This window comes from Spodoptera frugiperda, chromosome 21 (assembly GCF_023101765.2).
Source record: "Spodoptera frugiperda isolate SF20-4 chromosome 21, AGI-APGP_CSIRO_Sfru_2.0, whole genome shotgun sequence".
NCBI lineage: Eukaryota > Metazoa > Arthropoda > Insecta > Lepidoptera > Noctuidae > Spodoptera > Spodoptera frugiperda.
In genome coordinates this window covers 3,466,774-3,610,952 of record NC_064232.1, presented here as the reverse complement: position 1 = coordinate 3,610,952, position 144,179 = coordinate 3,466,774, and the positions used below count along the sequence as shown (strand labels likewise).

The 144,179-nt window shown below is 38.8% G+C and overlaps 5 protein-coding genes and 1 long non-coding RNA gene across 8 annotated transcripts in view; 4 read left to right on the top strand and 2 right to left on the bottom strand.

The window, feature by feature from the left end:
• Positions 1 to 10,698, top strand: part of LOC126912027 (uncharacterized) — a 12,197-nt gene extending 1,499 nt beyond the window's left edge. Inside the window, exon 2 of the long non-coding RNA XR_007706640.1 lies at positions 10,600 to 10,698. This is a non-coding gene — a long non-coding RNA (uncharacterized LOC126912027). The remainder of the gene's footprint in view (positions 1 to 10,599) is intronic.
• LOC118280360 (scavenger receptor class B member 1) overlaps positions 1 to 37,368 on the bottom strand; it is a 67,158-nt gene extending 29,790 nt beyond the window's left edge. The window contains exons 1-2 of the mRNA XM_035600358.2: positions 37,105 to 37,368; positions 2,715 to 2,927 (exon numbers count right to left, since the gene is read on the bottom strand). Coding sequence (XP_035456251.1) covers positions 2,715 to 2,910 — 196 coding nt within the window. The 5' untranslated portion in view covers positions 2,911 to 2,927; positions 37,105 to 37,368. The remainder of the gene's footprint in view (positions 1 to 2,714; positions 2,928 to 37,104) is intronic.
• A 24,152-nt stretch (positions 37,369 to 61,520) lies between these two features.
• LOC118280427 (mitochondrial potassium channel) lies at positions 61,521 to 74,217 on the top strand. Of its 2 annotated transcripts, XR_007706622.1 has the most exons (7): positions 61,521 to 61,878; positions 63,584 to 63,733; positions 64,642 to 64,804; positions 66,006 to 66,184; positions 68,697 to 68,772; positions 69,053 to 71,156; positions 71,413 to 74,217. XR_007706622.1 is itself a non-coding variant. In XM_035600451.2 (6 exons), the coding sequence occupies exons 1-6, from the start codon at positions 61,636 to 61,638 to the stop codon at positions 69,319 to 69,321; spliced, it is 1,080 nt and encodes a 359-aa protein (XP_035456344.2). In that variant the 5' UTR covers positions 61,521 to 61,635; the 3' UTR covers positions 69,322 to 74,217. The 2 variants fall into 2 exon arrangements, 1 of the variants encoding a protein (XP_035456344.2); XM_035600451.2 differs by having other exon boundaries at positions 69,053 to 74,217.
• Positions 74,218 to 74,499: 282 nt separating this feature from the next.
• Positions 74,500 to 82,847, top strand: LOC118280433 (HMG domain-containing protein 4). 2 transcript variants are annotated; one of them, XM_035600463.2, is made up of 8 exons: positions 74,500 to 74,667; positions 74,778 to 75,033; positions 75,788 to 75,936; positions 77,498 to 77,619; positions 78,223 to 78,328; positions 78,818 to 78,912; positions 79,762 to 79,896; positions 81,131 to 82,847. In XM_035600463.2, exons 1-8 carry the CDS (start codon positions 74,658 to 74,660, stop codon positions 81,293 to 81,295), a joined length of 1,038 nt encoding a protein of 345 aa, XP_035456356.2. In that variant the 5' UTR covers positions 74,500 to 74,657; the 3' UTR covers positions 81,296 to 82,847. The 2 variants fall into 2 exon arrangements, with proteins under 2 accessions (XP_035456356.2, XP_035456355.2); XM_035600462.2 differs by having other exon boundaries at positions 75,767 to 75,936.
• Positions 82,848 to 84,209: 1,362 nt separating this feature from the next.
• On the bottom strand, positions 84,210 to 131,533 carry LOC118280206 (uncharacterized). Its single transcript, XM_050702229.1, has 35 exons — positions 129,177 to 131,533; positions 128,037 to 128,501; positions 127,009 to 127,208; positions 126,321 to 126,425; positions 125,637 to 125,763; positions 124,372 to 124,560; positions 123,219 to 123,439; positions 121,941 to 122,015; positions 121,458 to 121,539; positions 120,942 to 121,141; positions 119,567 to 119,721; positions 119,036 to 119,151; positions 118,090 to 118,229; positions 116,673 to 116,735; positions 115,550 to 115,657; positions 114,242 to 114,295; positions 113,291 to 113,467; positions 112,005 to 112,122; positions 111,384 to 111,480; positions 110,550 to 110,749; positions 109,483 to 109,667; positions 107,998 to 108,093; positions 106,235 to 106,342; positions 105,748 to 105,893; positions 104,196 to 104,391; positions 102,726 to 102,848; positions 100,076 to 100,212; positions 99,506 to 99,569; positions 98,086 to 98,199; positions 97,102 to 97,218; positions 95,737 to 95,876; positions 94,555 to 94,721; positions 92,716 to 92,782; positions 92,122 to 92,206; positions 84,210 to 90,425 (listed from the first exon to the last, which is right to left on the bottom strand). Exons 1-35 carry the CDS (start codon positions 131,272 to 131,274, stop codon positions 90,219 to 90,221), a joined length of 6,942 nt encoding a protein of 2,313 aa, XP_050558186.1. The 5' UTR covers positions 131,275 to 131,533; the 3' UTR covers positions 84,210 to 90,218.
• Positions 131,534 to 131,833: 300 nt separating this feature from the next.
• LOC118280205 (uncharacterized) lies at positions 131,834 to 141,211 on the top strand. Its single transcript, XM_035600089.2, has 6 exons — positions 131,834 to 132,404; positions 134,436 to 134,517; positions 137,835 to 137,974; positions 138,803 to 138,918; positions 139,742 to 139,815; positions 140,890 to 141,211. Exons 1-5 carry the CDS (start codon positions 132,284 to 132,286, stop codon positions 139,796 to 139,798), a joined length of 516 nt encoding a protein of 171 aa, XP_035455982.1. The 5' UTR covers positions 131,834 to 132,283; the 3' UTR covers positions 139,799 to 139,815; positions 140,890 to 141,211.
• Positions 141,212 to 144,179: the final 2,968 nt, after the last annotated feature.

The window sequence follows — 144,179 nt, the reverse complement described above, 5'->3', positions numbered from 1 at the left end:
TTTCATCATGAGCAGCTATTTGGTTTTCTTTTATTTTAATGACCACCATTGAAGGATTATCTCTACCAGATAATCGGCTTGGCTGATAATCTACCAGAGTTCCTTCTAGATTAAATCACACCATATCAACAGCATATAAGTGGCCACTGCTCAGATTCAAAATACAATTCTTGGTTACATTGTTTCGTTGGTTCAGTTTTATTTTTTTAAATACGTTGCCCCACACTAGGATTTTCTCCTGTGTCGTGGGTGCGTTTACAAACATACAAGTTCACATACACATGACACCCAGACCCGAAACAACTATTTATGGATCACACAAAGAGTTGCTCCGTGCGGGAATCGAACCCGCTACCCGTTGCGCGGCAGCCAGTTGCCCAGTCACCGCACCAACCGTGCAGTCAAAGTTATGTGAGAACAATCACATCAACAGCCTATTAGCACCTATTAGTTGCCACTGCTGACCAAAACCTCTTCTAGCATGGATAAGGACACAGATGGGGCCCAGTAGGGCTGATGCCTGATCCGGAGCTGCGGACTACCTAGCGGGTTTACCGGGGCTCCGGCTCGAAAAGCAGGAGAAGGAACGAGGTGGTTTTTCGTCAGTAAGAGTCTGACACTCCCTCTCGCCTCGCCCAAGGCGAGAAAAGTCATTGGATGATTTTTCCCCCTCAAAAAAAAAAAAGCATGGATAAGGTTTTCTCAGCATTAACCACCACGCTTGCTCAATGCGGGTTGTCGATTTCAAACTTATAATTACAAATTATAAATCCATGTTTCCTCACAATGTTTTCCCTCACCGTTTGTCGGTGGTGTTTAAATAATCTTAGAAAGTACATATAACTCGGAAAATGTCACATTGATACTTGCCGTTGGTAGGTTCTGAACCCGCACTCTCATGCATGAGAAGCGGGCTTTTCAAATCTCCGAGCCACCACGATCTTCATGCTATTTACATTTTGCAATTCCTTGTAAAGATAACGGTGCAAATAACTCTTTCTCGACAAACTAAAGAATATACTCTACTCTGCATGACGTGGTTCACAAATACGTATGATGCGTCAGTGAAAGAGATAGCTCTTTCATAAAAAACTGATACTTAACTAAGTAGATTTTTTGTATGAAAACAAAAATCAAACATTTATATTTACCTCCCATTAAATAAATAAATAAAATAAATAAATAAACATTTATTTCAGAATCAAGTTCCATATTTTGTTAGTAACAGTATAAAATGCCTTATATCTAGTGTTAATAATTAAACTAATCTAACGGGAATTAAAGAAATTTTAAATTTAATAAATCCGCTAGGGACTATCCCATCCCAATCTACTTCACTGCATGTAGTCGAATCCAGCGTTCTAGAATGGGAGAGTCCCAGCGATCTGCCAACGTCCTCAGGATAGTGTCAGGAGTCAGGATGTCTTAAAGCCGTGGCAGATACTTTTAGATCATTTTATATAATTGGGTATAATATATTCTGGTGTGTTTTGCTTAGTTTTTGCCTGTAGTAACAACACCCGCATTCCAGTAAAGTCATTATGGATTTTTTTTTATGTTAAATGGGCCGACGTTTGGCCGCTATCTCGCCTGATGGTAAGTGATGATGCGGCCTACGACGGAGCACGTCTGCCCATAAGCAACCTATTCACTCGGGCTTTAAAGACACCCAGGTTATACCCATCAGGAAACACAGACTCAAAAATTACCTCATCAATTTTAAATCTACTTTACGTTTTAAAACTGCTTAATGGCTGACCTTTTCTCTAAATAATTTATTGTAAATACTATGATTTATTACATAATTTGTACATCCTATTAATGATTAAATGCACCAATCCTGTTATGTTAACTATTTCAATCTTTAAATTACATCGATGACCTGCTGTTTACATATATGTGAACATAATAATATGAGGTTACTGGAGGCCCAATTACCCAATCTTTCCAATCCCCAATTCCCCAACCCTTAAATTCCAAACCCCAAAAGGCTGGCAACGCACTTTTTATGGGACAAGCCCGTCACTACCTCACACACTACTGCAACTCCTGTAAGCCAGGATCTGCAGTAGATACAACCATGAAAACACCGGAACATTGAAGTTCAGCGCGTCCCAGGGACATGAATGACTGTCTTGGATCCCGCAACGAATTAAATCAGAAGATATTATTAGAGGAGAAGAAAAAGAAAGCGATAGTTTCCACTTCCCTCGGTGAATTTAATGCAGGAGACATAATGACTTAAGCCTAAAGGCACAAAAGAGACTGCACAACTAGGAGAAGCCCAGTCGCCAAGCACCACGGGAATTTGACTTAAAACTGAGTGCGTGCGGCGCGTCGCGTTCTGCGCGCGCCTCAAAGAGCCATCAGACCACCACAAATGGGGTCCAGTAGGACTGATGCCTGATCCGGAACTGCGGACTACCTAGCGGGTTTACAGGGGATCTGGCTCGAGGGACAGAAGTAGGAACGGGTGGTTTTTAGTCAATAAGAGTTTGACACTTCCTCTCGCCCCGCCTAAGGTGGGAGAAGTTATTGGATGATTTTTTTAGATTTTTTTAAAAGAGACTTAATGTATTCTAAGGGGAGACACTCCGGGAGTCGGGGATCGCGCGACGACCTCCGGTCGCCGTAAGTGCGGTGTGCAGATGGCAAGCAAAAAACCAACTTTACAGAAATTAAAATAAAGACCAAAATCCAAAAAACGAACTTACTGCAACACGTTCCCCTTTTCTTGTTCACTTCGCATTTGGTTTCTTCGATGCAGGTTTCAGTACAGGTGTTGGCATTGGTTTTGAAGAGGCTGTTCAGGGAGTCTGTAGGACTGTCCGAATTGCTGTCACTGTCATCAGACCTCAGGGAACCTGAGGAAGACCCGTTGTCCTCGTGAAGAATCTTTTCTGAAGACATTTTGGCGGTGGCAATTTCTGAAAAGATGAGAAATTGGGGTTTAGAATTTGTGTTTGTCACGTTGAAAACAGAGTTTAAAGTATTTGTATTAAGGTTTATTTATTAATGTGCAACTGCTTTTGTCATTAACAACTTTGAGCGTCGTGGTTGTCACCGGTGACCGACGTTAGCGGAGGATTTGCCTTCAACAGCTTTCTATTGGCAGTCAAAGACTTAACTTGGGTCTTCTCTGTCGTTTAGCTTTTCGTAGAGCGGTCGTGGTCACGTTGAGGCGGCCGTATTTGTATTGGGGGTGGATGTTGCTTGCGTCATGATATCCCACCATCTCTGCCTGTTTGTGGACTGTCTGGGGCAGTCTAGCCTTAATTGTAATTGTAGGAGGCCTTGTAAGGGGCCTGTAGGAACCTTACTTGTAGGAGATTATAGATGATTGGCCGAATTTTACCCTATGAATACAATTTGGAAGTAGAGGATAAGCAAGTTGATTACCAGTAGATCACACTGGAGGTGTACTACGGTTGTCGAATGCGAAATTCCTAGTTCTCAAATAAGTCGAAACATATTCACCTGGTATCTAAATCTTTACTACTCGTACTTAGGTATTATTATAAAGCTTAATAAAATGTAAACGCGACAGACAACCACATTTGATAATTTAATACTGTAGCTATTTTTTTAAGGGGGAAAATCATCCAATAACTTCTCTTGCCTTAGGCGAGGCGAGAGTTATTTGTATATTGTCCCAGGAAAGTTATAATAAAATAACATGCCATGTAGTAACGACTGGACGAATTTGTATGAAAATTGGCACAAGCGAAGCGGCTGGCCGAAGTTACATTTAATATTATATACATATAATATACATATAGAATAGAAACTCTACGCTACGCTCCAAAACTCAAATCGCTGACGTTAGTCAGAAAGCCGCAAGTTTAAAGTGAAACTGGGCTGGTCACGTCTGCCGCATGTCGGACGAGCGGTGGGCAAAACTCACCACTGAGTGGAGTCCACTCAACGTCAATAGACGTCGCGGCAGGCCCAGAAGGAGATGGCGGGATGAACTTGACACAAGGATTGGCCGCAGAAAGCTCTGTATACTGTATAGAGACGAGTGGAAGGAGGGTAGGAAGGCTTTTGCCCTGTAGTGGGAAGACCATGGCTAGAAATAAATAAAATATAGAAAGAAATGTTTACCTAGCATTTCCCAAATATATCTAGATATCTAGCCCAGGATTTATAACAAGTCTATCCTGTAAGGGTACCGACAGTGCACTACAGTAGAGCATGTTATCGATTCACTCCATTCTGGCTATGTGGTGTCAGCTGGCTATGGTCCAAGTAGTTTACACTGCATGGTGTGCTATGATTTCGTTGGGTGTAAAAAAGGGGTAGCTGAATAAGAGGTTTAGAGTTTGATTCCCGGACTAATGTTGGAGATATTTTGGTTTTCCATAAATCTAAGTTACGTAGACTGCCTCGTTGGCCGAGTCGTTGCAAGTTCGACTGCCGGATAGGGGGTCTTTGGTTCGATTCCCGGGTCAAGCAAATTGTTACTGGGCTTTTTTCGGTTTTGCCCGGTCCATGGGCGGTGGCGATTGGTCACCATCAGGTGATCCGTCTGTTCGTTTACCGGTTTATAAAATAAAAAAGATAAAAAACGTTAAAACATACTTCAAGTACCAGTCAAGATAACTCTTGGTAATTATCAGTAAAATCCCAATAACTTTTTACCTAACACGGATTTAACTCAAAAAAACTTAAGTAGGTACCTAATTAGTTGTCTAACCTAAGCTTTAAAATAGTATATATAATTTTAAAGGTATCAGGAAATAGGAATGATAACGGGGAATGAAAATTAAAAATCTATTTAGTCCGTCAGTTAGGTAATGAAAAATTAGACACGTGTTTTTTTATTTTGTCGTATAAGATAACAATACTTAGATAAAACGAATCAAAGCATAGGAGTGGGAGGAAATACGCCTTTTCTACGAAGGTATAAAATAAAACGTCACGTGACATTTCAAATCAATTTATCTTCGAAGCTAGGTATTTGTTTCCGTAAGAAATTAAAAAATACGGGTCTAATGTTTTAAAGTAATCTACAAGACGGACATTCAAATAAAAATTAGTCCCTATTGTAATAAATAAGATCATTTAATTTATACATTTTCTTTTAATTATCTTGCCATAATGTGCTCCTCTGCTTACCTCTTCGGAGATAAAAGGCGTTAGGATATGATGATAACGTTGACGATCTTCTTTTTTTGTTTAAATATTTAAAGTTTATCTAGTTGTAAATATTATGTTGTAACATTGATTTATAATAATAAGTACAAAAAAAAAAACAAAGAATGAGATCTTTTTATAATCCATTTATTTTAAGAGTTCCGGATGATAAATCGTATGTTACATTAGCATTAAATTCGAATCTTTGCGGTTAACATATAATTTTGTTTGACAGCAAAAACATTGATCAGGAAATGCAATATTCTATACTTAGAATCATTACTTAATATATTATAATTAAGTATGTTTTGCAGATATTTGTAAAAGGATTTATAATTGGTAAAAAATATGTTGTGTATGCGGTTTTAATTATTTTAACAATTTTTCACATACTGATGCGCATCAAGTATTGAGTATTGAGTATTGAGTATCTTCCTTGCACAGCTACTCAACGGCGGCGCATCTTCATAGCATATCTTACTCGCACAGCTATACAGCTTAGTATCAGTGGAAACGGTCATTTAGTTTCACAGCTTAGTTATTACATCTTCGTACTATAGCTACATAGCACATATCTGGTGGAGAAGCTTCTTTTTTTATTTCTTACTTTTATGGAATAAGGGTAGGTTCAGATGACAAGCGCTCAACGCGCGTTCTGATAACGCGCGTTTACAACTACATACATTTTATTCAGGCCGTACACATGCTAACGCGCGTTTTAGTAACGCGCGCGTTCAACGCTGCGCTAGCGCTCGACTGTTGTCAGCGCGCGTCAACGCCGCTTTGAGGTCATTGGTTTTCTATGTTTCCGTTCAGTTGAGCGCGCGCTTTCGACGCGGATAGACGTATTTTAGGGTTCGTCAAGTTCATTCGAAATGGAAACCGAAGCTTTTAATACGGAATTATTAATTGATGAAATAGAGAAACGTCCTGCGATATGGGACATGACAAGTAGCGATTATTCAGATAAGAATTTGAGAAGATGGGCTTGGGTTGACAAAATCGGGTGAACCCAATATCTCCGTCTTCTGTTGTGTCGTTTCTGCCGTCTGTATAAAATCACCGATAAAACTGTTTCTACGTACATCTTCGACAAATGTAGAACTCAAACTGGCCGCAACAACGCGCGTTTAACGCCTGACAAGCGCGCACCATGTGGACACTATACAAAAATTCAACGCACGTTCAATGCGCGCTGAGCGCTTGTCATCTGAACCTACCCTAAGTCGGTAAACGAAGTACATTGCCGGTCTTTTGTGGTTAAGAACTTAAGGGTTGTTGGGGAATCGGGGATTGGGAAGATTGGGAAGTGGGATATCTGGGTCTCTAGTAATCTCACTAACACAACGCAAGCGTTGTTTCACGTCGGTGTTCTGTGAGGCCGTGGTATCACTCCGGTCGAGCCGGCCCGTTCGTGCCGAAGCATGGCACTCCACTCTTAAAGCCTATACGTACTTATAATAACTTTAATTTTATACACAACACCATGCTTTCCACGAGGACCGCCCGGAGGACACGGTAGAACATACGGTGGCGGTGTGCCCTGCGTGGGCTGAGCACCGCCAAGTCCTCAGGGATGTGGTCGGCGACGGCGACCTCTCGCGCCCGGCACTGGTTCAGGCCATGGTGCGGAGCGAGAGGGACTGGGATGCCGTCTCCTCCTTTTGCGAAGCAGTCATGCTAGCTAAGGAGGAGGCGGGGCGCGTGAGAGAACAAACCTCCTCACGCCCCAGCCGTCGCGAAAGACACTCCGGGCGTAGGGGATCCCGAGACGATCTCCGGCCACCGTAAGTGCGGGCCTGCGGACGGCGAGCAAGGGTAGCTCACCGCCCGAACAGAACCAGACCCGTGCGTGCGGCGCGTCGCGTTCCGCGCGCGCCTCAAAGAGCCATCAGACCACCACAGATGGGGCCCAATAGGGCTGATGCCTGATCCGGAGCTGCGGACTACCTAGCGGGTTTACCGGGGCTCCGGCTCGAAAAGCAGGAGAAGGAACGGGGTGGTTTTTAGTCAGTAAGAGTCTGACACTCCCTCTCGCCTCGCCCAAGGCGAGAAAAGTCATTGGATGATTTTCCCCCCTCAAAAAAAAAAAAAAAAAAAAAAAACATGCTTTCCACTCTTTCTCGTACAATAAACAACAAAAATGAAATTGAACAATAAAGTACTTATTCAATTCAATATCATTAGTTCATTAAAGTTGAAAGCTACTTTACTTGAATATGACAACTTAAGACTTACTTATTATGTTTTAACTCCGTGGCTTGTGAGAGGTAAAGTCAATACCGTTCATTGTCACTGTGTAGGTAAGCAGCAGAAGGTTTGGATTTCCGATATATGTAGATTTACTTTCAATATTCGATAGAATTTCAATTAAAGTACAAAGGAGGATGCAAATCCTGGTCCCACCTTCCAATAGCTATGTGTGTTACATCATTGGATAGGTAATTTTGAGCTGAATAAAAGTTACTATGGCGCCAAGTTCCAAATCTTAGTCCGTTCAGAGTTATTCTTTATTAAACATGGTAGTTTTATCAGTAGTCAAGTAATGCTATGTATGCATAGTTTAGAAAAAATATTTGTCTAATGCGGGAATCGAACACTAATCATCACTACATAGTATAAAACAAAGTCGCTTTTTCTGTCATGTTGTATGTCCCTATGAACGCTTAAATCTTTAAAACTACGCAACGGATTTTGATGCGGTTTTTTTAATAGATAGAGTAACTCATGAGGAAGGTTTTTATGTATAATACAGGTATAATATATCACCATTGCACCCACGCGAAGCTGGGGCGGTTCGCTAGTTAATTATAAATATTAATGAGACTTCTGCCAAGTCCCTGTTTATTCTCTCACAAGCAAGGCCAACTAAAAGTTACAAAACAGCATCTATCTACATATTTTACGTATGTGTTTATTGGTAAACGAATATCATTGAGTTTGCATATTCAAATTTTAATTAATTTCCGACTACCTATCACATATCAATCGGATATTAAAAGTCCTGTTTTAAACCTCGGCAAGTAGCTTCATAATAAGTTTATACCGACTTCAAATAAAGGAGGGTTCTCAGTTTGACTTGTATGTGTGTTTGTGCGCGGTTATCTCGTGTTTAGATGAACCGATTTTGATGCGGGTTTTCAATATAATATTTGTCAGACTATGGAGAAGGGTTTGGAATACAATCTGACTTAAAAAGTTGAGGCGGTAAAAATTTTTAAAGCGGTTCCCATTTAAAGAAAAAGTTTTATTAATTGTTACAATACCAAGACCCCAAGACCCTTTACTCAGCAGTTGTTCTTGTGACCTCAATCAATAAATACATTAATGCTTTGTTATGATTGATTGATAGTTACAAAAGATAAATAAAAAATTATCATAATTTTGAGAACGGTTCAAATTAAATAATGATGATTTTGTGTCTTGACAGTAAAGTCATTTAAAGAGTAAAGAGGTTTTTTTGGTATAAGCCGGTAAACGAGCAGACGAATCACCTGATGGTAAGCAATCGCCGCCGCCCATGGACACCTGAAACACTAGAGGCGTTACAAGTGCGTTGCCGGCCTTTTAGGAGTTAGGAATTTGAGGGTTGTTGGGGAATCCGGGGATTGGGAAGATTAGGAAGAGAATTACCCCCTTCCTCGTCTTGATTGTTCCTCAAAAATAAATGCAATTGTTTTCCTTATAATGTTAATTTGTAACTATTTCATTAACCGACATAACTATTTATCTGCATAATAATAATTAAATAAGTACCTAACTCAAATCGGGCATCGAACCCAAGACATCTAGGTCAACCAGTAAGATGAGTGACTCTAAACAAAAACACTCATACCTAACTCAATATCTTATCAACATTCTTATAATCTCAATTAGGGATATATTTTTTCTATTAAAAACAAAGCACTTTTTGTTGATTACAACCTTTGTCAGACACTGACAAACCTTTGTCAGACCTTTGTCAGACACAGAAAGACACAGTTTGACAGATTATTAATCTGTGCAATTTAATTATTGGAAGTACCTACATCACATACAGTCACATACTTTTTGTTCGAGTCAAGCAAAAAGCTTCGGTGTTAAACCTACTTATATCACAAAAAATAAAGAGTTTAAAAAAAAGATTGTCATATTTTTAGCGGTAAAAAATAACAAACGTAATTTTTTTGTTGTTTTCAAAAATTATCCAATATTTTTTAGTTAGAAAAAGGCCAATAAAACTGTAATTGTTTCTACTTCTTTATTTTCTTACCTGCATACCAAAATATTAGCCTGACTGTACAAATACGTGTTGGTACAATCAACTAATTAGAAAATTGACTCACTAGCCAAATCCTACTTAACGGGTTTATCGGGGTTCCGACTCGAAAAGCAGGAGTAGGAACGGGGTGGGTTTTTAGTCAGTAAGGAGTCTGTGACACTACCTTTCGCCTCGTCCAAGGCGGGAGAAGCCATTGGATGATTTTGGCCCATTAAAAAAACCCAAATCTTACAACAATTAACTGATACTCGCCATTAGTAAATACATTGTTTCCTTGTTTATTAATGGAAATAATTGTATTGTGTCTAGAAGATAAGGGACTTTCGTCTAACGAGGCGAGAGTGAGGTCACGCGATAACTCTATTCAGGGCTAGAGAGAGAGGAACGAACCAACTCTTGACCCCCAATATTGGGGTCTCGTGATACAATGTACCAGTTCAATAGGCTACTTTCCTACTAGTCAAATTCAATACTTTTTTCGAAACGTCAAAAACTATATTTTCTATGAACTTTGTATGAAATAGTGCGTTATGACGTCATAAGTTTTTGACGTCAAATAGCAGACTTATTTCTAGAAATTTAGCTAGAAAAAATCGAAAATTAAATAGTTCATCAAATTTATGAATGAGAGTGTGATTATTTTTTAATATTTGATTGTATTGAAAAGTTGTAATAATTTATTTTTGACCGAGGATAGTACCCAATTATTTAGCAATAGTTACACGCGCGACGATCTCCGGCTTCCGTAAGTGCGGGTCTGTGGACGGCGAGCAAAGGTAGCTCGCCGCCCGACAAAAACGTCTGGTTTTGGTCGGGCGCCGTGCGTAAGGCACCTCAAAGAGAGTGGAATAAGTTCCATGTAATAGGGGGTGAGCCTATTGCCCAGTATATGTACTGGACACAATTTCAGACTCAGTGCTACTACTGAGAAATTTTCGAAAAACCGAAAAAATACCCAGTAATACTAGTTTTTAATATATTTATTTTTAATTTTTTTAATATACTTTTTTGCCCGACCCGGGAATCGAACCCGAGTCCATTTGCCCAGCAGTCGCACTTGCAACCACTGGACCAACGAGGCAGTAATATGATTGCGTCGCTTCAAGCTTCCTTGTGCGAACTGCTAGGGAGTGGAACTCCTTGCCGGAGTCTGTGTTTCCTGATGGGTATAACCTGGGTATCTTCAAGGCCCGAGTGAATAGGTTGCTTATGGGCAGACGTGCTCCACCGTAGGCCGCATCATCACTTACCATCAGGCGAGATAGCGGCCAAACGTCGACCCATCAAATGTAAAAAGAAAATGATACATCTGCTTTTAATCAGTTATGTAACGATTCACATGTAACAGGCCATTATGTCAATGCATCCAATGATGTAGATGCCCATAAGTCCACAACACTGACAAATTGTAAACTGATTGCCTGAATTGGCCAATGCACTATAAAATTTGGGCCAATCTTCTGAACTGGGTCAGACCAATAAGTTTGAAACCTTCGATATGTCGAGTTATTGGCACAATTTAAATTTTAATGATATCCCATGGTTGTTTTGTTATTTAATTAATTCATTTTTCGTTGATACTGTGTTCTCTTACCCGCGTTTTCTTGCGATAAAATGTAGCCTATGTGTTATACCGTTATCTACCTCTGTTCCAAATTTCATCCCGATCCTTTTAGCCATTTTGACATGATTAAGTAATAAACGTCCATACAAACTGACTGCATGCTTTCGTATTTATAATATTAGATAGTAAGGTTTCGGAGGACTTTTTTATTTACTTTCTCCCTTTATAGAAGAGGAATCATAATTATGCCCATCAGCTTATAATTGTCCCAAAGGTAGACAAACTGTTCAAAATTTCATCCCGATCTCTTCAGCCGTTTTGATGTAATTGAGTAACAAACTTGACTGCACGGTTGGTGCGGTGGCTGAGCAACTGGCTGCCGCGCAACGGGTAGCGGGTTCGATTCCCGCACGAAGCAACTCTTTGTGTGATCCACAAATTGTTGTTTCGGGTCTGGGTGTCATGTACATGTGAACTTGTATGTTTGTAAACGCACCCACGACACAGGAGAAAATCCTAATGTGGGGCAACGTTTTATTAAAAAAAAAAATATACACACATATAAACTCACAAACTTACACGACAGAATTCAAAATACGATACGTATCTAATATTTTTTCATTACTCTTCTGAGTTTGCAGCTATGACTAAAATGTGGTTTTTTTTTAGGGGACAAAATCATCCAATGACTTCCACCGCCTTGGGTGAGATGAGAAGGAGTGTCAGACTCTTACTGACTAAAAACCACCCCGTTCCTTCTCCCGCTTTAAGCTCGAACCCCGGTAACCCGCTAGATAGTCTGGTAATATGCAATCAACGAACTTTCACCCGAAACTTCGCAGATTGCATACTACAATTCTATTTATTGCGAACTTTCGTGAACAAAAATGAACGAATCAAATAAAGACAAATAAATAGGTATTGATTTGAAATTAAAAATAAAACCTTAATTTTATTGTAGCTTTCGTGAGACATACTAAATTAATTATTATGTTATCGGCTTACTCACGTAGTGTTTTGACGAGGAACGCGCTTGCTACTGTGTGTCGCGTAATGCTGCTCATGAATATGAGCCTCTAGCATGGCTTGAAACTAGTCGAGTTCCTCGTCAAAACACTACGTGAGTAAGCCGATAAGGTTTCATAATAATTAATTTAATAAAACGTTATTTCAAGTAATTCTATTAGTAAATCAATAAAACCTACGGCCGCAGAATAAACGAAACTTGGCATTCGAGAACCGGAGTACCTCTTAGAGATATATGGCTATAGGCCTCTTAGTCCGTTAAGCATAGATAAATCTCCGTTTATCGTTAACTCAGTTATAATCCGATTAGTTACATAATTATTCAATTGTTTACGCGTTAAGTGTGACAGATTACTTGACCGACGTGTGATTACTACTTAGTTGTTATCTCATGTCAGCTTTGCTTTCTAGAAAAGTATCGCTATATCTTTGAAGAATTTGTTTGTTTGAACGCGCTGCAGAACTGCTAGTTTTTTTTATGGAATACACCGGTAGACAAGCATACTGATCACCTGATGGTACCTGATCCTCGATTCCCCAACAACCCTTAAATTTCTAACCACCAAAAGCCGGCAACTCACTTGTAACGCCTCTTGTGTTTCAAGTGTCCATGGGCGGCGGCGATTGCTTACCACCAAGTGATTCGTCGGCTCGTTTGCCAACTATTCTAAAAAAAAAGTGTCCATGGACGGCGGCGATTGCTTATCATCAGGTGAAACGTCTGCTCGTTTACCGGTGTGTTCCATAAAAAAAAAATCGTTGTGGAGAGTAAAGCGAAGATTTCGCAAAATCCTTTCGAGAACGGTAAAAATATATCTTTTTTTATAATCGCACAAGGTCACGGATAACTGGACTTAATAAAAAATAAACCGGATTTCTGAAACGAGACCACTTTTTATAAAAACTGCTCTATATCATAAATATAGGTACCTTTATTCATGTTCACGGGTTGTCACACAACTGTATTGTTGGTAGAATGCAGTTTTATTTTTGTTAAAAATTTGGTAAAAATAGTAAAAACTATTTACAAACAAATACTTTGACGTAATTAATTATGTATTTTCATTGTTTATTTTAAATCCGTATCGTAACGCCTTTATCACCATAAGGGTACGGAGTCGTACACATTACGGCACGTAATGCCACTGTACAATGTACACCCACCATTTGTGTTATAAGTCCCATGTAATAGGGGGTGAGCCTATTGCCATATACCGGACACAATTCTTAAGTGTGGGAGAGCCATGCTTCGGCACGAATGGGCCGGTTCGACCGGAGTGATACCACGGCCTCACAGAAAACCGACGTGAAACAACTCTTGCGTTGTGTTTCGTTGTAAGGTTACCGGAGGCCCAATTCCCCCCTTTCCAATCTTCCCAATCCCCGATTCCCGAACAACAACCCTTAAATACCTAACTCCCAAAAAGCCGGCAACGCACTTGTAACGCCTCTGGTGTTTCAAGTAATACGTCTGCTATTACCGGCTTGTTTCATAAAAAAAAATCCAGTCTCCGTGCAACTGAGAATTTTTCGGGAAATCGAAAAAGACCCAGCAATACCAGTCCCCAATCTTCCTAAGCCCCGATTCAACAACCCTTAAATTCTAATCCTCAAAAAGCCAGCTACGCACTTGTAACGCCTCAGATGTTTCTACCCCATTTTTTACCATTGCGCCGACCCTGCAATTACATGAATCCCATAAAAGTAAGACACAACCCTAAAATAACTGTATTTTTTTGGAGAAATAAAAAGTAAGAGTGACACTTGTCTTACAGTTAAATTTCAATATTATGTACAGGTATAATTAAATGACGCATTTTTACATCTGGCAATGACCTACACGGATACGTTAAATATCGATGATGCAAACACTGTACAGAGTCGTTAGTTGAATAAACAAGTGACTCGAGCGAGGTCTCGAGTTCGATTCCAGGATTTGACAAAGTGGTATTGGGATCTTATCTGGGGTATATTACTTTAGTACTAGAGAATTTTGGCGCTACCTACTGTATGAGCCGAGTCTTACTAGTTGATTTACCTGAAACTCCACACATTATTATTGGAAGCAAGTATAACAGCTCACGCATAGGACCCATTTAGTTTTAAGTCAAATTTCCTGGTGCTTGGCGATTGGGCTTCTCCCAGTTGTGCAGTCTCTTTTGTGCCTTAAGGCTTAAGTCATTCTGTCTCCTGCATTAAATTCACCAAGGGAAGTGGAAACTGTCGTTTTCTTTTTCTTCTCGTCTTAAACATCTTCTGATTTAATTTGTGGTGGGATCCAAGACAGTCATTCATGTCCCTGGGACGCGCCGGACTTCAGTGTTCCGGTGTTTTCATGGTTGTATCTACTGTAGATCCTGGCTTACAGGAGTTGCAGCGGTATGGCAGGTCGTAGCGGGCTTGTCCCATTAAAAATAAATCGCCACACTTGGCAAACGGTTTGCAGATTACAATTTATAATGTTAGGTTTTTTTGAAAACGCTGCTCTGTCAACTTTACCAAAAACAACAAATTGTCTTTTATTCTAGCGTTGTCCGTTTACTACACATTTACTACCGCACATTTACTAGCAATAATAACTACTAGCAATTTACTAGCAATTGACTGCACGGTTGGTGCGGTGGCTGGCTGCCGCGCAACGGGTAGCGGGTTCGATACCCGTACGGAGCAACTCTTTGTGTGATCCACAAATTGTTGTTTCGGGTCTGGGTGTCATGTGTATGTGAACTTGTATGTTTGTAAACGCACCCACGACACAGGAGAAAATCCTAATGTGGGACAACGTTTTAAAAAAAAATGATTACTCCAATTCACTATAAGTGCATTAAAAACATTCCCACACACTACGCGTGTAGATATAACCGCAAAGCCAAAAATTATGACATAACATAACAGTGACTTAGCTTAACCTTGGAACCGCAGGTCAAATGAGTTACCGAGTTGCGTTGAGAAGCAACTAAATGACGATTCCAGTTAGCTCCGAGGCCATACGTTCGCTTAGCAAAGAGCTGAGAATACAACACTGTTTATAAAATCGTACGTTATAAAGAACTCTGTATTAATCTGTTAAAGCGTGAGGTGAGAGGTGACGGCAGATTAGACATACATTTGGCACTAGCTCACCATTAAGTATGGGGCTCCGGAGCAGGTCTATTATGAGGACTCGGTGCCCCTTACAGGTGTTGAGGGTGGCCACCGGGGTGGTCTTAGTGAGGTAAAAATCCCACACTCCCTAGTCTTTTATACCCAAAGTTTCTTTTATGAAGGTTTCCCCCCGTTATCCAAAAAAAAGCTCATAATAAAGTGTGGGACAGCCATGCTTTGGCACGAATGGGCCGGCTCGACCGGAGTAAAAAACTACCCCTAACCTAAGGGTCTACATAAACCTTTTAAACTGCCATCTCAAATAGTCAAACTTGGCTGCTAAGCGTGGCGATTACGGCAGACACTTTCTTTTAAGTGTGGGAGAGCCATGCTTCGGCACGAATGGGCCGGCTCGACCGGAGTGATACCACGGCCTCACAGATAACCGACGTGAAACAACGTGTTTTGTTGTGTGAGTGAGGTTACCGGAGGCCCAATTTTCCCAATCCCCGATTCCCCAACAACCCTTAAATTCCTAACCGATAAAAACACTTAATTTTATGTTAAAATTTCGTAACTTAGAAAATAATCCGTAGTTGTACTTATAACGACTCCAACAAACGACGGCTACCTGGTTTTATCAATTAAAAAAAAATCATTTTACGGTAGCATTAGTAGACACAAAAAAATTGTGGGTTTTTAGGTCCACCAAAATGACCTAAATTCCTATAACAGCATGTTTATTGGAAATAAAAAAAAATCTTCTGCAATTATTTACAACTATCTAGTAAAAATAATATTCATTATATATTAGTTTAATACAACAGTCATATTTTATAAATATGTGACCAAATAATTCCCTACATCTATCTAAACACACATACAGCGAATCCGAACAGTCCACACGACGAAACTTTTGAAACGTTTTATTTTTATTTTTAGTATAAAAAATATCATTTCATAGCTAGAAACAATATGAGTAAATAGAAAAGTGACTATAATTTAGCTAAAAAATAAAAATCTTCAAATATGGACATACAGTTTCAAGTTATTATCCGAACACCCATATGTGTAATGACCCTTTTATAATAACCATCGGGAGATATACAAAATTAACTTAAAATCGCGCATATTAATGGAGACAGAGGGACTCTTCATCATGAGCAGCGTGCGCAGCCCACTCCAATAGCAGATTATTATTTTATTATACCTATAGCAATTAAACTGAACATTAAACAACAGTTTTCTCAAATCATAATATTATACATTGAATGAATCATTTTGCAGCTGAATCGCCATTCAGTCATAAAGTTACGTAAAATCTATGTTTTATTTCCAACAGATTGCTTAGCGACATGTGGCTTGCTTTTAAATACAAAATACAATATTAACTTGCATAGTTTAGTCACTAAACTGCTATAATGTTAGGTTTAGGTAGCGTTTTACTCGGGTTTACCGGGGCTTCGGTTCGAAAAGCAGGAGTAGGAACGGGGTGGTTTTTAGTCTCTTGGATCTCCTGATGGTAAGCAATCGCCAATCCATGGACACCTGAAACACCAGAGGCGTTACAAGTGCGTTGCCGGCCTTTTGGGGATTCGGAATTTAAGGGTTGTTGAGGAATGGGGGATTGGGAAGATTGGTTAAATGGGTCTCCGGTAACCTCACTCACACAACGCAAGCGTTGTTTCACGTCGGTTTTCTGTGAGGCCGTGGTATCATTCCGGTCGAGCCGGCCCATTTGTGCCGAAGCATGACTCTCCCACACTTAAGATCACGTCAACCCGGGTCTTTTCAAGGTCACAGTGAATAGGTATTTTCTAAGTCTGTGTGCTCCATTTTCGGCCACATCTTCGTTTCGCCGTCCTGGCAGTAAGCGGGTTGTTGGACAAACGCAGACTTATCAACGGTAAAAAAAATACGTGGCGACAAATATAATTCAACTCGGCCGGCCATGAACTTTTGTTTACGGTATCATAAAAATAGAAGAAAAAAAAGGAAACCTCTATATCTGAATGATTAAGAGGAAATTGCACTCCGTTATCAAACGACATCCCGTCCCAACAATAACTAATTATATGCCTTATCACACACACATCCTTGGGTAATAAATAAATGCTTCTGAAGACGGAAACATGACAAGATACACATAACCAGTTTACCTAGGTCTCGCTGTTAATGATCTCTCCCCACGTGCGAGGGTCAGCTTACATTGGTTTTTGTAGCTTGATCTAACTGTGGGCTATCTACGTATTGTTTTAACGTTCAAGGCAAGTCGTGTGACCGGTAATGAACTTAGGACTTTTGTTTTGACTGTAAATGCAACAATGATGTAGTAGTAGTAGAGTAGAGTATTGACACCTTACTCTTCACGTGGGCATTTATCGAGGAAGGCTATAGGCTATAAAACATCACGCTACGGGTGAAACCGCGCGGAAGTAGCTAGTTAATAATAATGACTGATAAGTAATCTGCTGCCCAGCAATGCTTTGCTCGACCCGGGAATCGAACCCAAGACCTCTTGCCCGGCAGTCGCACTTGTTACTCCTCGACCAACGAGGCGGTTTTATGGAATTGATGTCAAAAACCGGGATCGATCCAGATATTTTTGATTAGGATTGGTTTTATGATTTGTAGCTGCAGGGGTAAGCAAAATCTCTGATGGAAATTAACCTTTTAAACTATATAGATCTCCAATATGTGGGAAACGGAACGTGAGTGTAAGAGTGAGATAGAAGTATGTATACGAGTGATAGAATGATAGTGAAATGTTAAATTCAAATTTGACAGAGAAGAGTGGAAAAAAAAGACGACGAGAGCTAGCCGTAAGACGTTTAATTTTGTAAGACGTTTAATTTTTCAAGAAGAAATACAATTTAATTTATTTCAAGACGGAAGCTTTTCTTTTCCCTGCCCAATATCCCACAAATATGTATGTCAAACATGGAGATTTCGTTAAATCCTCTTATGTAGTCTAAGTGTGGGAGAGCCTTGCTTCGGCACGAATGGGCCGGGCTAGACCGGAGTGATACGGTACGACGGCCACACAAAACCAACGTGAAACATCGCTTCGCATCGTACCAAGAGAAAGCTCAAGTTATGTTTGGAAATCATTTCAACATGTGCAAGGCAGGCTCTTGCACTGGTATTCTACTGGACCCATTTTTTTAATTGGGGAAAATCATCCAATGACGGCTCTTGCCTTGAGTGAGGCGAGAGGGAGTGTCAGACTCTTACTATTTTTTTTTTAAAAACGTTGCCCCACTTTAAGATTTTTTCCTATATCGTGGGTGCGTTTACAAACATACAAGTTCACATACACACGACACCCAGACCCGAAACAACAATTTGTGGATCACACAAAGAGTTGCTCCGTGCGGGAATCGAACCCGCTACCCGTTGCGTGGCAGCCAGTTGCCCAGCCACCGCACCAACCGTGCAGTAAAGTAACTACCACACACACTAAACACACTAAAGTACTGATTAAAAACCACCCCGTTCCTACTCCTGCTTTTCAAGCCGGAGCCCTAGTAAACGCGCTCCGCTAGGTAGTCCGCAGCTCCATTCTACTGGCCCTAAATATTACATGGGGCTTGCAACATAACTGGCGAAAAATGCTGTGTAACATTATATAAATGTGCACTATTACATAACCATTCGAACTGAATGTCGCAACATTATACATACATATCGTCACGCCTTTAATCCCCGAAGGGGTAGGCAGAGGTGCACATTGTGACATGTAATGCCACTGTACAATGTACACCCACTTTTCACAATTTATGTTGTAAGTCCCATGTAATAGGTGGTGAGCCTATTGCCATATACCGGGCACATTTCCAGACTCCGTGCTACTACTGAGAAATTTTCGAAAATCCGAAAAAACCCCAGCAATACTTTGCCCGACCCGGGAATCGAACCCGAGACCCCTTGTCCGGCAGTCGCACTTGCGACCACTCGACCAACGAGGCAGTCGCAACATTGTCTTTATGTTATATGTAGCCTTTAGGAAATAAATCTAGAACTTGCGAGTGTTAATTGTCGGATTAACCTCTTAGGTTAGGATAAATAACAATTTATTACAACTATTCAATTATAACAATTATTGGAAAAAATGTAATAAATTGTTATGTGAATAGAAACAATTTTTTTATTAGGATTATTAGTTTGTTTTCATATTTTAGGTTTGAATAACGCATTTTTGATTTTAATAATGAATTAATAAAAAATATTTAAATGGCGTAAACAGTTTTGAATTACGTGAAAACACAACAAAATGTTGTTCCTATTCACCCCGTTTTACGGTATTACATCTTCGTAATATAGCTACACTGCATATCTCTGGTGAAAAACACCCATAACCCATTTTGCACATATTTTTCCAGTCTCATATTTACATAATATTAGGAGATACCTTATAGACATTTTCCAATAAAGTTAATGAATATAAATTACATAAGTACATATAATAAAACATAAATCAATCACATCAATATCAAAATATAATTAAGTCAAAGTCTAAAATGATCATTAAAATACATTAAAACATTATATAGAAACATAAATAAATCAACCTATTCATAGCTAACTGTGCTAATAGCGTACTTATTTTCATATAAAACTATTACATTCATAAATAAATGGGGCACAAATAAAGATATAGTTACAACTACAAAGTCGTTTACTTATGTTTAATGGGTCTAGCCTAGAGTTGTGGACTACGACCCTATAAGAAACCTAATAAAATATAATCATTAAAATGTCTGCCGCCATTCGTGTGGGAGAGCCATGCTTCGGCACTGCTGGGTCGGCTCGACCGGAATAATACCACGGCCTCGCGGGAAAACAACGCTTGCGTTGTGTTTCGTTGCGTGACTGAGGTTACCGGAGGCCCAATTTCCCCACTTCCCATTCCTAATCCCCGATTCCAATCCCCAAAATACACAACGCACTTGTAACGCCTCTGGTGTCCATGGGCGGCAGAATTCTTACCATCAGGTGATCCGTCTACTCGTTTACCGGCTTATACCGTAAAGTAGGATTATGTAGGTACATAGAGAAAGCTCAAAGTTCGGTCCAAAAAATTCTGGACCGACATCGTTAATCGTTTGATCTCTAAGTATTGTCATCTCATTTGACAAAATAAAAAAATAAGTGTTTAATATTTTTTCATTACCTAACTGTCGGACTAAATAGAGTTTTAATTTCATACCACGTCATCGTCACTATAAAATCGATGTTGTGTGCACAACATAAACTAACTTTGTAATAAATAAAAGCATTTCTTGTTTATATATTATTGCTGTTAGTTTAGTAAATAGATCATAGATAGATTGTTATTTATTTCACATTATCGTTGTTACGCAATTTCCTGGTGCATAGATAAATATGTAGGGATTTGTACATTCGATGTTTATGTGGTCTTTGGGTCATAAGAACATGTCATGTGACTGTGTGACATGATTATTGACTCCAGTTTTTTCTGGACGCATTTACGATTTCAAACTGGGGCCTTAGTCTGCTATTAAAATTGTGTCAGAATGGTCGATCATTGAGCAGTGCGAGAGGGACGGAGTTATACAACCTACATAGCTCCGTCCCTCTTGCACTGATCATATGTGATCGACCATTCTGTGACACAATTGTTGACTAGCAGACTAAGGCCCCTGGTTAAATTCAGTGAATATTTTGTCATATAAAAGGGCAAGAAATATAAATTATGTATCATCAAAAACAATAAACATGAATCTCTCTCAATAATAAAGATTACTGCTTACAATTTCTTTCTATTAATTTATAATTCTTAATTAATTTTGTTTGATATTTGGTGCAGATTTTTCCACCCGGTCGAGTGACCCGGTGCCCCTTATAGCTGCTGCGGGTGACCAACGGGGTGGTTTTAGTGGGGTAAAAATCCCACACGTTTCCCTGTCATCAAAGAAAAGTTTATTTTTTTTTCTTTATTGTTCTATAAATTTACAAATACATATGTATTACAAAACACTTGTCTGAAACCTTTAAAGGTTTATGTGACAGAGTGGAGAAAGCAAACTCGCATGCAGTATGTTACATTAAAAATTAAATACGTAAACACCATAGGTATTTTTATTACAAGTGACATCACACGTTAAGATGTGATGTCACTTGTGATAAAAAGTGATTTCAGGGTAGATTTACATTTTGTATTATGTTACTTTTATTTTTACTATCGTGAGACATACTAAATTACCTAAAAATTACGGTTTTCTCGCGTACATTAATGGAGAAAAGCTCTACTAGTTTCGAGTCACAGAGGGATTCTTCATTATGAGCAGCGTGCGCAAACGCGGCGACGTCAGTAGGCTGTGCGATGTCGAAATCTCTAACTAACCGTGATTTTTAATTAATTTATTATTTATTAAATTATTGACTGCCTCGTTGGCCGAGTGGTTGCAAGTACGACTGCCGGGCAAGGGGTCTCGGGTTCGATTCCCGGGTCGGGCGAAGTATTACTGGGCTTTTTTCGGTATTTCGAATATTTCTCAGTGGTATTGCTGCTATTCCATGGGACTTACAACATGAATTGTGAAATGTGGGTGTACATGTACATTGGCATTATGTGCCATAATGTGCACCTCTGCCTACCCCTTCGGGGATTAAAGGCGTGATGTTATGTTATATATTAATTTATTAACTTCTCCTTTGAGGAACAAAACAGCTTAAAATAACATTGTATTGTAATAATTTATTTCTGATAACTTATTATCTGAGTTCACATTGAAAATTCAAGGGTGCGTGGAAACTACATAAAAACACGTTATATCATATTGTTGTTTATTAACAGTTATTACATACTAACCTTAGCCCACAGCTTTGCCCGTACGAAAAATAAAAATAATAGAAAAGAGCTTATTATTTTTTAAAAGCAATGCAATGTAGCTGTGACATCTTCTGTGTTGTGTCCAAAGTTACCCATTAGGTGATCTGTCTGCTCGTTTGCAACCGATTCCATGAAAAAATTGCCTACTTATTACTAGGAATGCACGATCAGTTTCGAGCCCGACCGGGACCCTTAATCATGAGCAGCGCGTGCTAAGTAAAAGTTTGAGAGAATAGAATAAAAACTGTTATATTGAAATTGAGCTAATCGATCTGTATTTTTAAATGTTACTAGCTGACCAGGCAAACACCTAAAACATTCTTTTCGTTTCTTCTCAAATCGTTCCAGCCGTTCTCGAGTTTTAGCGAGACTAACGAACAGCAATACATTTTTAAATATAGAGATAATATTAATTACCTAAATGTAACTTATCCTGATAACATAACTTGTAACAAATTTACAATACATAATAATGTTAGGTATTTTGATAATAAGTATTTACACGTGTAAATAATAAACACATTGAACTCTAGAACTTTCGGCGTGTTTAAACATTTTATCATAACATCATATCGTTCGATATATATACCAGGGCGGGTCAATAAGTCCGTGACTTTTTTTATTTCTTGTTATTTAATTAAAGGGGTCAACAGGCATCTATCAGTTGACTTCTGGCAAAATTTGAAGAAGCTGCGGCTTTAGGTTTGTCTTTGAGAGCCATTGATTGAGCAGACTACCGCGTAATTTAAAGAAAATGGAAAGAAGTGATTTTCGTGTGCTCATTAAGCATTATTTTTTTAGAAAAAAAAAACATCACACAAACCAAGGCTAAGCTTGATAACTGTTATGGGGACTCTGGACCATCAATTTCAATGGTAAAAAAGTGGTTCACAGTATTTCGTTGTGGCCTAAGGAGCACGGAAGATGCTTAACGTTCTGGACGCCCAATTGACGTCTCTACACCCGAAATCATTGAAAAAATCCACGATATGGTGTTGGCTGATCGGAGATTGAAAGCCATAGGCATCTGCATATGGATCAGTGGTTACAATTTTAAGTGATCACTTGGCTGTGAGAAAGCATTCCGCAAGATGGGTGCCGCGATTGCTCACAATCGACCACAAACGCAAACGTGTGACAACTTCGCAAGCGTGTTTGGCGTTGTTCAACCGTAATATGGACGAGTTTTTGCATCATTTCATCACCGTGGATGAAACATGGATCCAATACAACGCACCACTTCCCAAAACAGTGGGTTTCTCGGGGTGAATCGGCCCCAATGAAGGCCAAGGTGGGTTTTTCAGCCAATAAAGTCATGGCGACCGTTTTTTGGGATGCACGCGGCATTATCCATGTGGACTACCTTCAAAAGGGTAAAACAATAAATGGTGAATATTTTGCCAACTTATTGGGTCAATTTAATGTGAGTTTAAAAAAACGACCGCATTTGACCAAGAAGAAAGTTCTTTTTCACAGGACGATGCACGATGCGAAAATTCAAGCATTGGGCTACGAATTGCTACCTCATCCACCCTATTCTCCGGATTTAGCCCCAAGTGACTATTTCCTGTTCCCAAACTTAAAGAAGTGGCTTGGTGGAAAGAGATTTGAGTCCAATGATGAAATCATTTCACAAAGTAATGCTCTTTTTGATGACTTCGAGAAATCATATTTTTGGAAGGGATAAAAAAATAGGAGAATCTTTAGACAAAGTGTGTGGATCTTAAAGGAGTGTATGTTGAAAAATTAAATTAAAAAATATCCGTAATCCTGTATTTTATTCAAAAAGTCACGGACTTATTGTCCCGCCCTCGTATTTTGCTTTATTTGCCCGAGGGGGCAGAAGTGCAGAAGTTCAAATCGTATTATAGTATTCATTGGCATATAGTTTTTTTTTAAGGGATAAATTTCATCCAGTGCCTTGGGCGAGGCGAGAGGAAGTGTTAGACTCTTACTGACTAAAAACCACCCCGTTCCTACTCCTACTTTTCGAGCCGGAGCCCTGGTAAACCGTTAGACAGTCCGCAGCTCCGGGTTGGCATCAGCCCTACTGGGCCTGCCTGTGGTGGTCTGATGGTTCATTGAGGCGCACGCGGAAAAGACGTGCCGCACGCACGGGTCTGGTTCTCATCGGGCGGAGAGCTACCCTTGCTCGCCGTCCGCAGACCCACACCTACGGTGTCCGGAGATTGGCACGTGATCCCCGACGGCCCTCGCGATTGTGGAGCGTGAGGAGGTTCTTTCCCTCAGCCACCGCGCCAACAGTGCAGTAAAAATTTTAGAACCTTTACTATTGGCAGAAAAAAATTAAATCGCAATTTAAAATCTTTAAGTTGATCAGAGAGCGCTGCTGCCCGGTCTCTGCCAAATGTATAATCAGTGAACATGGGGCCCTTGAGTGACATTGTCTATCTTTGTCGTGAAGTTCTTGAACGATGTCATGTTCACGATACTTTGAAGATTTCTAGTTTGTACATCGAGTCGGTACCTTAGTGGATTTGGGCACAAAGTCAAAGTCAAAATTATTTATTTCAAATAGACCAAGAAGGCACTTTTGATAGTCAAAGCAAATATTACGGTCGGTCAGTCCTCTAGTGAAGCTATTTGCTCGTTCCAAAGTGTAGATTCCTATGGAACGAGCAAGAAACTCCATAGGTTACTCTTTTTCAATCAGATTCACAATACAATTCTTGGTTACATTGTTTCGATGGCTTCAACTATGTGAGAACAATGTAACACTAATATTCAGTCGCGGGGCCCCTATATGACGCGGGGCCCGTAATATTTGCTGCCTGGCAAATCCGGCACTGTGTATAATTCCTAAATACTGCCTGGCAAATCCGGCACTGTGCACAATCCCCAAATGCAAATAAGGCAGTAATTACTGCAACTCGGAAACGGCTTCATCGATTTTGATAAAAATTGGCCTTTTAGATAATTGCAGTGTTATTATTAGCTGCCACCTTGGCCCTGGATGAGGACATGTTTGTTTTACCGGACGGACAAGCAGGCAGTGGCTTATTATTAGTGACCTTCATTGATTATGTCATAGGTGGATTATACAGCGTGTAACAAAATACCCTTATACATCAAGAAGCGCTGATGAATACAGGTTGAATAGAATCTCTAAACGAAGTTTCAGCTTAAAATACGTTTAAAAAAAATTGTACCAAAATACTTGATATCGCATGGTTCTTGATTTCTAATCATACAAACATGTCACAACACTACAGGGATCACTCGCGAATACTACGGAACATTTCTTCTGTCAATCTGATCGCCTAGTACCTGTCTACCCAATTTTGATTCCCGCGACGGCGCGATTTGTAAAATTAATAACTTGGTACCATGAAAACATGAGTTTAAAAAACCCTTCCCGTATCGTTTGTTATGTTATCTAGCAACCGTGCACTTGATATGTATACCCTCTTTTTGTTACACGTTGTATGTAGAGAGCATAAGCGTAGGCAAGCAACACTCCGGAGCTGCTGACTACCTAGCGGGTTTACCGGGGCTCCGCCTCGAAAAGCAGGAGTAGAAACGAGGTGGTTTTTAGTCAATAAGAGTCGTTGTCGTTCTTCTTGCCTCGCCCAAGGCGAGAGAAGTCATTGGATGACTTTAACCCCTTACAAAAAAAAAAAAAAAAGAAAAGTAACTCAGGCTAGCCACGTCGCGCTGTGTTGCGCCTCTCTGTAACCTTACGCCCTGGACTCTTGCCTAGTTTACACATTTAGGGATGACACAACTCTGGATTACATTCTTGTATATAGATGCCAACACAACAAAGTGTACTTTTTTACCCGTAGATTTGAGGTTACCGGAGGCCCAATTCCCCCCTTCCCAATCTTCCCCATCACTTGTAAAGCCTCTGGTGTTTCAAGTGTCCATGGGCGGCGGCGATTGCTTACCATCAGGTAATACGTCTGCTCGATTACCGGCATGTCTCATAAAAAATGATGAAGATACGCACGGTTCTGGTTTTGTATAAAACCAAAACCAGACCCACACTTACGGTGACTGGGGATCGTCACGCGATCCCTGAATTACTGACCTACAATACAAATAAAAATATAAGCATGTTTTCCCGTCTGTCGTAACAGTAAAACTCAAGTAAGTACGTAATCATTTTTAAAAACATTACGAAATGCCTTTACTCATCTTACATGATGATAGTACGACACGGTTTCACCACTGACAATAAATTGTATAAAAAAAATATAATGGTGTGTACACACCCATTGGATTGTCTGTAACCAAAATAGGGATAATGTAATCGGTCTCGGTCAAAAATAAATTAATTACAACTTTTCAATACAATAAAATATTCAAAAATAATCACACTTTCGATCATAAACTTGATGAACTACTTAATTTCCCATTTTTTTTCTAGCTATATTTCTAGAAATAAATCTGCTATTTGACGTAAAAAACTTATGACGTCATAATAGAGTATTTCATAGAAAATATCGTCTTTTGACGTTTCGAAAAAAGTATTGAATTTGGCTAGTATGAAACATGCCTATTGTAAAAAAAAATCTTATAATGGTATGCACACACCCATTGGATTGCCTGTAGGTAACCATAATTAGCAATGAGACGACATCAGACATACCACGTTCGATTTTCGAAAACAAGTTCCTTATACGAAAGTAAAAGGGCTGGGTGGCTATCTTTTTTTTGCGATCATCAAAAGACTACGCCCAGTACTGACGACCTTATTTTGGGTCGCCTAAAACAGTGGGTCACATTTTAATGAATGGATTTGGTGAAATTGATTAAGTGTTGGGTTATAACCGTTGTAATATCGAAAGACTTGCATTGGATGAGTATTATCGTACGACAATCGCCGCGTCGTGTGTCGCGGAATGCTGCTCATGAATATGAGCCTCTAGCATGGCTTGAAACTAGTCGAGTTCCTCGTCAAAGAGTTACGTGAGTAAGCCGATAACATATGTATAATAATTAATTTAGTATGTCTCACGAAAGTTACAATAAAATTAAGACTATCTACGTTTCTTTACAGCGATAAATCAGGCGTAACATCTTTTACGACTCAAAGTCAATTTTTCAGCTTTACCTTTTTCTGCCATTTCGAATCGTGATAATTAAATTGTAGATAACAGTAGCACGAGTAGATTTATCTCTGAAATACGTGTTGTTATGTAAAACTGCAAAAACTTCATTGCGTAATGTAAAATCACGGTTTCGATGTTTTTTGGGATAAGCCCATAGACGAGCAGACGGATCACCTGGGGCCTTAGTCTGCTATTACAATTGTGTCAGAATGGTCGATCACTGAGCAGTGCAAGAGGGACGGAGCTATGTAGGTTGTATAGCTCCATCCCTCTTGCACTGCTCAATGATCGACCATTGTGACACAATTGTAATAGCAGACTAAGGCCCCTGATGGTAAGCAATCAGCGCCGTGCGGGATACGTAGAGGAGTTGTAAGAGCATTGCCGGCCTTTAGGGGGTTAGGAATATTAATGAAGACGACGGGATATGAAAATTAAAAATCTACCTATTTTAGTCCGTCAGTTAAGATAACAATACTTAGATAACACGGATCAAAGTTTAGGAGTGGGAGCAAATACGTCATTTTCACGTATAAAACGTGCCTAGAAAAGACGTCACGCGATATTTCAAATCAATCATATTATCTTCGAAAGTATTTGTTCCAGTAAGAAAATAAAAAATATGTGTGTAATATTTTAAAATAATCATTAAATGTAAAACGTAGTCATCTACTCTATTCTAATGACACGATACATTTACATCATCCACAGTTTATTATAAATACATAGTAACGTTTCCTTATCTATTGCCATTAAGTACCTATTAATTAGGGTTGCCAACCGTACTATATTATATAGTATTGTACTATATTTCGGGGCTCCATACTGTATACTTTTGAAGAAATATATAGTACGCAAAATAATATTTTTTTCCTACGCCTCTTGCTTATTCAAAATAGTACAAATTGCTGTAATTGAAAAAAATGCAAACCTCTATTTTTTATTCTTCCCTACTCAAGTAATATATTTTTTGAAGTGTACTATATTTATTAGATAACGTTTAAAAAACTATTATTATCATCATCAGCCGAGAGATGTCCACTGTTGAACAAAGGTCTCGCCCTTAGTAAATTTTTCAGCTTTTATTTAAGTGTGGGAGAGCCATGCTTTGGCACGAATGGGCCGGCTCGACCGGAGTAATACCACGGCCTCACAGAAAACCGACGTGAAACAACGCTTGCGTTGTGTTTCGTTGTGTGAGTGAGGTTACCGGAGGCCCAATTCCCCCTTCCCAATCTTCCCCATCCCCATTCCCGAACAACAACCCTTAAATTCCTAACTCCCAAAAAGCCGGTAACGCACTTGTAAAGCCTCTGGTGTTTTAAGTGTCCATGGGCGGCGGCGATTGTTTACCATCAGGTAATACGTCTGATCGATTACCGGCATGTCTCATAAAAAAAGTCCTCCGCGTAGAACGACAAGCCGTCACCTGCATCCACTGCCCCCCCTTTCATTATGAGCAAAAAATTACTATATTTCTACATAAAAATGTTGCCAACCCTACTATTAATAAAAAGCTTCAAGTGTTTGTTTTTTTACTCTCAAAGTAGATAATTAACTTAACTAGCTATTTCATTTGATAGACGGTACTCTATTCTTCACATATAAAGGTTATCATATGTTGATTTATTGTTAATTTATTGTGTTTGATATGATTTAATTTTGTATGCCTTGATTTCATTTTGATTGATTTAATTGATTTGTTTTTAACCCCCGACGCAAAAAGAGGGGTGTTATAAGTTTGACGTGTCTGTCTGTCTGTCTGTCTGTCTGTGGCATCGTAACTCCCGAACGGATGCAGTGATTTCAATTTAGTTTTTTTCGTATTAAAGGGGACTTATGTGCGAGTGTTCTTAGACATGTTTGATGAAAATCGGTTGAGCCGTTTTAAAGTTATGGGCGGTGAAAGTAACGTAAGCGGGAGATTAACCGAAGGTCTGCAAATATACTGGGATGGGGTCTCAAATGAAACCGCACTGAAAGAAAATATTGAAAGATATAATTTTTTCGTATTAACAAAAATAAAAAATTAAATAAAAAAAATTAAAAAAATTAATAATTTAATAAAAAAAATTAAAAAATTAAAAATATTTTTTTTATAAAATACATAAATATAAAACCTGCACCAATGTAATCTTTAGCCTACTTATAGAAACAAAAACTAGTAATTAATAAGTAAAAAAAAACAAAGCGAACGAGCTTGACCTTGAATGTAATCTTTACCTTAACAAGAATTGAAATTATAGTAACCTAACCTACCTATAAAAAGTATGAAATAAAAAATTAAATTAAAAATTTAAAAAACCCCCGACACAAAAACTTAATTTCCCTTTAAAAAGTAAAAAATAATAAAAGAAACCTAATCTTAAAGTACCTAAGAATGTACTAATAATTCTAAAAAAAATACGTCGCGTTGGGGGACCGCATGAATACGGACTGCACACCGCCGCTATATTTCTATTTTCTGCGTTATAGTTAAGTACTTAAACATCAATTTACTTTAATGTTAACACCAAGCTTGTGATACTTATGAAAAAAATCGAAGAGAAGTAACAAAAAATTAGGAGCGGTCCCCCAACGCGACGTATTTTTTAAGAATTATTAGTACATTCTTAGGTACTTTAAGATTAAGTTTCTTTCATTATTTTTTACTTTTTAAAGGGAAATTAGGTTTTTGTGTCGGGGGTTTTTTAAAGGAGATGGACAAATTTTGCCCCAAGCTGTACATAATTAAAAGCATTACATTTAATCAAATTAAAATAAATAAAGAATTGATAATATCTAATAATATTTCATAGCAGTCTCTGAATAAAGTACAAAAATAAAAGAATTTTAAGCGATTTTATCCGTTCAATTTCACTTTAAAAAGTATATTCAATGTTGCCATTTAATAATATCAATGCTTAAAGGAAAATATAACTAAACGAATACAGCAATTAAAATATTTATTACAAAATATTTATTTAAATATATTTTTGACGATAAGTAATCCATCAAACAAACCTTATTATAATGATTTTATAGATTAAAACTGAAAGTACACAGACAATATCATATTTTAATAATTTATTTACATAAAGGTTTTACTTGAATTACTTATAGTATAAGCGCTGGCAACGTTTTTGAGAGAGCATTTCAAGAAGGCCAGTTTTTAGATATATTATGCCTCTCAGTCTCCCAGACATCATACGGGCTATCTGGCACCTGGTAGTCGTTGCGTTCATCAGTGCGCATCGCATTTGTACAGGTAAAATTTCAATTTTTCAAACCATTTCAAGAAGTTATTTTTTATTATTATTATTTTTATTGAACTTATAGTAACATGAATTTCTTATTACCAGGCATTTTTCATGTTGTTTAAGGTCTGCCAGGCGCCAATTTTGAATTCAAAAAAAAATATTTTTCAAATCATTTTAGTATGGCTGAAATTTTAGTATGATGTTATTTAAGTAAGAAAAGACCTAAAATTAATTTGCCAAGCAGTTATTCGGTTGTTAACCTTCAGCCAGACCGATCTAAAACTGAAAAATGATGTAGTATCATTTCGCCTGGTCTAGAAATATTTGTCGAACGAATTACAGAGAAAGGGATTAAACAACCGGCCAAGTGCGAGTCGGACTCGCCCATGAAGGGTTCCGTAGCAGCAAGTAGACGACTAAAGAAAAAAGTTATAAAATAACTTGGTTTTACATAGTGTTTTTATGAACGACAAAGTTATATTTGTGGTTTTGGAAAATGTTTTATTTCTTAAAAACTAATAATGGTATCTCGTTCAAACCAATTTTAGTTGAAACATTTTATTGAAATGTATAGCATATATTTTTTTTAATTTCCTCACTCTCTTATTTTAAAAATTTAGAGGGGGGTACACTCATTTTTCCACTTTGGAAGCGTCTAACTTTCAAACGATAGATTTTGACGAAAAATGGCTTTAGGAACCTTAATGTATTTTTTAAAGACCTATCCATAGACACCCATCACGGATATGTTAGCTGAAAATATTTTTTTTTAAATCGGTTCCATGTATGGAGTGGCCCCCTTAAATTTTTAAATTTATTAATTTTTATTCAAAATTCGAATAGCGGTTACCGAAACACATCAACCTACAAAGTTTCAACTTTGTAATACTCAGAGGATAATGTGAGAGAACCGTGCAAGTTGGTTCTGTAGTGGTCTTTAGAGGAAAGAACCACAACAGTATGAGCGGACCTGTTCAGATGGCAGTACGCATGTGTCAGTTTACAATCAACTCAGCTAACGGCTGTTGCTGAATGATCCGACGAACAATTTCAACCAAAAGAACATTTGGGTAGGTCTCGTAAATGCTCACACTGTCAGAATATAATTAACTAAAAGTGAAATGACTAAGCAAACTCTCGCACGGTCCTCAAACTAACAATTTTAAAAAGACGACAGGCAGAACGCCGGCAGAAGTCATGTTCGGATTGAAAATGAACTCGGAAATCAGACCTATGCTTAATGAACTAGTCCGAGAAAGTAACGAAGAATTAGACACAGAACTATTGAGAGAGTCCTGAGTCCTGGTAACCCGCTAGGCACTCCGCAACCCCGGGATACTTAGTAAAGTAAACGTATGAAGTAAGTAATAGGGTCTTTGACCATTTACCTCGTGGTTTTACCCGTGGTCTAACCCACGTGTCTGTCTACGCACGTATGATAGCGTAATGATAGATAGCATATTAACCTACTATATGATATGTATAGTGACGAATAACGAAACATATTAAGATAATCCAAATCTAACCGTTAGCTTACGATACGAGGTTAGCGTCGCTTTACAGTCAAAAATACTGCCAGTGGTAGTTTTCATCATTTTTTATTGGTATAGAGCAGCAAATAAGCAGACGGATCATCTAGTGGTGAGCCGAGGCCTCCTATGGACACCTATAAGGTTGAATTTAAAAAACTAACTGACAAACATAAGGCTGCTTTTCTACCAGAGATGTGTTTTGGATGTTGATCTGATCATATTCATTGGTACACATAGCTTAGTACTGGTGTGACTGGTGGAATCGGATTCAGCTAAGCTATGTTTTTTACATGAAAAGATGCGTACTATCGATAAGTGTTATGGATGGCTTCCCTACTATCGATACATCGCATACTCGAACTGCACATCTTCCTCGCACAGCTACTTTACGACGCCGCATCTTCATGGCACATCTTACTCGCACATGGCATTGCAATAGCTTAATATACAATAGCTTTACAGTTTAGCTATTACATTCTCGTAGCATAGCTACATAGCACATCTCTGGTGGAAAAACACCCTAAACGCGAAAAAACAATATACTGCATTTTTTTACAGTTGAGTAAATAAATAAATATTTGTATGCCCTAAAGGGAGTGTGGGGCAAGTAAATACCACTTACGGAACAGGTCAAGTTGTTTCTGAGAACTCAGGAGAAACTGTCCACAGGCCTTATAAACGTTTTTATTAAATACCGCGGCATTTTAAATATGGCTGATTATATCATTTAATACCATGATTTAAGTGTGGGAGAGCCATGCTTCGGCACGAACGAGCCGGCTCGACCGGAGTAATACCACGGCCTCACAGAAAAACGACGTGAAAATCCGCTTGCGTTGTGTTTCGTTGTGTCAGTGAGGTTACCGGAGGCCCAATTACCCTTACCAATCTTCCCAATCCTCGATTCCCCAACAACCCTTAAATTACTAACCCCCAAAAAGTCGACAAAGCACTTGTAACGCCTTTGGTGTTTCGGTTGTCCTTGGGCGGCGGCGTTTGCTTACCATCATATGTTACCGCTTCCAACGTGCATGGACGGACGTTGGAAGCGCGGGCCATGTGCATACTGCTCGCACAAGTGAAACATCATCGCATCGCGCTTGCAGCTGTCAGTCACCGCGCCGTAAGCACGCTGGCGGCGAGCGGCAGCCGCAATTCGAAACAACGCCGTACCGGAGCTGAGCCGGCCCGTACCTACTTGTTTTTGTGTTTTGATCTTTAGGGTCCGTTCACACAGAACAACTTGGAGCGCATTCGCTTTTAGTTCGCTTTGGCCTACATGTAATAGTTGGCGACTCTGCTACGACCGACTCCAAGCGTATACGATCCGGTCGGTGTGAAAAGAAAAATGCGCGCCGATGTCAAAAGCACATTCGCGCGCAGACGCGCGAACTCCGAAGAATGCGGGCCTTTTAAAAATCTCAGAAGTAATGTGTGCTTTACTCTGTGGAGTTAAGGTTGAATTTGTTATGTTCAGTTTTGGAAAGACGCTTCAATGCGCTTCGACTCTGTGCCAGTATAAATCGACCCTTAGTGGTCTTTTATAATACACATTTCCTTTTTTAAAGCCGTGAAATGATCTGCGACCACGTGATGCCTGATAGTCGATTGACTATTTCAGAAACGCATGTAATAAGAGAATTTCATTACAAATACTACCGTACCTACTAGTCTATACATATAATAAATCTGTAGAAGGGTCAATTCTGTACATTGAAAATATTGAAAGAATAAATAGCAGGGGTTACTGGGTGTTACTGGATCGTTACCAAACCCAAATATGTGATTTTTTTTGTCTGGCTGTCTGTATGTTCAGGCATCACGTGAAAACTAACGGTTCGATTTCGATGAAACTTGGTATAATTATACCTTAGTATCCTGGGCATAAAATAGGATACATTTTATCTTTGAAAAATACGTAGAAAAAATCTTTATTTTTCAGTTTTATTCTACAGAACGCGAGCTCAACAGCAGTAGCTCAATAGAGGGATCTCCTTAATTATTATGGGCCTCGCCGTATTTGGGTCTAATCAATAGATATTTATAATATGTCATTGTCAGAGTTACTCAAAATGGAGAAATAAAACTTCCACGCGAGACCGACATCCGCGCGGACGGAGTCGCGGGCGGAAGCTAGTAACAACATAAAATCAATTTTATTGGTTTTACAAAATTACCTGCTTTTACTACTGCCTATATATATATGTAATAAATTCCATAGTAATAGCGAATATGCTTAATTTTTCTTTTATGATAACTATCGTGAGACATACTAAATTAACTAAAAATCACGTTTTACTCACGTGAACTAATGGAGAAAAGCTCTACTAGTTTCGAGTTACAGAGGGACTTTTCATCATGAGCAGACGATTGCGCACGCTGCCTTTCTGAGAATATTTATTTTTAGCAACCGCAATAATAATGTTGTGTGTACGAATTTATTAATAGGTACCTTATTTTACCTACTTCGTTATGCGTATTTTATATCTATAGTCTATTATAGCTGCTGGAATAAAATACGTGACAACATATTGTCCCTATACACTGTAATAATACAACTTAAAATAAATTAAGGTAGATAATATCCCTATAACCTTACTACCTACTAGTTTCGAGACATTGAGGGCCTCTTCATCATGAGAAGAGTCCGCAGACCCGGTGATATCGCGCAGCCTACGCTGCTTAGTTGATTTAGTATGTCTCACGATAGTTATTACAAAAAATTATTATCTATTGTTTTATTTTGTCAGATTTTCGAAGTTTATGTATTTGTAACGACGATGGATATTGCTAAAAACTTTTTTTTTAAGAGTACCGCCCAAAATTATATTTACCGCTTCCATTTTTTAAGTAAAATGGTATTCTTACATCCTTCTCTTAAGTTTTTAAGTCAAGTAATAGCCCTATAAACTTATCTTACGTCTTAAAAATACTATGCTGAAAACCGCATCAAAATCGGCTCAGTCAAACGCGAGATAATCGCGCGCACAAACATACCTACATAGTACATACATACAGGTTAAACTTAGAACCTCCTTTTTCGAAGTCAGAAGGAAGTTAAAAAAATATGTTTAACAAAGCTATGCTAATTACCTATGTACTAAAAATAGTAATATAGGTAGGTTTTCTTTGCCAATTAATTTAGTATATCTAGTATATGTAAATAACATATACATATGTATTGTATTCATATTAAATTAGCTGTACGTCATACGTACAACATATGTATATAGCAAATCTAAATAGGGATGATGACGGCGTACAAAAATTAAAATCTATTTAGTGCGTCTGTTAGGTAATGAAAAAATATTTGAAACGTATTTTTTTTTGTCGTATAAGATAACAATACTTCGATGAAACGAATCAAAGTTTAGGAGTGGGAGCAAATGCAGTGACCTACAACAGTTGTAGAGAATTTTGTATTCTACAATATTGTTAAATTAGGAAATCTTTTTTGGGACCATATGTACAATTTGAATATTGATTTTATGAAAAAGTTATCAATACATAAATTGTAGGAAATTTTTTCTAGTACCTACCCAAATCTATAAATTCACCAATTTTCAAAACTCCCGAAGTGTAATTTCAAATCGATATAATTATCTTAAAAAATATTTGTTTCCGTAAGAAAATAAAAAATACGTGTCTAATGTTTTAAAATAATTTACAAGGCGGACCTTAAAATTAAAATTAGTCACTTACCCTATTATACATATTTTAATAAGAGCATTTTTTACCGTTATTTTTCTCTCGACAATAACAAAACGCAACAAAAAAAAATGATGCGTTTCGACCAAGCATCTATTTTTATATTATGTATTTGTAAAAATGTTAGAAAATAATTTAGAATTATTACGTAGTTTAAAAAAATGTTTTTTAAAGATTATTTTTTAGTCGCTTTAAATTATTTTTATTTCTTATTCATTTCTTTTACGGTATTTTTAAGTTGTAAATATTTTAGTTAAATATTTCTATGTCATGTAAATATTTTAATATAATAATTATTATGTTACTAAGGAATAGTAAAACAAAGTACCTAGTAATTGGTTGGACAGATTTTCCAAATATTTTTTGTCGATTAATTATAATTTATTAATTATAAGGGAAAATCTCTCTTCTAAAAAAATAGAAAACTAGGGAATTAATGCCCGAGAATAATTATCTAGACCAAAAATAAAAAATATTAAATCATTAGAACTTAAGACGGGATATTTACCATTTTATTTATGTCTATGAGTTTCCGATATTTCGGCACTGTTGCAAATAAACATGGTAAATATCCCGTCTCAAGTTCTAATAATAGTGTTAGTGACCATGTCAGTTTAAAAAACAAATAATTCATTCACAAATATGTATAACATTTTTTCAAATTAAAAACAACAACAGAAGTAATTCTATTATACATAGATTATAGCAGCAATATAAAAATATTAGGTAATATTCTAATTCAAGGATTTATGTTTGTACGTCGTCATCGTCCTAGCCTCGCAAGGTTTTAACAATTTTGTGTGTCAAAGTAACTAACTACAGGATACAAGTCATATTTATTTACGAAATAAAGTTATTTATATTTAACGCAAATAAAATATATAAAACTTTAAACACAGAAGAGTGGATGAAGGGTAGGGAGGCCACTGCTTTGTAGTGGGACGATCATTGCTGAAATCTAAATCTAAATCAGAAATTTTTTTTCTTTATTTTAGTTTTAAGTTGTACATATTTATTTAATTTATTTTTTTATGAAGATAGTTCTGAAACTTATCTATATCCTATGATTGAAGAAAATATGTTCTTTTTTTTTGTTAAATTTGTGATATTAAACTTTTTTAGCAACGTTTTCAAGAAAAAATCTAAATAATATTCAAAGTTACTATTTTTCTAGTATTTTTTTTTTAATATGTTACGCTTAGGTACCAAATTTTCGTTTAAATCAAAATATTATCGATGTTATTACGTACAAATGCATGACATTTTATAATAAATTGCGATTATTTTTAAATTTAAATTGAGTTCTCAATTTTTGATTTGTCTTTAATTTGAATAATTATTTTTTCGGATTTATTTATTTTGTTGCGGATATTCGTAAAGTATTAAAACTTTACGCTCTCTATAATATATTGGGCTATTATTAATTTATTACGCTCTCTATAATATTACTTATATTGTTTTTATGTTGGTATATTGGTTAATTTATTTATTTCGAACGCGTGTTCTTCAAGTTCATATAATTTTTCGTTACAATACAAAATAAAACTTGAAGCATAAAACATATTTAAACAAAAAGAAAATACGAAAAATAACACAAAAAAAATAAATAAAAAAAACACTAACCTGTATTCGTATTTCGAAAAACCAAAATCACCAACAAAAAAAAAACAACTTCAACACTCAACACAAAAACATAAAAAGTCCATGCACTAATTTTATTAATAAAAAAGAAATCGAACACTCATAGATACAAAAGAAAAAAAACAGAATAAAAAAATAATTTCGTAAAGAATTTATATTCTAAATTCGAATTCGCGCGCGCGCGGCGCGAGCGGCCGTCATGGGTTGCGAAATGTTTATAAGTTAACCTTAGCTCGCCTTACATGCTTGCCTTATGATTTTAATCCAACGAATCACTGTATGCATAGTATTAATATTATGCTCGTAGTTTTAAGAATAGTTAAAGGGTTACAGTGATAATACGGATGTTTTCTCGTACGGATGTTTACGGCGTATATTTATTTATACCTTTGTTCGTTGTTAGTTCGATGGTCTAAATAAAAAGTTTATTTTTTCTATTTCAGTGAGTCGTATTTTATTGAGAATACCTTTTAATCACTAACGGAAAACAAGTTACGATGTCAGTGATTAAAAGATGGTAGTTTTTAAATAATTATTGAAATTCTAATATTTTCGCGTCAAATATTTAGATATTTACCTACTCTTTCTTAAATTAACTAATTTAATAAAATATGTACTATTAAAAGTAACTGTTAAATAAGATATTAAGATTATTATTACTTATAAATTGGGTAATATTCCTCAGTCAAAAATAAATTATTTCGACTTTTCAATACAATGAAATATTCAAAAACAATAACACTTTCATTCATAGATTTGATGATCTACATAATTTCGGAATTCTTCTAGCTTTTTAGAAATAAGTATACTATTTGACGTAAAAATAAATTATTTCGACTTTTCAATACAATGAAATATTCAAAAACAATAACACTTTCATTCATAGATTTGATGATCTACATAATTTCGGAATTCTTCTAGCTTTTTAGAAATAAGTATACTATTTGACGTAAAAATCTGACGACGTCATAATGCACTATTTCATACGAAATTCATAGAAAATATCGTTTTAGACGATTCTATAAAAGTATTGAATATGACTAATAGGAAACTAGCCTATTAAATAATTAATTAACGAAAAATAAAAATTTGGCGACCATTATTTTTTAATTTTTCATCTTTTCTCAAAAAAGTATCGAACTTGACTAGTTTAGAAAATCGAAATTGTCTTTTTAATTATTTTAACTACGGAAAATGAAAAGTATGGAATAATATGATACGTAAAAAACCTTAATTGTGTCTTCTTGTAAGTAAATTAAATGTCACCGTTTTCGTAAGTTTCTTTTCATTTAAAGTACAACATATTGGTGTTTAAATTGTGAGTTTTATGTCCAATAAAACTGTTGTTGCCGTGAACTTAAATAATTGTGATTGGGAATCATAAAAGTTAAATTAAAAACTGAGGAATATGAGGTAAGGTGATTATATTGACATTTCATTATTTTTTTGTTATTATAACTTTACTTTTTTAACCCCTGACGCAAAAAGAGGGGCGTTATAAGTTTGACGTGTCCCCAACGCGACTGTTTTTTTTTAAATTATTAATAGATTCTTGGCACTTTAACATTGAGTTTCTTTTATTATTTTTTACTTTTTAAAGGGAAATTATTTAAGTTGTTGTGTCGGGTTTTTTTTTAATATTAAATTTATTTTTTTCTTACGTAAGTATGTAGCCTCGTCCCCACTAGGAACATTTGTCGAGCGACATTAAATGTCCCAAGTCTAGAAACACAGTGTGACAAGTCTACAAACTGGGGGCCTACTCCGGTTCTCGAATCCGAAGTTTCGTTTAATCTTCGGCCGTAGCTTTTATTGATTTAATTGAATTAGGTTTTATTGAATTACTTGAAATAACGTTATACTTATTTTAAATTTCATATCAAAATCTATTTATTTATCTTCATTTCATTCGTTCATTTTTGTTCACGAAAGTTCGCTATAAATAGAATTGTAGTATGCAATCGTCGAAGTTTTTTCGTTCGTTCGTTGAATTAGAGTAGGGATTGTTCCTTGTCGCACAGTCAACAATGTCGATGTCTGATGTCGTCCGACTTCGCCCGATATCTCCGTGGACACATTTCCCTCGACAAATGTTCCTAGTGGGGACGAGGCTATACACAATTTAATGTGTTACTACTTATTACTTATAGTATGAACTAGCTTCCGCCCGCGACTCCGTCCGCGCGGATGTCGGTCTTCGCGTGGAAGTTTTATTTCACCATTTTGAGTAACTCTGACAATGACATCTTATAAATATCTATTGGACCCAAATACGGTGAGGCCCATAATAATTAAGGAGATCCCTCTATTGAGCTACTGCTGTTGAGCAGAATAAAACTGAATATAAATAAAGTTTTTTTTTCTACGTATTTTTCCAGGATAAAAAGTAACCTATTTTATGCCCAGGATAATAAGATATAATTATACCAAGTTTCATCGAAATCGAACCGTTAGTTTTCACGTGATGCCTGAACATATATAGACAGACAGACAAAAAAAAATTAATCACATATTTGGGCTTGGTATCGATCCAGTAATAAATCCAGTCTTTCAATATTTTCAATGTACAGAATTGACCCTTCTACAGATTTATTATATGTATAGATGAATGAATGAATGAATGAGAGTGTTATAAACGTAAGAGTAGACAAATATAATCAGAAAGCTCCGAACTGCTAAGCTATCGGGAGTTATACGTGTTATTGTAAGTCAACCATAAGAGATAGACATTTGCTGTCGTGGAATATTTTTTAAACCATTTTAAGGAGAACATTTCTGTCATACATTATTTCTGGGTAGCTTTAACCATTAAGGCTGCACACGCGACGGAAGCTTAAAAAATGGAGTAAGTTCTCCTGTTTTCCCAACATTTCCCTTCACTGCTCTGCTCCTATTGATCGTAGCGTGATGAAAAGTATCCTATTTTATGCCCAGGATAATAAGGTATAATTATACCAAGTTTCATCGAAATCGAACGGTTAGTTTTCACGTGATGCCTGAACATACAGACAGACAGACAAAATTTTTTTAATCACATATTTGGGTTTGGTATCGATCCAGTAACACCCCCTGCTATTTATTTTTTCAATATTTTCAATGTACAGAATTGACCCTTCTACAGATTTATTATACAATGTGATTATTGAGTACTACACCTAATTTTATCGACAAAAAACATAATATGGGGAATTGTGAAAATATCCCCAATTGTATAGATAATAATATTTAATTACTTTTTTATGGTATAAGCCGGTAAACAAGCGGACTGATCACCTGATTGTAAGCAATCGCCGCCGCCCATGGACGCCCGAAACACCAGAGGCGTTACAAGTGCGTTGCCAGCCTTTTGGGGATTAGGCATTTAAAGGTCGTTGGCGAATCGGGGTATCACTCCGGTCGAGCCGGCCCTTTTGTGCCGAAGCCAGCTTCCCACACTTGAAACCTGTAAGATAAAACAATCGTAATTTTACCCAAATATTAAGAAAGATATTATTATAAAACTGCCATTAGATGCTTTGTTCAAATCAAAGTTGAACAAACAGCGATTGATAAGATCCTGAGTTCAAGCGGAAGGTCGACGCAGAAATAGTTATCATTTATTTATTTAGAAAAACATGCATAATTTTACAGCTTAAGCCAATACATTATACAGTTAAAATGTTTTTTTTTTTTTATAAGTTTATTCAAAGTTTTAACATAAATTGTGGCCTTAAATCTAGACTCGCCAAACTGTAACGTTTGATGGCGAGAAGCGCTCATTTAACAATTTTAACGAATCAAATAACTTACATCAAAGTCTGTATAACTACACAACTACAGGACATAGCGTATTAAGCTTACAATTTTAACTCAATCCAATAAAAACAATACTGACATATTTGACTCCACATTATAAAACAATAATAAAATTACGACATACATCCTTCCATCTCGCTGCGAACCAATCACACTCTGGCGACATACATCCTTCCATCTCGCTGCGAACAAATCACACTCTGGTGCGGACTTCAAGAGAGCATTGATCATCGTCAATGCACGAACGAGTGGAGAATTTTTAATCATAATATTTAATATTTATAGTTCGCATGCCAATAGGTATACGGTGGTTTTCCACCAGAGATGTGCTATGCTACGTTGCTGTGGATGCGTTTGGTTTCCACCAATCATATTTATTGGTACACATAGCTTGGGCCTGGTGGAAACGGACTCAGTTAGGCTAAGTAGATTTTTTATATGGAAAGATTTTTTTTCATACCATGATGCTGGCAAGAAGGCACACGGCCCAACTGATGGTAAGTAGTTACCGCGGTTACGCTTGCAACACACAAAAGATGCGTGCTATGGATGGCTTCCCTACTATCGATACATCGCATACTCGAGCTGTGCATCTTCCTCGCACCTTTGCGGCAGCGCATTTTTATACTTAGCAGGTCTTACTCGCACAGCTACGTAGCTTAGTATCAGTGGAAACGGTCACATAGTTTCACAGCTTAGTTATTATATCCTCAAGGCATAGGTACATAACACATATCTGGTGGAAAAGCGCCCTCAATGACCAGCAGCGGACCGAGAGAGTTGTAGTACTTAGTTTTATCTGACAGATATCGGTAACTTATCGAATACTAACCATTAAAACGACAGACTATTAATATATTAAAACAACGATATTATTAAATAACGTCACAATTACATAATGATTACTACGCCATTTGAAATGGTTTTATCAATAAACAAAGTCAGTGAAAAAAGAAACTAAAACATTTTTTTAAACGTAATATTACGAATCACGACGTAAACACTACGCATTTAATTTATTCTTAAAATAAAAAAGGTAATTTAAAAAACTAAAAAACCCGACTGCGTTTCTGAAAATGAAAAAACCCTAAAACAAGAAAGTTATCCATTACCCATTCTAAATATGAAGACTTAGTGAGGACACAATATTCGGCTTGCTTTCTAGAATGGGTCCCGACCCGGCGGTATCTAGTGTCACTCTCACAGTAAATACGAATCTAACGACCCCTATCAAGCTGAAATCCAACGAGTCGTTCAGGCTAGAGAGTAAGCAATATTCGAATTTGGTGCCAAAAATCCGCCATTTTGTTTTTTTATTATTTTGATATATCCAGTGTCACTCTCACAAAAAATACGAATCCAACGACACCTCTCAAGCCAAAATCCATCAAGCCGTTTAGGCTGCAGAGCGTGCCAAACAATTATACATACATACATACATACTCTCGAAAAACATAAACATAGTTTATTAACCCTCCTTCTGGCGCAGTCGGGTAAATAAACTGCTGCCTCGTTAGCCAAGGGATCGCAAGTGCGATTGGCGGATAAGGGGTCTCGAGTTCGATTGCCGGGTCGGGCAAAGTATTACTGGGCTTTTTTCGGCTTATCGAAAAAAATCTCAGAAGTAGCACGGAGTCTTTTTACCCGACTGCGCCAGAAGGAGCACACATTCTAGAAAGCCAGCCGTATGTGCCTCACTAAGTCTTCTTATTTAGAATGGGTCCCGATTGCTTCAATTTTACGATGACTTTCTTGTTTTAGGGTTTTTCATTTTCATATTATTAAAGAAACGCAGTCGGGTTTTTTAGTTTTTTAATTCACCTATGACTTCTCCCGCCGTGGGTTAAGTGAGGGAGAGTGTCAGTCCTTACCACAGGTTCTTACAGACTAAAAATCACCCCGATTCTACTCCTGCTGTGACCTGGAGATCTGGTAATCTGTTACACATTTATGGTGGTATGTCTCTTTAGTAGCATGGAGTCTGGAATTGTGGCCAGTATATGTATGTGGCGACACTCTGACAAGTGACAGATGACAGTAGTCGCACATAGACTATCGACGAGCAAATCAACGGATGACGTCATAAATATCCTGCATCGCACATACGAAGTTTACATGCGAATTAACACGGATAGAAAATCCCAACGAACAACAGTTGGGCAGAAAGCCCGCCAGGCTGATCACCTCGCCTGGTCGGAGAATCCTCCTTTTCTTAGGGAACTTTACTCGCTGTTCCCTAAATGTATAAAACAATAGGCTAAACACCTATTACATGGGACTTATAAAATGTATACCTATACAGTTTTCACCATTTGTGTTATACATAAATGCATCATTAGGCATTCAGATTTAAAGTTAATATAATATACATAAATTCGTAAATAAAAATTAAATAATTTATACAGAAAACATACATATTAAGTATATCTAAATAAAAAAACTGGTTTATTCAAGGTTTAGATAACTTGGGATAGTTAAAAATTTATGTTTCCATAATTTTATTATGTGGGGCATTAAACTGAATTATTAATTCAAGGATAATATAAAATTATTTATTTTTACTCTAGTTTAACACCTTGTAGGTCAAGTGGTCGCACGTGCAACTGTCTTTTTTTTGATGGTGGAAAATCATCCAATGACTTCTCCCGCCTTGGGCGAGGCGAGAGGGAGTGTCCGACTCTTACTGACTAAAAACCACCCCATTCCTTCTCCTGCTTTTCGAGCCGGAGCCCCGGTAAACCCGCTAGGTAGTCCGCAGCTCCGGATCAGGCATCAGCCCTACTGGGCCCCATCTGTGGTGGTCTGATGGCTCTTTGAGGCGCGCGCGGAACACGACCCGCCAACGCACGGGTCTGGTTCTGTTCGGGCGGTGAGCTACCCTTGCTCGCCGTCCGCAGGCCCGCACTTACGGTGGCCGGAGATCGTCTCGCGATCCCCGACGCCCGGAATGTCTCTCGCGACGGCTGGGACGTGCAACTGTCTAGCTGGAGATCTCGAGTTCGATTCTTTTTTTTTTGTTATGGCATAAGCCGGTAAACGAGCAGACGGATCACCTGATGGTGAGCAATCGCCGCCGCCCATGGACACCAGAAACACCAGAGGCGTTACAAGTGCATTGCCGGTCTTTTGGGGTCAGGAATTTAAAGGTTGTTAGGGAATCAGGGATTGGGCAAGGCGGTAATTGGGCGTCCGGTAACACGACTCACACAAGGAAACACAAAGCAATCGTTGTTTCCCGGTCGAGCCGGCCCAGCAGTGCCGAAGCATGGCTCCCCCACACTTGAATTTTTTTCACATTTAGATTCTGAGTTCAGTAAGGAATATGATAGTTGACTACTATAGTCAAGTTCAATATGAATTTTAAAAATGCCTGCCTCATTGGCCGAGTGGTTGCAAGTGCGACTGCTGGGCAAAAAGTCTCGGGTTCGATTCCCGGGTCGGGGGAAATATAACTGGGCTTTTTTCGGTTTTTCGAAAAATTTCTCAGTGGTAGCAAGGAGTCTGGAAATGTGCCCGGTATATGGCAATAGGCTCACCACCTATTACATGGGAGTTACAACACAAATTGTGAAATGTGGGTGTACATTGTACAGTGGCATTACTTACGTGCCGTAATGTGCAAAGACGTGACATTAAAAAAAACTTATAACGTCATTGTATTTTTGCCACAAATAACATAGCCTGGGTATACGACACCCGTGGGCAGAGAAGAGGTGGCGACAAATGTATTTTACTCTGCTATCCCTTTGATCAATAGCAGGTGTGATGTTATGATTCTATTCTTGTAACTTTAGGTCTAGCCTTGCATGGATCTAGGCAGGACCTAAATAGCTAAACAGCTAATATCAAGGACAAAACCTAGACTTTCTAAACTTAAGCTAGATCTTGCGAGTATTCTGTTTGTTGAATACTAGGTTTTGCTTACGGATTCGCTCGCTTTAATATTAGTAGAGTAAAATACGCCACCACTAACTACTATTCCCGCGGGTCTAAGAACCGACGCAGGGTTCTATTCCTCCAGAGATGTGTTATGTAGCTAGGCTACGAAGATGTAAGCTATTAAACTATGTCACAGTTTCCACTGATACTAAGCTATGTAGCTGTACGAGGAAGATACACAGCTCGAGTATGCGATGTATGACCTCTGAGTTTGTTTCGGCATTTCTTCTCAGAATAGTCGGATAGGAAATGCCGGCCTCATCTAGCTATTTGAAATATTGACGTGTAAAAGTGTTATTTTATAACCTATTTACAGAAATAAATATAATTTATCATTTATTTATCATTTATCGATAGTAGGGAAGCCATCCATAGCACGCATTTTTCCATATAAAAAACATAGCTTAGCTGAGTCCGTTTCCACCAGTGCTAAGCTATGCGTACCTCCTTTCCCAATCTTCCCAATCCCCGATTCCCCAACAACCTTTAAATACCTAACCCCCAAAAGGCCGGCAACGAACTTGTAAAGCCTCATGTGTTTCGGGTGTCCATGAGCGGCGGCGATTGTTTACCATCAGGTGATCCGTCTGCACGTTTACTGGCTTATATCATAAAAAAGAGAATTAACATTATTGAACGAAAACCATCGTGACTCTAACGCACGAAGACGAAGTGCTAGCTTCAATTCCCGGCTCAGACAAAAAAAACAATTTATTTTTTTCTTCCGCGTTAAAGAATCACTATTAGGCAACTCTTGCGCATCAGTAAAGTAATAAAGATTACATAAAAGTAACAAAAAGTACACATTAATGGCCGACCTTTGGTTAAACAACAAATATTGTTGGAACCTTCACTCAGTTTTATAAACTTCCTATAATCATATACTAGTCGTGTGCCTCGACTTTGTATGACTTTAGTTTTGGTGATACTGCTTTCTTACTCATCACTCAATAAATGTAGTGCTTCTAAATTTCTAAATAAAAAGGTGGACTAAGGGCTAGCACCCACTGCCAGTACAGCACAATGTGTTATGGAAATTAAGTTCTTATTCCAATGAATTAAAAAATATAAATATTCTACGTTATTTTGATGACCTCGATGTCGCGACGTGCCGCAGGATGCTGCGGCATGATACGACACGCTACAGGATGCAGCGACAAAACGTGTCATGCTGTTTCATTCCACGGGATGTCGCGGCGTCAATGGCGTACCATTGCGACACGCTTCAGGATGCAGCGACAAAACGTGTCATGATACGACACGCTACAGGATGCAGCGACAAAACGTGTCATGATACGACACGCTACAGGATGCAGCGACAAAACGTGTCATGCTGTTTCATTCCACGGGATGTCGCGGCGTCAATGGCGTATGCATTGACAAAACGTGATTTCGAAGATGAGGTGGCGGAGGCAGATTAGGCTTCCGGTAACGCAAAACGCAAGCGTTGTTTCACGTCAGTTTTGTATCAGGCCGTGGTATCTAGTTATAACAAAATAAGAATAATTAAAATACTAACGTGACACATATTAAATTAACTAAAAATGCCGGTTTACTCACGTACATTAATAGAGAAAAGCTCTACTAGTTTCGAGTCACAGAGGGACTTCATCATGAACAGCGTGCGCTGACGCGGCGACATCGCGCAGTCTATGTCAATTAATGTACGTGAGTAAACCGTGATTTTTAATTAATTGTACAATGTACACCCACTTTTCACATGTAATAAATAGGTGGTGAGCCTATTGCCATATACCGGGCACATTTCCGGGCTCCGTGCTACTACTGAGAAATTTTCGAAAAACCGAAAAAAGCTCAGCAATACTTCGCCCGACCCGGGAATCGGGCCCGAGAACCCTAGTTTTAGTTAATTTAATGATTAAAATGATCAAGTCTAATCTAGCGACGTAGAACGGTCAATGACAGTAGGTTAGATCTGTGTTAGATCTAACCTGCCCCAACAAACCGGTCGCGCTAGCGTTGACCCGCGGCCATACTTGTACTTAAATGTTAGATAATTCCTGCAATACACACTTTATATCACTTAAGTTTAAAGAAACTTTATTCTCAATAAAAACATACAAAGTCACTTACTTGAGAATAATACTAAGAAAATACATTTTACATGCAGTTCATCATCATCAATCGGGTACAGACTATATAAACAAACAAATTCACCCATCTAATGCAATCATTTCCCCATAAGTGATAGATTTACAATAATGTACTTGCTAAGTTGGGTTTTGAATTTTAATAAGTTTTTAACACGAATAGTCACTTTTGTAAAGTTATGAGTAGCAGCATGAGTAGAATACTATTGGCTTCAACGGTATTCTACTCGCTGACGAGTAGAACTAGAAACTAAGGAACTACATACTTATGCCATCAGACCACCACAGATGGAGCTCAGTAGGGCAGATGCCTGATCCGGAGCTGCAGACTACCTAGCAGGTTTACCGGGGCTCCGGCTCGAAAAGCAGGAGTAGGAACTGGGTGATTTTTAGACAGTAAGAGTCTGACACTCCCTCCCGCCTCGCCCAAGGCGGGAGAAGTCATTGGATGATTTTCCCCCCTCAAAAAAAGGAACTACATATGTAGGAGTTCTACAAAGTATCTGCTGCTTTAATGGGAGGTAGTGTTGTGTTTGAAGATTGCAATAGTGAAGAAATTTCGTACCACGGACCGGTTAATTCAATTTGAGAATATAACGAAGTTAAACAAACATGGGTTCTGCTCTGCATAACATGGTTCACAATACCGCACTTTACGTTGTTTCCCGATTCCCAACTACCCTTAAATTTCTAACCCCCAAAAGGCCGCCAACTCACTTGTAACACCTCTGGTATTTCAAGTGTTCATGGGCGGCGGCGATTGTTTACCATCAGGTGATCCGTCTACTCGTTTACCTTAAAAAATCTGTATATAAATACGAAAAACCAATGACGTTGTACATAACAGTAGGCTTTGTTACAATTGAATTTAATATTCTAATAGCATTTTAATGAAAATCTTCCTCATCATCAATCTCCTCATGGCATCGCTAGTTCACTACTAATGCTATAGATTTTGTGCGTTGAGTAATAATAGACGATGTTCAGAATATATTAATACATAATATATTACATGGTGATGGTAAGCGTCGTTAGCCAAGGTCAGTGTTCGGATGGGTGACCGTTTTGTATCTTTGTGCTATAGGTAGCTGCTTCGTTGGTTGAATGGTTAAAAGTGCGATTGTTGAGCGAGGGATCTTGGGTTCCCGAGTCATCAATGTTGTGTTACAGACACCCGAAACACTAAAGGTGTTACACGGGCGTTGCCGGCTTTTTGGGGGTTAGGAATTTTAGGAATCGGGGATTGGGAAGAAGGGGTAATTGGGCCTCCGGTAACCTCGCTCACACAACGCAGCTGTAAGTCTTTTGGTGTTGCGAATCTCCATGGCAGGCGCCGATTGCTTACCACCAGGTGATCCGTCTGCACTTTTGTCATTCTTCTGAACAAGACCCTCTATTAGAGTAGGCGTGAGAAGAGGCATTTTATTTTTATGGGAGTAAAGTCATCCAATGCCTTCTCCCGTCTTGAGCGAGACAAAAGGGAATGTCAGATTCTTACTGACTAAAAACCACCCCGTTTCTAGTCCTGCTTTTCGAGCCGGAGCCCCGGTAAACCCGCTAGGTAGTCCGCAGCTCCGGAGATAAAGAGGTACTAGGCTAACATAATAACACAGGAGCGAACGCATGCGTCAATAGCCTAGTTAGCTACTAGTCAAATTCAATCCTTTTTTCGAAACGTCAAAAACGATATTTTCTATGAACTTTGTATGAAATACTCTATTATGACGTCATACGTTTTTGACGTCAAATAGCAGACGTATTTCTAGAAATTTAGCTAGAAAAGATCGAAAATTATAAGTTGTTCATCAAATTTACGAATGAGAGTGTGATTATTTTTGAATATTTTATTGTATTGAAAAGTTGTAATAATTTATTTTTGACCGAGGATACTACCCAATTGTTTAGAAATTAAACCTACGTAGTTAGTCACATACGTTGAATGGTAATATGCGTCGAAGTACAATGGGCGGGTGGCACCGACGTGGTTAAACCGTGATCTTAGGTTTAGTTTAATAACGTTTAATGTCGTTTATGTTGTGTCAAATTGTTTTTCTGTCTTATATTGGTTTGGTTTCTGTATAGTACTTTTTTGGTTAGTTTAATTTAATGGTAAGCGATTGCTTTTTTTAAATGATACAATACGTTACATTAAATATTTTTATTAACTTTAATCTTAGAAAGGGCTATCATCGATCTTTCCTTAAATATACTTCAGTTTACAGTTTATTAGACTGCCTCGTTACCGAGTGGTCGCAAGTGCGACTGCCGGACAAGGGGTTTTGGGTGCGATTCCCACGTCGGGTAAAATATTTCTGAACGTTTTTCAGTTTTTCGATTTTTTTTTCAGTAAGTAGCACGGAGTCTGGAATTGTGCCTAGTTTATGGTGTACCCCCTATTACATTGGACTTATAACACAAATGGTGAAAAGTGGGTGAACATTGTGTAACATCATTACATGCCGCAATGTCACCTCTATCTACCCCGTCGGGGATAAAAGGCATGACGTGGTAATAGAAAAATACTTTATATCGTAATTGAAAGTCAAATTATAGCGATTTCTTTTAATAAAACCACATTCAGGGCACTTTTGGAACGTAAAAATAGAATTGTCCGTCAGATCTTTTCGATTCCCATTAGTGTACCGTAGGATGTATGTAATTGTCATGAACGTCTTTCATAAGACTTAAGTAGTACATAATTAAAAGAACATTAAATGTGACCACGAGTGGCTTTCAATGGTGTAACTCTTCACATGACGATTTCATACAAGTAAAAACCTTTACCTCCAACTAATGACCTTATTGGTCAAGCAAGATGTTTTAAACAAAGTTTTATTGGGTATTGGAACATGGATTTAAATATATAGAAAAAACGAAGAGCAAAATATTTACAACTGAAAAATCAAAATGATCATTACACAGTACATAGTATAAAACAAAGTCGCTTTCTCTGTCCCTATGTCCCTTTGTATGCTTAAATCTTTAAAACTACGCAACGGATTTTGATGCGGTTTTTTAATAGATAGAGTGATTCAAGAGGAAAGTTTATATGTATAATATATCACCATTGCACCCATACAAAGCTGGGGTGGCGGCGGTGATCCGTCTGCTCGTTTACCGGCTTATACCATAAAACAAGAATCTACTAAGAAAATATTTTGTAGGCCAAGATCGGCCGTCGGTTGTGACTATCAATTAACATGCAATCTTTAATTTATTTTAATTATAGTATTATACTGTTTCGTTCGTCGTCAGTGTGACTGGTGTGAGGTCTCGAGTTTGATTGGCGGCTGACGTATTATTGGATGTATTGATTTCGAAATTTATTGCCTTATGCCTTATGCTAGTGGACTGGTCGCTAGCTTGGCTGTCAAAAATTAAGTCCCTTGGCCGGCAACAGTACTATCGATCCTATAAATCGCTCAAACGCTATAAATATAGGGCGACTGATAATTTAGTGAACGATATTTAAATACGTGATTGTACTCACACACAAACAAGTGTAGAGGATTCGGCTTTTCGAAAATGTCTTGATAGTTCCGGTATTTGCATTGTGTATATGAAATTTATAACCGGATCACCTGATGGTAAGCAATGCCCGTCGCCCATGGACATCCGAAATATCAGAAGCGTTACAAGTGCGTTGCCGACCTTTTGGCGGTTAGGAATTTAAGGATTGTTGGGGAATCGGGGATTGGGAAGATTGGGATGAGGGATAATTGTACCTCCGGTAACCTCACTTACACAACGCAAGCTATGTTTGACGTCGGTTTTCTGTGAAGCCGTGGTATCACTCTGGTCGAGCCGGCCCATTCGTGCCGAAGCATAGATCTCCCACACTTATACTACGTTACAAAACTGGCTACATTTCTTGGCTTAACTAATTAAAATAAAAGATTTGACTTTGAAATTGATGGCTGGGTTCACGTGCTTAGCTAACCAACTTTGGCTCCATAAAGTCTAAGACGCTATGAATGATTCATCGATAGACAAACTGCGTCGTTACCTCAGGGTCCATTCACACAGACCGGCTCGGAGAGTATCGGCGCGCATTTGTCTTTTCCCACCGACCGGATCGTATACGCTTGGAGTCGGTCGCAGCGGAGTCGCCAACTGTTTCACATACACCGGCTAATGCGTTGCCGGCCTTTTGAGAGTAAGGAATTTAAGAGTTGTTGGGGAATCAGGGATGGGGAAGATTGGGAAGGGGACAATTGGGCCTCCGGTAACCTCACTCACACAACGCAAGCGTTTTTTTCACGTCGGTTTTCGGTGAGGCCGTGGTATCACTCCGCTCGAGCCGGCCCATTCGTACCGAAGCATGGCTCTCCCACATTTAAGTATATTTTTTTCTTTTTATAATAGTGTAAGGTAAGTAAATAAGTATGTAATGGAAGCGACTTTGACTTTGACTTCAACATGATAAAAATCTGCTCTCCTCTCCGAGCCGGTCTGTGTGAACGGACCCTTAGAGTTGGTCTGCGATCATGAAGTAACCTCGAGGTCTTCAAACAACAATAATACAGTATCTTTGTATTGCATTATAAAACGTGCATCCGATTTCTTAACAAAAGGAGAAACAAAATTATTTAGGTATCTAAAAATTCTCTGTTTTGGATCAAGAACAGTTTCGAAATCTATCGTTTTATTGGTTAATATAATAATATATTTAACGTAGGTTATGGTCGAGGATGAAATACAATACCACTTTAAAAAAAAAACCTTGACAGTTCGATTTCTTTTATTTCCTTCTCCAGTAAACTCGTGAAAATTTTTGAGCACATAACGCCTTGGGCGAGGGTAAAGCGAGTGTTAGACTAAAAACCACCCCGTTCCTTCTCCTGCTCTTTGAACCAGAGCTCCAGTAAGCCCACTAGGTAGTCCGCAGCTCCTGGGAGTGTTGTCTCTGCCAATCTAAGCGTAACATTATGTTGGATAATTGAATTGTTTCATCAGGTGTAGTCTATTATACGGACCTTGTGGAGTCTAGAACAAATTTCCGTGCGTTTAGGCGTTTTTGCCATACCTATTACTAGAAGCAAGTATAACAGCTCACACATAAGACCCACTTAGTTTTAAGTCAAATTTCCGTGGTGCTTGGCGACTGGGCTTCTCCCAGTTGTGCGGTCTCTTTTATGTTTAGGCTTAAGTCATTCTGTCTCCTGTATTAAATTCACCGCTTCATGATAGATATCCCACCCACTCGCACGAAGCGCTTCGCTTCAAGCTTCCTTGTGTGAACTGCTAGGGAGTGGAACTCCTTGCCGGAGTCTGTGTTTCCTGATGGGTATAACCTGGGTGTCTTCAAGGCCCGAGTGAATAGGTTGCTTATGGACAGACGTGCTCCACCGTAGGCCGCATCATCACTTACCATCAGGTGAGATAGCGGCCAAACGTTGACGAAATAAATGTAAAAAAAAAGTTAAGTGGAAACTATCTTTTTCTGTTTCTTCTCCTCTAATAATATCTTCTGATTTATTTCATTGCGGGATCCAAGGCAGTCATTCATGTCCCTGGGACGCGCCGGACTTCAATGTTCCGGTGTTAGCATGGTTGTATCTACTGTAGATCTTGGCTTACAAGAGTTGCAGAGGTATGGGAGGTTGTGGGTTGTCCCATAAAAGAAGTATCTTTCAACAAAAGATTAACAGTTTCACACATTCATATTCAAAATACAAAAATATTCTTTATAATAAAACTAATATTTCCGTTGACCCACTTTTCTAGTCTTATATATTAAGTTACTTAACGCACATTCACTTGTAGGGGTCAAGTTGAATGCACCGTATCATATTATTATGCTTTACAACTTAATATTGGCGGTACAGGATGAAGAAATATCTATTATACTAATGATTTCCATTTGATAATGATGAAATCGTGATTCTATCAATGGAAATCTATACATAAATGTATATTATGGAGATGTACATATTAACATATAATCTGGATGCCTATACCGGACCATTTCAAACAGAAAAATTGATGTTATGCTTTATAATGCCGCTATACAATGTACACCCACTTTTCACCATTTGTGTTATAAGTCCCATGTAATAAAGGTTGAGCCTATTGCCATAAACTGGACACAATTCCAGACACCGAGCTACTACTGAGAAATTTTCGAAAAACCGAAAAAACCCCAGTAATACTTTGCCCGACCCGGGAATCGAACCCGAGACCCCATGACCGGCAGTCACACTGACCGGCAGTCACACTTGCGACCACTATACCAACGAGGTAGCCAACCTGAAAATCGATTTAATCATCCGGAGCTGCGGACTACGGCTTGCGAGGCTCCAGCTCGAAAAGTTGTTGGTTTTTAGTCAGTAAGAGTCTGACACTCCCTCTCACCTCATCCAAGGCGGGAGAAGACATTGAATGATTCCCCCCCTCTTAAAAAAAAGGGTATCTATATCGGATTGCTTCAAACAGGAAAATTGAGACTCTACTCGTTTCACCTAAGGCGGGAAAAGACATTGAGTGATTTCCCCCTGTATAAAACACTATTTTTCTTTTTAAAAGCCTGTTATTCAGTAGCCACGCTTACTATCGCTCTACAACCGAGCCAATAAGCAAGCATTGCATAACTATCTCAGATGATCAAGGTTTGATGACCGTTTAAAACAGTAAACCACTCATTCACCATGACACCTATCAAGGACAATCCTTTCTCTGCACATTAGTGGCGTGATTTTGTCAATAATCACTATTATATTGATATTAATGTTATGTTTTTCTCACGTTAAAGTAGAAATAGTAAGTAATTTTAAGTGTAATTGGTTATATGTATAGTTTCATTATGGAATAGCGACCTGTAGAGACGTCCGTGAACTTTAAGTGGGTGGCTATTTTAGTAGGTACCTATGTATATTGCTCTCATTTTAAAGCTAAGTACAGTACTCTCAACGGATCTTGGCAGGTCTGAACTACGTGCAGAAGGCTGCGCAATAAGTGAAAGGGTCAATTGTATTTAGAAATGGTCAATCTCTAGCCATTTGGTTCTAAAAAGATTTATTGCTCTCATTTTCAAAGCTATTTAGAATGGATCATTGTCAAAATAAAGGAACCGTCTTCAAAATTTAAAGTGCGAACCTCAATTTATTTTTAAGTCGGGTGATATCCCTATAGCCTTCTCCTAAGTCTGAAAAATACTATGCTGTAATCAACATCAAAATCAGTTCAACTATACGCGAGATAATCGCGCACAAACATACTAACATCCCGTATGTTCAAATCAAACTGAGAACCTTCTTTTTTGAAATCGATTAATAAATATTTTCTATAGGAAGCTAAAAAATTTATAAATGTATGTTTATTTTTGAAAGTACGGTTGTTTATTACCTTTTTGCATATTTATCTAAGTACCCAATCCTACCAATCTAATTGAAATTACGAAAAAGAACATACATAGGTAAATTCACGTAGGCGAAGTCACAGTTAAAAGCTAGTACGTAACAAATAAATAAATGAAAGGAAATACAACAATGAACAAATGCACTCTTTAGATGGCTATTTAGCGATAAGATGTGCAATGTGCAATCACATTATTATATCGTCCTTGTATAATTTTGATGTGTTAATATAATATTGCAGTGGATAAAGATATTTACATTCCATATTTTTTTTTATTATGAAATCAAAAGAATAGAATTACGGAATACGTATTTATTAACACAGACAAAAAAAAACAACCAACAATAGGGTAGATGACAATTTTTGTTTTAATGTCCGTCTTGTAGATTATTTTAAACCATTAGACACGTATTTTTTTTACTTTCTTTTGAATACAATTTCACTTTCAATATTGATTTGAAATATCGCGTGATGACAATTCTAGATACATTTTATACGTAGAAATGACGTATTTGCTCTTAGCAAACTCATACTAAGGGTACAGAGATTAAGAGCTTGTATTAAAATCTGTGTGTCTGATTAGGTAGCTAAGTAATTAACTGAAAAAAAATCGAAATGAATTACCAGTCTTAATCCAAAATATCTGGCTGATGAATTAGTTTTAAGTAATTAAAATTATTGTACTTTTTTGTCAATATATCTCTTTAACTATAAAATTTTTTGGCTTATGCTGTAAAATTATGCACGTTTTTTTCTACTAAATACACAATAATTTTTCTAATAAATCTGCATCGATCTAAGATTTTTTTTGACAAAATTCTATAGAACAACGTCTAAAATCAATCACAACCTAAAAATTTCCCGGAGCTGCGGACTACCTAGCGGGTTTACCGGGGCTCCGGCTCGAAAAGCAGGAGAAGGAACGGGGTGGTTTTTAGTCAGTAAGAGTCTGACACTCCCTCTCGCCTCGCCCAAGGCGGGAGAAGTCATTGGATGATTTACGCCCTCAAAAAAAAAACTAAAACTTTCTAAAAGACATTAGTTTTCGTCATAAACTGTTAATCTCCGATTAACCAACCAAAACGGTGCCATCAACCGGTGACAGGCCGTATATGCAACAGACTAGAGCTGTCAATTGTAGCTAGCGCACGTGTCGAAGGCCGCTACGTGACACAGACCGACAAGACCAGTTGACTAATTATACTTACCATACTGTTAAATAATCCTTAAATAATGAGTTATACTAGGTTTCGCTGTGACTTTGTTTACGATGAAATCCTTTTTTTAAGGGGGAAAATCATTTAATGACTTCTCCCGAATGGGCAAGGCGTGAGGGATTGTCAGACTCGTACTAAAACTAAAAACCACCCTGTTCCTACTACTGCCCTTGGAGCCGGAGCCCCGGTGAACCCGCTTGGTAGTCCGCAGCTCCGGATCAGGCATCAGTCCTACCAGGCCCCATCTGTGGTGGTCTGATGGCTCTTTGAGCCCGCACGGGTCTGGTTTTGGTCAGGCGGTGAGCAAAATTTTGTTGTTTTGTTATTGTGATAAAAATAAAACTAATGAGTATACAAAAAAAGTTTCTTTGGGTAAGTTGTTTGTAATCATGAGTACAATCACGTGTTTAAATATCGTTCACTAATTACCAGTCACCCTATATAGGTGTGTGTCCACAACCACGCACACAAAGGAACAACACACAGGATTAACATTCTTACTCAGATTATAATCTTAACCGACAATCCGTGATGAGTTAAACCGACGTTAATAAGGTATAGTCGACAACCAAATTTGTCACACCACTTTAGGGGTGTTGAATGTCATTTTGCATATCAACAACGTCGAATTTTGCTTGAACGTGACGTGTTTCGCTTTTGTCTAGCTCAAGAATCGTATTGAGCCTCCATCCGTATCGTATGTATCACTAGTATGCTTTGAGTTTGTTATACGTTTAAAGTAATCGAAACGAGAGCGCGTTCGGGTTCTGATTGGCTGGTTTAGTCAAGCCGGTCAAGAACGCGCTCTCATTTCAAAGTCAAAGTCATTTATTTCAATTAATCCTAAATTAGGCACTCTTGAAACGTCAAATTGAATTGTCCGTCAGTCTGACTGTCAGTGAAGCTAGGTGCTCGTTCCAAAGTGTTGCTTCGAATGGAGAAGAACGAACAAAAGAAACTTTATCTTTACTCTTTTAAAAACATGTCTTTACAATTTATATCTGATACATTATTTAATTTTGATTATCGATGCAACAAAGAACAGAGGTTAGGTAGGTTACTATTACTTTAACACATTGATCGCCGTGGTGGTCACCGGTGACCGACGTTAGAGGAGGATTTGCCTTCAACAGTTTTCTATTGGCAGTCAAAGACTTAAATGTATAAAGCTGACTCGTACTAAGGCTACAGGACACTCAACCTCGCTATCAGCTGGCTAGATAATTTCAAATAATAGATACACTACCTATATGAGCTTATTGACTGCAGGGTTATCATAGTGACAGAGTTAACGACTGCTGTATAAAATGACGCGGGTTCGATCTACGATTCCCGGGCAACATCGATGCCTAAGTACCTACGTGTGTCGCCTGGACAGTCAACCTCTCTACATCCTTGTTGACTGGACATCTACACTACATGAGCTGCTGTTTACATGAGAACATTAGCTCATGACTATACCTAAGTACGTGTGTCGCCTGGACAGTCAACCTCGCTACATCCTTGTTGACTGGACATCTACACTACATGAGCTGCTGTTTACATGTGAACATTAGCTCATGACTATACCTAAGTACGTGTGTCGCCTGGACAGTCAACCTCGCTACATCCTTGTTGACTGGACATCTACACTACATGAGCTGCTGTTTACATGTGAACATTAGCTCATGACTGTACCTAAGTACGTGTGTCGCCTGGACAGTCAACCTCGCTACATCCTTGTTGACTGGACATCTACACTACATGAGCTGCTGTTTACATGTGAACATTAGCTCATGACTGTACCTAAGTACGTGTGTCGCCTGGACAGTCAACCTCGCTACATCCTTGTTGACTGGACATCTACACTACATGAGCTGCTGTTTACATGTGAATATTAGCTCATGACGATGCCTAAGTACGTGTGTCGCCTGGACAGTCAACCTCGCTACATCCTTGTTGACTGGACATCTACACTACATGAGCTGCTGTTTACATGAGAACATTAGCTCATGACTATACCTAAGTACGTGTGTCGCCTGGACAGTCAACCTCGCTACATCCTTGTTGACTGGACATCTACACTACATGAGCTGCTGTTTACATGTGAACATTAACTCATGACGATGCCTAAGTACGTGTGTCAGCCGGACAGTCAACCTCGCTACATCCTTGTTGACTGGACATCTACACTACATGAGCTGCTGTTTACATGTGAACATTAGCTCATGACGATACCTAAGTACGTGTGTCGCCTGCACAGTCAACCTCGCTACATCCTTGTTGACTGGACATCTACACTACATGAGCTGCTGTTTACATGTGAACATTAGCTCATGACGATACCTAAGTACGTGTGTCAGCTGGACAGTCAACCTCGCTACATCCTTGTTGACTGGACATCTACACTACATGAGCTGCTGTTTACATGTGAACATTAACTCATGACGATGCCTAAGTACGTGTGTCAGCCGGACAGTCAACCTCGCTACATCCTTGTTGACTGGACATCTACACTACATGAGCTGCTGTTTACACGTGAACATTAACTCATGACGATGCCTAAGTACGTGTGTCGCCTGGACAGTCAACCTCGCTACATCCTTGTTGACTGGACATCTACACTACATGAGCTGCTGTTTACATGTGAACATTAACTCATGACGATGCCTAAGTACGTGTGTCAGCCGGACAGTCAACCTCGCTACATCCTTGTTGACTGGACATCTACACTACATGAGCTGCTGTTTACATGTGAACATTAACTCATGACGATGCCTAAGTACGTGTGTCAGCCGGACAGTCAACCTCGCTACATCCTTGTTGACTGGACATCTACACTACATGAGCTGCTGTTTACATGTGAACATTAACTCATGACGATGCCTAAGTACGTGTGTCGCCTGGACAGTCAACCTCGCTACATCCTTGTTGACTGGACATCTACACTACATGAGCTGTTGTTTACATGTGAACATTAACTCATGACGATGCCTAAGTACGTGTGTCAGCCGGACAGTCAACCTCGCTACATCCTTGTTGACTGGACATCTACACTACATGAGCTGCTGTTTACATGTGAACATTAACTCATGACGATGCCTAAGTACGTGTGTCAGCCGGACAGTCAACCTCGCTACATCCTTGTTGACTAGACATCTACACTATATGAGTCACTGTTTACATGTGAACATTAATTAGCTCATGACAATGCCTAAGTACGTGTGTCGCCTGGACAGTCAACCTCGCTACATCCTTGTTGACTGGACATCTACACTACATGAGCTGCTGTTTACATGTGAACATTAGCTCATGACGATACCTAAGTACGTGTGTCAGCCGGACAGTCAACCTCGCTACATCGCCACATCATTCATCATCAGACTGGACAATCTCTAAACCTCGACTGACAATTCCAAAAACCGCTTGCTAAAACCTGAGGCCATACTCGTAGTTTCGTAAGTAATTTATCAGTATTGAAGTGTTCAGAATATCGATAGGGGTATTTAGAAGGATACTTTATACAGCACGTTCTCACGTTCATTTTAATAGTATCGTGGGTAGCGTCTTAAGGAGTTTAGTGACAATGATTTAGTAAGCTATGTCCTATAAGTCTGGTCTTGTCTTAAGTCCGACGTGACGGCCGTGATGAAACTGCTGCTAAACGCTGGGTATGACGAAAGTTTGTGAGCCTCTGTGTTTTGTTAATTTTATAATCTTTTTTTTTATTTAAATTTTTTTTATGAAACATAATCGAGCAGACGTATTACCTGATGGTAAGCAATCGCCGCCGCCCATGGAAACTTGAAACACCAGAGGCTTTACAAGTGCGTTACCGGCTTTTTGGGAGTTAGGAATTTAAGGGTTGTTGTTCGGGAATGGGGAAGGAGAAGATTGGGAAGGGGGGAATTGGGCCTCCGGTAACCTCACTCACACAACGAAACACAACGCAAGCGTTGTTTCACGTCGGTTTTCTGTGAGGCCGTGGTATCACTCCGATCGAGCCGGCCCATTCATGCCGAAGCATGGCTCTCCCACATTTAAAAATCTAAGGTACTTACCTATGTAGCTACTAGCTAGTGACATTTTTTTAAGGTGGAAAATCATTGAATGACTTCTCTCGCCAGGGCGAGGCGGGAGGGAGTGTCAGACTCTTACTGACTAAAAACCACCCCGTTCCTACTCCAGCTTTTCGAACCCCCAGTAATCGGCTGCGTAGTCCGCAGCATGTGGCTAGACGTAGGTTAGACGCACTCTTAACTATTGAACGTATGATGTGAATGAAAGTGCGGGAGAGCCATGCAGCACCACGAATAGGCCAGTTCGGCCGGAGTGATACCACGGCCTCACAGAAAACCGACGTGAAACAATGCTTGCATTGTGTTTCGTTTTGTGAGTGAAGTTACAGGAGACCCAATTACCCCCCTTCCCAATCTTCACAATACCCGTTACCCCGACAACCCTAAAATACTATGATATATTTATTATTATCGATTATGTTCGTAAAAGATTTAAGAAAAATCTCAATAAAATTATTACTACCGAACAAACCCATGCCCTCTTTACCTTGGCCCACATAAAACTAATCCTAAGTAAACTCTTAAGTACCTCTTACTTAGTGTTATTACATAATAAGCAAGCAACTTAATATCGTGTGACACGCAGTGTGCAACAGTGCGGGAACTAAGACACCTAAGTTACGTTCTAAGTTATTAAAAGTAGATAGGTACAGCCAGCAAGCTGTTTAAGTGTTGTGAGTGGGGTTACTGAAGCCTCAATTACCGCCCTCCCCAATCTCCCCAAGTCCAGTGTCGGATTAGTCATCTAGCAGGACGCAGCGATACTACGCCTCATTTTTTTTTTGTCTCACATTTTAAACTTTCCCTGGACTACCGCAAATAATTCAAGACAAGAAAATTAGCTAAATCGGTCCAGCCGTTCTGGAGTTTTAGCGAGACTAACGAATGGCAAAATATATATCTTAAACTTTGTTAAAAATCGTACCTAATATTAAATATAAGAATAACTTGACTGACTGTACCTGCTTAGGTAAATATCTAAACACACGCAATCTTAGTTTTGTAAGTCGCGTCGATGTTTTTGCTATTTTTATGGGATTAGAGGCAAACAAGCATTGGATCGTCAGATGATCTAATAGATGGGTACCAGTAGGGCTGATTAACCATACACCTGATTGGGCAACTGGTTGGAAGGAGCTACAACGGCCAGAAGATTAAAATACCCTTCAAAATATCTGATGCAGAAAATCAGGGGAAACTACTATACACTATGTTACCATAGAAAGTCGTTATGAAATATCTAAATAAAAAGAAAAGGTGGCCATGCGATCTGCTTAGCAACCGGTGCCGCTCTGCGTCGGGGCAGTCGGTGTAAAATGGACTACCGGCCTGAATGATGTAAGACCAATGCATGAGGAAGGCTGTTGTGCGCGTGGAATGGCGACGATTTGTAAAACTTGCCACTTGAACCTGATGAACACACATGATGACTACTCTGCTAAGAGTGTAACGACTAAGAAGAAGAAAGCATGATGCTCCGGTTTAAAGCAGGAATTGGAACGGGTGGTTTTTGGTCAGTATGAGGCTTTGCGTTGCCGACCGTTAAACATTATCATGCCGGTTTCTGTAAATCATTCCAGTCGAGTGATCAATCTTCATATAGATCTGCTATTCCTCCTTAATACATTTATTTATTACAAGACTTCCTAGGATTTCTTTTTAGTTTTTAAGTTTCAGGCTATATGTGTCAAGATTTCTAAAATTTTTAAAACTATATTATTTGCTAATATGTTTTGTTATTTGACAATGGATCTTTATTATCGATAAAAATACAATATTTTCCTATTCACTTAAAACCTAAATCACACAATTGTAACAAAAACTGTACATACAAAATTAAATATAACATTTATGCAGTGTGTATCCGAACACAAATAAAGTAGCAACTTCGATAAAAGTCAGCCAGACAGACAGATGATACAACTGTCACTAGTGTCACTGTCAAATCCCAACCATTCCGGGGATGAAATCATTACACCAAAAAATGTTATTTATACGATAAATTACTAAAAACCACAATAGAAATAACATGTAAATATGGCAGACAAACTAAGACAAATAGCGCAAAGGCTGAAAGACAAAGTGCATTTACCAAATGTAGCGAATGGCCGCGACACTGTTTTTGCGAAATATACACCGACGACCAGAGTTTCAGACATAGCGGATAAGTTTAAATACGATACGGTATCGAAGAATTTCCGAGACATTGTATCCAGATATGAAAAATTCACGGGAGTGTCAGAAATTATGGCTTTACAGAAAACTGTTGTGGATGCGCAGGTTAGTTTCTTTTTTTCTAATCCACCGATGCGGCGAAGGTCAATCATTGTTATGCCTCTATTTTTTTTTCTCATCGCTAATGGTATGCGAACTCCTTACTAGTTCTATGCTTACATCATAGCATTAAATTATCTGTATTTTATCTATGTTCTAAGTGTGATTGAGGTTTTGCAAAATAAATAAATTTCATGTTCATCTTAGATTGTTTAGATAAAGCGGGAAATAATGACGCAATATGCAATCTATTATGCTTTGTGTCTAGATTCTAGAATAGTTACTTATTTAATTTAATACATTACTATGTAGCACTACATGTGTTTGCAATTATTGGTCTCTTGCCAAAAGTAGTTAATATAAAAATATTATTTATTTATTATTTAATATTATTTGACATGTTGTGATCTGTATAAATATTGGATATAAAATGTATATAGTCAAAAGCAAAGCATTTATTTCAATTAATCCTAAATTAGGTACTTTTGAATCATCAAATTTAATTGTCCACCAGTCTGTCTGTCAGTGAAGCTTAGTGCTCGTTCTAAAGTGTAGCTACGAATGGAGAAGCGAGTAAGAAACACCATCTGTATATACACAACCTCAAGATATTGTTATACTCCTAGATGAACCAAGCTATGAGTATCTATTCTATTTTTAGTTTACTCCATAGTGTTACCATGTTGTTTATAGTATGTAAACACTGATATTTAAATAGAACATGTTTATAAATAGTCACTATGGAAGTAAACTATGGAATCCACTGTTTACTCCAAAGGTCAATAAATCCATAGACTTTAAGATAAAAATAGTTTCCTAATCCTACTAGTATTACAAGTAATACCTATATAAAAAATATTTGTTATGTTACAATTACAAACAAACCAATTTTTAACCTACTTAAAAAAAAGTGAGGTTTTCAGTTTGACCTGTATATGTTAGTCCTCGATTAGCTAGCATTTGGCTGAACCGATTTTAACACAATTTTCAGCATAATATTTTTCAAATTTAGGAGAAGGCTTTATGAATAGTACACAACTTAAAAAAGATTAAGATTTGATTTTAGGTTCACTTTAACACTTGTTTAAATACATAGTTTGAAGTCCATTTTTTTAAACGCAGGTAAATCTAAGATTACCATAATACAGTAGAAGCTCTTTATTCGCGGGGTATGCGTTCCGTAAATATGCCGCGAATACAGAAACCGTGAATATGGAATGGTAATTTGTATGGGGTTATAGGGGATATGTTCCTAGATGACGAAATCAAGAAGCAAATTGTAGATAAAAAAAATGTTTAATTGAACTTTCTGATCATACAGATTGCCTGATGATAATATTATTATCATCAGGTTTAGGTCACACTAGGTTTAGGCAGAAGTCACAATCTAGACGTAGTTGTAATAAGGTATATTTCATTTTTTTCTTCTACTGACGCGTTGATAAAGGATAGCGAATGTATTTTTTTAGGTTACGCACCGATATTTCGATTCGATCCACGAATAAAGAAATCTTAGACCGCGAATATGGGAATTGGGTCGCATTTTTTCAATCCGCGAATAGTGAAAACGCGAATGAAGGAAGCGCGAATAAGGAGCTTCTACTGTACTTACTTCTCGCAACACACTTGTAAGTCCCCTAACTTTGCGTGTGTTCATGGGCAGTCGCGACAGTGTTTGTCTCCTATTTCATAAAAAAATGTATATTTGCAGGAAAAATTCATGGCAGCTCAGGATAGAAGACGGGACCTTGGCCGGCAGGTCGCCAGTGTGGAGATGAGGCTGAAAGAACTGCATTCAGAGATGCAGAATACCATGAAAGGGGACGACAAGTACTTACATCTCTGTACTGAAGAGCATAAGGTTGGTTTTTGCTTGTATTTATCAATTATGTAAATTGTAACTTATATGTATACTTAAATTGCGAAAAAAACAAATTTTGCATTTGAGAATTAAATCAGCAACACATGTTTTTACAGCAGCAAATTACCCGGTCATTGGCTTACTGTGCAATGCAATTAAATTAATTAGATCTGAGCTGATTGTAAACTGACACATGCGTGCTACCATCAGAACAGGTCCGCTCAAACTGTTGTCGTACTTTCCTTTAAAGGCCACTACAGAATCAACTGGCATGGTTCTCTCACATTATTCTTTATTTGATGAAGATTCTATGACCTCTGAGTTTGATTCGGCATTTCTTCTCAGAGTAGTCCAATAGGAAATGTCGGCGTGATCTAATTATTTTAGAGATTGACGTGTAAAAGTGTTTCTTTCCCTAAAAAGTCCTTTTTAATCTTTCCTTGAAAAAATATTTAAATGTCCTAAAAAAGCTATAACTAGTGCCTAACCTAATAAACGAATCTAAACCAACCACCTTGAAAGAAACTCGAAATAGAACAATAAGTATTAGATCCCAATATAAAAATCTTTTAAGCACGGGCGCTTTTAGAACTTCACTTTTAAGAAAAAGTGTTATTTGTATGGCCCCACTTGTTTATAATAGGTTACCAAATAATGTCAAGGAACTACCACTAACAAAATTTAGAAAGCATGTAACAGATTTACTTTTACGAAATTGTTATTATTCAGTACAAGAATTCTTAGATGATAAGTATTATTAAATTCTTTTTAAAATGTAGATTTGCATGCCAATTCAGGTAAAATGTATAAGGGACTTAAAATTTTTATACCACCTAATAATCTGTACCTACATTATTTGCAAATAAAGTATTCTATTCTATTCTAAACCCAAACAACTCCAATTCTAGCTTATAGTACAAGAGCGAGCCCTCCGCGCGTTATTCGGCGACGCGGAACGTGAGGAGAGGGAACTGTTCGCCACCATGTCGGCCGCGGTGAAGCTGGGACACGAGCGGGAGAGGGCGCACGCCGAGCGGAACAAGTACTGGTACATTGTCGCTTCTATATTGGGTGAGTTTTATTTTATTTTATTTTTATTTTTCATTTTGAGGAACAGCAAACAGTTACATTATAAAATCTTACAACTAATATAACAATGACTTGTTGTGGTCATAATGTAACCCACAATGCTATCCACAGGTAAACATAAATATTTAGAAATGAAGAATTCTAATCGCTAAGAACATTAAAATAGTAACAGCAGTACGTGTAACAAATAATGAGAGTATTGTTGTGTAAACATGACCATGAGCATAATATATTTATAAAGAAAGAGGAGTTTAAAGATAAAGACAAAATGACAAAATTAAAACTGCTATTATAAAGTGGTTTGGGTATTAAGTAGGGAACTGTGAAGGAGACTTTTGAACTTATTTATGTTATTAGTTATTATTAGTTAGTTATTCGTGTTACTGCTTAAGGTAAGCGTCCACAGACCCGCATCGCAAGCAGCGCACGCATTCAGTATGAGTCATCAGTACGCATCGCATGTAGGCATTGCCGATGATGCGGTCCGTACGATGCGGATCAGAGGACGCAGTTGTATGAGTTTCTATACAAGACAAACTAAAATCCGTTGCGTGCGATGCGTACGATGCGGGCCTGTGGACGCTTACTTATAGTATAGGTAAAAATAAAAGTACCGAATATCTTAGTTAGTTAATGCCTAGTTAACAGAGATAGTTAGAGTTTGACCCATGAGAAAGCCATACTTCGACACGAACGTGTCGGCTCGATTGGAGTGATACCATGGCCTCACGGATAACCGACGAGAAACACACTAGTTTTATTTCGTCGTATCTCATTCCCAATTTCCGTAGGCCTAAACCTCCCTTTTGGGGGGGGGGGTCATTCTTAGTCTCCCTTAGTTACCCCCGACACCGCACTTGTATCACCTTTAGTTTTAGTGCTGCGTGTGACGCCGAATAGAATTTTATTAATTTTACGGTATACAACAATGTGTAACAATAACATTTGTGTTTAAACAAATTATAACAGTGGTTGTAGAGTATGTTACATGCTATTATAAATGTTACACAATGTTGTATAACGTTATATAACTGCTGTGTGGGAGCACCTTTACTGTAACACATATTATAATTATACAATTTTGCTTAGATTGAGCCATGATAGTACCACTGCAGGGCAAAGGCTACCCTTTCCCTTTTCTTTAAAAAGAAATAACAATAATCACTCTCATTCCTCCCACCAGGCACAGTCCTGGGTATAGCGGGTTCCTCGATCAACAACCACCTGAAGATGTCGGAGTTCCGCGAGATGATGGAACAGCAGATGGCCCGGTCTGCCAGCGTGCTGTATACCATCGCCGGCGGGGGCTCCGCCGCCCGGCCTGACATTACTGAGGCCATGAAGACTGAGTTCGCTTACCAGGTAACATTAAATTTATTTTATCATAACTTTCGTGAGACATAGTACATTTTTTGTTCTTTTTTTTTATTTGTTTAAAATTCTCTTTTTTTTTTTTTTTTTTTGAGGGGGGAAATCATCCAATGACTTTTCTCGCCTTGGGCGAGGCGAGAGGGAGTGTCAGACTCTTACTGACTAAAAACCACCCCGTTCCTTCTCTTGCTTTTCGAGCCGGAGCCCCGGTAAACCCGCTAGGTAGTCCGCAGCTCCGGAGGTAGTCCGCAGCTCCGGTTTAAAATAGATTTACATTTTTAAATACTACACATACAAAATAAAATAATATTTAAAAATATAAAAATAGGAGCCGACCAGTAGCGGGAGCATGGTCCAAGCCACCGGTGGTTAGGGCTCCAGAGACAGAAACCTCCTCACAATACGTGCCGTTTCGAGGAGTACTGCCTTCTGCATCAGGCCCTTGATCCATCCGCCCAACCCCAGCCTCCTAAGGTGGTTGTCGAGGCTGTTGGGTATTAAACCGTTGGCCGACACGACTATCGGCACAACGATAGCCGAATCCACATTCCACATGTCGACAACCTCGTCTATTAGTAAATTAATTATTATGTTATCGGCTTACTCACGTAACTGTTTGACGAGGAACTCGACTAGTTTCAAGCCGTGCTAGAGACTCATATTCATGAGCAGCATTCCGCGGCACACGACGCGGCGATTGTCGCGTAGCAGTGCGACAAGCGCCGCGTCGACTGAATACAGTTAAATCACGGGCTCTCAAACAAACTCTTGCCGGGTAGTTTATTAACTAACTAAAAAGTCTTGCTAGTCTCACTAACACCTATTAGCCTAATGCTATTTTTTTTAATACGCTTTTTTTATAATTAGCTTAGGTTAGGTTAGCGTGGAGTGCTTAATATATTAAATGTTATAATTATTCTATCTAGACACACGGCAGTGTGTCCGCCAAGTTCGAGCAAAAAAACCGACACACCGGCCGTGGGTTATATTACACGAACCATTTCGGGCCAAGTTCGACCCACCTATAACTCAAAATCTATTTTATCTACGCATATGAAATTTCTAGTATCTGTCGAGATCTACTTACTTATCTAAAATACAAAATTTCATTAATGTACCTATTGTAGATCTTGAGATATTGACGTCAGAAAATCGCTATTTTTACTATACACTCACTGACTGACTGACTGACTGACTGACTCACTCACTCATCAAAAACCTAGACCACTTCCAATGGTCGTATTGACTTGAAATTTGGCATGGAGGTAGGTCTTTAGGTCAAGGTAAAGGAAAAAATCTGAAAATGGCCAAGTGTGAGTCGGTTTTAAAAATAATGAACATGAATAAGGAACTAAAACAAAAAAATTATCTATATCTTCCAATGGTCGTACCGACCTAAAATTCGTTACGAAGGTTTGTATTTAGTCAAAGTAAAGTAAAATAAGAAAAAAAAGAAAATAAACCTTACAAAAATAAATGAAATCCCACCCAAAACATAAATGTGAAAGGCTGCCAAGTTCGATAATATTGGAATGCTTCGCCTATAAAAGAAGTGAGATCTAAATAAGTACCAAGTTCCATACACAGACCTCAGTTAAAAATGATATAACTTGGCAAGTTTTAATAGAAAATTATATACTTGACTCATTGCGTTTAGTAGGTTTATAACAAAGTGTTTGAAAACTTGCCAACTTGTTATATCATTTTTAACTAGGTCTGTGTTATAGGCGAAGCATTCCAATATTATCGAACTTGGCAGCCTTTCACATTTATGTTTTGGGTGGGATTTGCAAATATCTACGAGGGAAAAGTTATGAAAAAATTGTAAAATGCACCCCACACTTTTATGAAGTGACAAACTCTTTGTAATGAATTATTTTCTAATTTTTAGTTCGGTTGTATATAAAAGCGTGTTTTTTTAAACTATTATTTATTTATATGTTAGGTGCTTTTGATCTTACAATGACGAAACAGAGTAGCTAGTATACTATATTTTGAAGTTGTTTAATAGCGGCCTAACCTTACAATATAACTGTATAGTTAAATCTGACAATACAGTTAAACCATAATCGTATAAAAAATTAAAGTTGACTAATTGGTTAATGCGAGACTTGCAAAACTCTTGCTGGACAACACTAGTTACGTTAAGTTACATTAGGTATATGTTGTAGTCTCTCACGAAGCGCTTCGCTTCAAGCTTCCTTGTGCGAACTGCTAGGGAGTGGAACTCCTTGCCGGAGTCTGTGTTTCCTGATGGGTATAACCTGGGTGTCTTCAAAGACCGAGTGAATAGGTTGCTTATGGACAGACGTGCTCCATCGTAGGCCGCATCATCACTTACCATCAGGCGAGATAGCGGCCAAACGTCGGCCCATTTAACATAAAAAAAAACCTTTATGCATGAGAAGCGGTCGTCTTAAACCACCACTTTTCACAATCACCAGCAATTTTAAGTTAAATGTGGTAAAATCGAGTGGTACATAATGTTTTGCGTGTATTTCAGGACAATCTGGCGAACAACTTGAAGACAATGCAGGAACATATAAACAGTCTAGTCTCTACACAGGAGTCTTTGATACGTAAGTCATTTATCTTTATACAATGTGATAGGGGTGGGACTTCTAACCCGTTAAGGCTGAGTACTACATCTAATTTTATCGACATAAGTCGGGGGTCGAAGGGGTCGAATCCCGCACGGAGCAACTCTTTGTGTGATCCACAAATTGTTGTTTCGGGTCTGGGTGTGATGTGTATGTGAACTTGTATGTTTTTAAATGCACCCACGACACAGGAGAAAATCCTAGAGTGGGGCAACGTTTTTTTTTTTTTAAAAAAACTAGCAATGTACATTCATTACAGAACATATACACCGTCGGGAGAAGACAGTGGACACTCAACTCCTGGACCTTACTCGCGCCATCGTAGCCGCCTCCCAGTCCAGCCAAAAGTCTGATGCTGAGATCACAAAAGCCTTATCAGCTGTTCACCATGACCTTGAAGATGCTGACCAGATCAAGGAGTTGGACAAAAATAAGGTCCTTCTAGAACCCAATCAGATTCTAACTGGCGTTGGTATACTAATGGCAATGGCGATTATATTAGGCAATATCATTGGGCGCGTCAGTTGAATTTGTGTTTTTTGAATTTATTTGTATACATACAGGCCCCTAAAGTCTACGTCAAAGTCAAAGTTAAAATTATTTATTTCAATTAGACCAGGAAGGCACTTTTGAACGTCAAAGCAAATATAATAATATTAATAACGTCTGTCTGTCGGTCAGTCCTCTAGTGAAGCTATTTGCTCGTTCCAAAGTGTAGATTCCTATGGAGAAGAACGAGCAAGAAACTCCATAGGTTACTTTTTCAATCAGGTTCACAATACAATTGGGTACTATCCTCGGTCAAAAATAAATTATTACAACTTTTCAATACAATAAAATATTAAAAAATAATCACACTCTCATTCATAAATTTGATGAACTATTTAATTTTCGATTTTTTCTAGCTAAATTTCTAGAAATAAGTCTGCTATTTGACGTCAAAAACTTATGACGTCATAACGTACTATTTCATACAAAGTTCATAGAAAATATCGTTTTTGACGTTTCGAAAAAAGTATTGAATTTGACTAGTAGGAAAGTAGCCTATTCTTGGTTACATTGTTTTGATTGGCAAATTGGCGTTGAAATGTCACCAGGTGATCTGCGCGTTCGGCGTTCTGATTGGCCGGCTCGAATGAACCAACCAATCACAGCGAACGAGCTCGCGTTTCGATTACTTTAAAAGTAAAGCAAACTCATCACCTGATTCCACTTGGATGCAGATTTCAGGGACCACTTGTATGTAGTGAGGTTCCTGCATTTTATTTATGTGGTGAAATATTATACCCTATGCGCTGTAACAAGGTGCGGCTGACAAATTCAGTAACGTTTCGTATCTCTCTTGAAAGTTGCTGCGATTTAAAAATTACGCCTTAATATTTTAGCTGTATCACATTCGTATTATGTTAAATCATTCGGAAGCGTAGTTAATTAAATTAAAACCAACCGGAATGTTCTAGTATTTAATTAAAATCTAATGAAATGAAAAATAATGTAGTGTTATGCGTATAACGTAAAGCCATAGTCGTGTTTAGTGATGGGATGTACTGCTACGATGGATAGGTAGTCGATGTTTTTTTAGAATAAAAAACGAAAATCGTGCGTCGTTTAATTATAGTTCTTCAAAAACCTTTAATTATGTGGGTAAATCTACTGTAGACGCGACTCTCTCTGCCCAAACCACAGTGACATTATCTGAGCAGAAATATGTAGTAGGCATTTTTTCTAGACATTTCCGACGCCATTGATAATGCGTGGTGGTACTTAATCTTACATATACAAACTAATATACCCTTGTTTTCTTCACGGTTCTGTAAAACTGAAACTCTGAAACACCTCAGGGCTCGGTCATAAAATATTTATTTTGACAAGTATATACACGTAGTTAGACTGCACAACTAAATAACACACACATTTAATAAAAAAATTAAAGAGAATTAAATGTATGCTGCGAGTATCGATAGCGATAAAAAAAAGGCATCTGTCAGCCGCACCTTGTTACAGCGCACAAGGTATAGTAATCTCTTAGGAAATTTTGGCCGTCACGCCTTTTATCCATTATCACATTACGTCGCGTAATACCGCTATGCAATGTACACCCGCTTTTCACCATTTGTGTTAAGCCGGGTCCAGACGAGTGTAACGTGTAATGTAAGATTACGTGTAATTTAGCATCAACAGTGTGGACGGCACACGAACTCAAAGCGAATTGTGAACGCGAAAATATTTCAAAAGCTGTTTCCACTCAGTTGCTACGAACATGCCGAATAGGAAGGTCGTGATAGCTGGTGCGGCTTTTATTTTCATGTATTTACTAACTGAAGACCGCAAAAGTCGGAAGCGTCGATGGTGGAAAACTAAAGGTACGGTCAGACGTGCTCATTACTAGCACGAAAGCATGCTTTTATTGAGCAAGTGCTCATTAGTAGCACGTGTGTAATGTAATGAGCATGCTTATTTAGAGCTACCTGAGGCGCGGGTAGGAGGGGGCGTGCTCCGAGCACGTCTGAACAGGTTTGCTTATTAGCATGCTATCTTTATTAAGTTCTGTACGGATAGCACTGTCGCTATATACTTCACGTGCACAGCACGTCTGACAGTACCTTAATTTGTATAAAGGTATTGTCAGACGTGCTCAATAAAAGCATACTTATAAGATTGCTTAAAATTAGCGTGCTCTGCAAACTGTTCACATTTGCCAGCAATACGCATGCTTGTTTTTAGCATACTCCTAAATAGGCATGCTCAAAGCAAACGTACGGACAGACGTGCTATTTGGCACCAGGATCTCGGCCAAAATGGATGTACAAGTATATAGCGACAGTGCTATCCGTACAGAACTTAATAAAGTAATCATATTGCTTGCAACGGAACTGTGTAAGAACATTTTGGTGAAAAATAAAAAACCAAAAAGAAGGAGAATTTGGGTTCGTTTCGTTTCGTTTGGCCGCAGATCGAAACAGAATCGATGATAGCATGCTAATAAGCAAACCTGTTCAGACGTGCTCGGAGCACGCCCCCCCCCCCTACCCGCGCCTCAGGTAGCATGCTCGAAAATCAAACGTTGTTTGATTTTTGAGCACGCTCTAAATAAGCATGCTCATTACATTACACACGTGCTACTAATGAGCACTTGCTCAATAAAAGCATGCTTTCGTGCTAGTAATGAGCACGTCTGACCGTACCTTAAAGAAGATCTTCTTTACTTGTGGAAGTAAAATCTCAACATTTTAGTGGTCAATATAAAAACTTTACCCGTACATACGACACAACCGTCACGAACGCCGTCCAAACGAGCACTGCGAGCGTCTTTGTGTTCGCGCGAAAAACCGACAGCCGATGGATCAACCCCGAGCGCCGCGCGAGCGTTACATGTAATGCTCGTACTGCCGTCCACACGCAGAATTCGTGTTACATTACACGGTGGATTACATTACACGTTACACTCGTCTGGACCCGGCTTTATAAGTTCCATGTAATAAGGGGTGAGCCTACTGCCATATATTGGGCACATTTTAAGACTCCGTGCTGCTGCTGAGAAATTTTCAATAATTTTACGCCCTTAAATATAAAGTACCCCGTATCACGTATAAGGCATTGGGTGACCCCCCCAACCCAAAAAGGCTTTGGCAAGTTTTTTTTCTTGGGTATTAATTTGTTTAGTCACAAAATGTATATTATTATAAAAACCCCTACGCGGGAATTAGAAATGAAAAAAATTACAACACAATATCGTCTTTATTCACCACGTAATAAGGTTGATATTATTTCCTACCACGTAAATAAATGTGGGAACCTCCAATTCTTTTTAAAAAAAATCGCCATTGCGACTAACGCAAAGGGTTTTAAGCCAGTCATTTATTTATAAAAGTTAATTTTGAATGCATAATTTTATTATGTTGTTACTTGGGCGTAGATAGAATATAAATTAATCATTGAATACTGATATGATACTTTGTTTTTTTTTATTATTATTGGGGGATGAAAAGGGGTTATAAGGTAAGCGTCCACAGGCCCGCATCGCACGCAACGGATTTTTGTGTGTCTTGTATAGAAACTCATACAACTGCGTCCACTGATCCGCATCATCGGCAATGACTACATGCGATGCGTACTGATGACGTCATACGGGATGCGTGCGATGCGTACGATGCGGGCCTATCGACCCTTACCTATAAAGAGCAATGCCCGCCTTTACCCTCGTCACTACAACGAAAGCTAATGTTTATTTGCTCGCCAGATGGCCCTAATGTGGCCCTAAATAATCGTCGCGCCTTTTATCCCTGAAGATGTAGGCAGAGGTGCACTTTATGGCATGCAATGCAACTGTATAATGTACACCCACTTTTTACAATTTGTGTTATAAGTCCCATGTAATTGGGAGTGAGTATATTGCCATATACTGGGCATAGTTCCAGACTACGTGATACTACTGAGAAATTTTCGAAAAACCGAAAAAAGCCCAGTAGTACTTTGCCCGACTCGAACCCGAGACCCCCTTGCAAGTCAGCCGCAGTTGCAACCAACCTAATGAGGTGTGTTTGGATTACCTAGCGGGTTTACCGGGGTTCTGGCTCGAAAAGCAGAAGCAGGAACGGGGTGGTTTTTAGTTAGTAAGAGTCTGACACTCTCTCTCACCTCGCCCAAGGCGGGAGAAGCCATTGGATGATTTTTACCACTAAAAGAGGCTACACATTTAACAGAGACCGAACTTTTTGATAAACCTAAACTGAGATGTCCCAGAGACTTCTCCCAGTCATTGGATAAAACATGTCAAACCTTTGGACAAATCAGTTACACTGATTGGATATACCGATTTGCTACATTAGCGCCGTCTGGTGTGCAAAAACAGTAGTTCATTGTGTACAAATAACATTTTTTAATTATATTCCTTGCCGACCAAAAGTACTCCACTACATATTTTTTGTAATGTATGTTTTTTTTGTTAATTTTCGTCTTTTTTTCGTGTAAGCTTTAGTCGTATTGTAAATTTGCGGTCTTAAATTTTATGTTTTTTGGATGTTAAATTATTTTTGGTTCGTTACTCTGGTATTTGGTTAAAAATTTTATTTTTTTACTTCCCTGTGCATAATTTTTTTGCGCACAAACGTCACTTCTGTATCACATTGTAACTGGGTGTTGCCACAAATATATTTTCTACAGTGTAATGAATGAGACTAAAATTTAAATATTTTCATCATTTTGTAAACCGACTGAAGGTGTCACACGATTGATAATGAACTTCGATTATGTTCGAGATCGCCTTATACCTTTTATTACTGTATTTTCTAATAATCCGGCATAATAGTTTGGCATTCAGTCATACTGTGGTGTAACCAACTAACAAAATATTCCAATATAAATGTATATTGTTACGTATGTTTCATATGACAGTGTTACTAAAATATAAATATAATTGTTGTATCATTTTGTTTTATTTCTTTACTAGCAACTTTGTACGCGCAATCCAGTATTATTTGCTTCCTGTAAGATTTTCTGGAAATCGTTTAATATAATGTCCGTCTCCTGGTCCTAAGTTACCTCCCCACCAATCTTTAGCCAAGTTGATTGGATCAAAGGACATTGAATTAAACCATATGGACCATGAACCCTAAATTTTTTAATCAGAAATAATTATTTTTGTAAAGTTCCTTGGCTCAAAAGCCCTGGTTTCATACAAATAAAAGATCGATTGACGTATGCGTCAAAAAAATGTCTGTCTGTCAAATTAGCTGTCAATGTGTCAAGCTTCCGAAACGAAAACGTTTCGTCGTATTGTTGAAAAATATTTTTATTCTTTGTTCATCGTAAACAAATAGTTTAAACTACTCAATTATATCTCAAATTGTGTACTAAACATCAAAATGCAAGAAGGTAAGCATGGAACCAACAAATATGACGCTACAAGCTGATTATTAACCATGCCGCGATAACATAACACATCAAAAATAATTCCCTCCTAAAATTGTTTGCTAATTTTTTAGATTTGGAAGTGACTGGCATATCCCGTAGCGGGCGTGTAAGGAAGAAGAGTTCCAAATTAATGGACTTTGAGTCTCCTGACGACATTGAGACGAGATTTAGGCGGCAAACGCCCGTCAAATCTTACGTAGGGTTTCGTCAGGAAGAACCACAAGAATATCACCAGCAGGACAGTGCTGCAGTCAGACAGGATGACGCGGGAACTGTGTCTGGCAGTGAATCTGATTATTATGATAACCCCGGGGAAAATGCTGACAGGTAAGGTTATATGTTTGTTTTGTTGATGCTTGTATGAACAGAGGTGGACTAAATCTAGACAGCGTCCTAGGCAAGAACCTTTAAGCTTCCCATAATTTGGATTGGCGCGGCTACCACTCTATGGGCTGTACGTGCGTCGTATCTTGTTTTTTGTTTTTTTTTTATTCTTAGGAAAGCTTACAGACTAACAACAATTTTAATAACTTAATTTATATCTAATTTGCTAACAACAAGCTTCCACCGTTAAATGACTATATAAAAATAATGTTACTGTCACAGACTGACCCATAAAAAACACTGTTCTTTCTTCTTAACTGAGTATACATGTTAAACATTAATTTTATGTTTGTTTCAACATAAATTAGTATAAGTAAAGTAAAGGAACCAAATATTATTTGTATCCCCGGAAATGATACAGACCATACACAACAACATATATGTATATAAAAATAAAAATAATATATATAATTTTTGATAATGCATTATACTATAAAGTTCGACATCATATACGGGAGTTATCTTTAAAGTATTTATTTGCTAATAGACGTTTTACTGTGATAGCTTTCATACAAAAAAGATGTACATCTAAGTCTTCTGGCATGTTATTGAATGCATGTGCTACACGCAAGAGAAAGGTGTTTTTTCTGTAATTGGTCGAAACAGAAGCAATCTGCCCACACTTTATTTTAAGCTTATCCGTTATATTACATCAGAATAACTCTTTGGTTAAAAGTGGTGAACCACAACATTGCAGTATGGAGTCAGACAGCTCCGCATCAGACGAGGGTTCCACCAGGACGCCTGCCAACTCCTTGTACATGATGGAGAAGTCCAGCAAGAAGAAGCTGATTGTCAAGGATGGAAGGGTGGTCGGACGAGCTAAGGCACAGAGGAAGGATAAAGGTAGGACAGTAGACAGATGATATAGCATATATATATATATATATATATATATATATATATATATATATATATATATATATATAGCATGTAAGTAGTGATGTAATCGTATATATATATACATATATACTTAGGTATATACAATGTGATGGGGGCGAGACTTCTAACCCGTTAAGGCTGAGTTCTACACCTAATTTTATCGACAAAAGTCGGGGGTCGAAGTGGTCGAATCCCCTCCCCTAAAAGTTATGGCTATTTTAATATTTTTTTTACTTTTTTTAATATCAAAGGTTGTATGTATGCGTCGTAGAAACAAAAAAAAAACGACTAACGGTAACTAATAACCTTGGCTAATTAATTCATTACTTTTTCATATGTTTGATAATGTTTTGGTGAGAAAAAAAATCATTTGTGAATTATTTTTACCGAAAAAATCACTATTTTTCAATATTTTCAATTAGGGGTTCAACCCCCCATATTATTATTTTTGTCGATAAAATTAGATGTAGTACTCAGCCTTAACGGGTTAGAAGTCCCACGCCTATCACATTGTATATATATATATATATATATATATATATAGATATGTATATATATATACGATTACATCACTACTTACCATCAGGTGGAATTGTAGTCAAGCATTACTTTTTGTCGAATAAAAAAAAATATAGGGTAGATTATTCATTTTTCGTCCTTCCATTCCGTTTCCATTTTCCATTTCCATTTTCGGCCCAGAAGGAGATGGCGGGATGAACTCGACGCCTATGAAAAGGATTGGCCGCAGAAAGCTCTGTATAGAGACGAGTGGAAGGAGGGTAGGGAGGCTTTTGCCCTGCAGTGGGACGACCATGGCTGAAAAATAAAAATAAATATTAATTTTTATTTTAATGTCCGTCTTGTAGATTATTTTAAAATATTAGAATAGAATATTTTTTATTTTCTCACTGAAACAAATATTTTTGAAGATATATTGATTTTGAAACATCGCGGCACGTCACTTCTTCTAGGTACATTTTAGAGAGAGAAATGACGTATTTGCTCGTACTCTTAAACTTTGATTCGTTTTATCTAAGTACTAAAACGTGTCATATTTTTTTTATTACCTGAATGACGGACAAATTATTTTTTTTTGCAATCCAAGAGTTTCTTGCTCGTTCTTCTCCATAGGAATCTACACTTTGGAACGAGCAAATAGAGCAACTAGAGGACAGACCTTAAACTTTGACAGACGTTTTTCTAAGTATATAAAGTTCATTATTTTATTTATATAAATAACTTCTTATTCTTATTTTATTATATTTGCTTTGACTGTTCAAAAGAGTTTCCTGGGGCCTTTTAGTCTGCTATCTACAATTGTGTCAGAATGGTTGAAATAGACTGAACAGTGCGAGAGGACTGACGGAACTATACAACCTACATTTTTAGCTCTGTCCCTCTCGTTAAACTGCTCGGTGATCGACCATTCTTATTTTATTATATTTGCAATTTGACGTTCATAAAGTGCAGACTAAGGTCCCTGGTCTATTTGAAATAAATAATTTTGACTTTGACTACATTTCAGGTAAGACGCGCATCACAGCGTACATGATGTGGGCCAAGGAAGCGCGCAATGAGCTGCTCCGCAAGCATCCTGACATGGACTTCTCCGCTATCTCCAAGCGGCTTGGAGAGATGTGGTCCAATGTAAGCTTCCTAAGAACTTATTTTTTTATCGTCACGCCCTTTATCCCCGATGGGGTAGGCAGAGGTGCTCCGGCTCGAAAAGCAGGAGAAGGAACGGGGTGGTTTTTAGTCAGTAAGAGTCTGACACTCCCTCTCGCCTCGCCCAAGGCGGGAGAAGTCATTGGATGATATTTCCCCATCAAAAAAAAAAGAGGTGCTCATTACGACACGTAATGCCGCTATACAATGTACACCTACTTTGTCGTTATTACTCGACTTAAATACGGACGGACAGACAGACAGACACACATGACGAATCTATAAGGGTTCCGTTTTTTGCCATTTGGCTACGGAACATATTTTCGCACTTTGTCTTGAAGTCGGTTTTTTAATCGTAGTTTTGTATAAGATTATTGCTGTAAGATTTTCCTTGGTATATACATCAAAGTCAAAGCATTTATTTCAATTAATCCTAAATTAGGCAGTTTTGAAACGCCAAATTGATTTGCCCGTCAGTCTGTCTGTCAGTGAAGCTAGGCGCTCGTTCCAAAGTGTTGCTTCAAATGGCGAAGAACGAGCAAGAAACTCTATCCTTATCTAAACATAATATTGCATATTTTCCAGGTAAATTACAACGAGCGGTATTTATGGAAGCGCAAGGCGAAACGGTTCGCGATGCAGAAGGAACAGAGCAACCAATCCACTAACAAGATTATTGTGTCTAACCCAAGTAAGATTGCTTACTTTAATTTAATTTGATACATTGTGTATTTCAAGTGTGGGAGAGCCATGCTTCGGCACGAATGGGCCGGCTCGACCGGAGTGATACCACGGCCTCACAGAAAACCAAAGTGAAACAACGATTGCGTTTTGTGAGTCAGGTTACTGGAGGCTTAATTATCTCCCTACCCAATCATCCTAATCCCTGATTACCAACAACCCTTAAATTCCTAACCCCCAAAAGGCCAACGCACTTGTAACACCTCTTGTTTCGAGTGATCCGTCTGCTCGTTTACCGGCTTATACCATAATAAAGCAGTAACCACTCGTCCAGCAAAGGAAAACCGTTTTATTGTTTTGTCCAACAATTCATAAAAACCAATGTAAGATTCGTAGCAATTGGCGTTCCATTGTCTCTGCCTACCCTCTTGGGAGACAGGCGTGAAGTTATGTATGAATCAGAACTAGTTAATTGAAAGATTTATCTGTCTATGAACAGGTCGGCCTCTATCCTCAGCGGGCCCGGGCCGTCCGCCGAGGGCGCAGCCCCGGCCGCAGCCTGCGCCCGCTGCACCGCCGTCACACGCACTTGTGGTAAGTTGTGTGGGCCTTTAGGCTTAAGTCATTCTGTCTCCTGCATTCAATTCACCGAGGGAAGCGGAAACTATCGTTTTCTTTTTCTTCTCCTCTAATAATATCTTCTGATTTATTCCGTTGCGGGATCCAAGACAGTTTGGGACATTGGACTTCAGTGTTCCGGTATTTTTATGGTTGTATCTACTGTAGATCCTGGTGCACAGTTGAAGTAGTAGCGGTACGGGAGGTTGTGGCGGGCTTGTCCCAAAAAAAAGGGTTGTTTGTGTAGCAAATTCCCTATTGGATGCATAGCCTACCGTATATGTAGATGACGCCAAAAAAAACCCCACACTAGGATTTTCTCCTGTGTCGTGGGTGCGTTTACAAACATACAAGTTCACACACACATGACACCCAGACCCGAAACAACAATTTGTGGATCACACAAAGAATTGCTCCGTGCGGGAATTGCACCCGCTACACGTTGCACGGCAGCCTATTGCCCAGCCACCGCCCCAACCTTACAGTCTAAAAGTAACCAAATTCATTCTGGACTGACTGAGACTGCCTCGTTGGCCGAGTGGTTGCAAGACTTGCAAGTACGACTGCTGGGCTGCGAAGTATTACAGGGCTTTTTTCGGTTTTTCGAAAATTTCTCAGTGGTAGCACGGAGTCTGGAAATGTGCCCGGTATATGGCAATAGGCTCACAACCTATTACATGGGACTTACAACAAAAATTGTGAAATGTGGGTGTACATTGGCATTATGTGCCATAATGTGCACCTCTGCCTGCCCCTTCGTGTCCTTCCTAATAATAATTCTGTAGTTGAATCAAATTTGACCGTATTTTACTGCTCGTATTGCAGCCGGCGTCTAGTACGTCGGCCCCCAACGCCGGCATGTACCGCGTGACGGGCTGCGGGGCCGTGGAGGTGGCCGCGCATCTCCGACTGCTGGGCGAGAGCCTCGCCATCATTGGGGAACGACTGAAGGAACATGAGGTATGTACACGTACTAGGTATCTTTTTAAAACATTGCCTTTTACTAGGATTTTCTCCTGTGTCGTGGGTGCGTTTACAAACATACAAGTTCACATACACATGACACCCAGACCCGAAACAATTTGTGGATCACACAAAGATTTGCTCCGTACGGGAATCAAACCCGCTACACGTTGCACGGCAGCCTATTGCCCAGTTACGGCGCCAACCGTGCAGTCAAATTCCCACAAACATATCGCACTAATATTATAAATGTGAAAGTTTGTTTGTTTGGATGTTTGTCCGGCAATTATATTGAAACTACTGAATGGATTTTGATAAAATTTCGTATACAGACAGGATATATAGGCAGACTTCTGATAGGATACTTTTTATCCCACGAGATCGCGGGCAAAGCCACTGGCAGAAGTTAGAAGATAATTACATAAACTGAGAAAGTATTTTTTTGATTAGTCTGTCTTTCATTATTCCAAATTTCATGCCGATCCCCTCAGTAGTTTTTGTGTGAAAGAGTAACAAACATCCATACTCACAAACTTTCGCATTTATAATATTAGTAGAATGGAATTAAGTTGATTTTTCTTTTAGAAAAGCGATGCCCCACTTCTTCGTTCCCCTTTTCTCCTGTGTTGTGGGCGTGTCGTGTTTACAAACATACACATGACACCCAGACCCGGAACAATTTGTGGATCACACAAAGAGTTGCTCTTAGTGGTTTGCACCGGAGCGAAATCTGGCGTACCGGTGAAATTCCCCGGTGATTTGCCGATCTCCGGAGATTCACCGGTGGTAACCGGTGATGAAAACCATTAATTTCAAATCAAGTTTTTATTAATTGAAAAACAAAACAGAATAGATAATTGGACTTCAACGAACCCTGAACTCTTTGGAAAGCTAGTAGCAAGTGAATTGAACCACATAAACGGCCAAGAGCGCTTTGATTTGATGACCGAAATAATTAATATCATTCGAAAGAAGCAAATCAGAAAATAAATTATCTTAATTATGTATTTATGTATTTTTTTGTAGGAGTTGAATCGGTTAACAACCGATCGATTTCAATCGAGTATTTTTACCGGTATATTACCGGTTATTCTCAGGTACTCACCTGCTTGCTTTTGCTCCGGTGCAAACCCCTAGTTGCTCTATGCGGGAATTGAACCCGCTACATAGTTACACACTATGCGGCGACAGTCAGAGTTAAAAAGTACAATATGGAAATTTCTTCCCACAGGGTCAAATAGCAGTATCAGGCTCAGTATCAGTGCTGCTAGACACGCTCCTGTGTTCCCTGGCGCCGCTACTGAGCGTGTGTCGCGCCCTGCCGGCCATCGCGCCCCCCGCCAACCTTCTACAGGACACGCTACACAACATCGCTTACATCATGCCTGGACTGTGAATTAACTGGGAATTTAACTAAAACTGTAACACTGAAATGCTATTCGATTTTAAGTTGTACCTAAATATCAGTCTATCGCCCGAATACTCAATTTTAAGTTGTACTTAACACATTGACTGTCCGTGCATTACATGTAATGCATGATATGATCTGGCTGTGACGTCCGTGCATTAAATGTAATGCATTAATCAGTGGCAACTGAACTGCCTTTACTGCAACGGGACGTGTGAGCTAGAACTTTGAATTTTCTAGGGACGTATGAACACAGACTTGAAAAAATAAGACTTCCATGAAAATTTTCCATCGAAATTTTATACTTTTTTTTATCAGTGGAATATTTTAAGTTCCATTGGACGTACCAACGAGATTATCCAAAATAGATGGGACAGTCAACGTGTTAAATATCGTGCTATCTCTGTCATTTTATAAAGAATTGATAGTGACAGAACTACATTTGAGAGCGTCTTAAAATTGAGTAGCGTTTGAGTATTCGGGCATATCTTTGTTGTTGTTGTGTCAACAATAGTTCTATCATCTACGAGTTCTATGACTACGGTAGAATTATTCTTGAGAGTGTCCTAAAATTGAGTGGCATTTGAGTATTTAACTCATAAGGACTACAATATAGTGCTCGTTTTTCTATATAGGGTGACTGGTGTGAAGGTTGTTTAAACACGTGATTATAAACAACTTTTCCTTTATTTTATTCATCATCATCAGCCGCGAGAGGTCTACTGTCCAAAGGCCTCCACCTGCATCCACTGGCTCCCCGCGACTCTGACGATGTCGTCGGTCCACCTAGTGGGAGGTCTGCCCTCGTTACGTCTTCCGGTCCTCGATCGCCACTCGGTCACCTTCCTGGCCCAGCCTTATTATATTATAAATAAAAATAAAACTAACGAGTATACAAACAAGTTTTTTCGGGAAAGTTGTTTGTAATCATGACTACAATCACGTGTTTAAATATCGTTCACTAATTACCAGTCACCCTATTTCTCGTTTATCTATGTCTTTAATATATGTGTTTATGACATATTACACCCCACTAAAAGGTTCGATGATCAATAGTCAGCAGTAACCACTTATAGGCTATTGATGTGATATCGATAGGTGTAGCAAGGTTACCATGCAATCAATTTTAAATATAAAAAGTAATATTCTGGGACTTTGATCCTTAAAGTAGTCTATTATAATGCTTCTACCAGCGACAGTCAGCTCATACCCTGTCTTTATACCAAATTTTTGTCAAAAGTGTGGTGTATATTTTTTCTTTCTTTCATACCTTTTTTATGTATATAAATGCCCCTAAAACCCCTTTTTTTCTTCTTATTGTGCTTAAGGGGTAGGAGCAACGGGTAGAGCTTTCGGATCGACTACCCCTTACGGGGGTAAGGGGTAGGGATCGATCCTCCCTTTATGAAATCCTTTACATGTCAATGTATTTCTATTTTATTATTATATAGTGTTAAATAAGACGTAAATACAAACAAACAAAGTGACAAAATAATGTACGTATCGATAAATAAATAAATGATTTACTATCATTAAAATATATTCGTCTTTTATTTCCTACTAGCTTCTTCCGCGCGGTCTAAACGCTCTGCTCGGCCCCTGTTGGTCGTAGCGTGATGTTTTATAGCCTATAACCTTACTCCTTATTCCTACTTAGTACCGAAGTGGTATCATATAAGGATAAATCCACATAATGGCTAATGCGTCTGCTCGATTACCGGTTTAGGGAACAGAGAGTAAAGTTCCCTAAGAAAAGGAGGATCCTCCGACCAGGCGAGGTGATCAGCCTGGCGGGCTTTCTGCCCAACTGTTGTTCGTTGGGATTATTCTATCCGTCTAAATTCGCATGTAAACTTCATATGTGCGATGCAGGATATTTATGACGTCATCCGTTGATTTGCTCGTTGATAGTCTATGTGCGACTTCTGTCATCTGTCACTTGTTACTTGTCAATGTGTCGCCAAACCGACATGTCTCATAAAAAAAATGTGTCCCGAATTTGCAGCTCGTGAGCCGTTAGTTAGCTACCCATGAGCATCTTTGTTCATGAGCCGCTTAGGGTCAATTTATACTAGCGCAGAGTCGAAGCGCATCGAAGCGTCTATCCAAAACTGCACATAACAAATTCAACCTTAACTCCACAGCGCAAGGGTCAATTTATACTACTACGATGAAACCATTGCCATGACTACACATTCGGGGCACGTCGCCAGATGTAGACGCACCATAAGAAGCATTCTATTTCAAGTGTAGTGTATACATGACGAGTGACAGAGTCGCACATACACGATCGACGAATAAATACAAAAATCATACATCACACATTTTTTTTATTGGGACAAGCCCACCGCAATCTCCCGTACCGCTGCAACTCCTGTAAGCCAGGGTCTACAGTAGATACAACCATGAAAACACCGAAACACTGAAGTCCGGCGCGTCCCAGGGACATGAATAACTGTTTTGGATTACTTGGTTTACATGCGAATAAACATGGATAGAAAGTCCCAACGAACAACAGTTGGGCAGAAAGCCCGCCAGGCACGATCACCTCGCCTGGTCGGAGGATCCTCCTTTTCTTAGGGAACTTTACTCTTTGTTCCCTAAACAATAAAAAAGTTAATACTAATATGACGACGGCTCATTGGTCGAAAGTTTGACTGCTGATTTTTTGATTTTGATATAACGACTCAACTAACTATAATATTGTAAATCTATATTGCAATATAATGATTTGTATAGTATGCGATATTTCATTTAACCCAACGGCGTACATATACTATCAACGCTCAGTAGACGGAGATCGCAGTTTAAAAGGTTCAGGTTTATCAGAGAGCGCTGTAGCGCGGTCTCTCAAACAGAACGAATTAAAGAACTATTTTTTTTTAATAAATAAAGGAACAAGTAAAACTATTGACTATTTTATTGTATAGATAGACAAACAGACACAAAACGCATGCTTGAATATGTACTAAAATTCCATCAAGTAGATCAGCGAGATTCGACGACATTTTTCACTATGTACTTAGATTTTTTATGTATCATATTCACTATTGTAAGACATTAACATTAGAACTTAAGACGGAATATTTACCATGTTTATTTATGTCTATGAGTTTCCGATATTTCGGCACTGTTGCAAGCGCCATGATCACGGATGAACTCAATCGGAAACTCATAGACATAAATAAACATGGTAAATATCCCGTCTCAAGTTCTAATGTTAGTGTTAGTGACCATGTCAATTTAAAAACAAACTTATATTGTAAGACATTATTAATACTGAATTTAAATAATATTCACGGCATAACAATGCTATTTTAAATTGGGACCGCCACAACCTCCCATACCGCTACAACTCCTGTAAGCCAGGATCTACAGTAGATACAACCATGAAAACACCGGAACACTGAAGTCCGGCTTTCCAAGAAACACAATCTACATATAGCTTATAATATTATGAGTCCCGGTGTAGGTCGAAACCAGTCGAGCGTCCTCGAACAGTTTCCATAAGTCGCAAATATTATTTAAAATTCCTACTTTTGTACAACTGACATTGACATTGATAAGCATGAATATATTATTTACTTAATATGCTTGAAGACACTGACTGACTGACTGACTGACTAACATTTAATAATAGAATTGTATTGAAAACAGACATTGATACTATCATTAGAAACAAAAACGGGTGCAATAATGTAAAAAGTTACATTTGACGCCTTTTTATTCCTTTACGATACAGATGCCACCAATGATTTTCCCGGCTTCCCTGCTTTTCTCTTAATTTAATCCTGAATTTTCTTTGCTATAAACCTCACGGAGCCCGAGACCTTTCCAACGAATGCTAAACCGTGGAAATTAGTTCGCGCGTGCTGGAGTTATAGCGTCAAGAAGGAAAACCCGACTTATTTTTATATTAGAGGTCCCGTTTTAAATTCTAATACGTAACAGTATTATATGTGTGTCAAAGCGTTAGTAGTACATACAGACAATAACTTTATTTACAAATACAACTATATTCAAATATATAATATACAAAAATATCATCTTCCTGCATTCCCTCTTTATACAAACTTTAATTCGTTCCATATTTTTATACATTTCCATGACATTATAAACAAAAACGTGCCGGCACCGCGTCCATTTCGCGCGACAATATCGAGCCAATACGGTAGTTTACTAGGTCAAAAATAAATTATTTTGACATTTCAATATATTAAAATATCCCAAAATAATCGTACTTTCGTTCGTTATTTCACGATATACTTATTTTTTTAGTTTTTCTAGCTAATTTTAGAGAAGTAAGTATGCTATTTGACGCAAAAAAATTATGACGTTATAAGTTGCGATCTCCTACAAAACTCATAGAAAAGTAACGTTTTTGACATTTCGATAAAAGTATTGAATTTGACTAGTAGTGAACTACCGTATTGATGACACCGCATCCCACGTGCCGTTGGTGACGTAGGCCACGTCAATACATTTTGGCAGTTTGTTGTATTCGCGCCGCACCGCATCGCGTTCGCGTCTAAATCGCTCACGCAGGACGCACCACGTCAAATCTTAGGGGGCCGTACACGGACGGCTTCAAGCAGTTATAACCGACTGCTTGAAGCCGCGACGGCACGATGAACTATAGCCATTCATTCGCTGCCGTACAAACTGCTCGAGCAGTCGCGACCGCTTCAGGCCGTCAACTGCACGATGAAATTCCATCGTGCCGTCGACCGCTCGCGAGCAGTTGCGAGGCATACACGGACTGCTCGAGCCGTTGACTGCTCTAGAGCAGTCGACAGCTCTCCGACTTCCCCCCCCGCCCTTTGCGGCCTCGCGGCGTCTGCTGAAAGAATCAAAAGAACATCAACTGCTCGAGCAGTTGAGTACACGCTACCTAACTGCTCGAGCCGTCAACAACCGACGGCTCGAGCAGTCGACGCCGACCGCTCGAGCCGTCCGTGTATGTCTCTCAGCCGCTAACTGCTCGAGCAGTCCGTGTACGGCCGCTCTTACTATAATTAGGGCGCATTTTCATTGGTCGATAAGTCGGTAGCTAGCCCGAATCCGCGCTCCCCGCATACGAGCTAACTAGCAATGACATTCATGGTCGATATCTCAGTCGATTCAATGCGTGCGGTGACTTATCATGCGCAAGTACGCATGTACGCATACGCATGGTAAGTCACCGCACGCATTACGCAGCGTACGTTAACGACCAATGAAAACGGTTCCCCGCATGCAGACGCTAAGGACTAATGAAAATGTGCCCTTATGTGGTATCCCCCTTACTGAGGTGTCGGGGGTAAGGTGTCAGTCGCTCCATATACATACATAATTAAATACAATACTGATACAATTTCATAAGTATACACAAGAAATATATTCAACAATTTTATTATTTTTAATCTAAACTATGTTACTGCCGTACTCAGAGACATTTAAAGTAAGCGTCCACAGGCCCGCATCGTACGCATCGCACGCAACGTATTTTAGTTTGTCTTGTATAGAAACTCATAGAGCTGCGTCCTCTGATCCGCATCGTACGGACCGCATCATCGTCAATGCCACGTGTGATGCGTACTGATGACGTCATACGTAATGCCGATGACAAAAATCGGGGTGAAAGTGGTATCGGCAATCCGATTGCTGATATTTGCGTCGGCAATCCGATCGCTGCTGATACAGTGGACGCAGTTTAAAAAATTAATCCGTTTGATGTGATACGTCCGATGCGTACGATGCGGGTCTGTAGACTCTTAGCTTTAATGATTACTTAAACTATTCCTTAGTAACGATTTTGTTTCGAAAACAAACGCTAAGGACTGGGTTAAGTAACCATTAATTGATTCGTACGGCGGTAAAACACATTTTTGACACAAAAATTAAAATATAATTACATATATTACTACCTTAATGGCGTTCACCAACCACCCCTAAATCGCCTCTTAACTAAGAGTTTCTTAGCGTGATGGAGCACCTAAAACAACTCCTTCCTTGTGCTGTTAAGGATAATTTTCAGGTTGATGGAAACCAAAATATTGGTAATTAGTGAACGATATTTAAACACGTGATTGTACTAATGATTACAAACAACTTTCCCAAAGTTGTTTTTTGTATATTTATGCACGCGCACGTAAAATTGCAATATACATACCTACCTAGTTACTAGTCTTCCTATAACGGAACCTATCTACAGCGGGTGCGGGCGCTTCGCAGCGAACAGCTTATTATGCGATAGCTTGCTTACGCGAAATTTTGTGGTTTTATTATTGTGATAAAAATAAAACCAAGGACTTTTTTTATGAGGCATGCCGGTAATCGAGCAGACGTATTACCTGATGGTAAGCAATCGCCGCCGCCCATGGACACTTGAAACACCAGCGGCTTTACAAGTGCGTTACCGGCTTTTTGGGAGTTAGGAATTTAAGGGTTGTTGTTCGGGAATGGGGATGGGGAAGATTGGGAAGGGGGAATTGGGCCTCCGGTAACCTCACTCACACAAGGAAACACAACGCAAGCGTTGTTTCACGTCGGTTTTCTGTGAGGCCGTGGTATCACTCCGGTCGAGCCGGCCCAGCCGTGCCGAAGCATGGCTCTCCCACACAAAAGAGTACACAAAAAGTTTCTTCGGGAAAGTTGTTTGTAATCATGAGTACAATCACGTGTTTAAATATCGTTCACTAATTACCAGTCACCGTATATAAAGTACCACATATCCCAGCGTAGGCGTTCCTTAAAATTTAAGAGAGGTTGGCGAAAACTAGCCTTTCTTTATTCACATTTACCTTGCTTCTAAACACCTGTTCCATTCCGTTTAGGCACAGTGCACATGTCCCATGTAACACCCACTTTTCACCAAGAACCCTTAGTACGAGTTTGCTTTACGTTTAAAGTAATCGAAACGAGAGCGCGTTCGGCGCTCTGATTGGTTGGTTTATACGAGCCGGCCAATCAGAGCGCTGAACGCGTAAACGTAAAGGAAACTCGTACTAAGGTTTACTGTTATGTTATCAATCACATAGTTTCAGACTCTATATTGTTATAATCTTAATTATAGCCGATTTACTGCCGCACTCAGAGTAATTTAATGATTACTTAAATTATTCCTTAGTAACGGTTTCGAAAACAATTGTTAAGGACTGGGTTAAGTAACCATTAAATGACTCTGAGTATAGCGGTAAGACAAACAGTTTAATCTTTAATCGAAACAAAGAATCGAGTATAAGATAATATTCTTGAAGGGGGGGCTACCTTCTTGGGGATGGGCGGGGGGATTTCAACTTTTGAACGCACGCTTTACGCGGAAAAATGAAAATGATTAGTTATTCTTGAATTTAAATTAAAAAAAATGGGAAGATTTTATTTTGATACGTTGGCTCGTGGCTCGATACCCTTCTAGATTCGTTACTTAGAAATAAAGTCTCACTTGTGATATAATCTATTCACTTGAATTCGATTAGATTTAAACCATTCGTCTAAAAAGGGCTGGTATTCGAACACAAGATCTTTTACATTTGACTGGCGTATTCACAACAAGTCGACTATCAGGGGGCTTAGTACGAGTTTGCTTTACGTTTAACAAAATCGAAACATTACCGCGTTCAGCGCTCTGCAGCCTAGTATGAGTTTACTCTACGTTTAAAAAAATCGCTCTGATTGGTAGGTTTATTCGAGCCAACCAGAGCGTCGAACGCGCTCTCGTTTCGATTACTTTAAAAGTAAAGCAAATTCATACTAATGCTACTGATTGGCTGACTCCAATGAACCAACCATCATAACCTTTGGAAAACGTAAAACAAATTATATTTATATAATTATATAGTAGTCAAATTAATTCAAAAATATAGACAAGACGGCCAATTATAGACTGCTATAGGTACAAGCAACAAAATACAATTTTATTATAACTTTCGTGAGACATTCTAAATTAATTATTATATTATCGGCTTACTCACGTAACTGTTAGACGAGGAACTCGACTAGTTTCAAGTCATGCTGCTACGCGACAATAGTGGCGTAGACGCCAGTAGCAGCGCGACAGTCGCCGCGTCGTGTCGTGGAATGCTGCTCATAAATATGAGCCTCTAGCATGGCTTGAAACTAGTCGAGTTCCTCGTCAAACAGTTACGTGAGTAAGCCGATAACATAATAATCAACAAAATACATTAAAAAGTAGTAGTAGTAGGCAAGAACTTAGCTAAAAAGCAATTTAATACTTAGCCTGACATGGAAATCAAACCAGGGACTTCTTGCTTGATAGTTCAACTTCTATTATTACACACAATTATAACATAACACCTTTAGTTTCTTATGACGGTAGGCAGAGGTGTACATACCGTATAAAGAAAACACATAAGACTTAATTTAAACCACATATTTGTCATCATCTTGGCTGACAATATACAAAAATGAAATAGGCCCAGTAGTTAAGCCAAAATGTGTATTATTCTCTATGAGCTAATTTGAACACTCTTTACAAATACGGCATTGCAACAGCCGCGCCGCATGTCCGTAACATTCCTAGACAACCTACAACATTACAGCTCTTCTGTGATCAAGGAACATGGAGCTGTTCACACAGAATTTAATACTTGATTTATATAATTTTGGATTTCGTTGAAATATGTAGTTGTATTATGCTTCTGTGGACGAGTACTACTTGTAGTTTCATTTAAGTCATATGAGTGATCTCCATACTGTATATAATGTAAGAACCACTTTTCACCACTTATGTTATAAGTCGCATGTAATAAGAAGCAAGCCTATTACCATACAATTCTAAAATACTACGAAAAATATGAGTTTATAATTTTTTTTAAATTGATTAAACAACATTTCCTACTTTTAAATACAACAATTTTAGTCAAAATTTTAACATTAAAAAAACTAAATTTATTTGGCATTGGCATAAAAATTACAACAGTCGACCCCTACAATTGGGTGCCCCGCAGTAACAGTAGAGTACCTTCCCGGGAACCGAACCTACATCATAGTTATAGTTCCATGTAAGTTCCGTGCCAGCTTTTATATGTGAGAGCGCGAAGAACGCGACCCATGGGAAGCGAGGATCGTGTGTGTCTACGAATACGTTTTGTACAAACACGTTCGGGCAACAGGAGTGCTGAAAAGAAAAAATATATATTAGTGTTGCTACATATTATTAAGTGTTGGAGAGCCATGCTTCGGCACGAATGGGCCGGCTCGACCGGAGTGATACCACGGCCTCACAGAAAACCGATGTGAAACAACTTGCGTTGTGTTAGTAAGGTTACCGGAGGCCCAATTACTCCCCTTCCCAATCTTCCTGATTCCCGAACAATCCCGAAATTCCTAACCCCCTATAGGCCGGCAACGCACTTGTAACGCCTCTGGTGTTTCGGGTGGGCGGTGACGATTGCTTACCATCAGGTGATACGTCTGCTCGTTTACCGACTTTTATCATAAAAAAGACACATATGTATATATTACACATCCTATTTGTTCCAACACACAGAGTTGTTCAGGCGGGAATCGATCCCGTGTCACGTTGTACATCAGCCGATTATCCAGCCACTGCGACGACCAGGCAAACTTACACACGCACAACACACTTTTATCCTCGAAGGGGTAGGCAGAGGCGCACATTACGGCACGTAATGCCGCTATACAATGTACATCCACTTTTCACCATTTTGTGTTAAAGTCCCATGTAATAGGTGGTGAGCCTATTGCCATGTACCGGGCACATTTCCAGACTCCGTGCTACCACTGAGAAATTTTCGAAACTCCGAAAAAAAGCCCAGTAATACTTCGCCCGACCCGGGAATCGAACCCGAGACCCCTTGCCCGGCAAACTTATTAGTATTATATTAACATACCTACACACTGCACATTAACACATTGAACGCCGTGGTGGCCACCGGTGACCGACGTTAGCGGATTTGCCTTCAACAGTTTTCTATTGGCAGTCAAAGAGTTAAAAATGAAATATTTATACTTGTACTAGCGGACCCGACAGACGTTGTCCTGTCTACACGTCTTTAATTTGAAAATTTGTCGGATCCAATGTAAAACATTCCAAAATCAACAACTACTAATAAATTAAAAATTAATTAAAAAACATTGTCCAGCGGACAAAATTGTGAATCTAAACCATTCTCAGATCCCCTTGAACACACACAAAAAATTTCATCAAAATCGGTCCAGTCGTTTAAGAGAAGTTCAGTGACATATACTACTACAAACCCGGAATTTCTCATAATTTTCCCTGAATTTTCTTTGCTATAAACCTTACGGAGCTCGAGATCTTTCCAACAAATGCAAAACCCTATAAATCGGTTCGTGCGTTCTGGAGTTATAGCGTCAGGAAGGAAAACACGACTTATTTTTATATTATAGATATACAATGTGATAGGGGTGGGACTTCTAACCCGTTAAGGCTGAGTACTACATCTAATTTTATCGACAAAAAATATAATATGGGGGGTTGAACCCCTAATTGAAAATATTGAAAAATAGTGATTTTTTCGGTAAAAATAATTCACAAATCATTTTTTTTCTCACCAAAACATTATCAAACATATGAAAAAAGTAATGAATTAGTTAGCCAAGGTTATTAGCTACCGTTTGTCGTTTTTTTTTTGTTTATACGACGCATACAACCTTTGATATAAAAAAAAGTAAAAAAAATATTAAAATATCCATAATTTTTAGGGGGAGGGGATTCGACCCCTTCGACCCCCGACTTTTGTCGATAAAATTAGATGTAGAACTCAGCCTTAACGGGTTAGAAGTCTCACCCCTATCACATTGTATATATATTATATAAAGATACTTACATTGAGGTACCTGCCTATGTTCCCTTGCACCTTAGCGTCCATGATGTAGCACGCCTCGTCCTTGCCGAATAGAGTGCGGACCGATCTGAAAATACAGGAACATGTAAATGAGAGAGAGAGAAAGAAAGGGAGAGTGAGAATGAGAGAGGGACAGAGAAAGAGAGAGGGAGAAAGGGAAAAAGTGAGAGAGAAAGAGAAAGGTTTGGTTTGGTTTTTGGTTCATTTGTATAATTTGTATTATTTAGTCTTAGTTATCTTAACCATGTATAATTTTGCGGGTATGTTAATACTGTCTTCTTTGAATGTGTTTTATTTTATTTTCACATTGTATTTTATTTTTATTTTATTTTTTTTCCTATTAACTGAGAACAGTGTCACCATTATGTTGTCCTACAGTGCATGTTGTGACACCTTAAAATGTTGTGCATTTAAATTTATTATTATGTAAGTGTTTAGATATAAGTCCTAATGTAACAACTACTGATTGTCCTAATAAATAAATAAATAAATAAATAAAGGGAGAAAGAGAGAGACAGGTAGAAAGAGAAAGAGAGAGACAGGTAGAAAGAGAAAGAGGGAGAGAGAGAGACTTACTTGTATTTCGAGATAAACTCGCTAGCTCCCATGCCAGCTTGCGCCATGAATCTTGCCGGTTCTCTTACTGTGAACAAACACAAATTATTATTATCTATTTACTAATACTATACTTTTGACTGTCTCGTTCGTCGAGTGGGGTCGATTCCCATGTTGGGCAAAGTTACTGGGGTACTTTCGGTTTTTATAAAATTTCTCAATGGTAGCACGGAGCCTGGAAATGTGTCCGGTATAGGGCAATAGGTTCATCCCCTATTACATGGGATCTTTATAACACAAATGGTAAAAAGTGAGTGTATATTATACAGTAGCAATACGTGCTGTAATGTGCACTTCTGCCTTTTTTTATGGTATAAGCCGATGCTAAGCCGTCGCCGTCGCCCATGGACACTTGAAACACCAAAAGCCTTAAAATTGCGTTGCCGGGGTTTTTCGGGGTTAGGAATTTAAGGATTGTTAGGGTATCGGGGATTTGGAAGGGGGTAATTGGGCCTACCTAATAAAAAGCAGCAGGGAGTAAAGTTCCCTAAGAAAAGGAGGATCCTCCGACCAGGCGAGGTGATCATGCCTGGCGGGCTTTCTGCCCAACTGTTGTTCATTAGGATTTTCTATCCGTGTTTATTCACATGTGTGATGTAGGATTTATGACGTCATCCGTTGATATGCTCGTCGATACTCTAATTCAACGAAAAACGAAATTTCATCCGAAACTTCGCAAATTGCAAACTATGTACAATTCTATTTATTGCGAACTTTCGTGAACAAAAATGAACAAATGAAATGAAGTTAAATAGATAGGTTTTGATATGAAATTAAAAATAAATCGTTATTTTAAGTAATTTCGTTAGTAAATCAATAAAACCTACGACCGAAAATTAAACGAAACTTCGCATTCGAGAACCGGAGGTGTCACCACAAGCTCACGCCGTCGCTTTTTTCACGTTAGATAAATGGCTACTTGACAGTTTTCGAAAAAGTTTTGTATTATATTCAGATGTTTCTTTTTTACGTCTTACAATAATTTATTTTCTCGAAATATAATTATTTAATAGAAAAATAACATATTTTGTTCATTCATTTGAATTGTCTTGCGCGAAATTCAGCGTGTCAGTCGTGACATTCAGTGACATACACGTGACGTCACATTTGAAGTCACAACAACCAGTGGTGGAAGTTGTGCTGTCACTGTTTACGTACGGCAGTATATTTAAGTAAAATGTGACGTCACTTGACGTACAAACATGGCCGCGCTGCGTTTTGGTCTCGTAATGCACAGATTCAAATATCACAAATTTAAATTTCAAAAATAAAATATTATAATTAATATTAATGCAAACCAATAATTATACAGTGATTGTCTACCTTAAAGCTATCATATCAAACTTGTTTCATATTTTATTGTTACAGCTGTCAAATAGCCAAATATACAATGTGATAGGCGTGGGACTTCTAACCCTTTAAGGCTGAGTACTACATCTAATTTTATCGACAAAAAATTAATATGGGGGGTTGAACCCCTAATTGAAAATATTGGAAAATAGTGATTTTTTCGGTAAAAATAATTCACAAACACCAAAACATTATCAAACATATGAAAAAAGTAATGAATTAGTTAGCCAAGGCTATTAGCGCCGTTTGATCGTTTTTTTTGTTTCTACGACGCATACAACCTTTGATATCAAAAAAAGTAAAAAAAATATTAAAATAGCCATAATTTTTAGGGGGAGGGGATTCGACCCCTTCGACCCCCGACTTTTGTCGATAAAATTAAATGTAGAACTTAGACTTAACGGGTTAGAAGTCTCACCCCTATCACATTGTATAAATATGTATAAATACCTTCTTCATCATCGCTGATGGTGATACAATCATCGTCATCTTTCGCGGTCTCCTTTTTAATATTATCTTTTGAATCTTTCTCCTCTTTTATTTCCTTGTCCTTAGTATCTTCCGAGGCGGGTTCATCTGTATCTTTTTTAATCTTATCGCGTTTACGGAGACGTTTGCTGTTGAAAAAAGAAAGGATTTTATAAGTATACTAGCGGATCCGACAGACGTTGTCCTGTCTACACGTCTTTAATTTGAAAATTTGTCGGATCCAATGTAAAACTTTCCAAAATCTAACAACTACCAATAAATTAAAAAATTAATTAAAAACACATTGTCCTGCGGACCAAATTTTATTGTGTATCTAAACCATTCTCAGATTCCCTTGAACACACACAAAAAAATTCATCAAAATCGGTCCAGTCGCTTAAGAGAAGTTCAGTGACATACACACTTACAGAAGAATTATATATATAAGTATATAATATTGTTTTGAGGTGGTTTTTTTATGAGGACGGAAAATCATCCAATGCCTTCTCTCGCCTTGGGCGAGGCGAGAGGGAGTGTCAGACTCTTACTGACTAAAAACCACCCCGTTCCTACTCCTGCCTGTCGAGCCGGAGCCCCGGTAACCCGCTAGGTAGTCCGCAGCTCCGGAGTTTTTAGATGGTAAAGTGTACATTATAAACGGTTCCACATTACATACGAATTTTAGAAAAATTAAAACTAATATTTCTATGATCTAGCCGGAAATCGAACCTGAGAAAGTCTGTACCCTTAGTGCGAGTTTGTTTTACGTTGCACGAAATCGAAAGGACAGCGCGATCGTAGCTCTGATTTGCCGATGGCAATGAATCAACCAATAAGAGCGCCGAACGCGCTACCCTATCGTTTAACAACATTTCGCCGCGTCTACGCCCGCGTTATCGGAAGACTAAGCTAAGACTAAGGTATGTATTTTGGAACTTTACCTGCTAACAGCTGATCACGCGAAAGTAGGCGCGCGCAAAATTTTATTGTTCTGTTATTGTGATAAAAACAAAACTAATGAGTATAGAAAAAAAGGTTTCTTCGGGAAAGTTGTTTGTAATCATGTGTACAATCACGAGTTTAAATATCGTTCACTAATTACCAGTCACCCTATACATCCCTTATTACCCTGATAAACCATAAAACCTATCACAATATACTCACTTAAACTCCATGACTCCGAGTCCGATATACCCTGGTCGGAAGTCATCGTCCTCTTTGTCACTCTTGGAGGCATTGTCCTCTTCAGAGGATGATGAGAGAGCTTCCTCTTCAGACCCCGCCTCTTCCTTGGCTAACTCCTTCTGTAATAATAAAGTCAAAGTCAGATTACACACACACACACACAACTTCACGCCTTTTATCCCCGAAGGGGTAGGCAGAGGTGCACATTACGACACGTAATGCCGCTATACAATGTACACTCACTTTTCACCATTTGTGTTATAAGTCCCATGTAATAGGGGGTGAGCCAATTGCCATATCCTGGACGCAATTCCAGACTCCGTGCTACTACTGAGAAATTTTCGAAAATCCGAAAAAAGCCCAGTAATACTTTGCCCGACCCGGGAATCGAACCCGAGACCCCTTGTTCGGCAGTCGCACGACCTGACTGCTGGGCCGGCTCGACCGGAGTGATACCACGGCCGAGCAGTACACCGACATGAAACAACGTTTGTGTTGTGTGAGTGAGGTTACCGGAGGCCCAATCACTCCCCTTCCCAATCCCTTATATCCCAACAACCCTTAAATTCCTAACCCCCAAAAGGCCGGCAACGCACCTGTAACGGCATTGGTGTTTCAAATGCCCATGGGCGGTGACGATTGCTTACCATCAGGTAATACGTCTGCTCGTTTACTGGAGCGTTCCATAAAAAAAAGATTTAGATTTCCGCCATGATGGTCCCAATGCAGGGCAAAGGCCTCCCTCCTTCCACTCCTCTCTGGTTACACATCTATACTTAATATTATAAAGCTGAAGAGTTTGTTTGTTTGAACGCGCTAATCTCCAGATCTACTGGTCCGATTTGAATAATTATTTTTGTGTTGAATAGTGCATTTATCGAGGAAGGCTATAGGCTATAAAACGTCACACTACGATCAATGGGAACCGTGCAGAGCGGATGATAAAACATCACGCTATGACCAATAGGAGTCAAGCAGAGCGGGTGAACCGCGCGGAAGTAGCTACAGTAGAACTCCAATTATCCGAATTAATGGGGACCGGGACCCATTCGGATAATCAAATATTCGGATAATCGGATTTTTTAAAAAAAAATTGCCATTGAAGAGAATAAAAGCTACGTTTTGATATTGCACTATTTTTTTATTGAATTAAATTGCGGGGGGAAGTCAGTGTAGGCACAACGGCAAGTTAAGACAAGTCAAGTCAAGACTTGACGCGCAAACACTGGCTTCGCGGGGGGGGGGGGATAATGACGCACTTAGACTTTTTTTGGACAATTTTTTGTGATTCGGATAATCGGAGTTCGGATAATTGGAGTTCTACTGTAGTTAGATATAAAATACCTTGTCCAGCTTCTTGTCAATCTCAGGGATGTCCTCTTCGTATCCTTCCTTCATCTGTTCGACTACCTCGATGTAGTCTAGTTCGGCTAGATACTCGTCGCCCTCGTTCAAACCGTCCTGAAAATACGGTAGTTCACTACTAGTCAAATTCAATACTTTTATCGAAATGTCAAAAACGTTACTTTTCTATGAATTCGTCATAATTTTTTTGCGTCAAATAGCATACTTATTTCTCTAAAATTAGCTAGAAAAATTAAATAAATAAGTATATCGTCAAATTAATGAATGAAAGTACGATTATTTTGGGATATTTTATTATAATGAAATATCAAAATAATTTATTTTTGACCTAGGAAACTACCCAATTATAACAATTATATTATAATACTGTTCACGCCTAAACGCAGCATCCCCCCTTTTAAATGCACCATCGCGGGGGTGTTAGCGGGACGAAGGGAGTTAGGCCCAATTACCCCCCCCCCTTTCTTAATCCCCGATTCCCTAACAGCCACGATTCCGCGCGCACACGTCTCGTTTTTTACGTGGGCACTAGGTTCTATCTCTATTATAAAAATCAAATGCTATTCGTTAGTCTCGCTAAAACTCGAGAAAAGCTAGACCGAATTGGCTGATTTTGGTCTTGAATGATTTGTAGAAGTCCAGGGAAGGTTTATAAGGTGAAAACAAAATGTTTTGAGGCGATACGAAGTTTGCCTGGTCAGCTATTCGTAAGATAACTAACTTGTGTCATATAAAATTTTAACATTAAACCTACATTTTCATTTTTTTTTTATTAATGTACACTAAGAGTAATGGTGCTCCCACACAGCAGTTATATAACGTTATACAACATTGTGTAACATTTATAACAGCATGTAACATACTCTACAACCACTGTTATAATTTGTTTAAACACAAATGTTATTGTTACACATTGTTGTATAACGTTATATAACCGCTGTGTGGGAGCACCATTAGACTTACCAAGTTAGCGGTGGCATCAGTGAGCAAGTTCCCCGCGTACACACAGAGGAAGGCCCCCTTGGGGACGTCGTTGAGGGCGCGGATACCCCACCCACGCGTCAGCGTTTTGAATACCTGGTACATAATTTTTTTTTTAAAAAAAAATCGTTGCCCTACATTAGGATTTTCTCCTGTGTCGTGGGTGCGTTTACAAACATACAAGTTCACATGCACATGACACCCAGACCCGAAACAACAATTTGTGGATCACACAAAGAGTTGCTCCGTGCGGAAATCGAACCCGCTACACGTTGCGCGGCAGCCAGTTGCTCAGCCACCGCACCAACCGTGCAGTAAACATATAGGTACAACGTGTAACAAAAAGGGGGTATACATATCAAGTGCACGGTTTCTGGATAACATTACAAACGATACGGGATGGGCTTTTTAAAGTCATGTTTTCATGGTACCAAGTTATGAATTTTTCAAATTGTGCCACCGCGCGAATCGAAATTAGGTAGACAGGTACTGGGCGATCACATTTGCAAAAGAAATGTTTCATAATATTAGCGAGTGATCCTTGTATTTTTGTGACACGTATGTGTGATTTGAAATCAAGAACCATGCGATACCAAGTATTTGGTACTAATTTTTTTTTACACGTTATTTAAGCTGAAACTTCCTGTAGAGATTCTATTCAACCTGTATTCATCAGCGCTTCTTGATGTATATGGGTATATTGTTACACGTTGTATATTTATTTACTATCAACTTTACACCAGTTATGTTATAAAATAGGAGGTGAAACTTATTTTTTTTTCTTTATTACATAACGTCACGCCTTTAATCCCTGAAGGGGTAGGCAGAGGTGCACATTATGGCACATAATGCCAATGTACAACCACATTTCACAATTTATGTTGTAAGTCCCATGTAATAGGTGGTGAGCCTATTGCCATATACCGGACACATTTCCAGACTCCGTGCTACCACTGAGAAATTTTCGAAAACCCGAAAAAAGACCAGTAATACTTCGCCCGACCCGGGAATCGAACCCGAGACCCCTTGCCCGGCAGTCGCACTTGCAACCACTCGGCCAATGAGGCAGTCATTTATTATTTATTCTTTATTTATTTGTATTAACATTTTTAAATATTTAATTTAAAGAAAAACATTTAAAAAATAAAATAAGCAGTAACGGAGGAAATCCTAGCTTGGATTTCCTCCGTTACTGCTTATTTTTATTTTCTAGCCAAAAGAGGAATTTCCGGACAATACGCCCCGCATCCAGAAGTACTGCCTTCTGCATCACGCCCTTGATCCAACCGTCTAACGTTAGCCTAGCCTACTCAGGTGTTGGTCGAGGCTTTTGGCTATTCTCCTAAAAAAAAAACTTAAACTTATAAGTTTAAGTTATATACGCGTTATAACGCGGACTTACTTGTAATTTCAGTTGCAAGGGATGCTGCGCCACCCTGTTTAGGCAAGTATGTTTGCATTTACATCTGTAAAGAAAAATATCATGTTAAATAATGGTTTTTGACCGACTTCAAAAGAAGGAGGTTCTCAGTTTGATCTGTATGTTTGTGCACGATTATCTCGCGTTTTCTGAACTGATTTTAATGCGGTTATCAGTTTTTAAGTGTGGGAGAGCCATGCTTCGGCACGAATGGGCCGGCTCGACCGGAGTGATACCACGGCCTCACAGAAAACCGACGTGAAACAACCACAGCGTTGTGTTTCGTTGTGTGAGTGAGGTTACCGGAGGCCCAATTCCCCCTTCCCAATCTTCCCCATCCCCGATTCCCGAACAACAACCCTTAAATTCCTAACTCCCAAAAAGCCGGCAACGCACTTGTAACGCCTCTGGTGTTTCAAGTGTCCATGGGCGGCGGCGATTGCTTACCATCAGGTAATACGTATGCTCGATTACCGGCTTGTTCCATAAAAAAACAATTGTGAAATAAATGTGTCCAATGCCTTCCACTCCCGTTAATAAACTACATGTTACCTGGAGTTACACTCATATATGCCCGATGGTAACGGCTCGGGCAGTCGTTTGTATACGTAGCCTACATTAGGCCCGTCCAGGCCTATCGTCCGAGCGCCCTCTAGCGTCATCTTCCAACACGCACATTTTGTTTTATCCTGGAAATTACAAATAATAATTAATTTTAAATTAATAAGACTAAAGACTGGTTAATAAAAAGAAACCATTATTCGCAAATCCATTTGTTAAATGAATTGAATGAATAGGGATGATGACAGGGTATGAAAATTAAAAATCTAATTAGTCCGTCAGTTAGGTAATAAAAAAATATTAGACACGTATTTTTTTATTTTGTCATATAAGATAACAATACTTAGATAAAACGAATCAAAGTTTAGGAGTGGGAGCTAACTACGTCACTATAGAGTATAAAACGTACTCTAAAGTGACGTCACGCGATATTTAAAATGGATATATCTTCGAAATATTACTAGTATTTGTTTCCGTAAGAAAATAAAAAATACGTGTCTAATATTTTTAAATAATCTACAAGACGGACATTAAAATAAAAATTAGTCATCTACCCTATTGTTAAAAGAAGTCTCGTTCGTTTTGACGCCAAAACGACGTGCGTGCGTACGGTGGCTAGAACAGACTGAAACTTGCGCGAGAACACACGTTCATGTAAACTTGCACAAACGCAAAGGGGATTGACCAACTTGTATGGGACTTTGGCTATTTTTAAACAAGCACTTCAGCTAATAATATCTGTTTGATTTATTAGTTCATATCAGTAAGAATGAAGATACAAAGTTAGTTTTGTATCAAGATTTATATTTAGATATTTTTTTACATTTTATTGAAACTGGTTATGCATGAAATAAAACATTTTTTTCTATTAAAATGCATTATTAATCCGATTTATATGTAATTAAAATATGGTCAAGGAACTCGGCAGGTGGATTAATAATTTTCTGGTACCTTGCCCAGCTCAAAAACCAAATAATAGTCATTATATGTCGCTAGTGATAGAGCAAAGTGGCGAACAATTGGGGAGGCCTATGTCCAGCAGTGGACTGCTATAGGCTGATGATGATGATGATGATATGTGCACAGCAACCTACTGTTCTACGGCCCACCATGCACTTGCAGCAATATTGTTTTATGGCTGTCCTGCCTTCAGTGTTATTTTCATATAATATGTATACAAAATATGTTTTTCTACTAATGTGTCTACTTTGTATTTTCCCACGCAATAAACTGCAGTTGCAACACTCACAATGCAAAAGAACAAAGCGAATAATACCTGTCATTTTGACGAAAAACACAACAGATCGACAGCAAATTGGCAGCACTAAAGTCAAATTCAAAGCCAACTACTACAAAGACTTGGTCTTATCATAACAAATACCAATAAAAATCGATTTTTTATAGTGCTAATTTGTACAAAGTTATTAGCATCAGACATTTACTAAAATATAAATAAAATTATTGGTAAATTACATTTTTGTTGAGCAGCCTGTTCAAAAATAGCCAGCTTTGGACAATCTCCTTTGCACAAGTTGGGAATTGAAATTTGGAACTTTTTAATGAACTTGTGCAAGTGAATAACTTGCACAATTATCTTCCAATACACGATAAAGTATACTTGCGCAAGTCTGGACTGCCATAAGCTGCGCGAGGTCGCCGCGTCTACGTTCGCCGATTTCTAGTAAACTTAGTTAGGGGTACCTGGCAGTCATCAGTACAGTCGCATCCACACAGGGAGTCCGAGGTCCGAGGAAGGTTGAGCGGGACCCCGGCCGTGGGGGTCCGCTCCGTGTTGTACGAGCAGAACTCCGGTAATATGTCTCCAATATCCTATCTCACCTGGCAATCATCAGTACAGTCGCATCCACACAGGAAGTCGTGTCTCCAATATCCTATCTCACCTGGCAATCATCAGTACAGTCGCATCCACACAGAAAGTCGGGGTCCAGGTTGAGCGGGACCCCGGCGGTGGGGGTCCGCTCCGTGTTGTACGAGCAGAACTCCGGTAATATGTCTCCAATATCCTATCTCACCTGGCAATCATCAGTACAGTCGCATCCACACAGGGAGTCCGAGGTCCGAGGAAGGTTGAGCGGGACCCCGGCGGTGGGGGTCCGCTCCGTGTTGTACGAGCAGAACTCCGGTAATATGTCTCCAATATCCTATCTCACCTGGCAATCATCAGTACAGTCGCATCCACACAGGAAGTCGTGTCTCCAATATCCTATCTCACCTGGCAATCATCAGTACAGTCGCATCCACACAGAAAGTCGGGGTCCAGGTTGAGCGGGACCCCGGCGGTGGGGGTCCGCTCCGTGTTGTACGAGCAGAACTCCGGTAATATGTCTCCAATATCCTATCTCACCTGGCAATCATCAGTACAGTCGCATCCACACAGGGAGTCCGAGGTCCGAGGAAGGTTGAGCGGGACCCCGGCGGTGGGGGTCCGCTCCGTGTTGTACGAGCAGAACTCCGGTAATATGTCTCCAATATCCTATCTCACCTGGCAATCATCAGTACAGTCGCATCCACACAGGGAGTCCGAGGTCCGAGGAAGGTTGAGCGGGACCCCGGCGGTGGGGGTCCGCTCCGTGTTGTACGAGCAGAACTCCGGTAATATGTCTCCAATATCCTATCTCACCTGGCAATCATCAGTACAGTCGCATCCACACAGAAAGTCGGGGTCCAGGTTGAGGGGGACCCCGGCGGTGGGGGTCCGCTCCGTGTTGTACGAGCAGAACTCCGGTAATATGTCTCCAATATCCTATCTCACCTGGCAATCATCAGTACAGTCGCATCCACACAGGGAGTCCGAGGTCCGAGGAAGGTTGAGCGGGACCCCGGCGGTGGGGGTCCGCTCCGTGTTGTACGAGCAGAACTCCGGTAATATGTCTCCAATATCCTATACCTGCGTTATTTCACATTTTTGGGGGTCCGCTTTTATTTTAGTAGTTCACCATTTCCCCGAATGATATCGTATTTTTTTTTTTCATCAGTTGTCACCAGCGGGCCTACTCATCCGGAGCTGCGGACAACCTAGCGGGTTTACCGGGGCTCCGGCTCGAAAGGCAAGAGAAGGAACGGGGTGGTTTTTAGTCAGTAAGAGTCTGACACTCCCTCTCGCCTCGCCCAAGGCGAGAAAAGTCATTGGATGATTTTCCCCACTCAAAAAAAAAAAAAAAAAAAGCGGGCCTACTCTAATTCAACGAACGAACGAAAAAACTTCGCAGATTGCATCTGGGGGCACAGGGAGTGCCCCCGCCAAGACGTCCACGGTTTGCACGCCTACAAACTTGGCTCCACATTAGATCTGATTACTTTTTGACAATGCGAGCTATATGGTCTCGACTTGGCAACATTTAACATGAAATGTTTTTGTGGGATACTACATTCTATTTATTGCGAACTTTCGTGAACAAAAATGAACTAATTAAATGAAGATAAATTAATAGGTTTTGATATGAAATTAAAAATAAATCGTTATTTTAAGTAATTTCATTAGTAAATCAATAAAACCTACGGCCTAAGATTAAACGAAACTTCGCATTCGAGAACCGGAGTAGCCCTACTGATCATCAAGCCACAACGCTAACATTTTTATCCGACGTCCCGAAAAGGAGGAGGTTTTTTTTATTGTTAAATGGGACGACGTTTGGCCGCTATCTCACCTAATGGTAGGTCTTCCTTATTTTTATATTGACAACTATAATCGCCAGTGCTTCTCTTATATTATTTTCCTACGAAAATATCGAGCAGAATGCTACCAAAATCTTGAGCTACTAGGGGGTTTAATCACTTACGACCTAGCCGACTTGAGCAAACGTGGTAATTACTGCTCAAACCATCTCCGTGTGAAAAGAGGCCTTTGGTCAGCAAGGGCTACTTATAGGCTGATGATGAATAACTTAATTATCAATTTAAAACCGTTAACTTTTTTTTTGATGGGGTAAAATCATCCAATGACTTCTCCCGCCTTGGGTAAGGCGAGAGGGAGTGTCAGACTCTTACTGACTAAAAACCACCCCGTTCCTTCTCCTGCTTTTCGAGCCGGAGCCCCGGTAAACCCGCTAGGTAGTCCGCAGCTCCGGATCAGAAAACCGTTGACTCTTACCTTTTTCCCTACTAAACACTTGTTAAGCACGAACTCAGCGAGGCAGTGTGTCGCGGGCTGGAAGTCGAACAGGTCTACCGGCAGGTCGGAGGCCGTGTCCTGCAGGTAGCGGTGCAGCTCCGCCATGCTGCGCAGGCGCCGCCCGCAGGGGGCGCGGTACATCACCTCCTTGTGCCCTTTGAAACGGACTATTTGTCTGCAACGGGGAGGAAAGTCAATGTTAAAATCAAACAAGTGCCAATATCTATACTAATATTATAAAGCTGAAGAGTTTGTTTGTTTGAACGCGCTAATCTCCGGAACTACTGGTCCGATTAGAATAATTATTTTTGTGTTGGATAGTCCATTTATCGAGGAAGGCTATAAGCTATAAAACATCACGCTATGACCAATAGGAGCCGAGCAGAGCGGGTGAAACCGCGCGAAAGTAGCTAGTTATGTAATAAATGTTAGAAAACATTGTCAATAATGTAACTTTTAATACATTAATAATGTAAGCCCAAAGCTAAAAGATTTGAAATTCAAAGATGAATATCAAAATCAAAACGGAAATAAATACTTTTAGGATATTATATTGATTTGAAATATCGCGTGACGTCAGTTCTACGTACGTTTTATACGTAGAAATGACGTATTTGCTCCCACTTCTAGAGTTTGATTCGTTTTATCAAAGTATTGTAATCTCATATGACAAAAAATAATCATTACCTAACTGACGGACTATATAGAATTTTAATTTTGTGAGCAAAAATACCATTTAATTAACGGATAAAACTTAGTAAAGGTAAGCGTCCACAGACACGCATCGTACGCATCGGACGGCATCGGATCGCATCAAATGGATTAATTTTTCAGACTGCGTCTACTATATCGACAGCGATCGGATTCATCGCGAGTATCAGCAATCAGATTGCCGATACCACTTTCACTCGGACGTCTGTATGACGTCATCAGTACGCATCACATGTAGGCATTGCTGATGATGCGGTCCGTACGATGCGGATCAGTGGACGCAGTTGTACGAGTTTCTATACAAGACAAACTAATATCCGTTGCGTGCGATGCGGGCCTGTGGACGCTTACCTTTAGTAGCTATAGCTTATAGGACATATCTGGCGGAAAAGCAGGTTTATACCTTACTAGCTACTTCCGCGCGGTTTCACCCGCTCTGCTTGGCTCCTATTGGCCATAGCGTGATGTTTTATAGCCTATAGCCTTCCTCGATAAATGCACGCAACCGTATTAGTATTTTGTATCTGTGGCGCTGTCTACATGTAATGTTTTTTTTGTCTATGTCATGTTAACTTTCTTTTGTTTTGCCGTGTTTTTTTCTCAAGTGAAAATAAACTTCCATTTAAATGTTAAATACGTTTTAATTATTTACCACAACCACGATTCATATTCCTTTAACTATTCAACACAAAAAGAATTATTCAATTCGGACCAGTACTTTCAAAGATTAGCGCGTTCAAACAAACAAACACACTCTTCAGCTTTATAATATTAGTATAGATTACGGTTATCTTAAAACTATAGTACTATTTCCTCTCACCTCTCCCACCCACTAAGTAAGGGTTTGGCCAGTGGGTTGTATGTCCGCAGCTCCCTTAGTGTCAGGATGTCGGTCCGCTGGCACTTGGGGCTGCAGCGGTGCGGGACCATCTTGTACGGCTTCACCGCGTTCTTCGGAGTGTAGTACTAGCAATAATATATTCCTTGTTAAAATTTTTAGCTTCTCTCCAAGTATTAGATTTACCAAATTACTTCATGTTGTCTAATATGTATATAAAATTCTCGTGTCACAGTTTTAAAATCATTTGTGAATTATTTTTACCGAAAAATCATCACTATTTTTCAATATTTTCAATTGGGGGTTCAACACCCCATATTATTTTTTTTGTCGATAAAATTAGATCAGTCTTAACTGGTTAGAAGTCCCACTCCCTATCACATTGTATAAAGTGTTCAATAAAATAAATGATAAATAAATACAATACGCACAATAAATATGTATTAAAATAGAGTTTGTTTCAACTCACCACAACTCTGCTGGTGACAGCGTCAGTACTGGGTTGGCTCGGCGGCGGTGGGGGCGCGGGGATCGACGTCGACTTCTTGGCCACGGCGCGCTGACGACGGAACATCTCCTGGGAACCATATACGTCATCATCATCATATCGTTGTAGCAACTCTTTGTGTGATCCACAAATTGTTGTTTCGGGTCTGGGTGTCATGTGTATGTGAACTTGTATGTTTGTAAACGCACCCACGACACGGGAGAAAATCCTAGTGTGGGGCAACGTTTTTTTAACGTTTTTTTTAAAAAAAAAAAAACGTCACGCCTTTAATCCCCGAAGGGGTAGGCAGAGGTGCACATTACGTCATGTAATGCCACTGTACAATGTACACCCACTTTTCACAATTTATGTTGTAAGTCCCATGTAATAGGTGGTCAGCCTATTGCCATATACCGGACACATTTCCAGACTCCGTGCTACCACTGAGAAATTTTCGAAAATCCGAAAAAAGCCCAGTAATACTTTGCCCGACCCGGGAATCGAACCCGAGACCCCTTGCCCGGCAGTCGCACTTGCAACCACTAGGCCACCGAGGCAGTCATTAATCACAGTCTCATTCATAAATTTGATGAACTGCTTCATTTTCGATTTTCTCTAGCTAAATTTCTAGAAATAAATAAGTCTGCTATTTCCCGTCATAATAGAGTATTTCATATAAAGTTCATAAAAAATATAGTTTTTGACGTGTCGATAAAAAAACATTGAATTTGACTAGTAGGAAACTAGCCTATCCATATCCCTACATAGTATAAAACAAAGTCGCTTTCTCTGTCCCTATGTCCCTTTGTATGCTTAAATCTTTAAAACTACGCAACGGATTTTGATGCGGTTTTTTTTAATAGATAGAGTGATTCAAGAGGAAGTTTTATATGTATAATACATGCATAATATACCACCACCACCATTGCACCCATGCGAAGCCGGGGCGGGTCGCTTGTAATAATATAAATGCGAAAGAGAAACAGACGCCTGCATTGTGAGAGTAAGGTTACCGGAGGACCAATTCCCCCCTCTCAATCTTCGCAATCCCCGATTCAACAACAACCCTTAAATTAGTAACCGGCCTAAAACAACGCACTTGCAACGCTTTTGGTGTTTCGAGCGTCCATGGGTGGCGGCGATTGCTTACCATCAGGTGATCCGTGCGCTCGTTTACCGGCTTATACTATAAAATAGACGCACACATGTGTCTGTTTATTTCTCCGTCTTTTAAGTGGAGTTAGTTGAAAAGGTAGGAAGTAACATGGGCTGCTTTATGTTTCTGTTTAACTACTTCACTCCCCCACTTCCTTGAAATGGGGGTTTTTTGTGGGGGGAAAATGATCCAATGTGAAATGGGGGGTGCAAGTTTGCATGGAACATTCCGCAATTTTCAAGATAGAAACCTAAGAATTGGTATGTGGATTATTTGTGACTATAAAAATAAAAAAAAACGTTCATTATTTTTATTCCTTTTTTAGGATATCTCTTATAGCGCGTGCGAAGTCACGGGCGGTAAGTTAGTCGCCAATAAATGCGGTGGTGGGCTATATCCATAAACAGTGTACTAGATTAGGGGTAACTAACTAGTAAACTAACTAAAAACCACGGTTTACTCACGTACATTAATAGAGAGAATCTCTACTAGTTTCGAGTCACAGAGGGACTTCATCATGAGCAGCGTGCGCAGCCTACTGACGTCACGTATGGCATAGTTATTACATAAGAAACAAGTAGTTGCTCACCTCGTTGTGTTGTTCCTGTTGTTGCGCCTGCGCCTCCTGCCGGTTCCTGGACTCCTGCTCGTCAGACCGCGTGTACTCCACGTATGGCATGTTCGACTGCAAATATACATATTGGCATGAGTTAGAAATATACAGACTTTTACGTCCGAATACTGAAACGCTACTCAATTCGAGGGGAATGGTGCTAATAGCCGAAATACAGGCTATGCCTAGTTCGGCTACAGACGCTAATCTCAATGACTTAATTGAAATTGTTGCCACATTGCGATTGTAAAGTAGTTCTAAGTTTTTGGAAATGAACATATTATATTATATTATAATTTTAAGTTGTACTTAAATATCGTGCTATCTCTGTCATTTTATAAAGAACTAGCTACTTCCGCGCGGTTTCACCAGCTCTGTTTGGCTCCTACTGGTCATAGCGTGATGTTTATATAGCCTATAGCCTTCCTCGATAAATGCGCTATCCAACTCCAAAAAGAATTATTCAAATCAGACCAGTAGGCCAGGAGATTAGCGTGTTCAAACATACAAACAATCAAACAAACAAACTCTTTAGCTTTATAATATTATAGTATAGATTGATAGGGACAAAACTAGTTTTGAGAGCGTCTTAAAATTGAGTAGCGTTGGAGTATTCGGACATTAATCAGATATAATTTTATCAGATGGGGGGGCCTTATGACTGTTCGAGGTAAAATTAAAAAAGTTTGTCAACTTTCTTTCGTTGAAGAATTCCATATTTTATCAGATTAATAGTTTATATCGGCTTACATTCGGTTTTCATTAAAATATTTAGTTGTATTATGCTTCTGTGGACGAGTACTACTTGTAGTTTCATTTAAGTCATATGAGTGATCTCCATACTGTATAAGTGTATTTACTGTATTATTCATACTGTATTTATAAAACATTACTTCTTCATCGGTGTTAAAAAGATCATCATCATCATCAGCCGAGAGACGTCCACTGCTGAACAAAGGCCTCCCCCTTGGTCCTCCACGTAGAACGACTTTAAAAAGGTCACTTTTCGCTTATTCTATTTCGCGATTCCCCTCAAAATAATAACCTAAAAGTGGCTTAAGGAGGATATAATAAGCGAAATATGTTGCCCTCGAAGTTATTTTCTTTTTATATCTATCACTTTGACTGAATATTAGTGTTACATTGTTCTCACATAATTGAAGCAATCGAAATAATGTAACCAAGAATTGTATTGTGAATCTGATTGAAAAAGAGTAACCTATGGAGTTTTTTGCTCGTTCTTCTCCATAGGAATCTACACTTTGGAACGAGCAAATAACTTCACTAGAGGACTGACCGACAGACAGGCGTTATTCATATTATTATATTTGCTTTGACGTGCAAAAGTGCTTTTCTGGTCTATTTGAAATAAATTATTTTGACGTTGACTTTGAAAAAAATGAATCTAATTCCATACCTCATCATTATTTAAACAGTAAAATAGTCCAAATAACAACTCACCCTAGGCTGAGCCTTGCTCCTAGGCATGGGTCTAGGCCGGTGCCTCTCAGCGGCCCTGAGCTCAAGATACAGTGGTGCCAAGCGGGTGGACCCCCTATAAATCCACTCCCTCCTTCCATCGCCGACAAATACTACTTGAGCCAGCGAGGCATCCACTCGGGTGACGCGAGACGACCACCATTTGCCTAAAAACAGTTGTAGTATTTTTTCTAGGGGCGGGCAAAGTGATATTGTGTGTTTGTGTTAAAGGGGAGGTTGGGGTTGGTAGTTTGGTGTATGGGAATTGGTTTGCCCTCCATTGGTAATGGGTTAAAACATATAGTGGAAAACAGCGATAAATAAGTATTATTTTTAAGTCACACTAGGATTTTCTTCTGTGTCATGAGTGCGTTTACAAACATACAAGTTCACATGCATATGACACCCAGATCCAAAACAACAATTTGTGGATCACACAAAGAGTTGCTCAATGCGAGAATCGAACCAGCTACACGTTGTACGGCAGCTATTTGCCCAGCCACCGCGCCCACGGTACAGTCAAAAATGCAATCCGCTTTTGTCCATTACAAACAAGCATTTCGAATTGATTATATTAAGTAAACAGAAGCTAAGCGATCGATTTGGATTGCACCATGTGAATTTGTATTAGCCCTCAATACAGAAAAAAGTTATAGGGCATTTCTACATGTTCATATTTTATGTTGTCTCCGTCCGTGGGTCATTGCGAAGGGTGCCAACTGAAAATCAGTGCTGGGTACTTCGGTGCCCAGCTCATACTGAGGTGGCAACCCTTTTGGATTGGGCACGTTGCCACCTTGTTTTTTTTTTTGTTTTATTTGTTTTTATTAATTTATTTTTATTTTCTCATATTGTGTAGTAAGTATTTTTTTCTTGTTTTTTATAAAATAATAATTATGAATGTTTTTATTAAGTACTTTTATATTGTTTCTAATTTTCGTTTTGTTTTGTATCTATTTTCTTTTTTGGTGCATCGTGCCCGGTGCAAAATAAACATTTTTTTCTTTCTTTCTTTCTTTCTATGAAAAATCTAATAAAAAGTCACTCACCATTCCACTCAGTCTTCAGATTCTGTCCCTCATGCAGCCTCACCATGGGTCTCTCAGGGTAAGCGACGAGGTACTCCCTCACAAACTCCCTGGAGAAGGGGTGCACCTCCTCCCACACGAGGGGGGAGCTCTCACACACCAGGCGCGTGTGTTGGTGCTGCACGTACTGGGCGTACCCGTCGTCGAAGAATACTAGGTACCTAGGGGGAGGGGGGTTCAGATATAACTCTCTTTTATAGCTGCAGACGAACAGACGGGTCACCTGATGGTAAGCAATCGGCGCCGCACATGGACACTTGAAACAACACAGGCGTTACAAGTGCGTTGCCGGCCTTTTGGGGGTTATGAATGTAAGGGTTGATGGGGAATCGGGGATTGGAAAAATTGGGAAGGAAGGTAATTAGGCCTCCGGTAACTTCATTTAAACAACGAAACACAACGCAAGTGTTGTTTTACGTCGGTTATCTGTGAGGCCGTGGTATCACTCCGGTCGAGCCGGCCCAGCCGTGCCGAAGCATGGCTCTCCCACACTTAAACTAGTCCCAAGCTACTTGTGACTCCACAGATGGGGTCCAGTAGGGCTGATGCCTGATCCGGAGCTGCGGACTACCTAGCGGGTTTACCGGGGCTCCGGATCGAAAAGCAGGAAAAGGAACGGGGTGGTTTTTAGTCAGTAAGAGTCTGACACTCCCTCACGCCTCGCCCAAGGCGGGAGAAGTCATTGGATGACTTTCCCCCCTCAAAAAAAAAAAGCTACTTGTGACTAACAAAAAGAGAATATTACACAAGTGCATCTAGTGCACTTCGGTGTATATTTATTCTAGAGTTACTCACCTATAATTATTGACTGGGTTGGGTATTTCAGCGACTACGCCGGAGTAGTACGACTCGCGCTTGTTCGAGTCTTTGAACAAAGCTATCAGACGAGTACCTGTAGACAAATAGATAGATTACATGACCATACCATATTATGGCATAATTTTTTTACCTACTCTTGAGTTGCAACAGTAGCGCCCATTACATCCGTATTGCGTGGATATTGAATGAACCAAGTGGTATTGAGTTTAGCTTTATATTCCGTACTCTGAATGCTATTGTAACAGCTACGATTGGGGTTGTATAGTTTTGACATTGAATAAATTATTGAGAAGACATTGGATGATTTTCCCCCTTATTTTTTTTTTATTTTGTCAACGATGGAAATAAATGATGAATGGAACTTATTTTCGCAAATAGGTTACAAAGTAACTCTTTTACACGGCAATCTCTAAAATAACTAGATGAGAGGGACGATTATTTTGCGATTTACTAAATCGATTACGATGCGGTTTTTAGGAAAGTGTTTGTTACTTTTAGGAGCAGATTTGAGTGTATATTGGCCGACTACATTATTAACAGACTTAAAACAAATTAAGAGGTTGAAGTAGGGGTTTTTAAGTGTACTTTTTGTCTTACCTATAGTCATCCGTACATCAGCCGGTTCTGAATACGCGATGCAGCGAGCCGGCAGTATCTTGCCGCCTGCCTTGGCTTTGTGGTCGAATTTCACGCGGCACAGAGAAAACATGTTGCCCTGTAAGGAAAGGTACATTTTTATTATTAAAGCGTGCACTGTTGGACTATGGATCTCCAGTAACTTCACTCACACAACGACGCTTGGGTTGTATTGCAAGCGTTGGTTCACGTCAGTTTTCTGTGAAGCCGTGGTATCACTCCGGTCGAGCCGGACCATTCGTGCCGAAGCATGGCTCGCCCACACTTCCTATTATCCTATAATGTCTATGCTTGGCAGCTAGATTGGACATCGTAGCATGGTTTAGCTTTATCGGAGAGTAATTTTATCGGTACCAAATGTTTAGTGTCAATAACCAATCTTAATGGTCCCCATTAAGATTTTTTGAGGCGTGGCGTAAATGTAGGAAGAAGTTTTCTTGTCCGATCACAGCAGCTGTCAAATATTGAACGTCCAATGGTATGACACTAACTAATTCCCTATTGGACGTAGAACGACAGGTTCACACTTGTGCCACGTGCTGAGAAAAAATACTGTAAAAAACTCAACAAGATTTAACTCAGAGCCAAGGAGAATAAATCGGTTTCTGGATTAATCGATAGCTTTCTTGAGGGGGGGAAAGTCATCGAATGTCTCCTCCCGTCCTGGCTGAGACGAGAGGGACTTGTTACACTCTTACTGACTGAACCCCACCCTATTTCTACTCCTGCATAGAGCCCCGGTAACCCGCTAGGTAGTCCGCAGCTCTGTAATCAATAGAAGCTTGAAATCTAAAATAGTATAACTTACTACTTCCGCGCGGTTTCACCCACTCTGCTCGGCTCCTATTGGTCATATCGTGATGTTTTATAGCCTATAGCCTTCCTCGATAAATGCATTATTCAACACAAAAATAATTATTCAAATCGGACCAGTAGTTCTGGAGATTAGCGCGTTCAAACAAACAAACAAACTCTTCAGCTTTATAATATTAGTATAGATTATTTTATTTTCAGCCATGGTCGTCCCACTGCAGGGCAAAAGCCTCCCTACCCTCCTTCCACTCGTCTCTATACAGAGCTTTCTGTGGCCAATCCTTGTGTCGAGTTCATCCCGCCATCTCCTTCTGGGCCTGCCGACGTCTATTGACGTTGAGTGGGCTCCACTCAGTGGTGAGTTTTGCCCACCGCTCGTCCGACATGCGGCAGACATGTCCAGCCCAGTTCCACTTCAAGATTGTATAACTTACCCCAGCAGAGTTCTTAGGCAGTATCTCCAATATCCTCCCCCTCAGCCAGGGTCCGAAGGCGTTCTTCATGGCGTAGACGGCCATACTGACACGCAGAGGGGGACGCGATATCTCGCCAGGAGGGGGGAGGTCGGCCGGGGCTGACTCCGCTGATAGCTTCACTACTGATACGTCTTTCTGTGGGGGGGAATGAAGGATCAAAACATTATTTAGATATCGGGGGGTAACTCACTCAATCTCACGTTCATTTGCTCACGGTTTCTCATTCACACACTCGTTTTTTGAATGACTGACATTCTCCGACTACCTGACTGACTGACTAACACATGCATTTGCGGCCTGATTGACACACTCACACACTCACTCATTGACTGACTGACTCACTCACACGCGCACTCGCTGACTGACTGACTGACTCACTCACTCACTCACTCGCTGACTGACTGACTCACTCACACGCTCACTCGCTGACTGACTGACTGACTCACTCACTCACTCACTCACACGCTCACTCACTGACTGACTCACTCACTCGCTGACTGACTGACTCACTCACTCACAAGCTCACTCGCTGACTGACTGACTGACTCACTCACTCATTCTTTTCTTTCTCACTCAGTCTGTCAGTATGTCATTCTTTCTCGCTCACTCAAGCATTCCCTGCTTTATGTAGTGTGTAAAATATATTGAGTTGAATTTCCGAATCAGGCAATATGAATTCTCAATTTTATTTCGGAGTTTGATGTAACCCAAGTAAAATGTACATACATACATACATAACCTCACGCCTGTCTCCCATGGGGGTAGGCAGAGACAATGGAACGCCAATTGCCACGGTTCTTACACACTTCTTTCGCTTCATAAACAATCATCAGTAAAATGTACAATTTTGAGAATGTGCATTATAATGATTTGATTTGATCTGAGAAGAAAAAAACAATGTTTACTTACATCGTCATCAATTTTATTGTCTGGCACGGTAATAGATGTTGTGGGAGTCGGTTCCTGTAAACAAAAATATCGACAAGAAATTATTGTTATTACTAGCTGGCCTGGCAAACTTCGTATTGCCTCAAACATTTTTTTTTTTTTTTCACCTTTTACACCTTTCCTGAGCTTCCATAAATAATTCAAGACCAAAATCAGCCAAATCGGTTCAGTAGTTCCCGAGTTTTAGCGAGACTAACGAACAGCAATTGATTTTTATATATAGAGATTTAATAATATTTCTCCAATAATATCAAAAGTGGTTATTACAATATCTAATGACATTTAATAGAAGAATGTTCATTAAATTATCTATTAGTTACAATAACCGTAAACTGAAACAGTTATGCATTGTCACATTTCGTTATATCACCTTACGTTGGCTATATCATATCGCGTTATGCTGTGTCACGCCTCGTTATATCACGCCATGTTACGCTAAGTCACGTCACGATGACGTCACGCCTCGTTATGTAAAGCACGTTGCGCTGTCACTGCACGGTTGGTGCGGTGACTGGGCAACTGGCTGCCGCGCAACGTGTAGCGGGTTCGATTCCCGCACGGAGCAACTCTTTATGTGAACCACAAATTGTTGTTTCGGGTCTGGGTGTCATGTGTATGTGAATTTGTATGTTTGTAAACGCACCCACGACATTGAAGAAAATCCTAGTGTGGGGCAACGTTTTTTTAAAAAAACAAAAAACAACAAAACAAAAACTGCTCACTATGTTACGTCACGTTGCATTATGTTATGTCATATCACGATATGTTGTCGTGTCTTTATGTCATGTCACGTTGCGACGTCATGTCATGTCACAATACGCCGTCGCATCTAGTCTTGTCTCGCTTTTTTTTGAGGGGGGAAATCATCCAATGACTTCTCCCGCCTTGGGTGAGAGGGAGTGTCAGACTCTTACTGACTAAAAACCACCCCGTTCCTACTCCTGCCTGTCGAGCCGGAGCCCCGGTAAACCCGTTACGTTATCTTTATATATATAATTCTTCTGTAATTGTGTATGTCACTGAACTTCTCTTAAACGACTGGACCGATTTTGATGAATTTGTTTTTGTGTGTTCAAGGGGATCTGAGAATGGTTTAGATTCACAATTTTGTCCGCTGGACAATGTTTTTTTTTAATTTTTGATTTATTGGTAGTTGTTGATTTTGGAATGTTTTACATTGGATCCGACAAATTTTCAAATTAAAGACGTGTAGACAGGACAACGTCTGTCGGGTCCGCTAGTATGAATATATTTTAAAAACTTATATACCTTGGGTTGTTCCTGTTCTAAGGGCGTGTATCCCAGTGCGATGGCCATTTTCTTAGCTGGCAACTCGTTGCTTAATGAGTTACGGCGCTTAGCTAGACGAGTTTGTGTCTGTGGGTGAATAAGAAGAAAATGTATTATTTATTTAATGCTATTAGTTTAACTGCCTCGTTGGTCGTATGTGCGAAGTTGATGATGTTGGGCGAAGTATTACTGGGCTTTTTTCGGTTTTTCGAAAATTTCTCAGTGGTAGCACGGAGTCTGGAAATGTGCCCAGTATATGGCAATAGGCTCACCACATATTACATGGGACTTACTACATAAATTGTAAAAGTGGGTGTTGATTGGCATTACGTGCCATAATGTGCACCTCTGCCTAACCCTTCGGGGATTAAAGGCGTGACGTTGTGTATGTGTGTATGTATATATTAAAATATTTGGTTGTAACTGTCCCTAGCCATGCCGTGGCAACTTGTAGATGAAGCGACACTCAGCACGATATTCATTGTAAAAATCTTTGTCAAATTTTGTAAGTTTATCTTTTATTAATTGTCTCAAAGAAATAAATAAAAATACACTTCTGCCTGCGACTTCGTACGCGCAATCCCGTTTAATCCCTTAGGATTTTCAGAAAATCGTTGGATGAAAAGTATTCTACGTCCGTCTTCTGATTCTTGACAGATAACTGATGTACTAAGGATTAACTTTTTATTATTAATTCTACGCAGACGAAGTCGCGGGCAACAGTTAGTATATAATAATATGAAATATTTAGAATTATTTATTTATTTATTATTAAAAAAGGTACATGTTATGAACTTATAAACTAGTATACTGTCCGACAAAACTATATATGTAGTTATATGTCTATATGCCGCGTCATTGTATAAAAGCGTTACAATAATAACTGTTTTAAATATTTCCTAAAACTTTATGTGAACTAGTAAAGCATTAGCTTTAAATGTTGTTTCTTTTTTCAGGTAAGTTTGTTATTGTTTAGTTATACTGATAGTTGTTTGTAATATTGTAAAATGTAAACAATGTTTTATATATAATAACTAGGGATTAGACTAACTAGGGATTAGACTATTTACTAGACTATTTAACTATATAATAATTATCTTACCTCAGCTTGCTCGGCTTGTTCCTTCGGCGTTAGGCTAGGTTCTTCCGCTTCTAATGCTACAAACTGTAACAAACAACGACATTAATTAATGTGTCGTGAACAAATTGTATGACAAGGGCACGGACCAAGAGTCCGTGGAGAACAAATGTAAATAAACTTATAAAAATAAAAAAATAAAAATTAATGTGTCGTGGGTGCATTTACAACGTGTAACAAAATACCCATATACATCAAGAAGTCCTGATGTATACACGTTGAATAGAATCTCTACACAAAGTTTCAGCTTAAAATACGTTTAAAAAAAATTAGTACCAAATACTTGGTATCGCATGGTTCTTGATTTCAAATCATACAAACGTGTCACAACACTACAGGGATCACTCGCTAATATTACGAAACATTTCTTCTGTCAATCTGATCGCCTAGTACCTGTCTACCTAATTTTGATTCGCGTGGCGGCGCGATTGGAAAAATTCATAACTTGGTACCATGAAAACATAAGTTTAAAAAACCCTTCCCGTATCGTTTGTTATGTTATCTAGAAACCGTGCACTTGTATATATGTATACCCCCTTTTTGTTACACGTTGTATAAACAACAACTTAACATACATATCACACCCAGATCTTTTTGTGCAAAGGTTCGAGAATTTAATTCGCGATACGTTGCACGTTGCAAACACAACGCTGTGGTGTTTCACGTCGGTTATCTGTGAGGCCGTGGTATCACTCCGGTCGAGCCGGCCCAGCAGTGCCGAAGCATGGCTCTCCCACACTTAAAGTGAAGGTTCCAAATAACATAATATACGTATACAGACTGACTGGTGAGATACCTTCAATATTTGAGGACGTTTTAGTATGCGAACATATATCATGAAATAAAATAACATAAAAATGAAATATTAAATATCTTCTTAGTAAACTTCGTACACAGTACACCGAGAGACATCGAAACCTATCCAAATGCCACTTATTTTTAGAGACATTTCGATAAAAAATTAAGCACCTATTTTTATGTCAAGTTAACGAGAATCGAGTACCAAGTACTCTCCATAAGTATTTTTTTTTTATGAAACAAGCCGGTAATCGAGCAGACGTATTACCTGATGGTAAGCAATCGCCGCCGCCCATGGACACTTGAAACACCAGAGGCGTTACAAGTGCGTTGCCGGCTTTTTGGGAGTTAAGAATTTAAGGGTTGTTGTTCGGGAACCGGGGATGGGGAAGATTGGGAAGGGGGAATTGGGCCTTCGGTAACCTCACTCACACAACGAAACACAACGCAAGCGTTGTTTCACGTCGGTTTTCTGTGAGGCCGTGGTATCACTCCGGTCGAGCCGGCCCATTCGTGCCGAAGCATGGCTCTCCCACACTTAAGTATTGAACGTACCTCACCAGTCGTGCGGTATAGGACGTACCTTGAGGTCGGGCATGTCGAACAACACTAGGGGGGTGAGTTCCTTCCTCCGGCACTCGAAGGTAGCGTACAGCTCGTTCCGCAACTTGTCCGTGGCCACCTGGCACTCGTTCAGCATCGCGTCTATTTCCTTGCTGTCCTCTGCGAAAATATATTATAAATCTATAAATAAATCTATATATACAAAAATCAATTGCTGTTCCTTTGTCTCTTTAAATCTCGAGAACGACTGGACCGATTTGGCAAATTTTGGTCTTGAATTATTTTTAGAAGTCCAGGGAAGGTTTAAAAGGTGAGAAAACAATATTGAGGCGGTACGAAGTTTGCCGGGTCAGCTAGTAAATAAATAATAATAAAATGTGTTTATTGACAAAAGTTAGTACAATAAGTTGCCGGGGCTTCCCAAAAAGTAATCCGAAGATACTCGTGTTGGGATAAACCTCACATTATAGTTTGTTACATGCCACCTTTTCTTTAGTTGATACCCCTTGCAATACCGCACCCCTCCCCTTTTTTTCCTAAGTTGCTACCATTGTGCTCGGTAAGCGGGGGAGAACCTCCCCTGGCGGACTGCCGGATAAGAGATCTCGGATTCGATTCCCGTGTCGGACAAAGTACTTTAGTTGATACCCCTTGTAATCCCGCCCCCCTTTATTCCTAAGTTGGTGTCATTGTGCTCGGTAAGCGGAGAAGAAACGAGAGTTTTATTCTAGCTGACTACCAGGGTTCAAGCTCGAAAAGTAGGAGTAGAAACGGGAAGGTTTTTAGACAGTAATTGTCTGACACTACCTCTCGCCTCGCGGGAGAAGTTATTGGATTCTAAAAAAGCTATGCTATTTTTTAAACGTATTTTAAGCTGAAACTTCGTGTAGAGATTCTATTCAACCTGTATTCTTCAGTGCTTCTTGATGTATATGGGTATTTTATTAAACGGTGTATATACTCACTCTCTAGTTTATCAATCTCGTTATCCAACATGGTTTGTGTCTCCTTCAGCCTGGCGTCCATGTTGTACTTCTTCCACGTGTTATTGAAGTAGTGCGCCAGGTTCTCCTCTAGAAACCTGTAATATGTTAGATAATAATAATAAATGCAGAGTAAGTGGTATTGGGTTCGATTCGCGTTTTGTCACGCAGCTTCACCGCGTCATGTGTCGCGCAATGATGCTAAGCAATGAGCTTTTTTTTGAGGGGTTGAGGGGTTGAGGGGGGGAAAGTCATCCGATGATTTCTTTCGCCTTGGGCAACGCGAGAGCGGGTTACCGGGGCTCCGGTTCGAAAAGCATGAGTAGGAACGTGGTGGTTTTTAGTCAGCAAGAGCCTGATACTCCCTCTCGACTCGCCTAAGAAGGGAGAAGTCATTGGAAGATTCCCCCCCCTCAAAAAAGGGTATTTAGAGATTGGTACACAGTACGGTGCCCCCATTTTTTTTTGTGATTTCCCTCACCCCCCAAAAAGAGAACAGAAGAATCTACTTACTTAGCCCCCTTCTCTCCGATACGCTCCCTCTCCTCCTCAGGCCCCTGGTCTTCGTCTTCTGACTCGGAGTCGGATATCTTCACCAGGTCCTGGCTGTTCTTGCTCATGTCCAAGTCCAGGAGAGGGGTGAAGTTCTTTATACCTTCTACCAGTTTCTGCAAAATATAATATTTTCATAATTTAACGTCTTATTTTGATTATTATTATTTAATAGGCTTAAATTGTATGGTCATTAAGAATAAGAGTGTATACCAAATGTCAGATCGAGCTGGCGTCAGGAAAGCGGGGGGAGGGGGGATGCTGAATACTAAATTTGACCCAAATAAACAAACCGGTTAAGCATTTTTTTTTCTTTTTATGGTATAAGCCGGTAAACGAGCAGACGGATCAGCTGATGGTGAGCAATCAGTGTCGCACATAGACACTTGTAGCATTAAAGCGTTACAAGTGCGTTGCCGGCCATTTTAGGGGTTAGGAATTTAAGGGTTGTTGAGGAATCGGGAATTGGGAAGATTGGAGAGGAGGTAATTGGGCCTCCGGTAACCTCGCTCACACAACGAAACACTACACATGTGTTGTTTCACGTCCGTTTTCTGAGGTCATAGTATCACTCCGGTCGAGCCGGCCCATTCGTGCCGAAGCATGGCTCTCCCACAAGCTAAATAAAAACGAGCCTCTAGCATGGCTTGAAACTAGTCGAGTTCCTCGTCAAACAGTTACGTGAGTAAGCCGATAACATAATAATTAATTTAGTATGTCTCACGAAAGTTATAATATAACTAAACTAGGCCGTGACTTTTTCCGCGGAAAAGTAAAAAAAAAATGGGTTGTACTGCCCCTAACATTTAGGGGGATGAAAAACAGATGTTGGCCGATTCTCATAGATACCGGATAAGCATAAAAAATTTCATCAAAATCGGTCAAGCCGTTTCGGAGGAGTATGGCAACGAAAACTGTGACACGAGAATCTATACTAATATTATAAAGCTGAAAAGTTTGTTTGTTTGAACGCGCTAATCTCCGGAACTACTGGTCCGATTTGAATAATTCTTTTTGTGTTGAATAGTGCATTTAAAACATCACGCTTTGACCAATAGGAGCCAAGCAGAGCGGGTGAAACCGCGCGGAAGTAGCTAGTTTTATATAACTAAACTAGTAAACCTGGCGAACTCCGTTTCGCCACCAATGATTTTCCCTATTTTCCTGCTCTTCTCTTGAATTTTCTTTGCTACAAACCTCACGGAGCCCAAGACCTTTCCAACGAATACAAAATGGTGGAAATCGATTAGTCCTTTCTGAAGTTATAGCGTCAGGAAGGAAAACCCGACTTATTTTTATATAACTAAAAATAAAACCATTTGAAGACAATAATTACCGTCTCCATAGCCAGTACGACATCAGCGCAGGGTTGGCAGACCAGGTGCCTCTTGTTCCTGGGCGCGTCGTAGTACGCCGCCACGGCGGGGCCCGCCGGCTGGAAGCCCACCTCCGGCCCACTGGGGCAGCGGTCGTTCACACACTGCCGGGGCTTGTCGGGGTCTGCAGGCGGGTCGGAGGCTGGCTGTACGGTTTGTTCTGTTAAAAAAAGAAATATAGGGTGACTGATAATTAGTGAACGATATCTAAACACGTGATTGTACTCATGATTACAAACAACTTTCCCAAAGAAACTTATTTTGTATGCTCTTTAGTTTTATTTTTATCGCAATAACAAAGTTGAGTTCCTCGTCAAACAGTTACGTGAGTAAGCCGATAACATAGTAAATCATTTAGTATGTATCACGAAAGTTATATTATTACTATAATAATAAAAAACCTATTATTTATAAGTCAAATTCTCAAAAAGTATAAAAAAGTGAAATATTATGTAGAAGTGAAGTAGGTATCTTACCTTTAGGACAGCTCTCATCTTCGTCCGAATCCAGGCTAAATACTTCTAGACCTATCTTAGGTTTAGCCTGTTGTTCTATTACCTGAAAACGAGAATAACATAGTTACACAATTATTGTAATTTTCATACGATTATGAGCCCCGATGGAGCTTGAAACTAGTCGAGCGTCTTCGAAAAATTTTGTGAGTTAGCTGTGAATATTATTCTGTGTATTATTTTTAGTGAATGAGTGTAATTTTTTTAAAGGGAACCGCCTTCAAATGTTAAAGTTAGAATCTCAATTTTTTTTAAGTCAGGTATAAATTCTTCTCGGTCTGAAAAATATTACGATAAAAACCGCGTCAAATCGGTTCAGCCAAACGCCGCACCAACATACATACATACAGGTCAAACAGAGAACCTTCTTTTTTAAGTCGGATAAAAATGATTTTTCTTTCTCTGTTTATTATGTAATTAATAATAATTAATTATGTAATTAATTACCTGAGTTACCGGTATCACCATTGGCTCAGTGGCACTCGCTGTCTTAATTGAAACTTCGCTGGTATTCAGTCTAGCCTGAATAAAGAAATAAATATTAATGAAACAACTGCATATTCCCATAACATATTCCCATTTTGTAAGTTCATAAGCCCCGATCTGCCTTGAAACTTGCCGAGGTTCCTCAAACACTTTTGGTGAAGTGATAAAGGTTATTTTTCTTTGAAATCGTGGACTAAGTCTCTCTTTTTTTTTTTTTTTTTTAAACGTGCCCCATACTAGGATTTTCTCCTGTGTCGTGGGTGCGTTTACAAACATAAAAGTTCACATGCACATGACACCCAGACCCGAAACAACCATTTGTGGATCACACAAAGAGTTGCTCCGTGCGGGAATCGAACCCGCTACACGTTGCACGGCAGCCAGTTGCCCAGCCACCGCGCCAACCGTGCAGTCATAGCAGAAGATATTATAAATATCTACACTAATATAATAAAGCTGACGAGAAGTTCAAAGAAGTTGAACGAGCTAATCTCCGAAACTACTGGTCCGAATTGGAATTAATAATTAGGTATTTTTGTGATTTAAAACATCACGCAACGATTTTTAAAAGCCGATCAGCGAGTGAAACTACGCGGGCAAAGCTATGCTACTAATATTATAAATGCGAAAATTTGGATGTATGTCTGTCACTCAATTATGTCAAAACGGCTGAAAGGATCGGGGTGAAATTTGGAACATATACAATTTGGAGCACATAGGGAAAAAATATAGTACTAAGGAAGTCTCCGTTTCTTTTATCTGTTCTTCTTCAAAGTTTAGGCTAATAAACACAACCTATTCCTATCACTGATAAATAACATGTTGTAAATATCAAAATATAGACCTACTAGCGCCATCTAGTGGCAAACATGTCAACAAGCATTGTCTTTTGTTTCTTTGTTTTAATAAATTTCATTCGGTCGCCATTAACCAGTTGACACACGTTGTTTTATTATATAACACACAGAACATGGACGAAGCCACAGGCAGAAGCTACTTAAAAATACAGGATGTAAGCGGAACGCTCCCGAAAAACGCCACAAATTGTTTATGTTTTTATAATTTTAATCGTTTTTGTGTTTGTATTATTCATGCTATATTAAAATTCAGCATTAGATTACAACTATTATTACTTAAAATAAACATTGAATTCTTTATTTTTTTTTAAATAATACACGTTTTTTACCATCACCTGTTTGCGACGTTTGGGAGCGTTCCGCTTACACCCTGTATACTTACCAATTTAAGTGGGGGAGGTTTCGGCACCCCACTTACAACGACCTCCCCCTCTTTGGTGACGATCGCTGACGTGTTTCCGGCTGCATTGGCCATTATTTCGATGTCAGTGGGGATGTTGACGTCGGTGACGTCAGCTGACGTTGACGTTGACGTCTGATGTGCGTCTTCTTGTTTCAAACGTTTCGGTTTCGGTTCAAGTTGTCTGTCTATTTCTCGTATTTCTGTGGATGTGAGAGACATTCATATTATATTAGTAGCTACTGTTTTTTTCTCTTTTTTGTTAGTGGTAATCGTACGATTGCTCTACGTATTATTTAGATAGTTACTAGCTTCTGCCCGCGACTTCGTCTGCGGCAAATAAAAATAATTAGGGTTGTACCACCCCTAACATTTAGGGGGATGAAAAATAGATGTTGGCCGATTCTCATAGATACCGGATAAGCACAAAAAAATCATCAAAATCGGTCAAGCCGTTTCGGAGGAGTATGACAACGAAAACTGTGACACGAGAATTTTATATATTAGATATAAAGATAACTATTATATCTTTATATATATAATTCTTCTGTGAGTGTGTATGTCACTGAACTACTCTTAAACGACTGGACCGATTTTGATGAAATTTTTTGTGTGTGTTCAAGGGGATCTGAGAATGGTTTAGATTCACAATTTTGTCCGCTGGACAATGCTTTTTTAATTAATTTTTAATTTATTAGCAGTTGTTGATTTTGGAATGTTTTATAATGGATACGACAGACGGCGCTACCATCGCAGTGTCAAATATTAATGACGTTAGATATTGTCATAACATTTGAATAATAATTTTCATCAAAATGGTCCAGAATGTTTTACTTTATTAAAAAAAGTTCAAAATTTTCAAATTAAAGATGTGTAGGCAGGACAACGTCTGTCGGGTCCGCTAGTTATAGTATAATAGTAACGGGGGGGGGGGTTTGAACCCCCTATGAATTTGAATCACGCTATGACCAATAGGAGCAGAGCAGAGTGGGTGAAACTGAGCGGAAGTAGCTTATAAAATAAAAATAGACCGACAACGTTTTTGTAACTCTTCTAGTGTTGCGGGTGTCCATATTCGGCATCGATAGCTTACCATCAGGTACCATCTATCTACTGTTTTTTTTAAGACACTTACCATCCTCAGAAGAACTGCTTTCTTCCAAATCTACAATATTGACGACGCTGCTCTCCTGTTGCGTGGTAATCGCCAACTTCTTCAACTGAGCTGGGGATTGCGTGAACGACTTGGTCGGGGAACGTTCCGGCGTTACGTTTTTGGTGGTTGGCGATTTAGATGGGGATTTCTCGTTTTTATTTTGTTGATCTGTAATAGGGATGATGACTGGGTCAAAAATTAATTATTACAATTTTTCAATACAATAAAATATTCAAAAATAATCACACTCTCATTCATAAATTTGATGAACCACTTAATTTCGATTTTGTCTAGCTAAATTTCTAGAAATAAGTCTGCTACTTGACGTCAAAAATTTATGACGTCATAATAGTGTATTTCATTACAAGTTCATAAAAAATATAGTTTTTGACGTTTCGAAAAAAGTATTGAATTTGACTAGTAGGGAACATGGCTATTCAAATATTTTAATGAGTTTATAATTTTAATAATAGCCATTTCTATGGATGAATATTGGGGTCTCAAGTTAGGTTCCTGGGTCATGCAAAGTACTATTATGGCTTTTAGAGTGTTTTGAAAATGAATTCTGGAATTAGGCCAAGGGTTGGATTTTAGTCAGTAAGAGTCTGACACTCCCTCTTGCCTCGCCCAAGGCGGAAGAAGTAATTGGATGATTTCCCCCCTTAAAAAAAGGCCTAGTGTAAGATCGTTAATAAAATAAGTACCAAAATCTGGTAGAAGTGTTGTCAATAATATAACTGAAGTTTCATTTAATTTGCTATATCAATAAATAGAGAAACAAAACAGTGTTGCCAGTAATGACCTAAAACTCTGTTACTTATGCCTTAGAATATAATTTGTGGTTGTATATCTTACTTATGACTCAACGGGGCTGGCATGTTCTAAGAATGAAAACCCCAAAAATAACAGATTAAAAAAATACCTAAAACTTGCCAGACCATCTTTTGAAGTGTGGAAGAACCATGCTTCGGCATGAATGGGCCGGCTCACAGACAACCGACGTGTACAACCACAGCGTTGTTTCGTTGTGTGAGTGAGGTTACCGGAGGCCCAATTCCCCCCTTCCCAATCCCCGATTCACTCTTAAATTTCTAACCCCCAAAATGCCAGCAACGTACTTATAAAGCCTGCAGTGTTTCAAGTGTACATGGGCGGCGGCGATTGCTTATCATCAGATGATATGTCTGCTCGTTTACCGTAAAAAAAGACCAACAAAAAGAAATCAATAAAATATAACTCCGTACCTTCAGTCTCCTTTTGCTCAGTGGTCTGACTTCTGACGTCGGTGGTAGTCTCCTCTGCCTCATTGTCAGACGTGTCCGACAGTTTCACAGTGTCAATGTCCGTCTGGTCTGACGTCACTCGTTGTTGCTGTAAACATATATTACATATTAATTATTATGTTATCGGCTTACTCACGTAATGTTTTGACGAGGAACTCGACTAGTTTCAAGCCATGCTAGAAACGACGCGGCGATTGTCGCACTGCTACATCGCGATTGTAGCAGTGCGACAATCGCCGCGTCGTGTGTCGCGTAATGCTGCTCATGAATATGAGCCTCTAGCATGGCTTGAAACTAGTCGAGTTCCTCGTCAAAACATTACGTGAGTAAGCCGATAACATAATAATTAATTTAGTATGTCTCACGAAAGTTACAATAAAATATATATTACATACATATTTTATATCAAAATATCGCGTGACATCATTTCTAGCTACATTTTATAAGTAGAAATGACGTATTTGCTCGCACTCCTAAACTTTTAATCGTTTTATCTGAGTATCGTTATCTTATATGACAAAATAGAAAAGTGCGTGTCTAATATTTTTTCATTACCTAACTGAGGGACTAAATATATTTTTAATTTTCATTCCCCGTCATCCTAAGTACTGGTTTAAGAACATTTTGGATTATTATATATATTACCTCAGTTTGTACGGCAGGAGTGCCAGGGCCGTCCTCCATAGTAGGTACAGCGTGAGCACCTGAATTCGAATCATCTTCTTGAATCGTCTCAGCGTGTAATTCCATCTGAAAAATCGAATAAATGGGAATAATTTAAAAATTATTATTACATTTTTGCTGAAATACAAGACAGTGCGAGAGGGATGGAGCTATACAACCTACATAGCTCCATCCCTCTCGCACTGCTCAGTGATCGACCATTCTGACACAATTGTAATAGCAGACTAAGGCCCCTGATGGTGATCTTTGGTATGGTGATGATGGTCTTTGTGTGATCCACAAATTGTTGTTTCGGATCTGGATGTCATGTGCATGTGAACTTGTATGTTTGTAAACGCACCCACGACACAGGAGAAAATCCTAGTGCGGGGAAATGATTTTTAACACGTTAACCGCCACGTATATCACAGGTAACCAACGCTTAGTGAAAGATTTGCATTCAAGAGTTTTTTTTTTTACATTTGATGGATCGACGTTTGGCCGCTATCTCGCCTGGTAAATGATGATGCGGCCTACGATGGATCACGTCTGCCCATAAGCAACCTATTCACTCGGGCCTTGAAAACACCCAGGTTATACCATTAGGAAACAGACTCCGGCAAAGAATTCCACTCCCTAGCAGTTCGCACAAGGAAGCTTGATGTCTTACCGTCCCAAATCCACAGCTTTCATTGTCAACATCCATTTTTTCCCCAGAATTCTGGGGTTCAGTAGCGGTGAAGGTGAACTGGTCATCCTTGGGCTCCGGAGTGTCCAAGTCCTTGCCATCCTGGTCTTTAGCTGGTTCAGGCTCAGAGGCAGGTGGATTCGAGTCTTCTGACTGCTCCGCTGATACCTGGTTGCTGCTTTCTGAAGTGAAAAGATATAAAGAATAAGTTGGTCAGGTTTTTTGCGTCCTAATTATTATTATTATTTATGATATCAGCCGGTAAACGAGTAGACGGATCAGATGGACCTGATGGTAAGCAATCGCCGCCGCCCATGGACTCACGAAACACCAGAGGCTTTACAAATGCGTTACCGGCCTTTAGGAATTTAAGGGTTGTTAGGGAATCGGGGATTGCGGTACTCGGGCCTCCGGTAACCTCACTCACACAACGAAACATATTGCAAGCGTTGTTTCACGTCGGTTTTCTGTGAGGCCGTGGTACCACTCCCGTCAAGCCAGCTGATTCGTGCCGAAGCACGGCTCTCCGACACTTATACCTATTTGTCCATCCTAATTACACACAGTAATTACCCTTTTTTTTTGAGGGGGAAAATCATCCAATAACTTCTCCCGCCTTGGGCGAGGCGAGAGGGAGTGTCAGACTCTTACTGACTAAAAACCACCCCGTTCCTTCTCCTGCTTTTCGAGCCGGAGCCCCGGTAAACCCGCTAGGTAGTCCGCAGCTTCGGATCAGGCATCAGCCCTACTGGGCCCCAACAGTAATTACCCTATTGATAACTCATAAACGAGATTAATATAACAGTTTGGTAATAAATTTTGATAATAACAATTCATTGAAATAATTTGATACAATTGTTAATTTTGATTCGGTCTTCAGTGGAAAAAAGCTAGCAATGCACTCGATACTCCTCTGGTGTTGCGAGTGTCTCTGGGCGGCTTCGATCGCCTACCAACAGGTGATCCGTCTGCTCGTTTGCCACCCTAATAAAAAAAAAACTTTAACTCACCATCCTGATCGAAATCCTCATCATCATCACCGTCATCATCATCCTCAGGTTCCTCATCGTCTTCCATGACTCGACCTGATGATTCAGCTAGCAGACCTAAACTGTCTGAAACTTCAGGAACTCCAATTGAAGTGTCCGGAGTCATTTCATTGGCAGCAGTGGCAGAACTTGGTGCAGCGGATGCAGTTGCAGTGTCAGCTGCATCAGTTGCAGTTGTAGCCACAGTTGCATCGCTAGCCGTGGTTGTAGTTGCAACATTAGTGTCAGTTGCGTCATTAGACGATGTTGCAGTTGCATCGTTGGACGTAGTTGCATCTTTAGACGACGTTGCAGTTGCATCGTTAGACGTAGTTGCATCATTAGCTATAGATGCAATTGCAGCGGCTGAGGTACTAGCACCGTCTCCAGGGAAAGGGGGAAAGAGAAAGGAAGGTAAAGGTTCTATGTCTGTTTGGCATGATGTATCTGAAAAAGTGGACAATTTTTATGTGATGAGTATAAGAACAAGGTCTTCTTAAAACTATAAAGTACTAGCAAACCCGGCGAACTCCGTTTCGCTACCAATGATTTTCCCTGTTTTCCTGCTTTTCTCTTGAATTTTTCCTGAATTTTCTTTGCTATAAACCTCACAGAGCCCGAGACCTTTCCAACGAATGCAAAACCGTGGAAATCGGTTCGTGCGTTCTGGAGTTATAGCGTCAGGAAGGAAAACCCGACTTTTTTTTTTAAAACGTTGCCCCACATTAGGATTTTCTCCTGTGTGCGTTTACAAACATACAACTTCACATGCACATGACACCCAGACCCGAAACCACAATTTGTGGATCACACAAAGAGTTGCTCCGTGCGGGAATCGAAACCGCTACACGTTGCACGGCAGCCAGTTGCCTAGCCACCGCGCCAACCGTGCAGTCAAAAGACTTATTTTTATATTAAAGATTATTCTTTTGGAGGGCGAAAAATCATCCATGCTCCCGCCATAAGTGAGGCGAGAGGGAGTATCAGAATCTTGCTGACTAAAAACCACACCATTCCTACTCCAGCTTTTCGATCCAAAGCCCGGTAACCTGTTAGGCAGTCCACAGACAAGGCACACCTAAAATAAGATTTTAAAGTGGATAAAACAATAAAATAACTCACCGGAAACATAGATAGTTTCTTCCACAGGCATCACAATGGGAGCATGATCCGCAAACATCTTCTCTAAACTATCCTCAATACTCTCACTCGGTACCATATTCCTTCGATTCACACTCTCTGTTACCTGACTCTCTTCTCTCACCGGAGCTGGTGCTACAACCGGAGCTTTATCACTGGTATCCTCTTCATCATCACTATCCGTACTGTCTAACCGGTCCAGTCCGAATGACAGGTCATCAATGTCTAAAAGCTCTTGGGTTGGTATTTCCAGCATTGCGTCCGGTCTGTTTAAGCGGTGATTTGTTTTTATTGGTGCTGGTGATGAGGCGGCTTCACACAGTGATATATCATCTGCGGTTGGTGTTTTGTCTTCTTCTGGTTCTTGTTTTATGGTTTTAACTTTTTTCTCACTCGATTTTGATTCTGTGTTACTTGTTTTGTCCAGATTTTCATTTTCAGCCAGTTTTTCAGATTTATCTTCACTTTCTATAGCTACATTATCATTATTTTCAGTATTTTCAGGGACTGTTTCAGAAATTTCTTCTTTAACTACATTTGTGACTAGATTTTCAGTCTCATCTACCTTTTCAGCAGGCTCTTTATTATGTGACGTTCTTTCAGTTTGACTTGGAATAGTTATATCAGGTTCCAGTTGAACTTGTACAGTACTTTGGTCAGTATTTTCCGTGTTTTCGACTAAATCATCGTTTGTATTGCCGTCTATTGCATCCTGAGAGTTATTATCACTTTCTTCTTGTTTAACTTCTTTTTTAATTTCTTTGATTTCTTGTTTTAATAATTCTAAATCAATTCTTATTTCTTTACCCTCATCTGGAACTATATCTTCACTTCTTTCTATTTTAACATCAACTTGATCTGTATTCCCATTTTTATTTTTGTCATTCATTCCATTTTGAGATTCACCATCCTCTTTTAATAATTCTCTTTCTTTGTCAGCGTCTACGGCATCCATGGAGTCAGCATCAGGTGGCAATTCGGCCACATCAGTCTCTGCTAAAAGTTGATCTTCTAACAAAGCATCAATTTCTTTACTTTCCGAAGTTTCTTTATCAATAATTTCTTCTTTTATCTCTATTTGTTTGGGAAGATCTCCATCTTTCTTGTCTTGAGGAAGATTTTCTTTTTTTTTATCATCTTCTGTATCCATTGCGATGTCAGTGAAGGATGTTATTTCAAATGCTGTGTTTTCTGTCTGTTTATTACTTTCAAATTCTACAGATGTATCTTCTATTACTTGTTCTGTATGTTTTTCTAAAGTTTCATTATCATTTTTTGTTACTTCGTCAGGTTTGTCTGTTACGGTCATTTCAGTATCTTCACCTGTTTTGTCCTTCTCATCAAGAATATCTTTTATTACAGCATCTACCTCTGCTTGCATCGTCTCTGAATTAATATCATCTTCTAAGGATTCATTTTCAACCTCTTTAGTTTCCGTAGTAGATTTAGCATTTGAATTCTTATCGGATTCACTCAACTCTTCGATTTTTTCATTACTTTCTGTTTGTTTGTCTAAAGGTTCAGTGATAGTGTCCGAAGGGTCCGCCAAAAGCTGTTCTTCGGTTTTAGGTGAAGTTTGATCATTGCCAGTTCCTCCATCAGGTTCCATAGCTTCATCATCATCCCATTTCAGTTCCATCTCATCTTCATCTTTACTATCTGATCCTGGTGGTTCTTCAAGGTTTTTCTGACCATCATCAGTTTTTTTCTCGGTCGGAGTCAAACTTTTTTCAGGATTTACTTCAGCTACATTTTCATTGGCTGTATGGTCACCACTGCCTTTGTCATCACCAGTTTTATGAGAGTCTTTTGACAATTCAGTGAGATTTGAATCTTTTTCTTCAATTTCTTTCAATGTCTTGTTAGATATTTCTTCACCGGCATCGCCGGAGTCTTTATTAGTTAGTTCTTTAGAGACATATTGTGTCTCAGCTATGCAGCTATCGATTTGGGTGTCGCCAACCGATTTTTTAGCCGATGCAATACCCTCAGGACTTGTTTCAGACTTTTCGCTATTTTCTTCCGTAGTCAGCGTCTTATTCTCAACATCAGCACTATTTTTGTCACCGTTAGCACTCATATTGAAGCAAAATAATCAAAATTATGAACAAAAACAAATTATTATTGAATCTAATCACGATTTGTTGGTGGGAAATCGCTGATCTTTTTCGTGTTAAACTTAAAAACTAAAAGTGTAATAAAAAGTAGATTAATTGTGTGCACTATAACGTTGTATTATTGATAGTAGGTAATTTAAATAATAAACTATTTCACATCAATACGAAAATAGCAGTTTTGCGGTTTGCCATTTTCATTAAATTGACAGTTTGTCAAGCATGTTTGACAGCTGTTAGCTTGATTAATGTTACCAGTTTTATCACACGCCCTAAGTTTAAAAACAGTAAAAATCGATCGCCAAGTCAAACCTATATTTTATTGATCTCAATTATTTGATTGCATTGTATAAATAAAGTCGTAATTTTATATTCAATTTTATTAACATCTAAAATTAAATACAAACAATCATCTTCAACGGTATAAAAAAGTTTTTTTATCTGTACGTCTTTGACTATCACGTTTCAATCTTGTGATTTCAAAATCTTTAACAACATAGATTTCACTATATCTCTTTCTCTTCTAGCTTTATCCCTTTCTCTATTTTTGATTTCCGTCTACCCGTCAAAATTAAGTTTTAAATTTTCCACATATCTGGAACCCGACAATAAATATTTTGTTTGCAGTGACTGCCGATTTCGCTATTAAATTCAGTGAAATTATACGGAATTTCTAATTAATTAAGCTAATTTCGTTTCATCTGCGCCACCTCAACTCGATTGAAAACTGAAATTGTCAATTTAATCACAGCATCAGTGATTTGCGTTTGATATTTCATTTGGCTAACTACTTTCGCAAAATTGTATTTGTTACCGATTTTATCGTAAAATTTGTTACGAAACATTGTTTGTTGAGCTTGATTGATATTCGTTCATTGTTTTGGTGCAAACAAGCGTCTGTTAGCATACGGTGGAGTGTTGAGAAAGTTGAAAGCCTGTTTTGGGAATCGCAAGAAATTGTAAGCAGTTGCAAAAATGAATACTAGTTACTTTTCCCCTCGTCTGATGGTTGGGGCTGCAATAGTTGGCATTCTTGGAGCCGCTGGAGTCTTCATATACGAACAAGTGTACGCTGAGAAGCGAAGATCCATGCTAGGTTAGTAAAACCTATCAACATTTTTTCGAACACGTTTTATCTAGTCACGAAAATTCCTACTCAGGTGAAAAGAGGGTTAAATAAAAATAAAATTAAGATTGCATGAATATAAAATAGATTGTCAATGTTTAAAAAGTTAAGGTTATGTTTTTGTTATTAAAATTACGTATTTTTATTTTAGTTTTAATCTATTTAAAAAACTGATAAGATTGTCTCTTATCGGCTTTCGAACTTTACGAAATTAAGATATGGGAGGTAATTCTAATATGACTGCTATTCGATCTTATCTTAATTGGATTTCTTTATAATCTGTTAAGTAAGTCAAGTGACAACATTATTACCATAATTATAGAAAGAAATACAAAGATCAGATATCAAAGATTAATCATATTTTTTTAATACAATTTACATTACTTATTGAGGTCTTGAACATACATACTGCAAAAGTTTGTTTTGCTCTAGCTTCACCCAACTGCTGTCTGTATATCAAATATCTTCAAAATCCTAGTAGTTTCAGCGTGATTGATGGACTAACATCTAAACAAACAGTTTTCAAAGTACCCACTATGAACTTTATACTTAGTATTAATGCTTAATTTTCAATGTACAAAAACTCATAGTACAAAAACACATCACAACAAATAAAACTAAAAGAAAATAAAATAAGGTAATTTAAAAAACTAAAAAACCCGACTGCATTTCTTCATAATATGAAAATGAAAATACTCTAAAACAAGAAAGTCATCATAAAATTGAAGCAGTCGGGACCAAGTCTAGAAAGCCAGCTGTATGTGCCCTCACTAAATGTTTAGAATGGGTCCTGACTGCTTCAATTTTACGATGACAGTCTTGTTTTTTTTTTCAGTTTCATGTTATAAAGAAACGCAGTCGGGTTTTTTAGTTTTTTAAATTACCTTTTTTTAACTGCATGCTCTTTTACTAGCTTATACCATATAAACAAATATTTAAAAATAATCAATCTCACTTTCAATAATTGATTTGAAGATACACAGGATTTTAGTATGTTTTACGTAAGAAAAGTAAGAAACGATGTTATTTAATGCAAAAATATGACATCAGTATTCACAATCTTACTTACACAACATAAAACAATTGTTCTTTGTTTTTTTTTATTGTTTTGACAATCTAATTGGACTTGGAATCTACGTCTTCTTGGAATCAAAATTCTTATAAGAAGTGTATACTAATTTAGTCATGGTTTTTTTGTTGGTTATCAGTGAGGCTGTGGTATTACTCTGGTCGAGTCGGTCCTTTCGTGCTGAACCATGGCTCTCCCACACAGTTCATACAATCACAATGCTTGACGATCCTAGGATTGAACCTAACAGTCGGTCAGTCTTAAGCACTTAAATGTCAAAACTACGACAATAGTGTAATACTCATATTATTTACTTTAGGCTACCAGTTATTTAAATTTGTGTTAAATTACATTTACATAAGTGAGATGTATTTTAACAAGATACTTGAATAATATTTATTTACAAAATTAAATATACATGTAGTTATTTAAAATTTCAGCAGACTATGGGTGAGCTAATAAGATGTTCTAATAATAAATCGCATTTTGTATGGTGTGAGCCTAATTATAGATCAGGCTCACACCATACAAAATGCAAATTAGGTACAGACGAAAGATGTAAGTACAATCAAAATATGTAGGTACTAGTTAAAGGTGTAATTGACTATACAATTGGCGCAGTGGTTAGTTTGCCATTATTAAAAATTTTCACCACTTTTTTCGAAACGTCAAAAACTATATTTCTACGAATTTTGTATAAATTATGACGTCATCAGATTTTTACGTAAAATAGCAGACTTATTTCTAGAAAATTTGCTAAAAAAAACGTATAAGTAGATTATCAAATCTATGAATGAAAATGTTATAGTTTTTTTGAATATGTATTTTATTGTGTTGAAAAATAGAATTTGTTATTCTTGACCGAGGAAATTACTAAATTGTAAGTGTCAAGTTCTGCATGTCGTTTTAAGAAAATGTTTGTTTTATTTCAGTGAGAGAAGTACAGAGGCTGGACAAACAGGTGGCTTCCATGAGGACAGAACTAGAATCGCTCAGGGAACTACAGAAGGAAACGTAAGTACTAACTAATAAATATATTTACCCGACTGCGCCAGAAGGAGGGTTATGTTTTTGTACACAAATTAATAATTATGCTATCGGGTGACCGGGGTAACATTTGACGAGGAACTCGACTAGTTTCAAGCCATGCTAGAGGCTCACATTCATGAGCAGCATTCCACAACACATGAGACAGCGAAGGTTGCGCTGCTATTCCAGTAAGCTGATAACATTATAATGAATGTCTCCCGATATACAAGAAGTATTAAACATTTTCAAATGACAAAAAGTATGCTGTAGGAATCCTCCTGGATATGACAAAAGCTTATGACAAAGTGCAATTAAAATTTTTATTAAATAAATTATACGGAATTGGAATATGTGGTACTGCACATAATTGGTTTTCATCATATTTAAAAAACAGAACAGTATGTGGAAGTTCAACACTTTAATTAGGTACATAAATACAATACAAATAACACACGTAAGATCAGACAAGAATTTTACAAATGCATCTAACCCCAAGGCAGTGTCATTGGATGTGTTTTATTTTTGATACTAGCGACCCGCCCCAGCTTCGCATGGGTGCAATGGTGATATATTATACCTGTATTATACATAAAAACCTACCTCATGAGTTACTCTATCTATTAAAAAAAACCGCATCAAAATCCGTTGCGTAGTTTTAAAGATTTAAGCGTTCATAGGGACATACAACATGACACATGACAGAAAAAGCGACTTTGTTTTATACTATGTAGTGATGATACATCAATGACCTCCCAAAAATCATGAATGAGGCATGTGTGCTGTTCGCAGATGATATTTCTATTTTAACCTCATGTAATTATCATTACATGACAAGTAAACTCCTTAATTGGCAGATGAGGTGGCAAGTGAGTTACGGGTCACTTTAATCATATGATTAGTGCTACTCGCGGGTCGTGAAATTGACACATGCAGTTATGGGGGACTTTAACCGACGAGTAGTCTACTTTGCACTTTACTCGAGGGTGGTGAAAGAGGCCCTTAGGACCTATTTCACCATTTCGTAATTTACTTGCCACCTCATCTGCCAATTAGCGAGTTTTCTTCACGGTTAAATCTAATCACAGAGTTTGAATATGTCGATATGTTGCCTAAAAATGTTTTTTTGTGTGTTCTACGCTGCAACGGACATCATCAATTCGTGTCTTTAAATCCCGTGTTGATTGGACTTGGATAAAACTGATGTTTTGGCTAGAATTTGTTTATAGAAGTATACCTACAGTGAACTAAGTAACCAATAAAACTTAATGAAACAAAGTAATTCCTAAAATATAAAGGTGGTTGGGTATGACTTTTTAATTATTTAATTAAATCATCTCCGTATCACGAGTTATTAAGACTTTCCTAACCAAACAACATGCACATTACATGTCACACACACACACGCACACACACGCACATTCACACACATGCACACGCATGTCGTAAACGTCAGCTAACCCACCAATAACAACGTCTGCCGAGTAATGTTGACGTAATATTGAACGAATGTAATGTACGATTTGTGACGTCATTCGCTTAACCGGCAAGTAGTTATTCAGAGCTTCAATTTTGTTTGTGAAATTGACAAAAGTTACTCGTAAGTTTTACTCGGCAAGTATCGTTAATCGACAATTAACTCAACACTTTACTTGGAGATGGTAAAAGAGGCCCTTAGTATAACAGTGTTATTTAATTATAAGTATATTTCATTTTCTGTTATGTTGTGTACGTAAGTACCTAGCTATTGTATCGATTTAATTTTGATTTTTTTTTCAATTTGTACAATATTAAGTAAGTAAAAACTGCTAAAATAGTATTATTAAATTATTACTTTATTAATTAATGATTAATGCCTAAGATTTTAATTTGATAGTCTTAATTGATGTTACCAATGTTATAATAAATTTTTATACATATATCTTTTTTATGGAAATTTACCTATAAATGTTGTAATTACAATGTTAATACTATTTAAACAATGTTACCAATTAATATGTAAGTAGATTAAGTACTTTTGCGGTGCCCAATAGGGCCCATAGTTGGAACATGACTGTACCCTTACCGTTCACACAGACCGGCTCGGAGAGGAGAGCAAATTTTTGTCACGTTGAAAATAGAGATTTAAGCATTTGTGTTAAGGTTTATTTTTTAATGTGCACTGATTTTTTGTTTAAAAATGCTTGACGGCGCTTGGTGTGAAATAATAAACGGAGCTGATCGGCTCCGATCGCGTGCTCTTTCTCGCTCGTGCAGCCTATCGGCTCCGAGCGCATCCGCTTCCAGCCGGTGTATGTGAAATAGTTGGCGACTCCGCTGCGACCGACTCCAAGCGTATACGATCCGGTCTGTGTGAAAAGAAAAATGCGCGCCGATGCTCTCCGAGCCGGTCTGTGTGAACGGACCCTAAAACTGTAGACCACATTGTACACTATGGATGCATTAAAGTGATTTGATTTGATTTGTTTTGATAATTGATATTATTCCATGGCGTGAATCTCGTGAGAGCTGAAAGAGAAAGAGATAAAGCAGTAAATATATTGATTTAGCCCACGACATCATCGACATTTGGGATGTAGATTCAGCAACCATTGTGCCAATAGTCGTATATACAGTCGGCCAAGATCTGGGGGCCTACTCTAATTCAACGAACGAACGAAAAAACTTCGCAGATTACATACTACAATTCTATTCATTGCGAACTTTGGTGAACAAAAATGAAGGTATTAAATGAAGATAAATAAATAGTTTTTGATATGAAATTAAAAATAAAACTTTATTTTTAGTAATTCTATTAGTAAGTAAATCAATAAAACATACGGCCGAAGATTAGACGAAACTTTGCATTCGAGAACCGGAGTAGACCGGGTCTACTCGGTCAGGGGGTCTACTAGACCCCCTGACTAGACTAACGTTAGATAGTTGGGTCAAGGGCCTGATGTAGAAAGCAGTACTTCTGGATACGGCGCGTATTTTCCGGAAATTCATGGTGTTTCGGCGGTTACCATAGCGATTGTATCGCGGCCACATATTAAATTGGAGAAGCGGCCAACTACGCGGGGCGCTTAGCCGATCGTTCAACCATTAATTAGTGCGTATGGGGGCTAAGGGACAACAAATTGCCATTGTCTACCAATGTATCCAATGCATTCTTTAGATTTTTGTAGGCTACAATAATCTACGATTCCCTAATCGCTTCTCTTGTTTAAACATCATGTCATGTTCCCACCGGATTAGATTTGCTCAGCAGAAGACATCTTCAGTTAATGATAAGTAATAAACAAGTCAAATCTTCTCATTTCCAGAAGCCTACGTCGTATCAAACAGAGGAAGGCTCGCAGGGACCGCACAGCCAAGAAGGTGGTTGGCGGTGAGGGCGGCGAGGCAACGGAGCAGAGCTACGCGTCCGATTCGGAGTACTTCACTGATTACCAGTCCGTATTGGGTGAGCATTGGTGTTAAAGACTTCCTAATTTTTTCAAAAAATATTCAGTAAACTACTTCTTGATCGCGTGGCCGTAAGAGTGACTGTCAGTGTCAATAGGCTACTTTCCTACTAGTCAAATTCAATACTTTTTTCGAAACGTCAAAAACGATATTTTCTATGAACTTTGTATGAAATAGTGCGTTATGACGTCATAAGTTTTTGACGTCAAATAGCAGACTTATTACTAGAAATTTAGCTAGAAAAAATCGAAAATTAATTAAATAGTTCATCAAATTTATGAATGAGAGTGTGATTATTTTTTAATATTTTATTGTATTGAAAAGTTGTAATAATTTATTTTTGACCGAGGATAGTACCCAATTGTTGAGCAAGTCTCAACAATTGAACACGACCTCTGGTCACGATAAAAACAAAATATCGCGCGCGCGTTCTTTCGCATGATCAACTGTGAGCAGCGAGGAGTCCGCGCCCGCGTTATCGGAAGACTAGTAGGTATTTTGGAATGTTACGCGCGCGTGCTAATGAAATTTTATTGTTTTGTTATTGTGATAAAAATAAAACTAATGAGTATACAATAAAAGTTTCTTTGGGAAAGTTGTTTGTAATCATGAGTACAATCACGTGTTTAAATATCGTTCACTAATTACCAGTCACCCTATAAAGCAATATAAGGCTTTCCTATAATATGAAACTCATAATGTAAATAAAAATTTGGTCTCTATGTGTCTCTGGCTATTTCTTCCTACATTACATGACCTCGTATATATAAACCGTTCTGTTCGACTCAAGAATCGAACCTGCACATAATACTGCATACTCTTCCAGGTACAGACGGCGAGCTGGACAGCGAGGAGTTCTACGACGTGCCAACTGACGATGATGATGATGATACGCTCAGAGAGTCACTGCGCAACGGACATGTCGCCGAACTTAAAGACGATGTGAGTTATATCTATTACCTGATGGTAAGCAATCGCCGCCGCCCATGGAGACTTGAAACACCAGAGGCGTACAAGTGCGTCACCGGCTTTTTGGGGGGTGAGGAATTTAAGGGTTGTTGTTCGGGAATCGGGGATGGGGAAGATTGGGAAGGGGGAATTGGGCCTCCGGTAACCTCACTCACACAACGAAACACAACGCAAGCGTTGTTTCACGTCGGTTTTCTGTGAGGCCGTGGTATCACACCGGTCGAGCCGGCCCATTCGTGCCGAAGCATGGCTCTCCCACACTTATTATACTCTTGACTTCTATACTTTGTTTTTTTTTTTATGGAATTGGTGGCAAACGAGTCACCTCATGGTAAGCGATCAGCGCCGCCTATGGACACCCACAACACCAGAGGAGTCACTAGTGCGTTGCTTGCCTTTTAAAAAGGAGTACGCTCTTTTCTTGAAGGTTTGAAGGTCGTATCGGTTCGGAAATACCGCCGACGACAGCTCATTCCTCAGATTCGCTGTGCGAGGCAGAAAAGGCCTGCACACTCAGGTCAGTTGAGCTCTGAGTATGGACGTCCAGAGAGTGATTCTCCAACGTTAGAGAATCACTCCTCAGGAGGGTTCCTGGGGTCATTGAGTAGACTGATAGTATTCAACTGGGCCAGTAGGAGGGGGGAGGGCTCTGGTATCCTCACTCACTCGGTGAAACACAACATGATCGTTGCTTTACACCGGTTTTCTGCGAGGCCATGGTATTACATTCGTGCTGAAGCATGGTTCTAATTGCAGTAGCAATTTAGTTATTAAACCTTGTTATTATTTATTTCAGGAGGCGTCAGAAAAGAAGCCGGTTACCCCTGTTTCAACAATCAAAATTGCAACATAGCTGTAAAATGTATACAGGTAATTTTAGTACATTTACCGTAAAATCGGGTTTGTTTGACCCTAGGGGGGTAATTTTGATCCAAACTTTTAGACCAATCAAAAACTAATAACACTGTTCTATATTGCTATTGGTTATAGGATTTAGATCAAAAGTTATGCTAGTATAAAGCAATGTTTGTCAGTTGGTTAGTTCTCTAGTGAAGTGAGTTCCAAAGTGTACAGTACGGTCAACGAAACTTGGCAGGTATTACAATAATGATACAGTTACAGTGCTAAAAATATACTAGAACTAAAATATTAATAACGGTATAAAACAGTAATTTGGAAATGTATTATTTGATAGTAGACCGCCCGATCTAGGTTTAATTTAAAAACCTGTGTTTCAGGCCATCACTTTACAGTTCAGTTTAATTGCGGCAGTAAAATACAAAGTTAGACTATTATAAAACAACGTGTCTAAAAATATGTCTCTGTCACACGTTAGGATCGGCGTTGTGTTAGTGTCAACTTTTCGTATATTTCGTTATTACTGTTGTTAATTTATATTGTTAAGTTTTTAAGTATTTTGTTAGTTTTTGTTTAGTGTTTAAGTTTGCAATTAAATAAGCCACCAAAATACAACAGAGTTTTAAATCGCCAAGCGAGAAAACTCATTTATGATTTAACGCAGTTTATGAAAAAATAATATACTTGGTTTATACCAATGTATTATAAAACAACGTGTCTAAAAATATGTACTTCGTCACTGATTAGGGAATTTTATTAGTTTTTGTTTAGTGTTTAAGTTTGCAATCAAATATGCCACCAAAATACAATAGAGTTTTAAATCGCCAAGCGAGAAAACTTATTTATGATTTAACGCAGTTTATAAAAAATATTATTGCAGTAATAGTTTTGTTCACGAATGTACCTGCGCGAAAGTTCGCCTAACTTCAGACCTGCCAAGTTTCGTTGACAGTACTGTAGATTCCTATGGAGAAGAACGATCAAGAAACTCCATAGGTTACTCTTTTTTTCAATCAGGTTCACAATACAATTCAATTCAAGATCTAATATTGAAACTAACTAATAAATAAATGTTATTTATTTCAGCCTGTGTGCAGAGCGTTAGTAAAAGGGGGAAGGGGTAAGGGGATTAGTATTAGTTATATAGTCGGGAAGGGGGTAAAACCACCGTAGCTAGTTAGATAATAAAGACTACATTTTGTAAGTGAACGAATTGCAAATGTTATAATAATTATAATAGCAACTTATATTACGTATAAACCTATGAAATTAACCTGTTATAATCTGACTCTATATTACATTACTCTTATGGGCAGACGTGCTCCACCGTAGGCCGCATCATCACTTACCATCAGGTGAGATAGCGGTCAAACGTCGACCCATTAAATGTAAAAAAAAAAAAAAAAAACATGGGACTTATAACATAATTGGTGAAATGTAGGTGTTTTACATTGTGTATAAGGTGACTAGCACTACTTATACTCATGATTACTATTACTACTACTAGTTACTATTATTCGTTTTATTTTTATCACTATAACCAAACAATAAAATTTCTCACGCACGCGCTTATTTTCTAGTAGGTATTTTGGAACCGTACGCGTGCCTGCTTATGAAATTTTGTTATTGTGATAAAAATAAAACTAATGAGTATACAAAAACAGTTTCTTCGGGAAAGTTGTTTGTAATCATGAGTACAATCACGTGTTTAACCCATTCGCTGCGGCAGTAAAAAATACTTTTATTGGCCAGGTGCGGGCGGTTTTCGTCGCTTCAAAAATATGTGCCCTGGTTGCAATTTTTTTTGTGACTGGTTTTCGTAAAGATATAAGCAATTTAAAAAAGACGCCGATTGGCGTATTCCGCACCTGAATATTAAATAAAAAACGCCGCCGCAACGAATGGGTTAAATATCGTTCACTAATTACCAGTCACCCTATATGTGCACCGCTTTATACTAAACAGATGTTTTGGTTTAAAATGGCTACTATAAAACGGTTATTTCATACGTTAATACGTTAATATTATGAACAAGATATGTGTAAAAGTTATTTAGAGATAATTTTCTCAGTTCAAAGATTTGCGCAAAGTTAGCGCAATCTGTGTAAAAGTTTGCGCAAAGACTATAAAGTTTATGACTTACTATAAATTTTCGTTTAACGAGATCAAAACTACTGCGTTCGGATCAGTCCCCTTAGTATGAGTTTGCTTTACGTTTAACGTAATCGAAACGAGAGCGTGTTCGGCGCTTTAATTGGTTGGTTTATTCGAGCCAACCAGTCAGAACACCGAACGTGCTCTCGTTTCGATTACTTTAAACGTAAAGCAAACTTATACTAAAGGTACAGATTGGTTTGCTCTAATGAATCAACCAATCAGAGGGCTATTCGCAGTAACGATTCAATCTCGTTAAATATAAAACAAACTCATACTAGACCCTTTGTTATTATATATATTTATTTTTGACATTCAATAACATTTTTTTTATGTTTCAATGATTCACATATAAGTTATCTGTAATTAACTTTTATATTATAATGTAATGTAATTATATAAAAATCCAAGTCAATATAATAAATTCCATAATAATGTATTGAAAAATAATAATCAATTATGTACATTACTGTTATATTCTATTATATTATTAAATAATATAAATAATCAATGTAACATAGAGTCGTTCAAGTATTACCTAACGCCATAGGGGGAGGGGGTCTTGTAAAACATTACGTCGCGTTAGGGGGAAGGGGTAAGGGGATTACGTAATACTTGAGCACCCCCAAACTATAAATATTATTTATTTTTATTCAAGGTCTATTACTAAACTGTTGTTTAAGTTTCTGATAGTGTAATTGATAGATATTTAGAGGGAATGTAGATGTAGTGAGAAGTATACCAGAAATAATGTTAACGTTTTTGCACATGCATGTAACTATGAAACTCTCATGTAACTATTAAATGTGGGAGAGCCATGCTTCGGCACGAATGGGCCGGCTCGACCGGAGTGATACCACGGCCTCACAGAAAACCGACGTGAAACAACGCTTGCGTTGTGTTTCGTTGTGTGAATGAGGTTACTGGAGGCCCAATTACCCCTCAATGGCTCATTCTCCAACAATCCTTAAATTCCTAACCCCCAAAAGGCCGACAACGCACTTGTAACGCCTCTGGTGTTTCGTGTGTCCATGGGCGGCGACGATTGCTTACCATCAGGTGATCCGTCTGCTTCTTTAGTGGATGAGAGGTAGGCGAGACGATATGTATGTATTTTGATATATTTTCTACGGAAGATAAGTCAATATTTATCTGTCACTTACGACTATCAGAAACTTAATTGAAAGAGATGAAATATTGTTTAACCGCTATACTCAGAGTTATTTAATGGTTACTTAACCCAGTCTTTAGCAATTGTTTTCGATTCAAAATCGTTACTAAGGAATAGTTTAAGTAACCATTAAATGTCTTTGAGTGCGGCAGATAAGAAGCCGGCAACGCATCTGTAACTCTTCTGGTGTTGCGGGTGTCAAAGGGCGATTGCTTACCATCAGGTGAGACGTCTGCTCTGCTGCTAAATAAAAAAAAAACAATAATAATGATAAATTTTCAGTCAATTCGGTTATGATTATGAACAAAATATACTGAAAATGAATTATTTGACTAAAAGCAAATTTTCATGAGGTCAAAACACCATCTAATCGTATTGTGATTTTTGAATTATTGATTCCGAAGACGGGGTCTTGATTTCGAATCCCGGTTAAGGCAAAGTATTATTGATATTTGATTATGTTTTTTTTCTGTAATTGTATGTTTTTTTTTTATTTGACAATAAGTATACTCTTTTAAAATGGTAGTCATGACATAATTGCAGAAATTTTGGAATATTTTGGTCGAAATAATGACAGTAACAGTCCTTAACCGGAGCTACGGACTACCCAGCGGGTTACCGGGGCTCCGGCTCGAAAAGCAGGAGTAGGAAAGGTATTGAACTCGACTCAAATTCTAAAATCAATAATATTTTGCCTGAATCGGAAATTGAACCTAAGAACTCATTGCTCTTTATACCATAGTTAGCTTTTGGCTTGTGATATTGGCTTTTTCATTTTGAAAATGTAAGTACATTTTATTGTATAATGACAATTTTTGGTTTGCCAGTCGATAATTATGACTTCTGAATACCAAGTCCTAGGTTTGATTCCTGTAACACAATTGCCCGTGAGGATCTACTACTGGAATATAAGCCATGCCATGATCTTCATGCTTTATAAGCTTTGGTTGGTGATCGTAGTTTATTATTTCTATTCTGTAAACATGTTGTCCCTTAGTCGGGTATGTGACACCCACGGGAAGAGTAAGGGTGACAAATGTATTTTGACGTC

What these genes read in the sequence shown, in the direction of transcription:
- LOC118280427 (XM_035600451.2), top strand. Translation starts at nt 61,636, where the DNA reads ATGGCAGACAAACTAAGACAAATAGCGCAAAGGCTGAAAGACAAAGTG. An exon ending in AAACTGTTGTGGATGCGCAG is followed by an intron (nt 61,879 to 63,583) that starts GTTAGTTTCTTT and finishes GTATATTTGCAG; the next exon opens with GAAAAATTCATGGCAGCTCA. An exon ending in CATTGTCGCTTCTATATTGG is followed by an intron (nt 64,805 to 66,005) that starts GTGAGTTTTATT and finishes TCCTCCCACCAG; the next exon opens with GCACAGTCCTGGGTATAGCG.
- LOC118280433 (XM_035600462.2), top strand. An exon ending in CCCGGGGAAAATGCTGACAG is followed by an intron (nt 75,034 to 75,766) that starts GTAAGGTTATAT and finishes TTTGGTTAAAAG; the next exon opens with TGGTGAACCACAACATTGCA. An exon ending in GGCACAGAGGAAGGATAAAG is followed by an intron (nt 75,937 to 77,497) that starts GTAGGACAGTAG and finishes ACTACATTTCAG; the next exon opens with GTAAGACGCGCATCACAGCG.
- LOC118280206 (XM_050702229.1), bottom strand. Translation starts at nt 131,274, where the DNA reads ATGAGTGCTAACGGTGACAAAAATAGTGCTGATGTTGAGAATAAGACG. An exon ending in GGAGCAAGGCTCAGCCTAGG is followed by an intron (nt 108,094 to 109,482) that starts GTGAGTTGTTAT and finishes GTATATTTGCAG; the next exon opens with TCGAACATGCCATACGTGGA. An exon ending in CTGATGCCACCGCTAACTTG is followed by an intron (nt 97,219 to 98,085) that starts GTAAGTCTAATG and finishes CCGTATTTTCAG; the next exon opens with GACGGTTTGAACGAGGGCGA.
- LOC118280205 (XM_035600089.2), top strand. Translation starts at nt 132,284, where the DNA reads ATGAATACTAGTTACTTTTCCCCTCGTCTGATGGTTGGGGCTGCAATA. An exon ending in AGGGAACTACAGAAGGAAAC is followed by an intron (nt 134,518 to 137,834) that starts GTAAGTACTAAC and finishes TCTCATTTCCAG; the next exon opens with AAGCCTACGTCGTATCAAAC. An exon ending in TCGCCGAACTTAAAGACGAT is followed by an intron (nt 138,919 to 139,741) that starts GTGAGTTATATC and finishes TATTTATTTCAG; the next exon opens with GAGGCGTCAGAAAAGAAGCC.